At 32.3% G+C, this 144,179-nt stretch overlaps 9 protein-coding genes and 1 pseudogene across 9 annotated transcripts; 3 read left to right on the top strand and 7 right to left on the bottom strand.

Annotated features, from left to right (window-relative positions):
* Positions 1–14,794: 14,794 nt before the first annotated feature.
* LOC125815650 (alpha-glucan water dikinase, chloroplastic) lies at positions 14,795–31,608 on the bottom strand. The gene is made up of 34 exons (XM_049495183.1): positions 31,490–31,608; positions 30,552–30,831; positions 29,796–29,837; positions 29,571–29,680; positions 29,396–29,474; positions 29,214–29,305; positions 28,979–29,132; positions 26,419–26,643; positions 25,959–26,300; positions 25,758–25,865; positions 25,547–25,645; positions 25,086–25,226; positions 24,870–24,958; positions 24,201–24,335; positions 23,827–23,989; positions 23,615–23,704; positions 23,355–23,540; positions 21,913–21,975; positions 21,776–21,838; positions 21,637–21,696; positions 21,391–21,543; positions 21,192–21,275; positions 20,362–20,538; positions 20,170–20,276; positions 19,605–19,818; positions 19,421–19,524; positions 18,729–18,861; positions 18,468–18,593; positions 17,361–17,471; positions 16,958–17,056; positions 16,430–16,603; positions 16,063–16,155; positions 15,711–15,826; positions 14,795–15,359 (listed from the first exon to the last, which is right to left on the bottom strand). The coding sequence occupies exons 2-34, from the start codon at positions 30,807–30,809 to the stop codon at positions 15,155–15,157; spliced, it is 4,395 nt and encodes a 1,464-aa protein (XP_049351140.1). The 5' UTR covers positions 30,810–30,831; positions 31,490–31,608; the 3' UTR covers positions 14,795–15,154.
* A 16,469-nt stretch (positions 31,609–48,077) lies between these two features.
* On the bottom strand, positions 48,078–49,625 carry LOC125815921 (uncharacterized). Its single transcript, XM_049495499.1, has 2 exons — positions 49,304–49,625; positions 48,078–48,523 (listed from the first exon to the last, which is right to left on the bottom strand). Exons 1-2 carry the CDS (start codon positions 49,516–49,518, stop codon positions 48,220–48,222), a joined length of 519 nt encoding a protein of 172 aa, XP_049351456.1. The 5' UTR covers positions 49,519–49,625; the 3' UTR covers positions 48,078–48,219.
* A 24,756-nt stretch (positions 49,626–74,381) lies between these two features.
* On the top strand, positions 74,382–76,463 carry LOC125815749 (high affinity nitrate transporter 2.5). The gene is made up of 2 exons (XM_049495301.1): positions 74,382–75,541; positions 76,085–76,463. The coding sequence occupies exons 1-2, from the start codon at positions 74,397–74,399 to the stop codon at positions 76,449–76,451; spliced, it is 1,512 nt and encodes a 503-aa protein (XP_049351258.1). The 5' UTR covers positions 74,382–74,396; the 3' UTR covers positions 76,452–76,463.
* Positions 76,464–83,834: 7,371 nt separating this feature from the next.
* LOC125815956 (receptor-like protein kinase HERK 1) lies at positions 83,835–88,070 on the top strand. Its single transcript, XM_049495538.1, has 2 exons — positions 83,835–84,580; positions 87,814–88,070. Exons 1-2 carry the CDS (start codon positions 83,874–83,876, stop codon positions 88,064–88,066), a joined length of 960 nt encoding a protein of 319 aa, XP_049351495.1. The 5' UTR covers positions 83,835–83,873; the 3' UTR covers positions 88,067–88,070.
* Positions 88,071–89,310: 1,240 nt separating this feature from the next.
* On the top strand, positions 89,311–91,079 carry LOC125815835 (receptor-like protein kinase HERK 1). Its single transcript, XM_049495396.1, has 2 exons — positions 89,311–90,197; positions 90,944–91,079. The coding sequence occupies exons 1-2, from the start codon at positions 89,311–89,313 to the stop codon at positions 91,023–91,025; spliced, it is 969 nt and encodes a 322-aa protein (XP_049351353.1). The 3' UTR covers positions 91,026–91,079.
* Positions 91,080–91,415: 336 nt separating this feature from the next.
* LOC125815997 (putative late blight resistance protein homolog R1B-23) lies at positions 91,416–108,230 on the bottom strand. Its single transcript, XM_049495582.1, has 6 exons — positions 108,139–108,230; positions 97,815–99,396; positions 94,988–97,766; positions 93,717–94,885; positions 93,114–93,227; positions 91,416–92,079 (listed from the first exon to the last, which is right to left on the bottom strand). The coding sequence occupies exons 2-4, from the start codon at positions 99,352–99,354 to the stop codon at positions 93,721–93,723; spliced, it is 5,484 nt and encodes a 1,827-aa protein (XP_049351539.1). The 5' UTR covers positions 99,355–99,396; positions 108,139–108,230; the 3' UTR covers positions 91,416–92,079; positions 93,114–93,227; positions 93,717–93,720.
* Positions 108,231–112,157: 3,927 nt separating this feature from the next.
* On the bottom strand, positions 112,158–121,545 carry LOC125815798 (receptor-like protein kinase HERK 1). Its single transcript, XM_049495356.1, has 2 exons — positions 120,690–121,545; positions 112,158–112,458 (listed from the first exon to the last, which is right to left on the bottom strand). Exons 1-2 carry the CDS (start codon positions 121,361–121,363, stop codon positions 112,158–112,160), a joined length of 975 nt encoding a protein of 324 aa, XP_049351313.1. The 5' UTR covers positions 121,364–121,545.
* Positions 121,546–124,082: 2,537 nt separating this feature from the next.
* LOC125815978 (receptor-like protein kinase HERK 1) lies at positions 124,083–124,442 on the bottom strand. The gene has a single exon (XM_049495558.1). The coding sequence runs from the start codon at positions 124,440–124,442 to the stop codon at positions 124,083–124,085; it is 360 nt and encodes a 119-aa protein (XP_049351515.1).
* Positions 124,443–126,208: 1,766 nt separating this feature from the next.
* On the bottom strand, positions 126,209–127,282 carry LOC125814254 (receptor-like protein kinase HERK 1). Its single transcript, XM_049493720.1, has one exon. The coding sequence runs from the start codon at positions 127,280–127,282 to the stop codon at positions 126,209–126,211; it is 1,074 nt and encodes a 357-aa protein (XP_049349677.1).
* Positions 127,283–130,407: 3,125 nt separating this feature from the next.
* LOC125814244 (receptor-like protein kinase HERK 1) lies at positions 130,408–131,444 on the bottom strand (annotated as a pseudogene).
* Positions 131,445–144,179: the final 12,735 nt, after the last annotated feature.

Here is a 144,179-nt window from a genome sequence, read left to right as displayed (position 1 = left end):
GGAGGATTAATTAGCTCATGTAAGAGAGACGAGGCCTATAAGAAAGAGGGAGAAGCCGCTTTCCAACAAGTATTATTTAAGAAATTTTTAAATAAATACATATGAATGGAGAGGAAATTGAAATCTTAAATCTTTGGAACACCCCAAATTACTTATAATAACAACTAGTATATGTCTTTATCATTACAACGTGCACCAGAGATGGGCCAAAAAATTTAATTTATGAATTATAAATCACAATTTATTTTTTTACTTATTTATAAATATCAAAAGAAAATTTTAATATTAACATAAAATTCACTTATTAATTACTGTATCTTTCAAATCATTTTTCAACTTTATTAAAACTATACGAATATTATAATTTTTATTATTTTTAAAAATATATAATTCATTATGACCAAATAAAAATGAACTAGGGAGTAGTAAATTTAAAAATTAGTGCAACAATCTTCTTTCACGCAAAACTAAATCACATTTTTATTTTAACTATATGAAAAAGAAGGTCGCAAAGGACAAGAAAGGGATAGTTACTGTTAAAACTTTCTTTTATTCAATAAAAATAATAATATTCTTTTGTTCCATTTTATAACATTAATCTTTGGGAAGGTAAATAGTTCTACCTTTCACTTCGAATTTTTTTATTCAATTTTTTTCTAAATACTTTAATAAGAAAATTATGATTATCTTAAACTTAATGTAGTTCAAATCGAAACAACACACACTTTAAACCCATTATAGTAAAATTAATTTTTAATAGCAATAAATAACACATTGACAAAGTATAATTTTTTATCGATATTAATAAATTGTCATTGAATTTAATATTGCTATAAATTTAAGGAACATTTACAAAGAATATTATTATCACTAGCTAAAAATACATATTTAATAATAATTAAATTATTATATTAATTAATTGTTACTCAAGATTATTTTTATTGTAGTGATTTGATCCTTCCATAGAGAGTATATTGCTATAACGTTGATGCCAATTTTTGATAGCATTAAGGGGAGTTTGGTATGTTGGACATAATTAAATAGATTAGATAGGATTGTTTTATTTCTTATTTAATTATTAATTTTAAAATAATTAAGTTATATTAAAATCAGTAATTAGTATCAAAATAAGTTATTAATATTTTTTATACCTTATTTGATTATCAATTTTAAGATAATTAAGTTATATCAGAAATAGTAATTACTATCAGAATAAATTATTTATGTCGGAAGGTGAAATAATAATATTAAAATATAGGGCAATGCTAAATGACCAGAAAATTTGGTCAGAATTTGGCTAGAAATTTTAAAAACCTATAATATCTTTTTTATTTTAAAATAAACTGATCTTTTTTCTGTTTTTAGTTAAAATATATTAAAGTTAAAAGGGTAAAAATATTTAAAAAGATAAAATAACATAGATAAAATATCATTCTGACCAAATTCTCTAGCAAAAAGAATTTTTCCTAAAATATAATATGTCAAGATAAAATAATAAAAATGATAAAAAATACTCCAAAATTTCCTCAAACCCCTTTTTACTAAATAAGATAGAGGGGCCATTAAAGGATGTGGTGCGGTAGATGGAGGTGCTCTTTCCTTAATAAAAGGTTTCAGGTTGAAATCATGAAATGAAAGAATCTTTGATAAGAAACATTTCTCCACAAATGGGGCTCCATGCAGCATAAAATTAAATAGTCAGGCTCTAATATAAATATCAAATACGGAATGAAAAATTATATAAAAATAAATAAAAATAAGATAGAAGATATAGGCACCTAATTGTTTAAAGAAAACCAGAAATAACATAGGCACTCCTTAAACTACAATCATTATTGTCAGATATGATTATGTCTGATCATCAACTGCACAAATTTAGGAATGAGATTACAATTTTTTGCTGTCTACATTTGATATTGGTTAAAAATGTTAAATGCTTATATCACTAATTTATTTATCTCTGTATGAATACAGTATATACTACTTCTCTATTTTAAATATTTATTTTAGAGCTTACTTATACAATTTTCGATTATAGTCTGGTTGATATAACTTTTAAAATCTGCTTAATTATTTTTATCACTTTGAAAAATAGCCGTTTTTATTTATTTAGTCAATTTCAAAAGTACTTTTATCATTATTAAAATTACATTTTTTTCGCTTGTTTAAATTTTCAAAAAGTGGTTCCACCAAAAAAAGTAATTTTTTTAGCTTATGACAACTTCGGGTTAAGGTTTGGCCCTAAGTTTTCAAATATTCTTGGCAAATAATATTTGCGTTAAGTTTTTAGTGTAATTACATCATGTGTTTGGCCCCAAGTTTTCCTAAGAATATTTGACTATTTAAAATATATGATTTATATCCATAAGTTCTAAAACTATTAAAAACACCCATAAATTTGAATTATCTATTTATAATGAATATGTTCAGTTTAAAAATAACCTTATAACATAATTGATAACAATCAACAACAACAAAATAACAATATATGTAAGAGCAATATATTAATCGCATATTCAAATTTGTCATTGATTCGGTTATAATTATAGCCCACAAATTATTCTTTTTTCTCAATTTTATCACTCAAATTAGAACTCAAACTTTTTCGGAGGAGGTAGTAACAAATATTAGTTGGACTTAATAAATAATATGTATTTTTTATAAAATATAAAAGTTTGGGGTGATTTTTGAATTTTTTAAAAATTCTCAAATATTAGAACTTGGCTCAAATACTAATTTTTTTCTAGTATTTGGGAACTTGGGATATATTTGCCAAGTTATATAACCAAACACCACTTCCCAAATTTTCCGCAAAATTTTCTCAAGTATTCTTGGGTCCAAACGGGTCCCTAGTACAGTACAAAACCACTTATTTTGTTTCTATAAATTAGGTCAAACCTCAATTTTTTAAAGTAAACATCTTTTTGAAAGAAAAAAAAAGCTTTAATTTCTCAAAAAATTGGCCAAATAAACTACATGTAACCTAATTATTTTGAATTAAGAAATCATTTCATTAAAGAAAACAGCTCAAAAATATTCATGACTGCATGGCTTCATAATGATTAACACCATGGCGCTAATTGTTATGATACTCAATTAATATTCTAATACTGCAAGATTTCATATTAAATACCTTAATTAAACATGTACTAATATATAATTAATACGAAAGTAATAAAAGTAGGGAAATTTTTCCCTAAAAGTTGATCGAAAGGCTGTTAAAGTCCGAATTGCTTTCTGAAGAGGGGACATCAATTAGGTTTTTTGAGCAAGAGAGGGCCGGTACCCCATAATTACAAGACCAATGTGGGGTTTAATTTGGGTTAAATTAACAATAGTCATTATTCAACATATGTAATTGATGAAAATAATCACTATATGAAGGAATTTTAAAGGAAAAATAATCTACTTAGACAAACATTCCTATAATAGTTATTAATTTTCTCTATAGTTTGAAATAATTACATATTGTTTCACTAATTAATAATTTCATACTAGATTTCAAGTCAGATACACCTAGATACATGTATTTTTGCTACCAGATACACCAAAATAGGGAGAGAGTTGAGCGAGAGAAGGAGAGAGTCGAATGGGAGAAAGAGAGAGGTCATCGAGATCCCCGGGTAAATGCAAATCCCACTAGACAAATGTATATGGTATATCAGATATAGGGAGAGAGGAGAGTGAAAGCGAGATGGGAGAGAGGCGAATAAGAGAATCAAATACATGTGAATTCATGTGGATACAGTCTATCTAGAATAAATTACATATAATTTTGACCTCATGTATTCGTGATACATGTATTTGGACGTATTTGGACACGCCAAATACATGTATCCAAAATCCAAAATTTGATAAGATTCGTAATATTGCAAACTAACGTGAATCTCAGTAATTAGCTCCTAAACTAGTAGGATTTCTGTAGTTACCCCTTTTTAAATTTCACATTATATATATATATATATATATATATATATATATATATATATATATATATATATATATACACACACACACACACTAGATAAAAGAGTATGTGCAAGCATGAACTCAATATATGTTACTTTATATCTGTCTCAATATGTGGCACACATACATTTATAAGAGTCATTTTTTATATGTTGTTAATTATTGTAATTATATTACTTTTTACGTAATTTGCAAATAATATGTGTTACTGCATTTGTCTCAATTTATGGGGATAAGGGTCTGAAAAATACCCTAACTTTGGTCGAATTTGTTGTTGCGATACTAAACTTTCATGAGGACCTATTACCTCCCTAGACTATTTAATACCGTATTTTTTACCCCCTAAACTATTTAATAGTGTATTTTAAAGGTATATATGTGCCCACGTGGACACATTACTATTTATAATTTTGCATTATTTTTTATGTCCATGTGGGCAAATATATATGTTTAAAATACGGTATTAAATAGTCTAGGGAGGTAATAGGTCCTCATGAAAGTTTAGTATTGCAACAACAAATTCGACCAAAGTTGGAATATTTTTCAGACCCTTATCTCCAATTTATGTGATACAAGTGAAATTTTGAGAGTCAATCAATTTTTTTAAAAAAATTTAAGATATTTTAAGTTGTTAATTATTGTGATTTATAGTACTATTTTTTTCTTCATAATTTTTAGGGAAAATGCATAAGTACCCCCCCCCCCCCCCAGCCTATGCCCAAAATCTCTGAGACACACCTAACCTTTACTAAGGTCCTATTACCCCCCCCCCCCCCAAACTTATTTTATATATAATTTTCTACCCCTTTTCGGCCTACGTGGCACTATCTTGTGGGCCCAACGCGTGTTGACAATTTCTTCAAGGATAGTGCCACGTAGGCCGAAAAGGGGTAGAAAATTAATTAAAAAATAAGTTCGGGGGGGGGGGGGGGTAATAGGACCTTAGTAAAGGTTAGGTGTGTCTCAGGGATTTCAGGCATAGGTTGGGGGGTACTTATGCATTTTTCCTAAATTTTAAATACATAACATACTAAAAAAGAAAGTAAAATAAATAAATTGAAATGGACAGAGTACTAATTAAATATAAATATATGCAATTATAACAGAAGGACAAATCGATCAATTCACCGATTGACCATAAGCAGTTCACATTCTCTTCTAGGACAGTTAATTACTTCAGTTATCTCAATCTATGTCACACCGATAAACTTAGGAGAGTCAATCAAACTTTTGTATATATTTTTTAAATATTTAATTTGTTAATTATTACAATCTATAAAACTTTTTACATAATTTATCAATAATATATGTTACTTTCTTTGTGCTACTTTATGTGGCACAATTGAGATTTTGAGAGTCAAACAAATTTTAATATTTAAATTGTACATTATTGAGATTGTAGTACCAGTTTTTTTTTGGTAATTTTCAAATACATAACATACTGAAAAGAAAATTAAAACTAATAAATTAAAACGAAAAAATCACTGAATATAAATTGAGGAAATCTTTGTAGTACCAATTTTTTTACTAATTTTTAAATTCATAACACAATAAAGATAAAAGTAAAATAAATAACACTAAATAGAAATAGAGGAAATTCAAACAGAATGACAAATCGGTCGATTAACTGACTTACCCTAAGTGGTGGATTCCCATCCGTATAAATTAGGGATAAAGGTCTGAAAAATATTCCAACTTTGGTCGGATTTACTGTTGCGATACTAAACTTTCATGAGGACCTATTACCTCCCTAGACTATTTAATACTATATTTTAAACATATATATTTGCCCACGTGGACATAAAAAATAATGCAAAATTATAAATAGTAATGTGTCCACGTGGGCACATATATACCTTTAAAATACACTATTAAATAGTTCAGGGGTAAAAAATACGGTATTAAATAGTTTAGGGAGGTAATATGTCCTTATGAAAGTTTAGTATTGTAACAACAAATTCGATCAAAGTTGGAGTATTTTTCAGACCCTTATCCCTATAAATTATAATAGAGTAATATCCTAAAATTTACTTATAAAATTTAAAATTGTACAATAATAGCTATTATTTTCAACCCGAAATGACTAAAACCAATATTAGAATTTTGAAAGGGAAAAAAAAAAGATTGAGAGGGTATTTGACCTTAAGCTTATATGTTGGTCATATTTTGATTTATAAGTGTTAAGAAAGTTATAAATTTAGTGAAAAGAAGAAGAAAAAGAACAAGAATTTATTCCACTTATCCTTATAGAGAGCTAATTAGCTTTTTAGATAGGTATACAACAAATAATTAGCTCTTTAGAATTTAGATAGGTAAACAACAAACAGTAAGATTAACTAACTGATTATTGTAAAATATATAGGATACATGAATGATGAAATTAGGTATTGTTAGGTCAAAACATAAAATACTTTTATTTTAAATCAATTTTGAAAAAAAATATATAATTCTTTTAACGACAATTTTTTAAGATCACGAAGTTAAACATTATTTTGATATATTCTTCATGTCTTTAGTTTAAGACTATAATTTTATTTTATTTATTACTTTTTAAACCCCATACAAAGTCAAAACGATTTAAATAAATGAAAACGGAAAAAATATTAGAATTTTACACAAATCTCATACTATTAAGAGATACTTACATCCTATCCCTACCCCTTTTCAAATTACAAAAATCTCTTAAAATTTGGTGGAATCCGGGTACATCCAAAAATGTTTCGATACATCGTGTCTCTATTTCGGATGCATCACTCAATATCTCGATACATCGCATCTCGATTTCAGATACATCACTCAATGTTCCAATACATTGCGTAAAGTGATGTATCCGACCGATACATCGATACATCACGTAAAGTGATGTATCCGACCGATACATAAAGTGATGTATCCAAAAATAAGAGAGTAGAAATTTTTGTAATTTTTTCAAATGATAGAATTTTTTTAAACATATAGTAAAATAAGCTGTATATTTAGATAATTTTCCTATGAATATTACATTGTTGATTGATGGGTCCTCAGTGGATCCACAAACAATTTTGGCCCAGGAGGACAAGATTATATACCATAGGTCCCAAATGTGGCACCCCAGCAGTCCAACTAGAGGTGTTGGTTTGACCAACGTTGTTTTAAGAGATAATTACAGGTCTCGCATAATTCGATCATATATATAAATATATTTATATAATATCTAACCATAATATGTGTATTAATAGTGTATATTAACTGTCCCAACAATATATATCTATAATTTTTCCATTATTTTACCCTTTACCCATAATTACCCAACATCAAGAACCAAAGGTACACTTTAAGCCTCAAATTAAGTCTTTAGGATTATCTTGAGAATAATGATTAGAGAAGGACCATTTTATAGAATTTAAATCCACTTTTATAAGTGTAGTCTAAATTATTTATTTATTTTTTAAAAGAAAAATCTTAGCTTAGTCATTACTTTGCTGTATTTCCTTGACTTAAAAAGAAAGAAAGTAAAAAATAAATAAATTCTAATAGTTTAAAGGATATTCTTGACCTTTTTATCATATCTTATCCCATTTGAAGAATTGCCATGAAATTTTGGAAATTAAAGCTTTACGCAGGCAATAGAAGTACCTTTTATATTTTTATATGCTAATGTTGAGAATGCGTTTTTAAGATATCAAAACTTTTAAGAATCTATAAAGAATATTCGGATTAAAAGGTGAATTTTACGAAAAATGTTATTTTCTTTAGTAAAAAATACTTATGATATGGAGAAATATGAGATCATCGCGAAACTAGGACAATTATAATTATTTTTTTTAGAACTATAACTGAGTGGGCATGCAATAGTTGGAAGGTCAAAGAAAAAAATATTGGAGTTTACTAAGTAGAATGAGATTAAAATAAAAGGATGAAAAGATAATTTCTTTAAGTCCCAATGTCCCATCGAATTAAAAGTGATGCTTAAATTTGTCTTATCTGCTATTCGTTTCATCATATTTTTAATTTTTCAAATAATTTGTGTGTAAGAAAATCACATTTATATTCTCTAGTTTTTAATGTAGGCATGACGAGGATATTGGATTTTGAAAAATGAGAGAGCCTTTGTTTAGCAAAATCAAAAGGGGGATATATGAATTAGAGAGTTAAAATCGTTTGATCAAAGCTTGGTTCGCAAAACTTGCTTAACAAATTTTGATTAAAAAAGATTCTCCACATTTTTACTTTTGAAAATTCTCAAAAGAAAAATTGGGGTTAAATGTATATGTTGTTTGAATTTATATTTATTGTTATATTAATTATTTCAAATTTTATCCTATCAAATTTATGTATGACAAAACTTCTCCTCCTTTAATGATCTAGCTAAGTATGATTGATATTTTTTTATTTAAATAAAGTTATATCTATTTAATAATGTTTTTTAATTTCACATTATTTATTTTTTTCAAATATATTTTTTAAAATTGACGTAATATTCACATGCAACACAAATATACTGAAACTAACAAGAGAAACTTTCACAAATAGCCATTATAATAAACTTAATTATGCTCTATAGCTATAGTTTGCATATTTACGGGTTGTAGCTACAATTTAAGTTGCCTCGTTTGTATAATTCGTAGATTTGTATAATTCACAGGTTTGTAAAATTCGGGGGTACATTTGTATAATTCAGATATTTTTATATAAACTCAAAATAACGAATTTACACAATTACAAACATCAGAAGTGTAAACAGTTATACAAATTATATTATACAAATTTCGAGTTAAACAAACGTGTGAATTATACAAAACTAAAAAGCTGAGCCGCGTAATTATAGCTAAAAGTAAGTCGTGAATTATAATTAAGACAAACTATAATTATATTAAGTAATTAACTAGTATAGATTTACTTATACGCGTAATTTTCCCTCACAAGAATTATGGGCGCGTGTATAATTTAGTACATTATGTGCAAAAATCTTAGTATGACTATAATTATCGACTTATCGTGATTGGTTTCAATTGAACAACAATGCCATGAGGGAATTGCGGGATTAAAAATCTTGTAATCATGACAAAAATAGAAACAAGAAGTCTGACCATTGAACTATCCCTTAGAAATTATTATTATTAGTATTATTTTAAATTTTATCTGACATAATTTGATTCGATATAATATTTTTTAATATTATGATCTTAGATATTAAAAATAAATGAATATTTTAAAATTAAATTATTTTTAAATATATAAATATATGATACTTTTTTTCAAAACAGGCTAATAAAAAAATGAAATAAATAAAGTAACTATTAAGATGAGCGGGTACTATTTTTATTTGAGAGAAGTATTGAAAACACATCTAAATTTGACGTGAAGTATTAGTTTTGTCCCCAAACTATTAACAACTTTAAATGCACTCCTCCCCCTACTTGACTAACTAAACTCAAATACACTCTTGATCTTGTCACATGAGTGAAATATACCCCTAAATTCTCGTCAATAGTTTAAAGTGTTTTCAACACTTCTATCACATTTTTATTACAAAGAGTTTGAGACCACTTGATTTGCCATGTGACAGATAAGAGGTTTATTTAAGTTGAGTTAGTCAAGTAGAAAAATAAGTTTAATGCTGTCAATATTTCAAAGATAAAACTAATGCCTAATTTATGAGTGTCTTCAATACCTCTCTCCTCTACTTTTTGGATGTAGGGGTCAAGCAAATATATTTTCATTTCGCAAGCCTAAAGGATTTTGTCCAATTATAATTATAGTAACGTCCTTAACGCAAATTAGTTAAACCCACTTAAGAATTGGAATTTTGTGTATATTGTGATTCTTTAGATATTTCTTATTTTGGTTTCTTTCAACAATAATATTTTCTACATTCGAAAAAAAAAAAAGATAAAACGAAAAGCAGAAGAAATGAAGAATATAACATGCTTTGAATTGGATAAAAGATTCCTAAAAGATTGCAATATTCTAAAATTGCAAGAATATATTTACATCAAAGCATCAATGCTTGGGAATATTAGTAAAGCTGAATGATAGTTTAAAAGAGCAACCCACTCAAAACATTTACATGAAAAGAAGTGAACAGAATCATCATAAAGAATGGTGGTTATTTAACCTAACTCATTACAACAAATAAAAAATTTACCATAATTATTTAGTATTAATAATATAATTATCATTATATTATATTATAACAATATGATAAATATAGATATTTATAACTAACACTTATAAGTGATGCTGGAGGTTTTAGCCATTCTTAATACAATTACATTTACTTAATTATCGCTAAAAAATTACGACAATAAATATGACGTCTGAATCTTAATCAATACTCTTAATATAAATGCTAGTAAAAACTTTAACAGAATAAACTAACATTTACTCATGAATTGTCACTAAATATTTTTGTTAGAATAAATATTAGGACTATACCACTTGATGTCTTGTAGTGAGTTTACAAGATAGAGCATTGTTTGGTGGGGTGAAAATTGAATTTGGTTTATAATATGATATTACACACATCACACATGTAGGTCAAATATTAAATGGACAATCTAGGGTTATAGGTCATGATATCTTCTTAGTTAATTTAAATTAGCAGAAAGGAGTTTGAAAAAGAAAGAAGTAGTATAGTAATCAATATGGTGAAGTTTAAAGGTATAATATCTGACCTCTAAAGAGTAATGTCTAGCAATGATTGTGTCTGTGAGGCATGGTCAGCTTTCTTGGCTTGATAAAAACATTTTATAAGCTAATAAAAGGGGATTTTCAAACATTATTATCAGCAAAAATTAAATATTGTGGGGAAGGGGGGCATAGTCATTGAGGTATACTCGTGACTGACCATATCCACCCAGCCAAAAAGTCCAAAGTGGAGATTTTCCTAAACCATGATTTTGGGTAGGTTATTATTAGAATTTTTTTTTTTCTCTTTCAACTTTATGAAGTACTAATATTTATGATTTTCTGGTCCGATTAATCTGAATTTATTTGGCATAGAGTCTACTTAATTAAAAGAGAATCATTTTTATTAACGAGTCGCATGGTGTGAAGTATGAGGTATAATAATCTTTAGAATAAAATGTAGAATTATTTAATTCTGCGTTTGGTTGGAGGTTAAGCAGACCTGAGATTATTTATCCCACTATTTATACCTTAGTGATGAGATAAGTTATCTCATATACATGGTGAAATAACTTATCCCAAGATATCTTATCTCGGAATAATCAATTCCAAAATAACTTGTTCCTCTTGTCCTATTCCATTTTTGATAAAATATTTATTTTTTTCACTTTATGCATCTAGTATTCAGGATCCACTAATGTAATTAACCCAATTATTCGTTTCATGTAGAATTTACTAAAGAAAAAAGTGTGTTTTTATCAATTTTTTTTATTTTTTTATAATTTAAAATTCGAACATGAAATCTCTGAGATCCTATCGATGTTACCTCACTATTTAATGGTCAAAAACATGGGATTAAAAGAATTGACAAAATTCTTATGTGTGGTTTCATGCTTGTAGGATCTTAATGAAGGGACCATGTCCAGCTTCTTGCATCAACATGATTATGATGTCCCTCATGCTATGTACACAAATTCTCATTCTCTTAAGATTTGCTTGCAGTCATGAAAGCCCATCATTAGGGGAAACTTCTTTTGAGTCATTGCATGCACATGCTCCTCCTTATATCATCACTATAATTAGTCATTTCTTTTATTACACAACCATCTTGTCTCTTCAACAATTCATTTCAAATTTTAAAATTTGGTTCCTAATTATGTATTTCATGACTTTAATCTAATGCAAAAGAGCTCTAATTAACATATTTTTACCAAAATGAAGTCTTAAGGACTAGTTCCTTTTTGACCTAGCCTTTGCCAAAACATAGCAAATAGCCAATGTAAAAGCTTAGTTCTCAAGTAATAAATATTCCAATTCAAACCAAACAAAATGAAAAGGCACCACAAAGACTTTGAAAGATAAAGGCAAAAGGTGGAGTCAACTCATAAGTGAAGCTACGATTTCAACTTTATGTGTTCTGAGTTTTATACTGACGGTTTTGAGTGATAATAATTGGATTCTAAATGTAATATTTGTACATATTTAATGAATTTATAACATAAATACATTGTTTAAGCAAAATCTACTGAGTTCAATCGAATCCGCATATGCATTGCCTCCCTGCCCTAGAGTCAAGATTTGAGACTTATCATGAATTCAGGATTCTAATGACCCTTCAAAGTTATTGATTCTGAATTAATAACTTGTACATATGTAATGAATATTTTAAAACAAATATGTATGCAATTAGGACCAAAGCTACTAGGTCCATAATCAAAGAGATAAAGATATCTAAGACATTTTACAGATATGGTCGGTAGATTTTTACAAAGAAAATATGAGGTAAAAGTGTGAAGTTGCAATTTTCAAAATTTAGAATTTTTCAGGAGGTGTAGTGGACATGAGGAGATTGACTTGATAGCAATATGTGCATAGTGATGTTTTAGTGGAATTAATAGAAAAGAACATTTTCAAGTGGATCTAGTCTTCATATCCTGTCAAGATCAGCCCACTTACTTTCAAGTGGAATTGGAGAGTAATTCAACTTTAAAGTCAACTTATCCATCCTGATGTTAGGCCCAAAATGAAATCTTGGTCCAGACCTACAGGCCCATCTACACCATGTTTCTCCAAAAATGTATTTTTTTGGAAAGCACTTTTTATCAAAATAACTTTTATTTATTGAGAAAAGTAGTTTTTGTTTGACAATTCACTTGAAAAGTAATTTTTCAGGATTTGATTAAAAAAAATTGTGTTTGACCCCTATCTTTCCAAAAAATAAAAATGATTTTGAGTGAAAAAAGAAAAGAAAAGTGGATTGTATTTATACTTTGAGATATATATAAGATTAAACAACACAAATCTTACTAGTTTAGTACCTAATTATCTTTCTTTCTTTCAATTTGCATAATGGAGAATCGTACCATATTTTTCACCTCAAATACATGTATCTGTCGCTTCCAAATACATGTATCCGAGACACATAATAATCAAATGCATATCAAGTCTAACTAGTTAAAAAATGCTACTGAAACCAATAAATTGAGGAAATCGCGCTTGCAATAACTTTGCAATATTCTGGCGCATGCAAAAAAAATAAAAATCAATACAATCAAAATCCTTCCAATTTTTTTTGGGGAGATTCAACAAACTTTACACTTCTCTTCTTCTCCTTAATTCTCCTTCAATAATTTTGGGCCTATTTTTCTTCAAAAAATGGCGACCTTTCGAAATGTGGATTTCAATATTTGTATGTATATGGTGTGATTTGCGTGTATCTGGAGTGACGGACTCAGAAATCTCGTGAAGGGTGTCCAAGATTTAATATATATGTATGAAAAATAGTTTTTAACTAGCAAATTTAGTACAATTTTCTAATACATAGTATAATTTTTCGACAAAGAGTGTCCGATTGGTCACCTTGGGCTATATGTGGCTAGGCCACAGGTGGCGAGCAAGATTTGTTATGTATCTCAAATACATGTGAATCTACTTGGATGCAGTGTATCTAGAACAAAACACCTAATTTTGACTCCTTGTATCTGAACATATATGGAAGCACCAAAATCAGATAAAATATATACTATTGCAAACTAGAATGCATAACAACTTTATTCTTCTACCTAATTTCTAAATGTATTGAAGTCCTGGATAGTAAAGAAAAGTGGGATGCTATATTTTTAATATTGAGATTAGTAAATATGTTAATAGATTCTTGATCTATATCTCCAATTTTGGGTGTGTTATATCTATGTAACCGGGACCTCTCATGAGAATTTAGATCCTAGAGTTGTGAGATATGTCTTCACCGGATAATTAGCTCCTAAACTAGTAAGATTTCTGTAAGTTAAACTAAGAATAAAGGATCATAGGAATATGGAAGTCTATGGGGAAATCTTGGATGATATTTACACATAATAGAACTCATAAATGCTGCATACATCCAGTTGTGTGAAGCAATGAGTTTACCTCCAACTCAAACGCTTCTTTCTTAAGTAATACTAATCCTAAAAAAAAGTGTTTGTATTATTATAAATATAGTCCTTTATTAAAGAGACTCAGACACCTATACTAGGAGGATAACAAAAATCAAACCATATAATGATCATTCTTATATTCATGTCTAACCATTCAAGTGTGACTTAAAGGAACAGGTTGACCAACAAGGATTGTGGTAGAGTAGTAAGTACTCCTTTATCCTTAACCAAGAGGTCTGAGGTTCAAGCCCCCTTGGGTACGGATTCGCCTTTGTTAGGGAGCAATTTACCCCCCAATGTGGGACTTCCCCGCGCAAATCCGGATTTACTCGGGCTCCATGGTACCAAGCACCGGGTGAGAAACCAAAAAAAAAAAAAAAAAGGAATAGGTTGGAGTACACATTTCATGTACATGTATCACAATGTTCTTCAATTCTAGTTTGTTGAGTGAGGATTGTTATTGAATTGTACCTATTTCCACCTTTTTAAAAATCATTGTTTTAGGTAAAAATCTTTAAAAATTTCAGCTCCGAGTTAAGGGCAACTCGGAGAGGACTCGATCAAAAATCTTGAACAAATCATTGTTTTGTTAAGGATCATAGTTTAAGTGAAGTTTAAGGCAAATCCTGCTAAGGTGAAGGTTGTGATTTTTCATCCTTGTGGGTCGGGTGCTTTCCACGTAAAAATCCAGTTACTTTACATTCCGCAAATTGTTCTTATGAAACATATAAAGTATCTCTGATTTTTACCGAACTAATAGACTAAAGTATCACAAGCAAATCACCCATGCAAGCTGCTAATAGGGCAATTGAAACCACCCAAAGGATTTCTTCTTTGATGCTGCGATATTATTCAGTGCATAATGCAATACATAATGCGTGTGTATACTATATATAGTACAATGTTTACACATTTCTCCCTATATCATACCCAGCTAATTTAGCTTTTACAAAGTTTTTCTTATTATTCCTCATATTGCAATACCTACTTCTCACTTCTCCTCCAATAGCTGAAGGTGAACATGATGTGATGGCTTTGGATCACGTATAATCATACAGGTAACTTCATGGGAGGTATCAGGTAAGTGGTCACAGATCTGATACAATGAGAATATGATCACATCTGTGGTCTTCTCTGAACAACATACAATGAGAATATAATCACATCTGTGGTCTTGTCTGAACGACATAAATCTTTCCATCCCTCACTACACCCTCGATGTCTTGAGGAGAGCCATATAGCTCCTCGATAGCATGTCCAGCACGTGCAATGTTGGACAGGATTGTCTGGCGGAAGTTACCATCAGTTATCAATGGGTCGGAAGAGTAATCAATTACAACTTTTTCCTCCTCATCCATTGGTACACTGCAGTAAACCAATACGTAAGCTGTTATGGTGATGCTATAAAAGTTGAAATCAAAGTATTTTGTTACAAATAGAACTGCTATGAAATTGAAGCATATGCAGTATATATGCCCTCTTGGGGAAAAATAAAGAGCTCAGATCAGGAGTGGATAAAGGGACGGCTGTGATATATAGGGTTGCTTTAATCTTTATTGGTTGCCCTTCTGTGATATATATTTATAGAGAGAAAGAGAATCCAAAATATTAACTTCCGAAAAAGCTGCATTATTCATCTACCCAAAACTAGGAAAATGGTAATTGAGTAGCTGTCTTAAAAACGTTCACCAACTGAAAACCTATGAGAGAAGTGACCTGTCGTAGAGGCCAGCACCGGCATAACCTTCCAAATCCTCCCCATTGGAATCAGATCGGAAGATGATAGATCTTTTTATGAAAAGGCCGATCGGTTTGCTTGGGTAACCTAACACCTGCAAGTATTTTTAGATCCATCAGAAGATTCAGAACAAAGGTGAGGATCTCACTCTTTCCCATTTAATTACTATCAATAGAAGCCCGTAAGACATCTGCTTGGACACTAAATAGCTACTCATCTATCTTAAAAATGAAGATTTCAGAGGAGGTCAGGTGGAAGGGAGGGAGGATATATAAGGGGTCTACAAAAGGTAAATGTGACTCTGGAAGATCAACAGGCACCAATACTCACTTGAGGAGAGTTGAGATCCTTTTTCTTGCAGATAAAACTCAAAGCACGTCCTGGATAAGCTCCAACAAGTGTTTCCCCAAGGCCCCTGACCACCTGTACAGAAGGAAAGACATAAGCACCATTTTCCCTTTATGGAAGCAAACATATTCCAAGATGTCATGCTTTAGTGATTTCTTTTATATGCCTCTTGTCCAAGCTAATTTCAATTAATGATCTACCTTAAGAAATATGGTTACTTGTCGAGATAATGGCAGACAGAGGAAGCAAAAATTGAGGAAGAGGACAGCTGCTAAGGTAGGATATAGTTCATTTTTTAATGTTCAATTAAAATCCAATACAATGATAAAAACCGTTGATCTGACATTACCTCGGCATATATTTCTGAGTCGTCTCCAGAAGATGGGTTGGTTGTGTGAATGACAAATGCATAATCAGCATTTATTATTTCTTGAACAAGGACAGCCATGCACAGATAGTCATGATCCAGTTTCACCTTCCTTGTGCTGAAGTATGCTCTCTCATTCCATTTTGAAGCCCACACCTGGAGAACATAAAATATGAAAATGCATGTCCACCTACTGGATAGAAATGTAACGGCGAGGAGTAAAAATTTCTTCCCTTTTATCGGAAAAGGTTATCTTGAAAAGATCAAATGATATAAATGTAACAAGTAAAATCTCCCAAGATGCCAGTATTTCAAGAAGCAGCATATATATGAAATCTTTGAAAAGCCAGACACACGTAGCACTCCAAGAATGAACTCGTATTTCACGAAATCCTTGACAAACAAAGGCTTCAATATAAAATATTACTATTTGTCCATAGCCTGCTACCTGTCACATCAAGATTTGAGCTACAGAATTACAGATATTAAAGAATGCTATAGAAGGTTTACCTTTTTTATGGCCATCCATGCTTGTTCCCACCGCTTTGGACCTTCATCACCAGGCCAAGGCATGCCAGAACCCTGCATCTTCTCCTTCAGCTCTTTGACCTATAAAAGTATGATGACAAGTGTGTTGACCAAAGATATCAATCTTCTCTGATGTAGTAAAGCCGGATGCCTTTGAAAAAATGATCAAGGTATCTATTATCCAGGTCGTGAATTTCTTTTTATGACTAATAAACACGTCTGAAGGGATTGAATCAAAAGAAAAAACTTTCCTAGCTTGGTAGGTTGATGAAAAGAGAATCAAAACACCCATTAGAGAATCCAAATGTCTTCTCAGCTTACAAAAGTTTCAGTAAGTTACATTAAGGAACAATAAATCAGAAACAAAGAGAATAAACAAAGATACCAATTGAGCTGGTGCTGAAAGATCTAAAACCGTTGTGCGAATTTCACCAAGAGCGCTGAAGTCTCCTTCAGATAGTTTTTTCATCAGAATTTGCAACTCTTTTGCCACTCCCTGTGAATTTTAAAAAACAGTTCCATCAATTGGTATCACTCTCAGAAACACATAAAGCAAAAGAGAGAAAGGCAGAGAGGAGGATGAGAAACCCATCTCAAATGTCACATTGTAAAGTGCCAAAATTCATATTAAAAGATCCCATGATCCAGGAAACAAATTGTACAATTATCCACAATGATTCTCTTTCGTTTATTATGATAACAGAAAACAATCTTTATTTTAGATATCTTTTTCTTTTCTCTTTAATATCCTTCTCCGTCTTAAAGATCCAATGAACAGCGAAGAGAACTGTGCAATTACCAAAAATGATTCTCTTTTATTTTGTTATGACAACTCAAAAGATCCTTATTTAGGGTGAGTTAGAATCCCACATTGGTTGGGGTATGGAATGATGGCGTGCTTCTATAGATTCAGGCAATCTTCCCATCATGTACTAATTTTTGGGCTTGAGTTAAGCTCAAGTTTCATATCTTTACATAGTATCAAAGCCTAGGGCAATCTCCCCCTCCCCCCTATTTGGGCCCCCATATGTAATCCATGCTCCAATAGGGTCTGGCAATGAGTAGGATACAATCCTCCTCTCGTTGGCAAGCATTTGGGGTTGAGTTAGGCTCAAGTGTCATATCTTTACTTAGATATCTTTCCCTTTTCTTCTTTTCTATTTCTTCTTCTCCTTCTTTTTCTTCAACTGTTTAAGTGTACGGCTTTGCATGTGTTTCTCGCGTCAATTAATAAAACTATATACAAGTACAAAACTATTAAGAAAATAGCAATTGACCTTAAAATAAATGTTATATCTTAATGATAGAAATTTCATATAGGAAGGATAAAAAGTTTTTAAAGAAAACGTGAACCTCTTTCTTTAATATTTTTAATTCTTTTATTTATTTATTTATTTTATTTACCAGAATTTAAGTAAGATTATATAAGGACAAGTGAAAATATAAATGGAAAATAAGCTGATATTGTTTTGACAAGTAAATGGAAAAGAACCTGATTTATGTCGTCTGAAAGTACTTTCTCAAAGACTCCAAATGGAAGAGCTACTGACGTAGGAATTCCCACCGAGGAAGGCACTTTTCCTTTCAGATATGCAATATTACGTGATTTAGCTCCAACCTAGATAAATCATTATCATTCAAATTGAGAAATGTGTTCCAGAATCAAGATCAGCAGCTTCAATCATTTAGGTCAACAAAAAAGGCGGAGAAATCAGTTTAGTTTTCTAATCACAGTCAATATTGCAAACCTCACCATTTCACTTGTGAATTCATCTGCTGATATTGCGTAACAACCACCAAATTGCTTTTTCACCAATCTAAGTGTTGCTGAAGTTTCAGCTTCTACCAAGTTACTTGAACTTTGGAGCTCAATCTCATTCACCTCACTATCAGATGCCAAAAAGCAAAACCAGATAAAAAGAAAAGAATAATAACCGATAAAATGCCACTCATATATATTTGCACTTTAGACAGAAATGAGCTGTGTCCAAAACAGAAAGTATGCCCCCAAGGCCTAGCTCATGTGGCAAAAGGTGGAGGATTTGTGGCTTAGGTCGCAGGTTCAAGCCCTACACCATGCAAAGCGAAGCCTGGTATTTAAGTGGAGAAGGGTAGAGGGGCGGGACCATTATCCACCGAGTTTAGAAGGCTGTGACTGGTCCAAAGGGCGGGTCACAGACGGATTTCTCGATTATCAAAAGAAAAAAAATAGAAAGTATATCCTATGAAAGAGAATTTTGTTTTTGGTTCACGAGTTCATTCATCTTTCCCAAAACAAAAATTTAGAACTTTAAGACATACATTACAAAACCGTGTTAAAGCACAAATTTTAGGATTAAAACAAGCTAAACATTTACCTGCGAAAATCATGGTCAAGGAATATTTGTTTGACATTTCAAATAGTTAATAAGGTTTTGAGAAAGACGCACTAATAATTTAGTTTACCTATAGATTATGTCTGAAGGTGTAGGCTTTAAGAGCAAAATCCTTCCTTCCTTTGCTTGGAGGTCAGCCAATATATTGGGATCAAAGCATGTAGCAAAGCAAACCTAACAGAAGTTTCCTTCAATAATACATACAGCATAAACTTATTTTAACACTCTAAACAATTTTTAATAGAAGAAACTACCTTCCCATTTCTAGCTCGAACAGAAACATGTGAAAGAACATCTGGCATGTCTGGTGTTATCAGGGCAACAGCACCATCAGGAATTTCCTCCTCTCCTTTAACAGATTTTGCTACTAAGATCGTGGGCTTCTCGTAGATTTCATTCTGAACTGAAAGCAACTCATCCACAACGACAACATATCCAATGGCTTCAACTGGACTGATAATCTGCCAACTGTTATAAGAGGAAGAGAGTTGCATTAGAGAAATAACCATGTCAGAATATTCTCTCCTCTCCTCAGACACTTGCATGGAAACAAAAAAGGAATATATATTTTCTTGTATCTCTAGTTGCAATGTTCTCTTACTGATTTACAACATAAAATCTCTCTCTCTCTCTCTGTAAGTAGGACTTACCTATATTTCTAGACCAAGAAAATTGATCTTTTTATATTAATGCAACAAGTATACCACTTGAAACTGTCACAGTTTATTTAGACTAGTAAATAGTTCATATGAGTGCACATATTCTTAACATGCTAGTAACAATATCTCAGAGCATATAGAGGTATGAAAATCTAACAACCTTCCTAGATTTGCAGTTTTCCGAAGCACGGGATCGAGTCTATTAAGAAGAGAGGATAATGAAGCTGCTGATCCAGCACGTATAATTTCTTCAGTAAATATGTTCAACTGCATCCAATAATCACACAGACAAATTATTATGATATTTCTGTGCTGAAAGTGTAAGTAATGTTTTGAGTGACAGAAAACATACAGCCCATTGGTCCACCCCAAGTATTGATCCTAGATATTCGGCAGATGGCTGCAATAAGTGATGGTACCACTCTGCCTTGCTTGCAAGTGCAAGACGGGTTCTGTCAAGCACAGCTTTTGCAAATAAAGCCCAATGGTTGTCTCCACCATTGGACATTGAAAGAGCTTGATTCCATCCCTTTATAAACAAAAAGATATTTCGATCAACAGAGCTTTGTAATTGAACTTTTGTACAGGATGTAATGAAATTTTTTCAATGAATTTAAGTTCTTTTTTCTGCTCAAAGCAAAGCAGTTCAGACCTAAAATTATTGAATATTTAAGATAAATCAGTACATCTAGCGAAGGAACAACAACACACTAAGGGGTCGCTTGGTAGAGTGTATTAGGAAAAATAATGCATGCATTAGCCTTGTGTATTACTAGTACCTTGTTTGGTACTCTTTTCCAACATATGCATAACTAATTCTTGCATTAGTTATACACTCTATTGTGTATTAAGGTTTGTATTACTAATACTACGGATTTCTAGGTATTAGCAATGCCAATAGTTTAAATGCATGCATTAGCATGATTAAAGACCCAGTTGCCCCTCAAAACCTTTCTTACATCTTTTCACCATAATAGTGGAGGGTATCTTTGTAAATAAAAATTGTACGCAATGCATGCTATTTTTAATGCATCAAACCAAACAAAGCATAAAAATAATCTACGTATAATTAATGCAAGCATAACTAATACATGCATTGCTAATGCAAGCATTACTAATATAGTCTATTTAGCATTATTCTTATACGCTCTACCAAACAACCCCTAAACTATTTATAATTACCTTCAAGCAATAAACAAGATCTTCATTATCATCCACAGAGAGTGCGAGATTTTCAAGAACGAGGGAGATGAAGTACATGATTTTCTGTGAAAAAAGTAGCATGGCCGTGAAGAGAGCAACGTTAAGTTTTGAAATTAATGAAACACATTTAGACAAAGAAACTTGATTTTAAAACTGAGAAACATTTAACATAGTGTACCTCAGGATTAGCATTGTTCAATTCTTCATATCCCCTTTCTACTGCTGTTCTAACTGTAGAATCAAGTGCTATGTCCAAAAACAGCAGATCCTTTAGACGGTTGTTTGGTTTGAGAAGCAAGGGCCTAAGCTCCTCACGAGCCTCTAGCAATCTCTACACACACAAGAATTTCAGAAAGAGAAAATTTAGTGGGAAGTACCATGTATTAAGCAAATGAAAACAGAAGTACAAGAAAGTTGGAGTTACCTCAAGAAGAGTTTCCACATTTTTATCTTCCACATGGTCTAAGACAAAATGGAGGAGGTCCTATTTGTAGGATTGATATGACATGAATCAATTCTAGAATCAGTAATACAAAAATGGGATGCAGGTTGACAAGTACTACCTGAAAGCCAGATGGCAAGCCTGATACAGGATTTATCTGGACTCCAACCATAAAGCCTTCTCCCTGATGATAAGTAAGCACTATCTAAGATGAAAGTTGCGAAGTAGAAAGACTAAGTTTCTTGTAGACAGCATTACCTCAGTTTTGTAGCCCATGCAGTTTGCAATAGCAGACTCAAGATCTGCACCTGAATGAACTGCCTGCAAATGGATCACCATTAAACGGAGGTCTTCAAGCTCTATAGAAATGATCTTAGGAGGTACATGACCTAAGTCCTCTCAAGTTAAACAGATAATCAAGCACACGTTTATAAGTGAAACTTCTCCAATACACAAATGTTACTTTGTAGTTTTGATGATTTAACAAACAATGGGACCTGGTCCCATGAGTAATGCCCGTCCTAGAACGAATGGAGAACAGCTGTAAAAGCTGCCAACACTGTCATGGTTGGTGGGCGCGGGAAACGAGGACAGAGCTCTAAGCCGATGGGCTCGCACTAGGTTGTTTTGTCTCTACTGATATATACCTTTGTTGACATGAAACAACCTAGTTTTTGAGTAATTCAAGAACTTTCAAAAGGCAATTACTCTCCAGCAAAAACAGCTCTCAAGAACAGCAAGGGACAAGAGTGTCTCGAGTTGTTTATTTGAAAGTCATGTTGTGAGTCGTAACATTGTAAGATCTAATCCTAAGTTATAAAGGAACTTAGATCGTGTCATTTATATTCTCAGTTGACGATTAACATAGCTAGAGTTAGCTTTGTAGTGTATTGTTGAAGTCTATGTTAACTAGAGCTAGTTAATAGTAGGCAACATAATTATTGCTTTGATTCATCTTGTAATAGAGTTGTTGCAAGTAGTAGGGTTAAGAGCTTAATCCTTGAGTGATTATTGGAGTCTGTAATCACGGGTAGCTAGGAGTTAATGAAGAGCAATTGAGAAATCCTGTGTGACAGGTCGTGGTTTTCTCCTCCTTTGAGCAAGGAGGTTTCCACGTAAACATCCTTGTTGTCTTTGTGTTTTTACCTTCTTTACTGTTTTATATTGTGTCAAAGGACTGGTGGACTCTTACAAGTCATCAACAAATATCCTCAAGACAAAGAGAATCACACCTCTTTAGGGAAACCATAGTTCTAAGTCAGCTTGATTTATTTGGTGCCTACTTATTTCTTTCCTATCAAAACAGCTACTGATCTCACATTACATCATTAGATCATATACTTCAAATGACATTCTGAAGCCCCTTGAAAGTTTAACATAACCAGCATAGATGTGCATATTTACGTGAAGTCTATAAAGGAAAAAGATAAATCTCAACCCAGGGCAGGGAATACTAGTCTGACAGATACGTTGAGAAATGGCACAGAAAGGGTACAACTGCAATTTTTCAGTGTCTACTAACTTAAATTATGCAAAACAGGATCCACATATAGATGCAAAAAGGACAAACAAAAGAAAAGTAGGTGACAATAGGGGTAACAACATCCAGTTATCCATCAACTCCCAAACCAGGCATCAGATAAATGGACACAAACAAGACTGAGTGAAGAAATTCAATAAAAGGGATAGTGGTATTTAACCTTCAATGTTCTCATATAGTGACCTAAATCACGCAAAAGACCACCCTTTTGATCTCCTCTAAAATTTGGTTCAGAATGGATAGCACGGTCATAACTCAAAAGACGCTCTTTTGTTATTCCGTTCTCATTCAGGGTTTTCCAATAAACACCAAGATCAAAATCACTCTTGATGTAGTCAATTAATGCCTGCAAAAGAAGTACATTGTTAAACTACTTCTGGGAAAGAAGTTTCATCAATATTCCCTCTGCATTCTCACTACCTGACAGATCACAACATCATCAGGACTAGTATTATTATGCAATTTCTGATGCCATTCTTCCATCATACCACCCTTGCAGTCATTGTTCCTCTGAAATTAGGAAAAGAACTCTTATAAAAGAACTCTTATCAACATGCTATTCACTTAAGGAAACTAGATACCCCTGTCTATCAATAGAAAGACCGGTGAGGAGATAAAAGATATATATGAACCTGGATGACCAAAATTTCATCCCTAATTCGCTGTCCTACATCCCCTTCACCTCCACGTCCAACAGTTGACATAATCATCCGCAAAATTTCACGGTACTGAGGGTGACTGGTGAAAGCATTCTGCAACAAGTCTGTAAGTCTGTCCTGAGCCTTGCTTATTTCACTGTAACAACAAAGACATTAGGAACAGTCAAATCGGAATGCTTGACACTCACAACGACATGAATGTTTCTGCAACTTGAATACAAAGGACAAGATTAATGAAAGAAATTGAGACTCATACTTCATTATGTTGGCATTATAATGGAGGAAACGAACCTGAAGTTCAAGGATCAAAAAGGTATATATAGAGGTAAATATAAGAAGAGATTTACCGTGGTTTTACGTTATAGTTTTTGTTCCATATCAGTTGCCTTGTAGCCATGAACCTCATCCATACAAGAATTCCAGCAAAACCAAGTTCACCAGCACTAGTGGCATCTTCTATCAAGTCAGCAGCAATATTAAACCTGTTGAAAGTAAAATATGACGTGATGTTAAAATTCGGCACATCTTTTGGCAACCAAATTAGAAATCATGCATTTGAAAAAAACCACACAATGCAGGCTTCCATATTATAAATTGATTTCCTCATTATCTTTGCCAGTACTAGGTTCTATTATGCAAATAAGTTAAACATGTCCACAAAATATTGACAAGAAATGCCAAAGTGGGAACTATTAGTGTGCACTTATCTTTAAAGGTAGAGCAGGAATTCAGACAAACTCTCAATCAATCAATCAACTATGCCTCAACCCAGATTAGTTGGGGTTGCTATGTGAATGCTCTATACCTATTCTGCCTTTTCAGGCCCCAATATCTACAGGTGTCATCATAACTAGACTATCTTACCCAGTTCATCAATCTACTGCAGCCCATCGGTCTGGGCTGAATCCAAGAAATTCTCAATAACATGAAAGACAAGTTAAGAGCTTGAAACTGAAACACAGAAAAAAGTAAAGAGGCTAAGTCAGAGATGGGAGCCAAAAAAGAGATGTGCTCACCGGTGCATAAATGACTTCTGAGCCTCACTTTCCATATCTGCTATTTTATCCAGTAAAGACTTTGCAGTTCCACTGCCATCCCCAGCAGCCTAATGGGAGAAGAATTGTCATACTCCATTTCAAAAGCAACGAAACAGATAACAAGCCAAGCGAATACCAAAACGCGAATCCAAATGTATAACAAGTGATGTTTAAGAGATTAAGAAGCATAGAAACCTTGAGTGCTAATTTGGATGCAGCACTGAAGCCAACATAGAAATCCGACCCTTGGTTCTTAATCCATTTTTCACCAGACAAAAGAACAAATGGCATCCCCACAAAATTGCCATCTTCAATTACTATATCCAAAGATTGTACCTGAAAAATTGATTCCGTAGAACAAACCATGAGTGTTATACAATGTTTTGTCCACAGTCGAACAGTTGACATCATCTAAGGAACTACTTATATGATATACCATAGAAGTTATAACATCAGAAGAACTGTCTGAAATGGGGATTTCTGCACCATTGTCTAATGTATCGGACCCAGGCGTCAATATATTTGAAGGTGGTTTCTGAATATGTAATTGACTACACAATATACTGGATAGAAAGGCTTTACTTCTTTTTTTCCTCCTTTTTGAATCTTTAAGACAATCATTTATATAATCTAAAGGAGTCATTCGTTTAGCACACCTTAGAAGTTAGACCATCAGAAGAACTGGCTGAAAAAGGTGTTTCGGCAGCCTTGTCTAAAATAATTGACCCAGGAGGCAATATGCTTGAAGGTGGTACCTGAAAATGTAAATGGTCACTGACTACTCAATATAGGTAGGGTATAGGAAGGTTTTCTATCTTGCTTCTTTGGTTTTTTCAATTGCAAGATGTGCACGATTTTTATTCTTACCATCCACTCTCCAGGACTTTTGGATAATGCCCAGTGAAGAGTAATTGGCTGATTCAGATCTGTAGCTAGATGTACTTTTGTCTTCCCAGAGGACTTTGCTACCAGTACCTTAAAAATGTGGAGACAATGGAAGATTCTCAATATGCATTCAAACTTGCTTCTGAGATTAGTGGTTACAGTCAAGAATAAGTTAGCACTCACCAGTAGCTCCCCATCATCGACCTTAAAGATCTTTTTATTTAGGATCGGATCATCAATCTGCTCCTCCTTCTCCTTGGCATACAGCTTAATTTTAGATAAGGCTGGTGGTTCTTCCAAGACCTTTTGTACTTGTACTGCAGGACTGGAAGTATACTTATTAATAAGATGCCCAAAGTCTCTCTTCTTTCTTTGGATTCTTTCAACGGCAAAAGAACTTCTTTTCAGGTGCTTTTCCACCTTAGTTTTTATCTCCCCTTTTGTAATCTTTTTCCGCAACTCATCAAGGGTAATGCCTTTCTCAAGCTCAAGTTGCAATTCTCTTCTTGCTTCTTCAAGTTCTTCCTGTTAATAAAACAATGCTTGATCAAAGTCTCACATCTATAGAAGACAGCATACCCAGCTTTATGCGCCTGGAGATATACACACACTACATAAACTGTAAGAAAGGTTCAGCATTTACAATTTGCTTTTCTGGAGGATAGTTCGGCTTTCCTGCTTTCTCCCACCTAATGTAAGCTTGTGCTTGGGCAAGGTCATCAGGTATATCACTCTTTGTTACATGAAGAGGCTCTTCTTTGCTTTGACTTTTATCATTAGTTTTTGTTAGCCTTGCTCGAATGTCCTGTATGGAAGCACCACGAGCTATTTCGTCCTGTAGCTCAGTTCGAGCAGCCTCATATTCCTCCTGAAATACACAACAGACAGTATCAGTAACTAAGTAGATAACAGAAGTGTCTAATGGCAGTGGAGGATAGGATATCCCAAATAAGGAAAGAATATATCTGAGTAGCAGCAACATGATTAGAATTTAGAGCTTGAAAAGAACAGTTGAGAACGAACAAACATAACATTCCTTTACACCTTGTTTGGATGGTTGTTACTACTGTATTGTTAGTTTAAATACAATGTTTGTTTTGATTATTACTTAAATTATATTGTATAGTATTGTTTGAATCTATTGTTAGGTAACGACGAAAAGACCCATTTTATGTAACGACCGATTTGGTGTGATCGCGTCGTTACCTTAATATTTTCTTCTCATTTTGTCTTTACTTATTATTTAATAATTCTATTTTATCCTTTACCCTACCTTTTCGTAATAGTTCTACCCATACCTTACTTTTCTTGTAGATTTATCATTCAAATTATGAATATGTGACATTATGTAATGATGGAGAACGATACAATCTATCCAAATGTTGTATACATTAGAACAATACAATAGGACATAATATAACATAATACAATACAATACGATACATTATGAAACAATACGTAACATCCATCCAAACAGAGTGTAGCAATTCAGTAGAATTTAGAGCTTAAAAAGAATACAATTGAGAAAGAACAAATATAGCATTCCTTTTAGCAAAGCTAAGCTTTTCACCAAACTATGGTGTATCAACCATCACAGTCCTGACAAGGTAGTGTCCTTTTGGTTCCCAAATGAGACAGAGCACGGGGGGACTTCTTTCTAATCCCCTAAGAATGGGATTAACATGCTTTTTTCTCTGTCATTCGTTAGGGGAAGGGATAGCGTTATCCCTTGGAATAAGTGGGTGGTTCTACTCCTTATTTCAGTGGTGCATCTCCCTTTTGTCCTACACAGCCTCACCCCCTCCCCCCCTCCCTCTCAGCTTGAAAACAAACGTAACATTCCTTTAAGCAAAACTGAGATTTTCTCCAAATTATGGTATATCAACCATCACAGTTCTGACAAGGTAGCGTCATTTGGTTCCCAAACGAGAGAACATGAGGAGACCTTATTTCTAATCCTCTAAGAATGGGATTAAATAAAGTCTCTTTTTTCTTGGTCATTCTTTAGGGGAAGGGATAGTGGTATCCCTTGGAATAAGTGGGTAGTTCTACTCCTTATCTTAGTATTGCATCTCCCTTTTGTCCTACACTGCCCCTCCCCACACTCCCATCTCATGTTGCCTCCCTGGCAACTTGTCTCAGCCGCTTTCTTTTTGTTTTTAGCCTTCTTTCGTAAATTGTTTTGTTTTTATTGTTGCATTAGCTTTGTGCTGTAGCAACTCAATGCATGTCATTGACCCTATTTCGGGTCTTGGGTGATGGCAAAATCTCTGAAACTATTCTTGTTCAATTGGAAATGGAGGAACGAAAAAGAAGCAACATCAGTATTTGGAATATGAGACCTCTTCGCATTTTTTGGTCACTTGGACGAAGAGAAACATTGGATATTTTTATGTCGGGAGAAATTCATCAAATAATTTGAAATAATCTTCTTTACAACTTGTTGCTTTATGGTGTCGTTTACTTATATAGATGATACAGACTTTTTGTTTGATTTTACTGGTTCCTACTTCCTGGTTATTAACAGACTACACATTCTGTAATTATATGCATCCACTGGATATTAGTCTTGCCTTTCTTACCTTAAAAAAAGGAAACAAAGAAAAGACCTGGTCATACTCATTCATAGACTGTACACTTGATTTCATGTCAAAGTCGGCTTACTGATTGTACTTGATTAAAATTTAAAGCCTAATTGTTGACTCTAAGACTAGCATTTTTTAAATTAAAACAACAATTTCATGGTAGACTTGAGCCACCACTAGTCTTGTATAAAATTTTCCCTAAAACCAACCCCACCCTATTTAACATGGGCGAAATGGAGATCAGAAAGCAATCCCTTGACTCCTTAGTAGCAGTCTATCTGCAAGAGGGAGTAATAATAGTCCTATGGCTTCCTATCCATGAACCAAACAACCAGTTGACATATTCTGAGAAAGCATGCATATAACAACAACAAAGATCAGCTGGTTGTTGTGTTCATGGATAGGAATGCACAGGATTATAGTTGACAAGCTAACTTCCATAGAAATCCTGAACTAGGGTTGAGAATTACAATATATGCCAATGTCAAAATGCTCGACTTTCAGTAGAAAATAAAAGGCTTGAAAATTTGAAATGATCAACTCAGTGATGTTAGCTACCAACAATTTGCAGTATGACTTCCCCAGAAAGGTGTGGGACTAAAGGAATAAGTTACTTGCCTTCTCTTTCTCAGGGGTGTAATTCTGTTTTCCCTTCCTCTCCCACCTCAAATATGATTGGATCTGTACAAGCTCCTCAGGAACAGAAACATCTGGGCCTCGTATCTCTTTTCTTGACAATTTGACACGAAAATTACCACCATTATTCTTTATCCTGAAGAAGAAAGAGAAGTGAAATCTATGCAGCTCTTTAACCAAAATGCTATGCTGTTCCTTCACAAAGATACTCATTTACCATTTATCGTGGGCTTCATCGTATATGAGAAACTCAATAGCTTCGATAGCAGTGTCTCGTATCTCCAGTCTCAGGATGGAGTTAGAGCCAGACTAAGAGTAAAGATTCAACAACAAAAAATCATCAATTTTGCATCATAACTTAATCCATGTATGAGAGCAGCAAAACCATTTCCAACTTACTTTAACAAATGGAGTTCTAAGTGCTTTGTTCTTGTACACTTTGGTCCCATCTGGACGATCATTCGGAAGAGACCATGTTCTAAGATAATCATATAGAGAATAATATAAGGATGATTAGTCATCACAAGCTTAAGTTTCTCAAAATGATGACAGTTCAATTTGCAATTAAACTTACTCTTTCCCGAATTTTACTGCCCCCCAGTGCAAAAACAGTTTATCACTACCATTTGTAACTTGAAAATCCACAAAGGACACATCACCTGAAGTGGGAGGCCTAACATCAACCTGTTATAGTGCAGAAGCAAATTTGTATGACCAGCATAAGACATATAGGCTGCCTCTTTTACAAGCAAGTCATAATAAAAATTCATTTTGCAAAGGTAGTGTCCCACATGTGTACCTGTAGCTCAATATTCCCCTCTAGACTGAACTTTTCTGCTAGCTGTTCAAAGAAAAAACATTTAAAATAGGTATATTAGAAAGATATTTGCACGGCGAATTAAACATCACGGATGCTGAGTTATAAGTCTTTTTTTCCTTTTTGAGGAAGATTCTGAGTTATAAGTCTTGTGCTCTATATTTACCAATAAATGACATTGTCTTTTGTTTTCACCTCATTATACATTCCCATAGTACATAAACTATTCAGTGTTTGTTTCCTATCACGAACTCTAGTTTTATTTTTATTGGCTATATATGATAGCACTGAAAGGAAAAATTAGACATCTATTCTCAATCATGATTTAATATTAGAACTTAGAAGGATCTGTCATAGCAACAGATCTTCAAGGAGAGTCCCACTCCAGCAACAAATATAATGCAGGGATGAAAGATTAAGAGAAACAAAAAAGGGACGAGATAAGTACAAGTGATCTTATAGGAATCATCCACATTTATGCAAAGTTATTCAGATATCAGTGTTTACACTGTGAGTGGAAGACTATAATCAAGCTAAGTAGTTAGTTTCTAAGCCCCAAACAGAAGAAATCAGAAAGAGGAAGAGACCTGCCTATATGCAGTAAATGATGACCAAAATATTCAGGCAACGGGATAACTATGTAATAGTAAATGAGAAAAGATTATCCAATTGATGAGTTGATTGAATTGTAACTACATAAAAATCACATCTTGTCATACAGGTAGGTTCAGCATTTACCTGAGAAGAGGTATCAGTGGTAAGTACAGCATGAGGAGAACTAGAAAAAGCACGGTTCTTTCCCATAGGTATTTTCTTTTTCTGCACCTTTAACCTGTTACCTCGAAACTCAGTTGATAAAGGTGATTTCGAGATCACTTGTTGTTGAAACAAAGAATTGCCTCCAACACAAGGAGGACTGATTCTACTTTTATGTTCCAACACTGTTGAGGTTAGGAATCCCTGGTACAGCAAGTTATTCCCTAAGGAATTACTCATATCCTCCCACTGGCTTAATTCACTGCCAATACAATACAAAATCAGTCAATACAAAAGCAATATACACAAAAGCAATGGATCGTTCGCGGATAATCAAATGAAGGTTGTAATGTGTGCCTGGTGAGTATTTGTCAGTTCACAGAGAAGACTTAATTAGAGTAAAATGCAACAAAAAAAACTTAAAAGTTTTAAAAAGGAATCAACCAAATCCAGAATTCCTTCAAAACAATAAAGTGCACACGGAAATATACTCGTATGACTCGTGTATGTACTAATCAAATGTATGTCGGTGACCAAAAGCTGATCAATCACTTTTTGTACATACAGAACAGCATTTCCCCTTTTTTCGTTTTTGTTTTTTTCTCGAATAAAACATCTAGAGAAATAACCAAACTTTTTTCCAGAAATATGCTGTAATTAAAAGGTTAAACGAGCTTGAATTTGAAAAATTAAGCTTGTTTATACACATTAAACCATGAAAATACTGAAAATTAACACCAAATTTTGCTAAAATTCAATCGAAATAACACTGATTTAACCAGGATCTCAACTCGAGTATGCCAAAAAACAAATTTCAGATCAAAAAAGCTTTTAAGTTCTCGATCAATCAAGCGTAAAACATATCATCAAATACGATCCTAAATTATGCGAAATGTACAGTATAATCACTAGAAATTTACCTCAAGTTCAGCTAGAAACGTCGATTTCTAGTGAAGTAACGAGGAAATTAGCGAAGAAGCGTCGAGAAATTCGATGAAGATGAATTCACGAAGCAAAATGAAGATTGGAGCAGAGAGTATGGGGATTGGAGAGTGGAAAGTGGTAGTGAAATAACGTAAAGGAAACGTACGTATTTTTTATTGTAATATAGAGAAAAAGAGTGAGGTGTCGAGTTTTGAGAAGGGTTACGGTGGTGATTTGTTATGGGATGTCACGTGGGAAAGTTTGAGATGCAGCCGGCGTGGGCCCCGTGAAGTAGAGCAATTTGATTGGATGTTTTTGCAATTTGAATGTTTATTTTTGGAGTTTTATGGGAGTTTGATTGTAACCTCTTCTTTTTCTTTGATATTTTCTTTCATGATCTTTTCTTTTTGCCTTTGATATTTTCTTGCAATAGTACTTTACTCTTAACTCTGGTTAACTGAATTAATTTGTCTCAATTTATTTGGTTAACATAAGAATTTTACATTACCTAGTAGAAAGAATTAAAAAATAATCACAGACTTTATTTAGCATCAGAAGAGATAGACTAGAAACGATATTTATTATATAAACTAGATACGGCCTCCCGTGCTGAGTAGAAAAAATTAAAAGATAATCACAGACTTTATTTAGCATCAGAAGAGATAGACTAGAAACGATATTTATTATATAAACTAGATAGGGGCCCCCGTGCCAGCACGGGGCCCAATATATATTATTTTTTATCCTAATTTATGTAATACGGCTGAAACTTGAGCAATTATTTAAATTTTTATATGATTTTTAATAATATTTTAAGTTATTAATTATTATGATTTAGAATTATTTTTTTACGTAATTTTAAAATAATAGTATATATTATTTCGTTGTCCCAATTTATGTGGCACGACTAGAATTTCTAAAATTAATCATTTCTATGTATTTTAAATATTTCAAGTTGTTAATTATTGTAATTTGTGGTATCTTTTACGTAATTTTTGAATAATATATGTTACTTTTTATGTGATTGATATATTTTAGAGAGCCACCCAAATTTTTTATGTCTATGAAATTCTTAAGTTGTTACTTATTTTAATTTATAGTACTTACAAATTTTGAGAGTCAATTAATTTTTTATATGACTTTTAAATATTTTAACTTGTTAATTATTGTGGTTTAAAGTATTATTATCGTAATTTTCAAATATATAAGAATAGATGATCAAATTATCCTTGTTTGGATACATGAGCATGTGCCGACAATTATATGTCTCAATTTATATGACACAAATGAAATTTGAAGAGTCAGTCAAGTATTGTATATATTTTTTCTAAAAAAAATTGAATTGTTAATTATTATGACTTAGAGTACTTTTACGTCATTTTAAAATAATATATGTTTCTTCTTCTACCGTAATTTATGTGGCACAAATAGAATTCAGAGAGTCAATCATTTTTAATATGATTTTTTAATATTTTAATTCGTTAATAATTATAATTTATAGTACTTTTTACATAATTTTTAAATAATATGTGTATAATTTTGAGTGTCGATCAGATTTTTTATATTATTTTTAAATATTAGTAATGAACAATATTAAAAGCATATTATCAATTAAATTTTAGTATTAGTAATGAAATGTGAAATATTTTAAATTTTATTAGTTAATTACTATATTCTAAATGAAAATAATATTTTTTTCTTCAAACGCAACAACAAAGAAAGCCAAAAATAAGTACTTCCTATGTCTCAGTTAGGGGTGTTCACGGTTTGGATAAAAACCGATCCAAATCGAAAAACCAAACCAAACCGATAAAACAAACTGATTTATTTGGGTTTGATTTGGTTTGGTTTTAGATTTTTGAAAACCGATAGTATTTGGTTTGGTTATGGTTTTATTCGAAAAAAACCAAAGAAATAACCGAACTGAACCGATGAATTATATACATATATTTTATTAATATACATACTTAATGTATTATTTTTATAAACAATTTTAAAGATCTTATACATATTTTCATTAAAATTTCTTTATAATTTACTTATTGAAAGCAAAAATGTCCAAGATGAAACATTTATCTTATTGATTACATGTATATGAGTGTCTATGTCAATTTTTTGTGAGACTGAAAATGTTATTGTATCTTCCTTCTAGGCCAATATAGTGAATTTTAAAGCTTTATTGATAGTAAATTTAGTGATTGAAAGTTTAGTAATTTAAGTCATTCTAACTATTTTTCGTTTTGAATGGATTGTTGTCACTTTTTTCACATTTTAAATGAATTGTTTCTATTATTTTTGTGTATGGTTAATAACCGAATAACCGAACCAAACCAAACTGAAACCGATAATCACCAAACCGATAAATGTATATTATATTTGGTTTGGTTTGGTTTTGATAATTTTAAAACCGATTAAGTTAGTTTGGTTTTGGTTTTGACCAATAACCGATCCAAACCAACTCGTGAACACCCCTAGTCTTAGTTTATGTGGACTTTTCGTTTTTCGAGAGTTGAACAACTTAAGTTTGATCAGGAAATCGCGCATGGAATCTTCAAATTTTTGGAATTAAATTTATATATTTATAAACTACATAAAAAGTACCATAAGTCACAACGATTGACTTATAGTATCGTTAACTTTCAATAATATATATTGTTCCATCTATTCAAATTCATGTGTCACCGATAGAATTTCAAGAGCCAACTAAATTTTTTCTATTTTTCTAAAAATAATATTTTAAGTTGTTAATTATTGTGATTTATAGTACTTTTAACGTCATTTTAAATATATAATAGAATATTTTAAGTTGTTAATTATTGTGGTTCATAGAATTTTTCGAACATATAACGTATAGTGTGTTTGTAGGCTCTTATTAGATTGTAAAAATATTTTAAATTGTTAATTATTGTAATTGATAGTGTATATTACGTAATTTTCAAATTACGATTTATAGTATCTTAAACGTAATCTTTGAATACATGATAAATTAAAAAGAAAAGTAGACGGATAAATTATACATTGAATAATTGCCATTTCCAAATAATAATTTACCACAAAATGAAAGTGAAAGAAGAAGCTGTGAGGCAGAAACAAAGAGAAGGGAATGTAATTGGTGAGGTGGGGTCTATATCTATTATAAAAGGGATTGAAATAAATGCACCGCAAATTGAAATAAATGCACGGCCAATTGAAAAGGTGTTAAATAGAGAGGAAAACGGGCCCACATGCATTGAAATCCAAGAACTTTTCGGCTGACGATGAAAAATGTACAATTATAAAGCAGATTCTCGTACAATAGTGTTTAAGCACAATAATAAATCAAATGCCCATATTATCCTTGGCTAGGGAAGCAGACATGTTGGCGAACAGTTGCTTCCCTAGCCTCTTTTATATATATGAGTAATGATACTACAAGAATATTAAATAAATGGAATTGAGATATTATTTGTGGCTTCTCAACAATTATCATGGTTGAACCTAATGAGATAACAAATATAGTTCAAGAAACAATAAGTACTTGGCTATGTATCTAAACACCCCCCCCCCCCCCCCCGTCCCCACACACACACATTTGTCAATAGAACTGTTGACTTATTTCCATATCTCTTTTTATTATTATGAGTCACTTGTTTGTCGAAACTTGAATACCTACTATTATAGATCTCATTAATATGATTGATCGTGATGATCTCTAAGATTTCTTTTATTTGATAAATCACAAAGGTCGAGCCGACTTCTTAGACAATTATTTTACATTCACATCTCAGTCTATACTTTATACTTTTCACCAACAATCTATAAGGATGAATGCCTTTTTCACTTGTTGAATCAACCAAGTGATCATGATTGCGTTTATTTTATGTGGGGTTGCTTGTGGAATAAGGGTTGGCTTAGCTTGATGCCAAGAAGAAGTTATATATAGAAATATAAGCTCTTGAAGTACCAAAAGGAATAGGTACGTATTCGATTCAATCACCTAATTTTTCCCTTCTTGTTTGCATGAAAAAGTAAATATAACATGTACATGTTTGATAAAAAAAAAATTGAAAAGACTTTCGACATTACTGTATTAATTTGATCATTTTTAAATTAAGAATTTTAATGAGGCCATACTTTTCCCTATAATTTTATTTATATATATACTTTTTTAACTTCATTTTACACAATATAGTTAACTTTATAAATTTGTCAGTCCTCGATTGAACCAAAACACCGTTTTTCTTATTAAAAAAAAAATATTGCCAGAAAAGAAAAAAGTATAATCCAAGAAATGTTGAACTTTCTATTAAAAAAGCGCATGCACATGCGTGAATATTAAGGAACGTATATAAGAAAACCTTTCCAATAAACACACAAGACAAAAAGATAGAATTGTGGAAAGAAAAAACAATTATTAAAGGAAGAAATGGCCTATCAATCTATCTATCTATATATATACAAGATAATGTGGCCCGTGCATAGCACAGTCCCAATAATATACATGATATGTTTTGGGGCTAATAACCGAGTTTTTGAAGCAATTGCTTGCGTGGATAAAGGAATAAGTTTTTTTTATCACAAACCTATACTTTCTTTGACGCTATTTAAGGCATAATAAGACTATCCACATACAACATTTTTGAAATATTTTATGTTGTCAATTATCATGATTTATAGTATTTTTACGATAGATTCACTTCAAGAATCAATGAAATTTTTTGTATTTTTTTCAAAACATATTTTATATTGTCAATTATCATGATTTATAGTATTTTTACGCAATTTTTAAATATAAAAAAAATTAAAAAATAAGACAAATAAATTAAAATGGACCCAATATATGTTATTTTTGTTGTCTCAAATTATGTGACACAAATGAAATTTGGAGGGTCATCTAAATTTTCATATTTTTTTAAAAAATATATTAAGTTATTAATTATTGTGATTTATAATATTTTTATGTAACTTTCAAATAACGTACATTACTGGTCACTTTGTTATAATTTATGTAATATGGATAAAATTACAAAATTAACCCTTTTAAAATGTCTTTAAGATATTTTAAGTTGTTAATTATTATTATTTATAATACTTTTTTGGTAATTTTAAAATGATATGTGTTATTTTTTCTGTCCCAATATATGTGAGCCAGATAGAATTCTAAGAGTCAACGTATTGTATTATATAGCTTTTAAATATTTTAAATTGGTAATTATTGTAATTATTAATGTTTTTTAATTCATTTGTAAATGATATATGTTGCTTCCTTGCTTGGGACTTTTCCATTTGTGATACATATATATAGATATTTGGTGCCCGTGCCAGCACAAGCCCAATAAATATTAATTTTTTTTGTTTTAATTTATGTGATATAAATGGAGTTTGAAGATCAGTCGATTTTTTATATGTTTTCTTAAAATTATATTTGAAGTTATTAAATTGTTGTGATTTATAGTATTTTTGCGTTAGTTTTGAATAATATAGGTTACTCATGTTTCAATTCACGTGAATAATCATAAATATTTTCAGTTGTTAATTTATTGTGAATTCTAGAAATTTTGACGTTATTTTGAAATAGTACATGTTACTTATTCTATTCCAATTAGTCAACCAAATTTCTTATATGATTTAAAAATATTTTTAATTGCTAATTATTGTGATTTATAACATCTTTTATGCAACTTTTAATAATATAATTTGTTCAAATTCATATGACAATGATAAGATTTCAAGAGTCAACGCAATAAAAATTTAATTTTTTTAAAAAGTTGTACCTCTAATATATTTTGTAGCTAAAATATACTCTCTCCGTCCACTTGTATTTGTCATGTTGCACTTTTTGAAAGTCCATTTGACTAATTTTCAAAGTTAAATCAGATTGTATTAATTCGATATTTAAAAAAAAAACTAAATATGCAAAATCTATACAAAAAGTACTATAAATTGTTAATTTTTGCCTATGAATATGATGAAAAAACACATTGTAAAATATTAGTTAAAATTCTTATAGTTTGACTCTAAAAAGGAAATCATAACAATTAAAAGTGGATAGAGAGAGTAATAAATAGGTAATTAAATTTCAAGAAGTTTGAAATAAAAGGTTGAAAAAAAGAATTAGATAAACAACATATATTGAAAATTGAAAACATATAAATAATAAATGGGCCCAAATGAGGTTAAACTTTTTGGCTAATAAAGTAGTAGGTAATTAATGGTGTTAAATTGTCTAATAATATAAATTTTAAAGGTACAATTATAAAAAAAGAATGTATAACACTATGAAGCACATATCATCCAACACTTGTCATGTGCTAAGTAGTAGATATTCCCACTTATTATATATAGTAATACTAGTTACAGTAGCCCGTGCTAGCACGGGCCCAACATATATTTTTATTTTTTATTTTAATTTATATGACATTAATAAAATTTTAACGGTCAAACAATTTTTTTGTATGTTCTTTAAATTTTAAGTTGTTGATTATTGTGGTTAATAATACTTTATATGTAATTTTCAATATTCTCTTTGTCCCAATTTATGTGTCATTGATAGAATTTCGAAAGTCAAGCAAATTTTGTATATGTCTTTTAGATTTTGAAGTTATTTAATTATTATGAGTTATAATACATTTTACGTATATGTTACTTTTTTTATCCCAAACTATGTGACATTAGTAGAATTTTGAGAGTTGATCAAATTTTTTGTATGTCCTTTAAATTTTGAAGTTGCTAATTATTGTGTGATTTGTAGTGCGTTTCATGTTATTTCAAATAATATATGTTATTTCCTCTATCCTAATATATATGGCACTAATAGATTTTGAGCTTCAACCAAATTTTATAGATGTCTTTATAATATTTTAGGGTTTCATTACCTCTTTTTGATTTTTAATCCATTAATATGCTTTCTTCACAATTATCAGTAGAGCTACCTTAAACGGTGATGTGGCGCTCTCTATGACCTTCATTGTCATTTTTCTTTTTTCTCCTTTTTTGAATTTTTCTCAATTATATTATTTTTAAAAGTTATTTTCATAACTCACACTTCTTCATCTTCATAAATTATACTTTTAATTAGTATTAATAATATTCATAACTTTCAAACCTTTTATATTCATAATCCCAAAAAAATCAATTTTACATTAAATTAAAATATTCAATGCCTTTCTTTATTTGGAGAGAAATGACATTAAATTAAAATGTTTGCCTCAATATGCTTAAGATGCTAGAATTCTTAAAGTTCATTTTAACTTTATGTATTCTTTTGTTGGAATAGCTTTCTTTTTATTTTGTATGTAGTTTGTTGATGATTTTTAAGAATTTTGTTTTTTTTTTTCCTTTTTGTTAATCTTATTAGAACTTTTGTTATATATGTTGTATGTTGTTTAATATATTGATAGATTTTTAGGATTTTTTTTATTTTTCTTTATGTTAATCTTATTTGAATTTTTATTGTATTAAGTAAAAAGTATTCTAATTAATTCTACTAAAGATTCACTAATTGAATACTGAGAGAAATTAATTAATATGAGAAAAGTACTGAAAGAAATACTTAATCCTACTCCATCCGTCCAATAATTATTGTCTATTATACTATTTTGGAATGTCCTACAATACTTGTGCGCTTTATGAAATCAATGGATAGTTTACCCCTTATCATTATCTAAATTGCTAATTATTGTTGTATGATTTGTAATATCTTTTACGCAATTTTCAAATAGTAAAAGTTATTTCTTCTTTCTCAATTTATGTGGTACTAATAAACTTTCGGGATTCAATCAATTTTTTTTGTCTTTAAAATATTCTATTGTTAATTACTGTAAATTATTGTACTTTCTAAGTAATTTTCAAATAATATATATTATTTCATTTGTCCAATTTATGTGTCACTAATAAAATTTGAAGAGTTAATCAGATCTTTTACATATTTTTATATCTTTTGAATATTTAAGTAAATAATTATTGTGATTTATAATATTTTATACAATTATTTAAAAAAAATAAACAACAAACAAAACGAATTTATTATAGGAAAATTACCAAAGCATCCTTGAATACATCAATAATGGGTCCCACTTTTTGTCTAAAAAAATATGCATATTGGGAGGATATTTTTGTCCAAAGTGGAAATAGAATAAGTATAAAATATTAAAGTCTTTTAAAATTTTAAATTGTTAATTCTTATTGTATGATTTGTAATACTTTTACGCCATTTTCAAATAATAGAGGTCATTTCTTCTTTCTCAATTTATGTAGTACTAAAAAAATTTTGAGATTCAATCAATTTTTTTTGTCTTTGAAATATTTCTAGCTGTTAATTATTGTAATTAATAGTACTTTCTAAGAAATTTTCAAATAATATATATTATTTCATTTGTCCCAAATTATGTGTCACCGGTAAAATTTGAAGTGTCAATCAGATCTTTTATATATTTTTATATCTTTTAAATATTTAAGTAATTAATTATCGTGATTCATAATATTTTATACAATTATTTAGTATAGTAAAATAAATTTAAAAGAAACAAACAAAATGAATTCATCATAGGAAATTACCAAAGCATCCTTCAATACATCAATACTGGGTCCGACTTTTTGTTTTTAAGAAATTGCACATTCGAAGGATATTTTTGTCCAAAGTGGAAATATTGTGTAAAAAATGTGTATTTATTGTGATTTTGAATGTTTTGTGGGGTAATAGGACGCACGCAAAGTTAAAGTGTCTTTTTGAAAATCTGGGACAACTTCAAGTATCACTTAATGTTTTTTCTCAAAATCTAATATACTTTCGTAAACTATGTGTCAGATCAAAATCAGATTAACAAATTCAAAAGAATATGAGTAATAAATAGCTCATACAATGACATTATATAAAAGAAGTGCTCCTTTTGGTTGAAAACTAACAAGATAGTTACAATGTAACTAAATACTATAAAAATCTTTGCATTGTGGCTTATTTTATATACTAGTTACAGTAGCCCGTGCTAGCATGGGCCCAACATATATTTTAATTTTTTATTTTAATTTATGTGACATTAATTAAATTTTAACGGTCAAACAATTTTTTTGTATGTTCTTTAAATTTTAAGTTGTTGATTATTGTGGTTAATAATACTTTATATGTAATTTTCAATATTATCTTTGTCCCAATTTATGTGCCATTGATAGAATTTCGAAAGTCAAGCAAATTTTGTATATGTCTTTTAGATTTTGAAGTTATTTAATTATTATGAGTTATAGTACATGTTACGTATATGCTACTTTTTCTATCCCAAACTATGTGACATTAGTAGAATTTTGAGAGTTGATCAAATTTTTTGTATGTCCTTTAAATTTTGAAGTTGTTAATTATTGTGTGATTTGTCGTACGTTTCATGTTATTTCCTCTATCCTAATTTATATGGCACTAATAGATTTTGAGCTTCAATCAAATTTTATAGATGTCTTTATAATATTTTAGGGTTTAATTACCTCTTTTTGATTTTTAATCCATTAATATGCTTTCTTCACAATTATCAGTAGAGCTACCTTAAACGGTGATGTGGCGCTCTCTATGACCTTCATTGTCATTTTTCTTTTTTCTCCTTTTTTGAATTTTTCTCAATTATATTATTTTTAAAAGTTATTTTCATAACTCACACTTCTTCATCTTCATAAATTATACTTTTAATTAGTATTAATAATATTCATAACTTTCAAACCTTTTATATTCATAATCCCAAAAAAAATCAATTTTACATTAAATTAAAATATTCAATGCCTTTCTTTATTTGGAGAGAAATGACATTAAATTAAAATGTTTGCCTCAATATGCTTAAGATGCTAGAATTCTTAAAGTACATTTTAACTTTATGTATTCTTTTGTTGGAATAGCTTTCTTTTTATTTTGTATGTAGTTTGTTGATGATTTTTAAGAATTTTGTTTTTTTTTTTCCTTTTTGTTAATCTTATTAGAACTTTTGTTATATATGTTGTATGTTGTTTAATATATTGATAGATTTTTAGGATTTTTTTTATTTTTCTTTATGTTAATCTTATTTGAACTTTTATTGTATTAAGTAAAAAATATTCTAATTAATTCTACTAAAGATTCACTAATTGAATACTGAGAGAAATTAATTAATATGAGAAAAGTACTGAAAGAAATACTTAATCCTACTTATTTTTCGTCATTAATTTTTGTGTTATTATTATTTTTATATTATACTTTACATATAATTAAATATGAGTTCTAACAAAAAAGATCCGGTAAAGAAAAAGAGAAAGAACCAAGTGGCATTAGGAGATTATTTAATTTTAATAAAAAAAAGTAGTAAGGAAAAAAATAAGAGTAAATGTGGTGGTACTTCTAGAATTAGATTTAATACAAATGATTCTACTTATGTTGATGATACTTCTTATGATATTGATTCAAATGCTCAACTCGATCGTGAACTTTTACAACAAATTTATGGTGATATTAATCCTTGTCTTGATGAAAATTCATGTGAAGAAGTAGAAGTTGGTTCGGGAGAAGATGAATTAGAAGATACACCTACTAGTCCGGTGACAAATGTTCCAAACGAAACTACAAATTCAACAGAGCAAAATTCTGGACGCCCACCCCTTATACCTCCTACAAGGGAGAATGTGAAGTATCAATGCCCTAAAACTTCTGTTGTGTGGCAATTTATGACTTTAGATAAGGAAAATTCTATTGTTATTTGTAATAAGTGTAAGCAACCTTTTAAACATAAACAAGGTGGAGGTCAAGGTGAGACGGGGGGCTTAAATAGACATTTGTTATCTTGTGTGCTGATTCAATATAAAGAAGCTAAATCATTAGCCAATAGAAAAAAAAGGAATTCCAGTTAATGATTTTGATATTAATGTTAATGAATTGGTAGGGGCTTCTAACATGGTTCAAGGAACATTAGATTCTTCTAACCCCGGTGGTCCACTAACACAACGTAAATATAATAAGGAAAGAGATCGCGAAAATTTAGCTAAAATGGTTTATGTTTGTGGTTTACCTTATAGTTTTCCTTCACATCCCGATTTTATTGAATATATTCAACAAACTTATAATCCTAATTATAGAGTTTTTTCAAGAAATACTGTTAAATCTGATGTTTTTGTATATCAAGGTAAACATTGTCAATATCTGCGTTGTATATTTAGCATATTAGATTGTAGAGTGTCTATAACTTCGGACATGGGTCGTAGTGTTAATGGACGTGATTATTTAACTGTTACAGCACATTGGATTGATCATAACTGGAATTTGCAAAAAAGAATCTTAAGTTATAAAGAATGTATAGAGAAAAAAACTGGTGCATATTTAGCTTCAAATATTTTGAGTGTTATAGATTATTACATGCTTATAGATAAAGTAATGTCTGTCGCATTAGATAATGCATCTAATAATGTAAACGTTGCTAGTATGTTAAAAACTAGATTATGTCCAATTGATGTTAATTCTTTTCATGTTAGATGTGTTGCACATGTATTAAATTTAGTTGTACAAGATGGTATTTCATTATTTGAATGTGGTTGTATGAAAATTGAATATGTTATTGCCTGGATTTTTTATGCTAATAGAGCTGCTAGAATTAGGGAATTTAATGAGCGTTGTGTACTATGTGATTTGCCACCAAGAAAAATTCCAAGACATATTAAAACAAGGTGGAATTCTTTTTACGAAATGTTTTCAGTTGCTTACGAATATAGAGGACCCATACAAATGGTGTTTAATGTTCATAATGTTGACCTATTAGACAGAATTTGTGAAGAAGATTGGGAAGAAACTAATGAACTATTAGAATTTTTAAGACTTTTTTATGATGCTACAACCATGTTTTCTGGAATTTATTATCCTACTATTTCATCAGTATTAATAAATATTTGTGCTATTTCACTTCAATTTTCTAAATACAAAAAAAATTGAAAAATTTCGAGTTGCAATTGAAGGTATGATTGAAAAATTTTAAAAATATTTTTTTCCTATTCCCCAAAATTTTTTAACTGCTACTTTACTTCATCCTGACTATAAATTACAAGGTGTGCAGGGACTTGTTGACACTTTTTATGATACCTTAGAAATTTTACCGAAAATAAATCCAACTTGTGAAATGTGTAAGTCTAGCATAAAAGTAGAAGCAAAAATTTTGTATGAAAAATATAGAACTACAGGAAATACTCAAGAAGTTAGTCAAACTTCTAATCCTCAGAGTAAAGCTCGAGTTTCAAGTTATATGCAAGATTTTCTTGGTCTTAATTCTACTAACCGTGATGATTTTGAAGAATATCTTAATCAATCTTTAGAAACAGTGGAAGACGAAGATGGCAATAAAGAATTGTTAGCATGGTGGATGAGACGGAGCGTTGCATTTCCAATTTTGAGCAAAATGGTTCGATGTTCTAGCTATTCAAGCTTCATCAGTTGCATCAGAGGTTACTTTTAGTGCGGCAAGGTTTCAACTTGGCGATCATAGACATTCATTGGTGGAAGACAGTTTGGAAATATCAGTTTTATTTAGAGACTGGGTCAACGCCGAGAGGAGAAATTATAATTTGCCAAAGTTAAGTTCCAAACAAGAAGCTTGGATTAATGCGGTAATTGGATCTAGTGATGATGAATTAGAGTCACAAGAGTTTCTAGCAAGTTTGCCAACACCGGAGGATGTTACCGTCGATATGATGCGACAATTAGAATTAAATTTTAAAGGAGAATACAAATATTAGATTACATCCGAGAACTAATTGAAACATAACCCTTCCTAGAAGATGGCTGCGTAAATTAGTTACTCATCTAATATTTGTAACAAATATTAGTTTTATATATGAGAACTTATTGAAACAAAACCCTTCCTAGAAGGTGGCTGCGTAGATTAGTTACTCTAAGTTCTAAGTTGCAATTAGATTTTATTGAATAAATTTGAAGGCTTTATTAAGTCTTTTTTATATAACTATTGTCTTGCATTTTAATTTTAATATATTCATACATATTTACATGTATACTAAATTAACTTTAAAATACTTAATTTAAAAATCAAAATTTCAAGTTTAAATTACTTTAAAATATTTAAAATACAAATTTGAACTTCTCAAATTTGAAATTTGAAAATTGAAGTTTGAAATTTGAAAGTTGAATTTGAAATTTGAAATTTGAAATTTGAAGTTTGAAATTTGAAGTTCGAAATTAAAATTTGAAGTTTGAAATTGAAATTTGAATTTTGAATTTTGAAATTTGAAAATTTGAAAATTTGAAAATTTAAGCATTATTTATTAGCTAAAAATGTTATTGAAAAAAAATCAAATAAACTAAAAATGTTATTCAATAACATATAATTTCAATACAAATAAATAAGTATATAAAAAATAAAAAATCCCCCGTCCCGTCCCGTTCCCCCAAAACCCGTCCCATCCCGTATATATAGTGGGACGGGATGGGACTTATTTTTGTCCCCCCAATCCCGGTCCCGACCAAATCCCGCCAGCGCCATCCCCGGTCCCGTCCCCCTTCGTCCTGTCCCCCAGTCCCCGTCCCCGTCCCCTTGCCAGCCCTAGTGTAGATTTAATGAACTTCGCAAGCATGAAAGCTCCTTTGCTATACCAAGACATAGTTAACATTCTGTTATTTGCCCTTTTTTCATTGAAAAGTTAATTCTATTTTTTGGGCTTTTTTTTTTTTTGCTTCAATTTAGAAGGTATAAAAAAACTCTACTAATAAATATAAAATTACATATCTTTTGAGCGAGGAAACACATATAATTTATTTGAAATATTATTCTTGATTTATTTTCTTCCTTTTGAAATATGTTTTCATTTAATTTCTACTAATAGTTTTTTCCTAAATAATTTTCTTTTGCAGTTTATTTTCCAAAAATTCTATTTAATTTTTTATAGACTTTTTTTTGCTAATATTTATCAAAAAGAATTTAAAAACTACTATGATATAAATAATCAGTATATAAATACTAATATCAGCCAAATACAAAATAATGAGTATTATATAAAGTTGGATATGAATTCGTGGGTGATCTGACATTTCTTTGTCTAAAATTACATTTATCTTCTTTTTTTCTTTATTTTTATGTGTTAATGTGACGATGAATGACACAATTATTAGTACTCCACTTTAAATTTTCCTTACTGCACATTTTATGCGTTGCTTTTTGGTCCATTTCTTTTTCACTCTCAATAGACTTTTGCCCGTTATTTAATTACAATTAATACATTGAATATTGATTCCATTATAACTCCTAAATGTACATATTTATTTAATTATTTATGTAATTATAATATTTGTAACTCATTTATTGTGATTGAGTCTTTTTATCTTCATTTTGCTTATCTGCATTTTTATCATATTTTAATGGAGATCTGTAGTTGTTTAGCCTTAGAAAAAGATGATAAGACTTCTTTAAGTGAAGAATGAAGACAAAGATTGTAACTAGCTAAAAATTTACAAATGATGTCAATAACGGGTGAATATTGTAATTTAGAATACATTTTTGATGCCCGTGGAAAACTTTATGTATTTGTAATTTCTTTGGACAAAAATACTGTTACTTCAATGTAATTAATTCTATTAATCCTATTTTTAATTATTGTTTTGGTGATTTATTAATATGTTATTTTGACTAATAATAATATTTTTGGTTCCACGAGGCGTGAAGTTTTGTAGAATGACTTTCTTGGTGCAAAATGCAAATATTGAAGTATCAGTTATCTATTTTATGTTTCACACTTTTGTCACATTGTAAATTCTTAAGTTAATCTCAACTATCGTCATAAATTCATTAAAAATTGTAGGTTCATAAATTACGAGTTTCATATGTATCAATAAAATTCTTCAAAAAACTTATATATCATGGCATTGGCCGAGGAGCGACAGAAAAATAGAAAAATACGTACTAATATTTTTAATATAAAAAATGGAGAAATTAGAAATTTTACTACTAAGAATGGTGTTCCATCTTGAATTTTTAATGAATAGCAGGAGGAGGGAGCATACTCAACCTCATTATGGGTGCTTTTGGATTTGAAGACTAAAGTATATGCTTAAAAGGGGTTGTTTGGTGTATTACAACTTCCTCTATATGCGAAATTCGGGGAATGAATGAACCACAAGAGTTTATTGCATGTAGTCTGTCTTACATTTCTGGAAGAGGCTATTTTCACGATCTGAAATAGTAAAAATTTGCAATTCATAAATATTTACAATTCTTCAAATATTTAGGTATTAAAAAGAATACTTATTCATAAATCCAGTAAAGTTTTTCATAACCGCGCGAAGTGCGGGTACGTTTACTAGTTTACACATATAGGCAAACATTAAAAGAGGGTAAGTTGTGGTATACATCGTGTCCACATTAGAGAATCAAGGAAATGTTGGTGTATATGCATTTATTAAAATAAAATATTAAGTATATATGTTAGTGGTATAAGTTGTGATAGAAGATGAATATTAGTTCTTGTAACTTATATGACGATTAGTTCTTGTAACTCATATGACCATTAGTTTCTTATAACTTATGTAATATCTATCACATTTATGTACCTACATTGCTACCCCTCATTCTATTCATTGATTACATGGAAGACTTCTTTACCTATAAATAATGGTGTTTCTACCTTTGTGAAAGGGTATCTCAAAAGGAGATGAAATATGCTAAGTGTGAAAAAAATATTATAGTAGTGAAAGAGAGAGCTAAGACAAAGAAGATATTCTAAAGTCTTCAACTATATTCACTATATAAAAGAGAGTATTTCTATGTTGAAGGAAGATGTTCTTTTTGCAGAGCTTTGGACTCTTCAACTAATTCGGAGTTGCTTGAGTTGTATGATGTTGTTGGGTTGTTGTATCCTGGAGGGGACAAGTCAAGTGTGTTACTGATTAATCAACTTAGATTTTGTTATCTTCTGTATTCAAATTAGCAAACCATAAATAATAAAAGATGAAAAGAAAAGAACTATCCGAGTCCACAGAACCCACTATGTGTCCTTAAGAAATTTAATCTCCTCAAGTATCTGAGGTTGTAGATTAATTTCTCCCAAGATAAAACGGATTAACCATTAAAGAAGTAGCGGTACCTCAAACTTCGATAATTTCAACGAACTCAAAAAGACAACAACGAATCATACATTCAGACACGATCAATCGATTTTGTTTGTAAGAAATATATGCAGAAGAAAGGAAGAATTCGATGAAGAAAAATGAGAGAAAGTCTCTCTATTTATAGCCAACAAAGGGTAATAGTCACAATTTTTTAGAAAAAAAGACGACCTTTCAGAAAGGTCAACCCTTAGAAAAATTCAAACGGTCACAACCCTTTAGAAAAGACACATCATTTCATAAATGTCACAACCCTTCAGCAAAGTCACAACCCTTCAAGAGAGTCACACCCCTTCATTTCTTATTCACACCTTTAAAACCCAACAGATTTTACCGCAGTAGGCTTGAAAGTTGAATCTCCTTAAAGAGAGTGAGTTATCCGTGCCTCAATTTAAATAATTATTATTTATTCATTTATGTTTATTTTATTTTCAAATGTAATTTAAGTTTGAAATCACACCAACATAAGTTATTTTGACCCTCTACTTTGAATCAAATCAAACAAATTGAAAAAAGAGCGAGTAATACACATTTAAATTTATCAAGATCCATTAAAAAAACACAAGATGAAGCAGTTTCAATGATCTTGAAACTACATTACAATCATATAAATTTGAATCCCTTGGTGAATGTTAACCGAGAAGAAGTTTACTGTGGAGTCTGAGCAACAGATAGAGCAACGGACATATGTTTAAGGTAACGTCCAACAACTTTAGTTAAGGGTAAAAACTTGATCCCAAATTGATCCAATGCATCAGCACAATCTGTATGTAAAGAGGCTAAATTTGTGAGCATTGTTCCTTGATCATTCTTGTTCAGTGCCTTCATTGCTTCTTGAAGATCACTTACTGCACCATCCATAGCTTCTTTACATGTATCTTGAATTGATGTCTTTGTTTGTGGTGCAACCCCTGTGATTTGTGGAAGAATGCTATTGGTCACATTTTGGATCCTGCGTATAACAGTGGTAAAATTAGCCAATAAAATCATGTCTTGATCGGTCTGTCTATTTTTATTAACTCAATTCATTTTGACCTGGTTAAAAAATTGGGATGATATGCAACCAATAGGAAACATATTAAGTAGGAAAAAAGAGCAAATATACTTCCTAACTTTGTGATTTAGAGCGAATATATCATTCATTGAAAAAGGGGTGCATATATACCTTACCGTCCAGCAAACGAGGCATATTTATCATTTTTGTTAACATACCTATATTACTGAATAAAAAAACAATTAAAATTGATTCTTTCAATTCCAAAAATATTACGTGACTTCAGAAAATTAAAGTCGCTAATTTTCTTTACCCCTTCAGACCTTATCCAAATGAAAAAAATAAAAATTCAATCCATCTTCTACTAAGTCACACAATAGGTTTTAATTGGATCTGAATAAAAGAGGGGTTGATTTTTTGTTGGGTCGGGGCTGAATCCGGTAAAAAAAGTTGGATAAGGTAATTTTTTAAAGTCAGGGAACAATTTTAGGATTATTTTTTTAAAAAAATTGACCGACGAAAAGGGTAAATATACATCATTTGTTAAATAAAGATGGGTATATACTCTTAAAGGACGAGGGCATATATATACAATACTTTTTCAATGAGGGATATATCCACTCTAAATCATGAGTTGAATTATGACTAGTTTTTAAGCAATTTCAATCCAACTCATTTTAATTCAAATATTTTTTAAGTGAATCTATTCCGCTCAGCTCGCTCATTTGACACCCGTACCTGTACGCAATTTCCGTACATGCGTTTATGCTCTTGACCATTGCTTCCTTCCAATTTGTTGCACCGTTGACAACATTATTGCACAAATTTGGTATAGTACAAATCTTACAATACGGGCTCGTTGGAACTGCGCCATTAGCCTCGCTGCTTTTTGTTACCACAAGAATGATAGCCATGCTTAATAATAAACAACAATTCAATTTTTGAGAAGCCATGGTTTTATCTTTTTTTCCTCTTAGGCTCAGAGAAATTATATTTTTTTTTTCTTTCTCGGGGCCGGCTGGAATTGGGATGTAAAAATTTGGAAAAAAAAATAGGGATGTAAACAGAATAAAGTTTTTCAATGTTTTGAAGGTTGCATTTGTGTATATATATGAGTAAAGATCGCATTGTAAGAGCCACTAAAATAAAAAATCATGAGAGAAAAGAGGTATACCCTCAATTTCTTATGTTTAGCGTGGTGGTAAAATTGTTCCTTATCGATCTGTTAATTCATTATAACAATAGAATTATCAAAATTTCCCATTATATAATAGTAATGTCACTAAACTTAACTCGTAAAACAATGATAAAACTTACCTATCAAGGTGGCTTTATTGCGGTAAAGCTTTTTTTATTTAGTATATATAGTAATAAAGTTCAGTTAATTTAACGTGACAAAAGATAATTTCATGAATTTAATGTTATGACCTATGCTGCATATATAAAGTTAAGTTACTTAACGTTAAAAAGATAGAGTTGTGATAGAGGAAGATTCTCTAAGTAATAGTCAACAAATTGGAATTCATTTATCAACAAATTCTTTCCTTCCATTTGAACTACCTTGATCCTTATTAAGAAGGCAGGAGCAGTTTTGACTGAATATTTTTATGTATCGTGAACGACACATTATACTTAAATCATTTATCATGATCTCTCCAAACAAGCGCAATCTTATTGCCAATTATTTTTTCTATTAGGAAGACCGCCTGATCGTGAAACTTATTCAGTCATCTATAGACAAACATTATCGAATAACACCTTTGATGAGAGATAAAAATAAATAGTGCTTTCTAAATTATATGAAGCAAGTAAATAAACAACGAATTATAATGGGTAAAGTTTTATTTATTTTACTTGTTATGATAAGTAAAGTTTAATTATTCTAATTTGACAAAAAAAGAAATCATTCTTTTTTTGGTTATTAAGTTTTGCACCATTCACTAAAGTGGATAGGTACAAAACTATATACAACTGGCTATCAATCAGGCAAAAACAACTACGGGTGCTAAACTAGAAAACATAACTATGAACTACATTTTAGATCTAGGTAGAGCTCTAACACAAATGATGTAGATAATCTCCTTGGCTATACAGATGGACGGAGCTAGCAAGGGTTGAGGGTTTTATTTGAACTCCTTTCGATAGAAAATTACACCGTTTATATGTGATTAAAGTTATTTTTGTTTATATATAATAGATTTTGAACCTCCTTTAATTTGGCATTTTCATGTGTATACTTTTTATATATCGAATACTCTTACTGAAAATCCTAACTACACCGCTGACTACACATTTTCATGTGATGCTTCTTTTCTCGAAAATCCTCCGACTTCTTTTGATCCAAATTGTATGTGAGACTTAATTAAGCCTCTTGTGACTTCGCCTAATGTAGGTGTTGTTCCTAGGTTGGTATGTCAAAGGAAAATTTAGACAAAATAATCATTGTGTCAAAATTCTTTATTCAAAATAACTTAATCATCAATTATTATCCAAAATGGCCATTTGGTCAAATTTAATTGCAAGCTAAGTGCAATAGTGCATTATGAATTATATTGCTTGCCTCTTCTTGGATATCGTGTGAAATAGTCTTGGATAACATATGGATTGCTTGCCTCTCGCATTTAATCCTTTTGCCTTTAAATTTATGTGATATCTTTTCTCTGTCTCAATTTATGTAATATAGTTTGTCTTGATATGACGTTTTAGAAAGAAAGACTTTTGAAATTTGTCATCTAAAATGCGTCATAGATGTTTGTGAGACTAAATCATTTCATTAAGAGTAAAATGAACATTTTAAAGCTAAATTATTACTAAATATAGATTTATGTCATTCTTTTTGAGATTCACTAAAGAGAAAGCGAGCTATATAAATTGAACAGAGGGAGAATTATTTTATCTGTTCTACAAACAATGTTATGTATTAAAATTTAAAAATAATTTAATTTTTAAAATCTGACATGCCGCCAACGTGAATTGTTTGCGTGAATAATAAATCAAAAGATTTGAATCATAAAGATGAGCTCATCTCTAGAATTGAGACTATTAAGAAGAGATTTGAGTTGGTCAATGAAAAAACATTGATCCATTGAGGAAGATGAATTGCTGTAATATATAAATATTGTATATAGATGTATATACATCCATGATACATAGTTATACATCAAATATACATATTACACACTATTTATACAATCTATACATTACAGATACATGCGACTACTTTTATTGATTTTTTTTCCCAATGTCAAATGAACGAACTGAGTTGAATTTGAATGGGTAAAATAAATTGAGTTAATAAATGAGGGGAAAATTGTACGAAATAACAAACTATTAATTCAAATTAAATGTTATAGCCATGTTTCTTTTATTTGTAATTCGCAGCAAACATTTCATGTTTTTTGCCATCCCATTTGTATACCGAAATATACAAATAGACCCATTCGGTATACATATGTGTTGTATAGAAATTAATTCCAGGACCCATTTGTATACCGAAATATACAAATAGACCCATTCGGTATGCATATGTGTTGTATAAAAAATAATTACATGATCCATTTGTATACCGAAATATACAAATAGACCCATTCGGTATACATATGTGTTGTATATATGTAGTAATTTTGTTTATATAAAATTACTGTGTTTCAGTTTGTATACCGAAATATACAAATACAAATTTTTATGTATATGTATACCGAAATATAGAGATTAATTGCCATAGCAAAAAGTTTGCTATGGAGTGCAATTATACAAACTGTAGCTATGACATACAAATATAATTTTTATGTTTACTAAACCTAAAATTTACTCATAAATGAGTGGGGTTAAAATTGACCCAAAATTAGTTGGTCTAAAATGGGTTGGGTGATGACTAGCCAACTTGACCCTATTTTTTTGGAGGATTTTTGAACGTTAGCTAAAAAGATATACTAATTAGAAGGAATTTTTCACTTCTAGTAGATGAACTTCTAAGTAGTCATTTTACTGAATTATGTACAATATCATTTTGAATAAAACAATATGACGAGTATGAATACTTTTATATATAAGAAAATTATTCAAATTCACCTTCTTCTATCGAAAATAATTTAAAATTACTCCCCATTATATTTCTAGATCACTAACATTCTTTATATTACCATGCATAGTGTCTCGTATTTGTCTTCCTCAATTTCATACATCAAAATATTTTAGAAAGAGATCAAAATTACCCATATACTTTTATTATTATTTTAAAATTATTTTCTTCATATCTTATTCAATTTTTTTAATTATTTTTTTTGTAAAGTATTGAAAACTTATTATGTAATTATGGTCATTATTTAGACTATTTGACTAATATATTAATCTAATACAGTGAAAATTGTACAACATCAAACTTATATGATATTAGTACATAAAAGTGAATACATAAAAAAATACCATTAGAGTAAATCTCTACATTCAAATTAAAATAAATATTAAAAATGAGTTAGAATCATGCTAGTATCGGACTAAAATTGATATCGTTTTGATAATGAGATAGCTTAGGCAAACTAAAAATCAATCTAATATAAAATTATCTTGTGATCAACCATAAAATTTTGAACGAATTGGACTGATTATTAATATTTGGGTCATATTTGACACTCTATTCTCAAGTAATATAGATAGATTATAGGGTTATTTGTGCATCTATTGCAACACTCTTATCTCAAAGTCTTCAAGCAAATTCATACCGAACAAAATGGATACTCATAATTCTAGCACATTTTGTGTCTACACCTCCATTACCCATTTAATTGGTATGTTTGTGCTCAATAACATGAAACATGCTTTAGTATTCATGTAGTGAATCTGGCCTTTTGCATTGCAATATATACCTGAGACCAGTGTTTTAAAAGGTGAGGGTGTGAGGCGAGACATTTTATGCAGTACGGGACGAGATGTAAGCCTCGAGACACAGGGCGAGATGTAAGCCCTGAGACACAAGGTGTAAGTCTTATGGATCTACGGGCGTAGTCTCATGTATATTAAATTTTATAATTTTATTACTAAAAAAAGTAAAAGGAAAACTTTCAATTATTTTACAAATAAATTTTATTAAATAACCTATAATATACCAACAAGGGTTGTGTTGGAATGGTAAGTACTCCTTCATCCTTAACCAAGAGATCTCAATTTCGAGCCCATTGGGTACGAAGTCGCCTTTGTTAGGGAGTGATTTACCCCCCCAATGTGGGACTTCCCGGTGCAGATCCGGATTTAGTCGGGCTCCAATTTGGGTACCGGACACCGAATGGGAAACCAAAATAAAAACCCTATAATATATATATAAAAAAATAGTATGATTTTTATTTGAGAAAGATGTTAATCACCAATAATGAAGAAAAAAAGTATTACAATTACTATTTGAGAAATATCATTACACCAATAATAAAAATATGATTTAAAGAAAAAAAGATTCAAAAATAAATAATAAAAAAAAAACGCCCAGAGCATACGTTTTTATGCCTAGGGCTTACGTTTTTACGCTTGGAGCTTACACCCTAAATTCTAGGACTATGCCTTACATTTTCGCCCCGATGCATTTTTGGTGCGCCCCGCATCGAGACTCGCCCCTAATTTTTTTTTGAAAACACTGTATGAGACATTTGGAACTCTAGGCTTGTTATTTTGATAGTATATTTGCCTAATCGAATCCACTACTCAAAAAAGGTAAAATTTGACGAATAGAATATCGACAGGCAAGGTTGGTCCAAAAAAATTATGAATTGCTATTTGTGGATTTAATTGAGTTATTTCTTTTCGAATTAGGATTAACTATAATTTATTGGCTTACAAGTCAAAAGTCATAAGTTAGAAATTTTAATTTATGACTTTTTACTTATATTTGTTATTTATGCTTAAAAACACTTGCTTAGAGGCATTGCTTTTAAAATTTTACCCAAACACTCCTAATTCCTTTAAAGCAACATCTTATTTATAAAAGAAATGTAGAGATAAGTGATTTACCAGTGCAACATCTTAGGATATTGATATAGTTGATTTATGATTATTGTTTGCTCATTTGAAAAGTTATATAAAAAATAGGAAATTTTGATAGTTTTCAATATTTGTAGATTATGTTTATAACAAAAAATACAATTTAAAAATCTAAATTACATGTCTAAAATCTCAACAAAACTTTAAATTCAAATCAATATCAATATCCTGAATGTACATACCTTAAACAAAGCTGTAATAGGAAAACTACTATGAAACATGTGCAAAAAGAAAGATAAAATTATGGATAGAGTGGATTCACAATTACTATGGACAAGAAGGAATATGGGGGCATATAAGCCAAACAAGCCTCTTGGGTGGTACAAAAAATACTAAAGGCACACAAAGATCTCCTGATTGCTTATTGAAAACTACTTTATCAAGGAGGTCTATAAGAAGATGAGAGGCAGAATGGATGGGGAAGAGTAGAGGAAGATGGTCTGGACAAACTATGGAGCTTTTTTTTTTTTTTTTTTTTTTTATGACAAGGAAAACTCGCTGCCGCTATCTTTTGGGTGCGCATAGGGTAAAACCCCCACTCCTATGCAATAGCTCGCAAACCACATAGGAGAGGTAACCCGCACTAGGAAAGCCCGGTGGGACGAGCTCGACCCAAGAGGCAATCCCCTTGCTTTCGCTAGCAAGGGGTTTTGAACTTGAGACCTCCAACATGGAAGTCCCAAGCTCAAACCACTGGGCCACCCCGAAGGGTACTATGGAGCTTTTAAAAGGCTCTTCATACTGTATCTTGCCTTGAACAGAAGATTATCAACAAAGGTTAGATTGGAAAATGGGGGATAGTTACTAGCTTGACATGTCCACTATGTCAAGAAAAGGATGAAGACCCTGACCACTTGTTCTTTGAATGCTCATTCACTGTTCAGATACCTAACTTAAGATGACAGGATGAAGTACAATGGGCATTACCACATATAAAGGGCAAAAGCAATGTGGCACAAATATATAAAATGACATTAGTAGAAATCATATATATATTGCTTATGGATAGAACGAAACCACAGAATATTTCAGCATAAGCAGAAGCAGAAGGAGACTATCATAAGTGAGATAATACAAAACGTGCACATAAGAGGAACCCAAATTGTCAAGTTAGGAAGTAGGATGCAACAACTTAATGTATATCACTAGTATCAGTGTTAGAAAGAAAGGATAGTTGATAGATTGTGATGCATAGCAGAGCGTGGGATTACTTGTCCAAGCATGTAGATTTTTGATGTATTGTACTGCTCACTTTGGTAAATAAAATCTTACTTACCAAAAGAAAACTTATTCATACATTAATTTCTATAAAGTTATACAATATTTATTAGCTAGTTAGAAAATAAGTTATTCATATATAAAATTAATATGATATTTCATTTGTAATTTAAAATTTTATATAGCTAGTACATATATAAGTTATAAAAAAATGGTGTATCACGTGCATTACTAATACCTGCTTACTTTTATAAGATTAACACAATCTGAATATAAAACTTTCGGGATATAATGTAATTAGCCCCAATATTTTAGGATTTCTCTGTAAGTTATACATTACTAAAAGGGATAGTTAATAAAAAGGGAACTTGACCGTAATAAGCCTTAAATCAATCATCGTTAATAATAAATGAAGCAAGACAATGTCGCCTTAAATCAATCATCATTACGAAGAACTGAACTCAACCTATATGAATAACTGCCAAATATACCTCTCTTTTACTCACTATATTAGAACTAGAATATAAGTAAGTTGCTCTTGATAGAAATTACAATCAATCCAATCACTTCAAACACTATCGATTATTGGAAATGACAAAAGAAAAAAATTGTAGGCAACTTCCAAGAGTCCAAGAAAATAAATCTAGTCCATTCTGCTATGAATGCTAAACTCACTTCCATTTTGAGTCAAGATTGGAATTTCACAACAACGTTCATCGCAAGAATATACATTTGTGTGAAACATGCAGCAATACATTCCGGAGTCTAAAGGACCTGCAATCCCATTAAGATAGGGAAAATCACACATAAATCTCTTGTATTTAGTTGAGGTACGATTCAAAAATTAAAATTATGTTTGATTCTTTCTTTATAAGATTTTTTTGTGGGTGTTTTTTGAATCATTGATTTTGTTCTTTCATATATTTTCTTGTGTGTATGAATTATTTTTGATTCTGTCTTTCCAAGATTCTTTTTATGGGTGTTTTCTGAATCATTGATTCTGTTCTTTCATAAAATTTTCTTGAGCGTATGAATTAATTTTTTGATTCTGTCTTTTAAATTTATTTTTGAATCATTGATTCTGTTCTTTCATAATATTTTCTTGTGTGTATGAATTATTTTTGATTCTATCTTTTCAAGATTCTTTTTATGGGTGTTTTCTGAATCATTGATTTTGTTCTTTCATAATATTTTTTGTGTGTATGGATTAATATTGATTCTGTTTTTTCAAAATTCATTTTTGTGTGTGTTTTCTGAATCATTTGTGTTCTTTTATAAAATTTTCTTGAGTGTATGAATTAATTTTGATTCTATCCTTTAAATTTATTTTTGAATCATTGATTCTGTTTTTTCATAATATTTTCTTGTGTGTATGAATTAATTTTGATTATGTCTTTTCAAGAAAATTTTTGTAGGTGTTTTTTGAATCATTGATTTTGTTTTTTCATAATATTTTCTTGTGTGTATAAATTAATTTTGATTTAGTCTTTTTAAGATTTTTTTGTGTGGGTGTTTTTTGAATCATTGATTTTATTTTTTCATAATATTTTTTGTGTGAATGAATTATCATATATGACTTCTATCGTTGATGGAGTAAAATAGACATTTTCACAATTTTTTTCTTTTACACTCAACAATATATTTTTCAAGTTCTATTACAATGGATCACCCTCGTTTCTGTCTGTTCACTGCTAAAAAAAGACGAACAAAAATATGATGGAAGACGTCGCTTCAAAAAATGATGTCATTGGCGACACTGTCTGTTGTTTTTTTAATTTTTTAATTTGGCAGATTTTTACGATAAATATGTATATGTATATATATATATATATAATAATAATAATAATAATAATAATAATAATAATAATAATAATAATAATAATAATAATAATAATAATAATAATAATAATTATTATTATTATTATTATTATTATTTGGTTAATATATGTAGAGACGCCGTCCATCACTTTTTATTAAAAAAATAATTATTTTTAAATTAAAAATTAAACACGTCGTCCGTCATTTGTAATTAATTTTATTTTATTAATTATTATTTTAAAAAGCGATGGATACCATCTCTTAGTCCGTCTTGGTTGAATGTCTGTCAAATGTATTTAAAAAGCAAATGACAACATAGATTTGTCTGTCAATTTTCTGTCAAAATGTTGGTCAAATATTTTTTAAAAATAGGACAAAGAGATGATGTCTGTTACTTTTTAAAAAAATTATATTTGTGCATAGATAAAATTTTCACAATCTCTCTCTCTTCTCCTCTCTAATACCCTTACTTACCCGTATCGACTCCCACCGCTGACCCCTTCCTTTCTGCAGAAGTTGACCTCCGCCACCCCACCTCCCAGCAGTTTCTCTCAGAAGTCTCTAACTATTTCCTTTTTAAGATTAGAGTTTCAATTTTAATTTTTTTTTCAATTTGTGTAATTTTTTATTTATTCGATAGTTTGTTGAATTTATGTTATTTGATTGTTAGTTTGTATAATTGATTGTTAGTTAGTGAATGAATTTCTAATTTTGATTTTAGGGTTATAATTTGAATTGAATTGTTTTGAATTGAGTATTTTTTTTAATTGAAATTGAAGTATTTTGAAATTAAAAGTTAGAACATAGAAGTAATTAGAAGTTAGACATTAGTATGTTTGAAAGTTGAAGTTACAAAAATATTGGATTGTATATAAAATTAGATTACTTTGAAATAGAAAAATAGGATAATGCTAAACTGCCAAGAAAATTTTAGCGAGAAATTGCCAGAAATATGTAAAAGACTATAATAACCTTTTCTTTTCAAAACAAAGTTAAGCACTGAATTTTAGGAAGCATTTATTATTTTAGCGAGAAATTGCCAGAAAGTTCACATGATTTTCAACTACTAAAAGTTGTGACTTTCTCGCCCAATCTTTGATTTCAGATGGTGGTATTAGTCTCTTTAGACTCAACCCATCGAGATCTAGAAAGGGAAAGAAATCATGATTGATAGTAGCAAAACACAATTTTCTCAGCTTATGGTCGGAATTAAGGATCTTATGGCATATTTACATAAGCTACATCAAGGATACATTTAAAAGTTTGAAGAATAGAGAGGATGATATATAAGAAACGAAAAGTTGGATACAATACCTGGTCTAACTTGGCTATAAATCAGATCTCTAAGAATTGGGGGCTGACATGATGTTGCAGTGCTTTGCTGTACCTCAAATACCAGAAGTAACATCTTGAAGAATTCCGAGAGCTCACACTTCCAATGGGGTTCCATTTGGATGTGCTGAGGTTGGAAGGAACCGACAAGGAGAGCACAGATCTGGTGTCACAGTACCAGACATTTTCTTGGTGTGTCTTTTCTTATTTCTTTCCTTGTCTTTAGTTTTATATTTCTTCTTTTTTTTTTCTTTCTCGTCTTTTGGATTTTGGGCGGATGTAATAATCTGTTTTACATTAATGGAAAGGCCAAAGTCATATGCGGCCCCTCAAAGTTGTCCTCATTATTCATTTAGACACCTCAACTACACCAAGTACCTATTGAGCACTTTAATCTTAACAAATTTATACTTATTTAACAGAAAATGAAAATCAGTTGAAAGATAAAAGTGTGTGTGTCTCAAATACAAATACATTGCTGATGGACCAATAAAAAAATGACACGTGGCAATTGAATGCAATTTTTTTTAATCTCTATTTAAATCATTCAAAAAAAAATTTAAAATAAAAAAATTATTTTGAATCAACCCACCCACCCACCCCCAACCCCCTTCTTCTCCTTCTTTTCACCCTTCCACCGGCGGCAACAGGCCGCCAACCAAACTCTCACCTTTTTATTCTTTACCATTGAATCTCACTGTCCATAATCCATTGCGCTTATTTTCTTCCCACTAATAATCAGTTGTTATCATAATTATATAAAAAATAATAACAATTTTTGCCGGAAAAAATAATCAATTCGTGTTATTTTTATCGGAAAAAATGGAGTTTTGTTAGAATATTTGAGATTTAGATCTTTATAATAATGTATGTACGATTTTGTTGCTTTATTGTGGGTTTGGTTGCGCTAAAAAATAGAAAATTATAATGCATACTCAACATTAACAAATGCCCAACATAGGGCAAATTTTCCAAATCTAGTGTTTCTGTTGTCTTTAACTTTAAACTAAAATAATTCTTCAATTGATTTATATTATGATTTTATAAAATAAAAAAAAAGAGCGAGAGAAAGAGGAGAACAATGGTTGCAGTCTTGCAGAGGAACATTGTGGGAAGAAGACATGCTTTCATTTATTTCTTTTTTAAAAAAAATAAAAAATTTAAGTGTGTAAATGAGAAAATAAAAAAAAATACTATTTTTATTTGCTTTACGCGCTCAAGGAGTGTGGAGCACACTTTTTTTGCCATGTCAGCGTTTTGTGTCAAATAGGATTGATTTTTGAACAAATAAAGTATTCAATAGGTACAAATCCTAGTTGAGGTGTCCAAATGAAATATGTGGACAACTTTAAGGGGTCGTCGATGACTTAAGCCTAATGGAAAAATGGGCCGTTGAGCCCTCTTTAATTTTTTTTTTTAAAAAAGGTTCCCACCTATTAAAGAATTTAATTGTTTCATTTTTTTTTAATTCTTTACCAATTTACTATTTCTTCTTCTTTTTATAATATACAATTTTCTTTCATAGTCTCTTTATAAAAATAAAAAAATGGTGAAATAAACTAATTTTATTTTAAGCACTCAAATTGGTTAAACTTATCTTTAAAAAGAAAAAAATAAAATGAAATTTATTAGGGTAGAAAATTATTTATAAAAGAAGTTCGGGGGAGGGGGGGGGGAGGGGGGTAATAGGAACTTAATATAGTATAAGTGTGTCTCTGGAATTTCGGGCATAGGTTGGGGGTACTTATGCATTTTCCCAATATTAAATCAGATTGGAATGTTCCTTTTACGGCTGTGAACTCAATGATTGATCTTTTGGATGATCTAGTTAATCTGGAGTTTAACAAACCTAAGAACTTCTACCAGGAAAATCATTTGGTTTTCATGTTAGGATTGTTGTATGATAGAATTCATTGTTGTGTTAGTGGTTGCATGTTGTTTTACAAGATTGATAGTGAATTAAAAAAATATAAGTTTTGTGGACATGCTCGTTATAAGAGGGACCCTACTGGAAAGATGGTCCCAGTTGAGGTAATATATTATGTACTGCTTATTCCTAGGTTGAAGAGGTTGTATGCGAAGGCTACCAGGTGTCTTATCTCATCCATCTGATGGTGAAACATGGAAGCATTTTGATAATATATATCTCAATTTTGCTAGTGAACCAAGAAATGTTAGATTGAGGTTGTGTGTAGATGGCTTCGCACCATTCTCTAATGTTGCCTCACCTTATTTTTGCTGACCTTTATTTCTTACTCCATATAATCTTCCTCCTGAAATGTGCACGTCAAGTCCCTACATCTTTCTAAGTTGTGTTATTTCAGGCCCCGTAATTCAAAAAGTTTGATTGATGTCTATCTACAACCATTGATAAATGAGCTCAAACAATTGTGGTTTGAAGAAGTAGTGACTTATGATATATCAACTAAGCAGAATTTTATTCTGTGTGCTTCTTTAATGTGGACTATTAATGATTTTCCTGCATGCAAGATGTTGTCTGGTTGGATGACAACTAAAAGGCTAGCTTGTATAAATTGCATGAAATATAGTAAGGCATTCACTTTAAAGCATGGTAGAAAAATACATGGTTTGATTGTCATCGTTAGTTCTTGCCAATGGACCATGAGTTTAGAAAGATGAAAAATGCATTTAGGAAAAATAAGATTGAAAATGACCCCCCTCCCCCCTCCATTACTCACATATATTAAATTTAGGAGAGAGTTTTTCAATTGTCTAAAATTATAGAAGCTTCACCTTCTAGACTTCTTGAATATGATGTTCAACATAATTGGACCAACAACAAAATATAATTGAAGTTAAACACACTAGAAAATACAGAAGTTATCATTCTTTTATCATTACACAAAATGTTAAGCAAGTGTATTACGCTTCATATTCGTAGCGTAGAAAGCTAATGTAATTTGGACTCTGATGAAAATAATAGGTTGGTCGATTGGAATGATGACATTGCTCGTTTTTGACATGTAAAAATAGATTTGACGGCCTAGAGTTGTATTTCTTTAGTATTGGTGGACATCTAATTTAAAAAAAATATCACACTAAAAAACGGACGTGATGACACTTGTCTATTCCACTAAAATAAGTCAGCTTCTTCGTGCAAATTTAATTGCAAGCTAAGTGCAATAGTGCATTATGAATTGCTTGCCTCTTCTTCGATATCGCATGATATTGTCTTGGACAACATTTGGCTTGCTTGTCTCTCCCATTTATCCTTTTACTTTTAAATTTATGTGATATCCTTCCTCCGTCTCAATTTATGTGATATAGTTTGTCTTGACATAAAATTTTAGAAAAAAAAAACTTTTGAAACTTGTGGTCTAAAATGAGTCATAGATGTTTGTGTGACTAAATCATTTCATTAAGAGTAAAATGAGTATATAAGATAAATTGTTACTAAATATAGATATGTGTCATTCTCTTTGAGTCTCACTAAAAAGAAATTGAGTTATATAAATTGGACAAAGGGAGTATTATTTTTCTCTGTTCTAAAAACAAGTAATTAGGGACAAAGGGAGTATGTCTATCTCTTTTTTGTTACTCCCTCTATCCCTAATTACTTGTCCATTTTGACAAATCAAGAAAGAACAATTTTTTTTTTTACCTATTATACCTTTAATTAAATGACTAATTACTTTGAAAAATGCAGAACTTTTCATCTACTTCATAATTAATATGGGTAAAATGATAAACTACTATGTCATTAATTGATTTCTTAATAGGTATGTCAATTCAAAAGTAGACAAGTAATTAGGGAGGAGTATCAAACTAAAGTCCAACATGACTAATTCATTTGTATAAAATAAGAATTCATTACAACACCATCAATTACCGTCCCCAAAAACATGACAAAACACAATTACACCAAAAGATTATGACAACACTATTGAGTCTCTTTTCAAATTTTAAGTACAAGATGTTTTGAAACACAAAATTTATACATAAAAAAGAGAAAATGGTCAAATGTCCCCCCCCCTCCCCCCCCTCAATCTATTACCGGATTCCCAACTACACACTTAAACTTCACGGGGTCCTATCACCCCCTGAACTGTTTAAATTAAAATTATCATCTCCCTAAATGCTTATGTGGCGAAGTGAGTGTATTTCACTCTCCCTAAGAGAGTGAGCAACGAAAATAAATATTAAAACTTTATTTTTATTTTCTATATATATATATATATATATATATATCTTTATTTTTTTCCTTATTCCTTTCTTTCTTCTTCATAGAAATCTCTTTCTTCTTCGGACCAAATTTGTCCATCTCTCGTCATTTCTACGTCGCTGCCGCCGCTGCTATCTTCACTGAATGTACCATAGATTTTTTGTATTCCTCTTGATTCAAATTTGTGTATGGAATCAGGAATTTTTGAAGATCAACTCTTTATCGATATTATTAGAGTTGTTAATCATCCTTGTACATGGTCAACCCACTAAGTTGATTCGGTTGGCATTTTTATTTTGGTTCTTTGGAGCTCCAAATTTGTAAATTTTAATCCAAACCAACGAAGAATTTTGAATTTTTGATGAAACCGAGATTTGATTTTAAGAATAAAATGTTTTTGGCTATGACGATTGAAAACAACAATGGAGTGCTTGTTTGTACCATCAACCGTCCTAAGATCAGCATCTCGATATGTTCACATGGTCGAGAAGTTTTTCCGAGCCGGCTTACCAGATTCAACATTCCTCCATTGTTATGTATTCATTAACTCCAATTTGAGAAATTTGACATATGCATTCATGGAAATTAGGGGTGTACAAAGCCGAACCGAACCGAAAACCGAACCAAATCGTAAACCGAGTCAAACCGAAAAAGAACCCGACTAGTAGTTTGGTATTGAGAAAAAAACCCGACTATATTTGGGTTGGTTTGGTTTTAACTAAAAAAAAAACAACCCGAGACCAAACCAACCCGACATTATATATGTAATTTTAAAATTTTATTTTATACATAAATATAGTTACTTTGATAAAATTTTAAAATATTTCTTATACTATTTCATAGTTTTTATCTTTTAATATATTATTTCAAGTTTAAAACTTAGAATTCGAAATGGTCCAATAAATATTATAGTTCATAGATGTTGATAATTATAATAAAGCTTAAATCAAAATCAAATTAATACTAATGCAAAAAGAAAATCAATTCAACACTACGAATGATAATAATATTGAATATTTGTTCTTTAGTTTTACATTGGTTTAGACAATTAAAATATATAATCTAATTTTAATTTTCCTTAAATATATAGTAATGTAACTAATACTTATTAAACTTATTTTAGCATGATTTAGTACTTTTAAACTATGATCATTTTCATTATGACTTTGCAATATTTATTTTATATGATGATTTCACTATTATTTTTTATTGAATATTTTAGTATTGTCAGTACTCATCTCATATTTTGTGTTATTTTCTTAAGAAACACCTTAGATAATTGTATTTTGGTTGGACTAAAGAAATATTTGGAGCACAAGTTAATTATATGTTTGTATGCAAACTTTACCGAAAAAATCTGAGGTTTAGTAGTTTGGTTTGATTTTTAAATTTAAAAATTCGACACAATGGTTTGGTTTAGTATTTGAAAAACCTGAACCAACCCGAGGTGGAAAACCCTGAAAAAATCCGAATTTTATTAGTTTGGTTTGGTTTGATATTTGAAAAACCCGAACCAACCCGGTCATGTACATCCCTAATGGAAATGATCTTAATACCAATCAAGTAGTGGGGGAAATGACAAATGGGAATCAAAATCCTTGCCAACGTTCTCCTTTTCAAGATTGTAGTGATTGGTAGACCTTTGGTGTTTATAGTAATGGAGAAAATGGTGAAAATATCTTTGGGTTTGGAGAGATGGTGAAAAAATAGAAGAAAAGAGTAAAGAATAATGAAAGAATTAAAGAAAAACGTTTTTTTAATGGATTTTCCACGTGTCAAATGCATGAGTTTGACCTATCAACATAAATGTGGTTGTGGCTTTTTAGGGGTACAATAATTTTGATTTTAAATAGTTCGGGGGGGGGGGGGGGGGTGATAGGACCCCCGTGAAGTTTAAGTGTGTAGTTGAAAATCCGTTATTAGATTAGGGGGGGATTTGACCATTTTCTCTATAAAAAACGCAAGCACACACGAAAATAATTTAAAGTACCCCTCTGTCCAACAATAGTTGTTCACTATTCACTTGACACACCCCTTAAGAAACTATAAATAATAGGGGTAGTATTACTATATTGTCCTTTGACTTTATTAAAGTTAATGCTTTAAAAAGGGAAAATGTATAAGTACCCCCCCAGCCTATGCTCGAAATCCCAGAGACACATCTAACATTTACTAAGGTCCTATTACCCCCCTGAACTTATTTTATATATAATTTCCTACCCTTTTTTGGCCTATATGGCACTATCCTTGAAAAACTAGTCAACAAGCGTTGGGCCCACAAAATAGTGCCACGTAGGCCAAAAAGGGGTAGAAATTATATATAAAATAAGTTCGGAGGGGTAATAAGACCTTAGTAAAGGTTAGGTGTGTCACTGGGATTTTGGACATAGGCTGGGGGTACTTATGCATTTTCCCCTTTAAAAAATGTGTTACATGATACTCCTTCTGACCCTAATTATTTGTCCACTTTTGAATTGACACACCTATTAAAAAAATAATTATTGACATAGCAAGTTTACCATTTTACCCCTATTAATTATGAAGTGGATGAATTAAAAATTTAATATTTTCAAGAAGTTCTACCTTTTTTCAAAAGAATAAATTGAGAGTATAATAGGTTAAAAAAATTGTTCCTTCTTAATTTGTCAAAGTCGACAAATAATTACGGACAAATAAAAAAGAAAAAATGGACAAGTAATTAGGGACAGAGGGAGTATGTCTATCTCTTTTTTGTTACTCCCTCTGTCCCTAATTACTTGTCCACTTTTCCCTTTATAGTTATACCTAATTACTTGTCCATTTTGACAAATCAAGAAATGACAATTCTTTTACCTATTATACCCTTAATTAAATGACTAATTACTTTGAAAAATGCAGAACTTTTCATCTATTTCATAATTAATATGGGTAAATAATAAACTCAATATGTCATTAATTGATTTCTTAATAGGTGTGTCAATTCAAAAGTGGACAAGTAATTAGGGACAAAGGGAGTATCAAGCTAAAGTCCAACATTACTAATTCATTTGTATAAAATAAAAATTCATTACAGCACCATCAATTACCGTCCCCAAAAACATGACAAAACACAATTACACCAAAAGATTATGACAACATTATTGAATCTCTTTTCAAATTTTAAGTACAAGATGTTTTGAAACACAAAATTTATACATAAAAATAGAAAATGGTCAAATGCCCCCCACCCCAATCTATTATCGGATTCTCAACTATACACTTAAACTTCACGGGGGTCCTATCACCTCCTGAACTGTTTAAAACTGAAATTATCATTTCCCTAAATACTTATGTGGCGAAGTGAGTGTATTTCACTCTCCCTAAGAGAGTGAGAAGCGAAAATAAATATTAAAACTTTATTTTTATTTTCTATATATATCTTTATTTTTTTTCCTTATTCCTTTCTTTCTTCTTCATAGAAATCTCTTCCTTCTTCGGACCAAATCTGTCCATCTCCCGTCATTTCTAAATCGTTGCCGCCGCTGCTATTTTCACCGAATGTACCATAGAATTTTTGTATTCCTCTTGATTCGAATTTGTGTATGAAATTAGGAATTTTTGAAAATCAACTCTTTATCGATATTATTGGAGTTGTTAATCATCCTTGTACATGGTCAACCCACTAAGTTGATTCGATTGGCATTTTTATTTTGGTTCGTTGGAGCTTCAAATTTGTAATTTTAATCCAAATCAATGAAGAATTTTGAATTTTCGATGAAACCGAGATTTGATTTTAAGAATAAAAACATTTTTGGCTATGGCGATTGAAAACAACAATGGAGTGCTTGTTTGTACCATCAAGCGTCCTAAGATCTGCATCTCGATATGTTCACATGGTCGAGAAGTTTTTTCGAGCCCGCTTGCCAGATTCAACATTCCTCCATTGTTATGTATTCATTAACTCCAATTTGAGAAATTTGACATGTACATTCATGGAAATGATCTTAATACCAATCAAGTAGTGGGCGAAATGACAAATGGGAATCAAAATCCTTGTCGACGTTCTCCTTTACAAGATTGTAGTGATTGGTAGACCTTTGGTGTTTATAGTAATGGAGAAAATAGTGAAAATATCTTTGGGTTTGGAAAGATGGTGAAAAAATAGAAGAAAAGAGTAAAGCATAATAAAAAAATTAAAGAAAAACGTTTTTAATGGATTTTCCACGTGTCAAACGCATAAGTTTCACCATCAACATAAATGTGATTATGGCTTGTTAGGGATACAATAATTTCGATTTTAAACAGTTCAGGGGGTGATAGGACCCCCGTGAAGTTTAAGTGTGCAGTTGAAAATTCGATAATAGATTAGGGGGGCATTTGACCATTTTCTCCATAAAAAACGCAAGCACACATGAAAATAATTTGAAGTACCCCTTTGTCCAACAATAGTTGTCAATTATTCACTTGACACACCCCTTAAGAAACTATAAATAATAGGGGTAATATTACTATATTGTCCTTTGACTTTATTAAAGTTATGCTTTAAAAAATGTGTTAGATGATACTCCTTCTGTCCCTAGTTGTTTGTCCACTTTTGAATTGACACACCTATTAAAAAAATAATTATTGACATAGCGAGTTTATCATTTTACCCCTATTAATTATGAAGTGGATGAATTAAAAATTTAAGATTTTCAAGAAGTTCTACCATTTTTCAAAAGGGAAAATGCATAAGTACCCCCCTAGCCTATGCCCGAAATCCCTGAGACACACCTAACTTTTACTAAGGTCCTATTACCCCCCCGAACTTATTTTATATATAATTTTCTACCCCTTTTCGGCCTACGTGGCACTATTCTTAAAAAATTGTCAACAAGTGCTAGGCCCACAAGATAGTGTCACGTAGGCCGAAAAGGGGTAGAAAATTATATATAAAATAAGTTCGGGGGGGGGGGGGTAACAGGACCTTAGTAAATGTTAGGTGTGTCTCTGAGATTTCGGGCATAGGTTGGGGGGGTGGGGGGGTACTTATGCATTTTCCCTTTTTCAAAATAATAAATTGAGGGTATAATAAGTTAAAAAAAATTGTTCTTTCTTAATTTGTCAAAATCGACAAATAATTAGGGATAACTAAAAAAGAAAAAATGGACAAGTAATTAGGGACAGAGGGAGTACTAACTAATACTCCCTTTGTCCCTAATTACTTGTTCACTTTTTCTTTTTTAGTTGTTCCTAATTACTTGTCCATTTTGACAAATCAAGAAGGACAATTTTTTTTTACCTATTAGACCCTCAATTAATTACTTTGAAAAAAATAGAACTTTTTGATGATCTTAAGTTTTTAATTCATCTAATTCATAATTAATAAGGGTAAAATGGTAAACTCACTATGTCAATTATTATTTTCTTAATAGGTGTGTCAATTCAAAAGTGGACAAGTAATTAAGGACATAGAGTATTTGACCCAGACTGTCATGATTGGCACCCATACTAACCCTACAGTGGGAGAACCATTACTACAACCCAACTAAACAACTTAACAAAATTAGAACATTTAAAGATACAAAAGCAGGTTTAAATGACTATTGAAATATGGAGTTCCCATAAACTCCGAAAGTTTAACAAATCAACTAACATAACTATTGTGGAAATTCAACCCCTAGAACCTGAAAGTCATTTGTACCAAAACTCTGAAAACCAACAAATCTAAGGAAAAGGGGTGCAACCCTAAACTAACATAAGCAAAATCTAACTAAACTGCCTGAGTTCGAAAAGAGTAGACTAAACAAGGAAGGATTTCACCCTTGAATCTGGTCTTCGATCAATGATCCCCTAGCTAAGGTCTATCAGTAGCCGCCTGAAGATGCCCTGTATTTCACAAATAACAAGCAAGTGTAATATCAGTATACAACCACATGGTAGGATCATGCGACTACCCTAGTAAGCGAAACATAGGCAAGCAATTACAACACTAAAACACACATATACAGAATACATAGATCAATTATCATTTCAGGAGTAACAGACAGTTCCCAATATTAACGACAAGTAGACATGAATGTAATAATCACAGTGGTCCTCTTATAAAACCCACACCCAAACTGTTAGTGTGTCGGAACGTGACACCCGATCCAATATATGTGTCAGAACGTGACACCCGATCCAATCTATGTGTTGGAACGTGACACTCGATCCAGTCAGCACAGCCACAATCACAATCACACCCATAATAAACAACACTCATAGTCATACAATCAAGTATTTGTTTCATGTCATGTAATTGTTCATATATCCTCATTTGCATTAGGTTTGATTCCCATTCCCTTATTCACATACACGTATGCATACAGTGAAGCAATTAACAGGCATTTATCACACAAACAGGAAATCAAACCATCACGTACCTAGAAACCAAGCTTGAATCCTCCTAAGACACTTGAGCCTTCCCTTTCCGAATTCTTTCCGCTTGTTCTTGGTCTAAAAACAATTAAGTAATGCTATGATCAATAAACAAGACTTAATTTACCCAGATAATAATCAAACTATCAATTTTAGGCCAAACCCAAGACTCCAATACTCAATTAGGGATTTTTTCCACCATAAACTTCAGGCTAAAACCCTCCCCTAATGATAATCACTCAAGATTTTAAGTTCTAAGAATCGAATTACTAATTAGGGAAGTAATTATCTTACCTTTAGCGGTAGAAATCGTGGAAAACTGTCTAGAACTGCTCTGGTGTGCCTCCTAGCCCTCAAGAACGAAGTTTTCCTGACTTAACTCGCGAGTGTCCCACCACAGCGAGACCCAAACCGTCACAGTGGCCCCGCCCTGGCGGAACCAACCCCGCTCTAGCGGCTTGCACGGAGACAAAAGCTCGGAATTTGAGTTCCAAGCTCCTACTTCACAACACACCTTCAAAAACTACCTTTCCATGCCAAGATCAGTTTCGGGAGTTCTATTCACCCGAATTCAATTCTATAAAGCAGTACAGGCTCCTTAAACGTCTTGGCTATCCACTCATGTGATAAAATTCATAAATCAAACCCCCGGTCTATTACCAAATTTCCCTAGACCTCACCTGACTCAAATTTCGTTCAAGTCTGGCTTAGGGTAGAAATTTCCAAGTCACTACTCAAAAGTTTTCTGGCCCCAATTATTTCCCCATTGACTTTTCCATAACGACGGGAACAAGTCGTTACAGTGTTTAATACCAAGAGTAAAATAGACACAAAAGTTAAATTATTTCTTGATTTTCTAAATTGGACATGTATTGTTGGACATCTATTTTTAGTATAGTGGACAACTTTTGTAGACCGAGAGAGTACTCGCTCCATCCAACAATACTTGTCCACTATACTAAAAATAGATGTCCAACAATACTTGTCCACTTTATGAAATCCATAGATAATTTTATACTTAGTTCCTAATTTACCCTTATAGTCATTTCCCTATTATATTTTTCAAGACATTGTGTTTATTATATTCAAATGGTGATATAGTAAAACTACACTTCTATTTATAATTTCTTAAAGGGTGTGTCAAGTCAATAGTGGACAACTATTATTGGACAGAGGAAACAATTTTTAATTGTTTATATCCATAGAATTGTTTGACCTAGTAGGCTTATCATTAATTTTTTTTAGAAACTTCAACTCTTTCTTCAAGGTCATCAATTCTCTCCAACAGTTTAGGAATCATAAATTTGAATCTTGATCAATATATTCATCCTTTTAAAGCCAAAAAGTCACATAATATAGCACTTTAAAATGAATAAAAATAAGAAAATAAATCAGTCTTTGACTTTTCAAAATCAACACATCTACTAGAATTCTCGGATTTCAAGCAGTCAACAAAAACAAAATAAAATCATGTTTGCATCACACTTCTTCAATTCATTATACTTCAAGCTTATTTTAGTCAAGCTTATTTTAGCCATAGTATCAACTTGATTACCAAAAAACAAAGCAAGCTAATCAAAGACAAAATTCATACAAAACATTTCAAAAAAAAATATAAAAAAATCTGAAACAAAATATTTAAACATTGAAAATTAGGATTCTTCCTTTTGAATGAGTTAGGATCGAGTATGAGTTATAATGGAGTGGATAAAATATAGTTGGATACTAATTTAATTTTAAAACTTTTTTTGTAAATTTAATCAGTATCAACATGCTCAAATATTGAGCGAAAGATACTTGTGTATGGTCTAAAAAGAAATAAGCAAAGGCAAATTCACTTTTAATATATATATATATATATATACACACAATAGACCGTTCAATTAATTAGAGTATGAACTCGGCTTATTCGGCCCTTTTCAAGATGCTTTCCTCTAAATAGAATGAAGACAAAATAGTCTAATGAATCATTATACATGTACGAATTTGTATTATGGATTCTTCTATTCAATTATTTACCAACTGAAATCTTAAATTCAATCTACTATGTGTGTAATTCACTCGTCCTTCAATAGATGATATGTCAAATTCATGTCACATAAATTAATGACATGTCATAATATCTTATCTTCATTAGTTATTTTTTAAAATTATTAAATAAAAGATAAAATAATAAAATTTTAATTTATTCTTTAAAGTAAAATTTGGGACTCCACAGTGACCACACATCTTCTCCCCCGCCAAAGAGGATGACAATTGGGTGTGGAGAAAAAAGAGAAAAAGGGTTGAGCAGGGATGGGGATGTCTGAAAAGGTAGGTGGAGTGGGTGGAATTTTTTAATTTTTTTTTCTTTTATAATTTTAATATTATTTAAATTTAAATATAATATTCACTTGCCTTAAGTCTTAACACGCGTGTAATCATACACTTTCGCCAATTCAATCATCTTAATGCAGATAAGCATGATCAATAATCAGATAAATCTGTTATATTATGTTTTACTGAGTTCAAGATTCAGTTGATAAATAATTCGATAGAATAATTCATAAATACAGACTCGTATAAATACAAATTTTCATTAAACTATTTCCCCTAAAATAAATAAGAGGAGTAAAGCAAAAATATCAATGAGGACGAAATGGTCATATGCAATTTGTATTAGAAAAATCAAAGGGGAATCTCTTACCAAGTCAAAAAATGCATATTCCCTTGGATTCATTGTAAAGCTTTCCCATTTCCAAAGTCAATGGAATGAACCAATTAATGCTCTCAACTCTCAAGTCTCTGTCTTTCATGTAGGAAAATTCAACTACATGACAATTAGGCATTAAATATCACAAAGTAGACTGATAATATACGCTCCCTCATTTCACTTACTTTATTTTTATCATATTTGAACTTGACATATCTATTTAAAAATTAATGTTTAATATGATTATTTATCTCATTATTTTTATTAATTGATGTTTCGTTACAAAGTGAAGTGAAAGAATTGTTTAAAAAAATAAGTAATTAATATTGAAAATAAAGTATGAAAAAAAAAAGTTAAATCTTTTCTTGATATATTGAAATGACAAATAAAAGTAATTTAAAAATAAAATAAAATGGACAAGTAATAGTGAACTATGAGAGTAACAAATACTAATACTCTCTTCTTCCTACGTTAGTAATCCACATAATTAAGAATAGTTATCTCAAATTACTTGTGATTTACAAAATCAAGATAAGATTGAATTTTTCTCATTTTATCCTTATGATTAATGATTGAATTTTTCTCATTTTATCCTTATGATTAATGATTGAATTTTTCTCATTTTATCCTTATGATTAATGATTTTTAAAAGTGTAAATAGGTTTGTAAAGTTTACAATTTTTTTTTTTATAAAAGTATAAATAAGTTTGCAAAGTTTTCAAGAAAATAAAATCTTAAAGGATAAATTAGTAAAACTATCTTTCTTATTATGATTTCTTAAGAAACATGTACATGACAAAGTGGATAACTAACATGGGATGAACAATTTTTTTTTTCTTTCTCATAAATAACACTGAGTTTCTTTTCGTAAATACTGAATTGCTATATCAAAATCTAAATTTTCAATATCACAATTTCGGTATATGGTATTTCGTATGCATTTTTTTTGGCATTCGATAACAATTTATTTGATCGAAATAGGAATAGCATATCGAAGTACATAATTATATACACAATTCATATATATTATTTTATAATAACATTAACAAATACATAAATAGAGTATTAGTATAAAGCTAATTGTTTAAATGTTGGAGCTTTGATTAACAAATGAAATTGCTTGTACTTTAAAAAAAAATATTTTTACATGTTTAAAGTGTTAGTAAGATATAATTGAGATGTTTCTTAAATAAACGAAGTTATAATTCTCTATTATATGAGTATATATAAGTTGAAGTTGAATAAATTATAATTATCAATTAATCATGATTCATGCCACAACATATTGAAATCAAACTTGAAGTATAAAATTTATATTTTTATGACGTGTTAAATATGGTGAAAGTTATTTTTCTATATAAAAAACATGTATTTTCTAACAAGTAATTTCTTTAAAATGTTTTTCTATATTTAGTTGAAAGCACTAAAGATCGATAATAATATCGCAAGTGTTGACTAGGAGTTGATGCAACCATATGAAATTAAATTTTCACTCAAAAGTGATGGAAGACATTTTCCTTTTACCTTTTTCGGTGGAAAATATTTTCTCATACAAATTCTTTTGAACAACCAAAAACACAAATTATATAACAAATTTCTCTTCTTGGTTCGTCTCAAGAAAACAATATATTTCAATATTTAGTACTTCCTCTCACCCATTTACACTTTTTTTTCATTTTTAGTCTGTTCTGTTCTAAAAAGAATGTCAGCTTATTATAACTAAAAATAATTTAATTTTAAAATTAGTTGTTACCTTTAATAAAATAATTTACAATCAAACAAAAACATCTAATAATTGTTTTAGCCCACAAGTTTCAAACGTTTTTTTCTTCTTAAATATCGTGTCTAGTCAAATGATGTCAAATAAAATAAGACGGAAGAAGTAACAATTTGACTTTAAAAAGTCTATTTTATCCTTAATAAAATAATATATAGTCACATAAACATTAACACTTATTTTAAACTGTATATTTCAAAAGTCATCATTTCTTCCTTAAATTTGGTGCACAATCAAACTACATCACATAAATTGAAATGGAAGTAAAAATTCCATCACACCAAACACCCCCTCATACTTTGGTACTATACATGCCAGAAAAGGGTCCTATCGAATGCATACTTATCAGCACAATATCAAGAGTTGTTTCTTCTTACCTTTCTTGAAGTTTTTCATTTTCTTTAGATTTTTCACTATTCCAACAACTATGGAAAACATGGATTTGGAATCTAAATCTGTTAACACAAATTTCGCTCTACCAGTTGATTCTGAACATAAAGCCACTGAATTCAGAATATACTCTGTTTCAGCGCCACACATGAGATCATTTCATCTTTCTTGGATTTCATTCTTTTCTTGTTTTGTTTCCACATTTGCTGCTCCACCCCTTCTTCCTATTATCCGTGACAATCTTGATCTCACTTCAACTGACATTGGAAATGCCGGAATTGCAGCTGTTTCCGGTGCAGTTTTTGCGAGAATTGCAATGGGAACAGCTTGTGATTTATTCGGTCCAAGACTTGCTTCATCTGCTCTTATTCTCATAACTGCACCAGCAGTTTTCTTAACTTCAATCACAAATTCAGCATTATCTTTCCTTCTCGTTCGTTTCTTCATGGGGTTTTCGTTAGCTACATTTGTATCGACTCAATTTTGGATGAGTTCGATGTTCTCTGCTAACGTAGTTGGCACTGCAAATGGTATAGCCGGAGGATGGGGGAATCTTGGTGGCGGAGCTACACAGTTAATTATGCCTTTAGTGTTTTCGCTTATACATAAAATTGGTGCAAATCAGTTTACTGCTTGGAGAATTGCGTTTTTTATACCTGCTCTGTTTCAGGCTTTGACTGCGTATGCTGTTTTCTTTTTAGGACAAGATATGCCCGATGGAGATTACGCGAAACTTCATAAATCTGGTGAAAAGCATAAGGATAACATGTTAGATGTGTTATATCACGCAGTTACAAATTATAGAGGGTGGATTTTGGCATTGACTTATGGTTATTGTTTTGGTGTTGAACTTACTGTGGATAATATAATCGCGCAGTATTTTTTCGATAGGTTTAATGTGAATCTTCATACAGCTGGGATGATTGCAGCTAGTTTTGGTTTAGCAAACTTGTTTTCCAGGCCTGGAGGAGGGATGTTGTCTGATATCGTCGCGAAGAGGTTTGGTATGAGGGGAAGACTTTGGGTTCTATGGGTTGTGCAGACATTAGGAGGGTTGCTTTGTGTTCTTTTAGGGAAAGTAGAATCTTTGAGTGGTTCTATTGCTGTGATGCTTGTGTTTTCGGTTTTTTGTCAAGCTGCTTGTGGGCTAACTTTCGGGGTTGTTCCATTTGTTTCGAGAAGGTATGTTGTATTCTTCTATCTGGTTAATTAGTTTTACCTAAACCTGACAAAGGGGTCGGTCCAGTACATGACCGGCCCCCTTAACCTTTGTGTCCAAGCCTGGAGGCTGGCTTAAGAGCTTTCCTTTGGGTGAAGGGAGAGGATTTGGGTGGGTAGATCAAATGGTCTGTTCTCATCCACAAGTTACTAAAGATAATATAATTACAACAACAACAATATACCTATAGTGAAATCTCACTAGGTGGAGTCTGGGGAAGGTAGAACGTACACTTACCTTACCACTACCTCATGGAGGTAGCTGGTTCAATCCCTTAACCTTTGTGTCCTTGCTTGAGGCTGACCTGAGGGCGGTTCTCTTTTACTTGGTTCCATTGTCATAGAACTAGTTACTTGACAATAATTCAAGAACCTAGCTACTATGTCGGATACATTGATTGTATAAAAAATACTTGGAATGTCAGTATGTATAACTTAAATCTATAAAAGATCATACAACTTGTCACACGTTTAGAGACTAATCCTCGTTTTTGTTTTGCTTAATAGATCATTGGGCATAATTTCGGGGATGACAGGAGGAGGTGGAAACGTTGGAGCAGTACTAACACAAGTAATTTTCTTTAGAGGATCAAAATATTCAACAGAAACAGGAATTACATACATGGGTATCATGATAATATGTTGCACTATCCCTATTTTGTTTATATACTTTCCACAATGGGGTGGAATGTTTTATGGTCCCTCATCTAAAGGCTTGACAGAGGAAGACTACTACATGAAAGAGTGGAATTTAAAGGAAAAAGAGAATGGGTTTCATCAAGCAAGCATGAAATTTGCTGGTAATAGTAGAAGTGAAAGAGGTAAAAAAGTTGAATCAGCACCAACACCTATAGATGGAACTCCTAATATATAATCGTTTGAGTTAAAGATCAATCCCTTTGGAGTCATTGACATAATAGATGTCGTTCTAGTCTATCTCTTTCGGTGCTAGGCGAGGTTTGTGATTTGTTGTCACTCTAGCACTGTATTTTGTTACTCTTGTATCATATTGTATTGTCAGGAGTAGCACAAATTGCTGTTTAAGCTTCGTCTCTCATTATAAACTATAGTTCAATGTGTTATTTTCTACTTCTTCTTGAGTTTGCATAAAGTAATTACTACTCTGTCTGTTCCAATTTAAGTGTCTTAGTTTGACTGGACATAGTGTTTTTAAGAATTAAATGGAAACTTTTGAATCTTCTGGTAATTAAAAATGTGTGTAGTCCTTAAGATCATGTGATCTTAAGCTTATCATGTAGAATGTTGGAATTGAAAATTATACTAAAAACAGAAAGAAACACTCTCGGGACAATCAGAAAGCAAAGTAAGACACTCAAATTGAAACTCAGGGAGTACTTTGTTTCTTTTGAGTATATGTTCTGTATCATTTGCTTCCCTCTCAAAATTTTAGTTATCAAAATATAAACGGAAATATACTCCTCTACTATTTCCGTTTAAGTTTGTCCCTTGTTATACTATTTGACTATGTGAGCCCTTACCATTAGCAAAAGTTTCATATGCTCAGCTCTTAGGAATAAGCACGTGGTACGAACATGTCAAGAACTCCTAGCTTGAACTTCAAATATTCATTATGAACTTTGATCAGTTCCTTTGTGAGTATGACAGTAATACCTAAATAATGATTGAGTAAGAGATAGAGCCCATCCTCTTTTTTATCAATCTCCTTCACCTTCCCAGTTAAGAGATCCAGAAAAATGCACAAGTCAGGAAAAAAATTAACACAAAACACTATAACTTCTTGGCCTGTTCAAAAACAATTAACAAATTATAACTGAATATTTGAGGGACATAAAATACATTAGAACTGTCACTTTTCTGTGAAATTATACTTGTGCCTATGTGTGTAACCAGTGACATATCACCATTAGGAAAGGAATATTGATGACAACATGAACCAGATTCACATGCATGCATGTACCAGACATAAAATAAAAAGAGCGGGAAAAAATCACACAAATACATACGCAATAGGAAACATATTTAAAACAACAGTCCAAGCCAAATAAGGAAAAGAATAATGGCAGATGATTTCTATACGGAAAGGGAATGAGACAAATGAGTCCTATAAGGAAAAAAAAATTATTTTTCTAGGAAAAATTAATTCCTTTCCTTGTAGAAGTCGACGACCTAAGGCTTTAATCAACTTCTATAAAAGGATGAAGTCAAAGAAAGAAGGGAAAATGCATAAGTACCTCCCCAGCCTATGCCCCAAATCCTTAAGACACACCTAACCTTTACTAAGGTCCTATTACCCCCGAACTTATTTTATATATAATTTTCTACCCCTTTTCGGCCTACATGGCACTATCCTTGAAAAAATTGTCAACGCGCGCTGGGCCCACAAGATAGTGCCACGTAGGCTGAAAAGGGGTAGAAAATTAGGTTTTCTTTCAAGAGTTAGTTTGCATTGGTTTGTTTTAGAATCAGTGTTTAGGAATTAGCGTTCCTAGTGTGTAAGAGAGTTTTTGAGAGAATTGTAACAAGAAAAAGTGGGTTTGGCCTCATGTAGAGTAAAATCTTTGATTATAGTTAATCGTTGAAACTGAAGGTACTAGAGTTAGTCTCTTTGATTATTGAGCTGTAATCTTGAATATAATTGTTCTTAAAGATAATAAAAGTGTAATGTGATTTTTCCCTTCTTGGAGCAAGAAAGGTTTTCACGATAAAATCATTATTTTATTGTGTTGTGTTTCTCTATCTAGACAAATTAACAAGAACCTGATTCTTTTATAAAGATACGGTTTCTTCAAGTATATTTTCCTAGGAACCTCATTTTTAGTTATAGAGTCATTGTTTAACAACTTTTAAGTCTGATGTCATATGTAGCTCCAGTATCTATGATCCACTCCGAACTCAACATGCCTGACACAATACCTACTTTTGCCTCTAGAATCATATCTTTAATGGCATCAACTAATCCCTGCAAATATTGATAGAACTTATGTCGAACGAGGACAAAATCTAAATAAGTAAGGATAGAATTTAAGTTAAGTTATGCAAGTAAGGACAAAATGTAAGTCAAATAAGGACGTATTTACGTCAACTAAGGACATAACCTAAATCAATTGAGGACAAAATTTAAGCCAAATGAAAGAAGAATCCAAAACAAATAACAAAAAAATGAAGTCAAGTTAGGACAATATTTTAAGTCAATTAAGGGCATACCTTAAGTCATAGAATTTAAGTCAAATGTAGATAGAATCCAAAACAAGCAAGGACAAAATTTAAGTCAAGTTAGGATAGTATTTAAGTCAAATAAGTCAAGTTAAGCCACAATTTAAGTTAAATAAGGATACAACACAACATGAACAAGTAATGGCAAAATTTAAAACATATTAAGCTAGTAATAACATCACTTCAATCAAATAAGGAAAACGTTTAAATCAACTAAAGATAACTTGAAACAAGTCACCTACCTGAACTTTCACCTTGTTGGTGAGGATTCAATCCCCCATATTATAATCATCTCCCCCATTTAAAAAAAAGAAAAGAAGAAGAAGTTAGGGTAAAATTTAAAACAAATTAGTACAAAATTTAAAGCAAAGACATAAAAGACAAAAAGTGATACCTTCTAACATGTCATCCCTTCACCCATATTCCGCTCCAATGAACTCTTTAGAAGCTCCTAAACTCAGTTGGATCTACATTGGATCTCACCTGAATCGCCTGACATTGAACCCAAATACATTACCTACAATGAAAGCAAGCATATTGGTAACGGAACCTATTGAAAGTCCAAAAACTGAAGCGTTACAATCCAAAAATTTTAAGTCATGTTGGCACTTATTAAACCCTATAGGTGAATCAAATACATTACTAAATCCATTTCAACCATTTAAAAGTGGAAGTAAAAGAAAAAAAAACCTATATTAAATTCAAAAGCAAACATTGTAATATAAAAAGTGCAAAACGTATAGTAAAATCCTACCCAAAGCATGTTGTCGCAAGTACAAGAGCTTCCAAGGTAGGATTACAATATGAAATAAATCTCAATATATCTATCTAGAAATTGAAGACATGAATAAAAGGATAGGAAGCAAAGTCTAGCGTTACAAAATCGTTAAAATGTTTCATAACTTGGCTTATTTGTGAAACAAGTTGCCACCTAATTTATACAGAATTAAGAAATCATTTTTGAAAGGTATTGAAAGACCTTTAATTTTAAAGCCAGAGAAAGGGGTATGGGTTCAAGTGATTTTTTGAGGAAGATGTTAGGCATCTTGAAAAATTGTAAATGTGATTACAATTAATTTAAATATTTTGTGTATAGAAAGAGCGTAACTTGATTTGAATAGGGGAATGTCACGACCCAAAAAAATAAGTCGTGATGAAACATAGTTTCCAATCGATAAGTAAGTTGATCCACTAATTTTACCTATTTTATTTAATATATGATGTGAAAAGTAGGTGATAAGCAAAGTATTTTGAATACTAAGTCTTTTACAAATATAAAATGTGAAAATTAAAGTCTGAAATACCATTCATGATTTGATATCATAAGTATAGGAACTTCTACAATACGATACAAGTCTGAATGTAAGAAATATTATGTCTGAATATTAAAATGACAACATACATAAAGAAATAGAGGAAGTTGTGAGTCGCGAAACAACCAAGCAACTCATCACATATTCAAGATGATCCAAGCTCAGACTCGAAAACCTCCACGAGAGGTTTAGTACAAAACCATGTGTACACAATATATCTCATAAACCAACAATGAAGAAGTAATCACAGAATTACGTAAGAAAATCATCCTCTAAATTTACAAGTCTACATTATATTTAACCATCAAGTTTTCATCAAATATGAATAATCAAAAGCCACGTAATTCAAACATCAATTCAACAAATAATCAAGTAAAAATGAAAGATATAATGAGATGCACGTAACACCAAGAGATGATATACATCAAACCAAGTAAGCTCTCAAATGTATATATACACGATACTTCTTGGAAATTCTTTGAGAGGTTGTGACCTATAGAGGACTCATGAGGTTCATATACTGACACAGACGGTCTTCATGTGTCTATACAAACTATATCACACTATCACATAATCAAACCATCCGACCACGAACGATCTCCACATACCCAGCTCATGATTATAGAATAGTCGCAATACACACGATCTCCACGTGTCAAATCCTTACTCATACTCGATTTCATATCAATATATGTGCACAATATAATACTGACAAATAGGGGATGATGATGTATCTCAATCAATCAATTATCAGTATGACATATAATCACCTCAATTATCACAAATATATGGATTCAATAAACAAACAAGAACACACAAAAGTGATCAAGTCAATAATACACCAGCTAATGCCCATATGCTTTGACATTCTCAAATTACAATTCGTCATTTCATAGTAATAAAATTTTCATTTTATAACACCAATACTCGTACCAATAAATTTTTTCAGAAAGTTGTACTTTACATTTGGCGTTTTAATTATTCCATCAATGTAAACTTGTGAATCAATTACATAATTCGGCTATGATTTGTAAAGAGACATTTATTTCAAAATTCTCGTGATATCCATATAAATTAGAATATTAATTAAATTAAAGGCAAATTACAGAAATCACATACTTTTAAGACAAAATTACAATCTATCCCTTAAAAGTTTATAATTACAGAAATCCCTCAATCAGATACAATAATATAAGCGCTGATACATTAATCTGATGCGCGAGATACATTAATCGTTAAGTAAGATACAATACATTTTATACATGATACACTAATCTGATGTACATTTTATCGCTGATATATTAATCTGATGCGCGAGATACATTAATCGTTAAGTAAGATACATTACATTTTATACATGATACACTAATCTCATATACATTTTATACATGATACACTAATCTGATGCGCTGATACATTAATATGATGCGCGAGATACACTAATCTGATGCGTGAAAATGAGGGATTTTGGAAATTTGTAAAACTTATAGGGGATAATGGCAATAAGTAAACTAAAAGGTGGGATTTCTGTAATTTTTCCTTAAATGAAACCGGTTAATTAATTTCCAATTCAAATGTATATAAACCTCATCTTAAAAATCGGCAAGGGGTCATTTAATATGTGAGATGAGATAAGATATTTTAGAATTAAGTTTGGTATTACAGTTACATCGTGTTTGATTGAAAATATAAATTTATCTCCGAATTAATTTATATTGTCAACCAAACTTTATCTTATACCAAGCTTAATTTTGAAATTCTCACATTAATTGATTATCTTACTAATAATTCAGTCATATATATTTAAACGTAGAAGCAAGAAAAAATAAATATTTTCACCGTGAAGATGTCTAATATAAAATATTCGTGTAAAAGAAAGACAAAGCATGTAGTACTACTTAAATAGAGTGACAAAAATAACACACCCCGTTTTACTAGGCTGTTTCCGCATCCCAACAGCGAATATATAGTTTAATTATTATCTTTTCATGAGCCTTTTCAATTCTTATAATTATAATGGTATGTGTCATAATTATATGGGATGTGCGTGACAACTGACATACACTTATTTTAAGAACGGGTAAAAATTGAATCGATCTAGATTTGAATTTATGTTTTTAATATTGAGTTATTGAATAAATTGTTAACCCAAACAAATAATAGTAGTTCACTATTTTACCCATACATAAAAAAATATCTTATTGATTACTCTTTGCCCTTTAGCTTTCAATTTACATTATTGTCCTAATTCTTTTATTTGTGTTGCACTTGTATAATTATTTTCGTGTTAGTTACTCCTATGTGTATTCTGTAATGTTACATTATTGTTTTGTCGCATCAAATTGTTGTAGAGGTCGTATAACTATTTATGAACATTTACTTATTGGTTAAACCAAAAACCACCGTTAAATTTTTTTTAAAAAAAACTGATAAAAAATATCATAATAGTTTGATAATTAATTTAACGTATTTAAAAATTGAAAATCTTTAAATCAAATCGATAATTTATAAAATCGAACATCCGACCAATCCACATAGGCAATAGCACACCCCTACATGTGAATAAACCGCCCCATATCGAGGTGTTTGTCTTTTCGATTCTCTCTCACTAAGCAGTATATAGAGATAGAGGGAGAAGAGCACACCAATACTTCTCGCTCTTTAATCTCCAAATCTCCACTCTACAGGTAAATCCACTTGCTTAACCTTCTGTTTTGTTTACCTTTTTGTGTTATACTCATATTTGAAAAATATGCTAGATTTATACTTATTTTATAACGTTTGATAACAAAGTATTTATATACTTGTAATCTACGAGAATATTGTAGGGATAGGATGGAGTGGGCAGTGGGAGTTTGGGGGCGGCGGGGGCTGGGATGGTCGAGGGTTAGGAGTTGAAGGATAGGGAGAAGAGAGAAAAACCCAAAATAGTCCTTAAGTTTTCACATGGAACAGTAATCGTTCATGTTTGCAATAGTGGTTCACTTTTGATCCTCTCTCGAACTTTTACCTATTTTTTAACAATGATCTTTTTCATAATTTTATATATGAAATGTTCAATAGTCTTTCCATATATTAATAACTCCATGTGAGAGAAGGTGAGAAACATATTGTTTAGCTTAATAGAAATATTATTGCAGCTAAACTAAGAACACTTTGACACATGACGTTACAAGAAAATAAAAATTATACTATTGCACCTGAAATTGACGTGATGAACCTTTCAATTTTAGCTGCAATAATATTTGTACTAAACAAAACAAAATGTTTTTCTTCTTACCTTCTCTCACATGGAATTATTATTTCTAATATATATATATATATATATAATGATTACATTCCATATATAAATTGTGGATAAAATAAATATTATAAAATGTGCAAAAGTTTGGAGAAGGACAAAAAATTGCAAACATGAGAGATTGTTAGTGCTATGTGAAAACTCAACATGACTTTGAGTCTTTACCCAAAAATAAGGGACTGTTTTGAGCTTTTTCTCGGGAGAAGACAATGAACTTGGAAGATTGATTATTTTTCCATTGCCAGTAAAGAAAAATCATTTTTAAGGAATTTGTATTATTTTTTTTATTTTAGAAAAAATATTTCACAAAATAGTTTCCTCTTGTACCAAACACATGCTATATATACGTTGTCAACTATTACACAATGAAACCTTGTGATCATGATATAATTAACTTTTGAATTTTGGATTTTGCTTAAGATAAATAGGAGCATATTGCGGCCAGTCAAAGATATGGATTCCACAATTTAATGGTGGTGCACACACCATGGGAAACAAGTATTCGAAAAAAACAAGTTTCATAAAGAGCGTTGCAGAGCCGAGTTGTCTCACTCCTTTTGTTAGTTTTCAAGTTCCTTTTGTGGCTTTGCAGGAAGCAACTAACAACTTTGATGAGAGTTGGGTAATTGGAGTGGGTGGCTTTGGAATGGTTTACAGGGGTGTTTTATGTGATGGCACAAAGGTGGCCCTGAAAAGGCTTACGCCTAACTCCGCACAAGGTAGTCAAGAGTTCCGAACAGAAATTGAGATGCTCTCTCAGTTCCGCCATCCCTATTTGGTTTCATTTTTTGGATACTGTGATGAAAGAAATGAGATGATTCTAATTTATGACTACATGGAGAATGGGAATCTCCGTAGCCATTTGTATGGCTCAAATCTACCCACTTTGAGCTGGGAGCAGAGGCTGGAGATATGCATCGGGGCAGCCAGAGGTCTTCACTACCTTCATACTAGCGGAGTTATACATCGTGATGTCAAATCTACAAACATATTGCTTGATGAGAATTTTGTGCCAAAAATTACTGATTTTGGACTATCCAAGAAAGGGCCTGAGCTTGATCAAACTCATGTGAGCACATTCGTGAAAGGAGCTGTGGGCTACATTGACCCTGAGTATTATATAAGGCAACAGCTGACAGAAAAATCTGATGTTTATTCTTTCGGTGTTGTTTTATTTGAAGTTCTTTGTGCTAGGTCTGTCGTAACTCCATCTCTTCCGAGGGAGCAGATCAACTTAGCTGGATGGGCGATGAATTATCAGAAGAAGGGACAGTTGGAACAGATCATAGATCCCAATCTTGTTGGCAAAATTAGACCAGATTCCCTCAAGAAGTTTGGAGAAACAGCGGTGAAATGCTTAGCTGATTCTGGTGTAGAGAGGCCATCTATGAATGAGGTGCAGTGGAATCTGGAGTATGCACTTCATCTCCAAGAGCCTGTCATTTAAGATGATCCTGAAGAAAATGGTACCATCCGTGTTAGCAACCTCTCTCCATTAAGTCAATGGTTTCAGGCATGTTGATGTCAGTTCTTCTGCTGCTCAAATCGAGAAATCAAATTTAGATGATCGCACTAGTAGTATGGGGTCCGTGGGTGGATAACTATGTGAATGTGGTACAGACCATCTTTAAGTGTTTGTCAATTCCACATTTGTTCATGCCTCATATATATGAAGATTGATTTTAGGTGCTTCTAACAATTTATTTCTACAAATATCTGAGTTTTCTATAGAAAGTTAACACTGTAAACATGCCTTAATTGCTCTACCTGTGGAATATCTCTATGAGTTTTATATAGAAAGTTTCACATTATTCATACATAAAAAAAATTATTCTATTAACATCTTGTCAGCAAAATGGCTTTTCAAAACATTAAACAATTTTGAGCTCTAGAACGTAATTCGTTGATACCTATATTCCCTCATCATGTTGCAACCTTGCGGAAGCAAAAACATGGTAATCCATTTTCTTATTGTAAATAGGCAAACGGAAGTTGGCATTGTGTAACGACTCTTCTAGGATCTCTAAGAGACTGTCCCTCACATATGTTGGAAAAAACGTGGACTAACACAAAAATATATGGTCAAAACTCCTCTCAAGATTCCTCTTTTTTATTTTCCTCTTTGTCATCTTTGTTCTCCTTCTTCAACTTCCGGCAAAATTTTTGTGCTCTTTCATGGCACAATGATAACACTCAATATTCTTACGTCTGCCTCTGGATTTGCTTATATTTTATTATATTATATTCTAAGAACCATGGTTCTTGATTCTCCCCCTATGACCATACACTAGGACATTCGACGAAGAAGAACCTTGAATTTTTCTTCTCATTTCTTCGTTCAAGACGTTGCTCTTGATGAGATTCATAGAGATCACATCATCCGTAACATAATTTAATAATGAAGTTCTAAATGTTTCCCAAGAGTCTGGTAGTGAACCAAGTAGAAGCAAACCTTGAATTTCTTCATCAAATTTAATGCCCATAGCAAATAACTTGTTCATGATCTCCTCTAAGTTATTCAGATGATTTGTCATCGGAGAACTATCATGATATTTTAAGCTTAACATCTGTTTTATCAAGAACATTTTATTGTTTTCAGTCTTCCGAGAATACAAACTTTCAAGATACTTCCATAGGGTCCGAGCATTTGTCTCTACAGAAATATGGTTCAACACATTGTCATCAACCCATTGCCTAATAAATTCACAAATCTGTCTGTGCAATAGATTCCACTCTTCATTTGTTTTATCATCAGGCTTTATAGTGATAAAGACTGGTTGATAAACATTGTTAATATAGAGCAAATCTTCCATTTTCTCCTTCCAAATAGCATAATTAACTCCATTCAAAATAATCATTCTAGTTGTGTTGGCTTCCATCGTTTCCCCAAAATAAAGATATTGCAAATTAAAACTTTAATATCAGTTTGTTGGAAAAAATGAGGACTAACACAAAATTATATACAATCAATATAATGAGGATAAAATGAGAAAAATAATAACACCAAAAATTTTACGTGAAACAATTGATATCACTATAGCAAGAAATTTTACACTGTATAGTCACAAGTACAATACTCAAAGTGACTATTACCCACTAAAAAAAATAACCCTCTTATAATTTTTCATCTTATTAAAATATTATTCACACTCTATTTTTTCCTTCATAGATTATTTTCTTGTATAGTCTATTATAAACTTACTTTGCTCTCTAATATTTTCTCTATGTTTTTGGTGTTAAATGAGAGCAGAAGCTCTCCATTTATAAGAGAAATATATCCTATTGATGTCATTAATGACATCAATGAAAAGCAACAATTCAAATATCTTGACATTTTTTTTTACAAATAAAGGCTCTTTGACATTTTTGCACCGTTGCAGCTATTAAAGACATTTGAGCAGCAAATGAAGACCTTTGACTTTGAACAGCAAATGAAAACTTTGAATAATTGGATGGACCCCACAACATATTCCGTTCTTAATCCTTTCAGATTCATGTTTTTAATTTTCTCTACTTTATCTATATAATTTAGATGCTCTTATTGTGTGAATTTATTTCTGGGAGTTGTTTTCCTGAATAGTTCTTTAATAGTAAAACTAGGTGATAAATTAATGCATCTCTGTTTTCAGATTTATTCTACAAAAAACACAATAAAAAATTACCTTGTGCTCAGTGATAGCTTAAATAATGTTATTTGAAGGTTATTAGTAGCACTCAACCATGGGAAGCAAGTATTCCAAGGCAACAAATTCCATAAATGATGCTTTAAACTCGAGTTATCGCGTTCCTTTTGAAAGTTTTCGAGTTCCTTTTGTAGATTTGCAGGAAGCAACTAACAACTTCGATGAGAAGTTTCGCATTGGATTGGGTGGCTTTGGGAAAGTTTACAGGGGTGTTTTGCGTGATGGAACAAAGGTGGCCCTGAAGAGGTGTAAGCGTGAGTCCTCACAAGGTATTGAAGAGTTCCAAACAGAAATTGAGATTCTCTCTTTTTGCAGCCATCCGCATTAGGTTTCATTGATAGGATACTGTGATGAAAGAAATGAGATGATTCTAGTTTATGACTACATGGAGAATGGGAACCTCAGGAGCCATTTGTATGGCTCAGATCTACCAAGTATGAGCTGGGAGCAGAGGCTGGAGATATGCATCAGGGCAGCCAGAGGTCTGCATTATCTTCATACTAGCGCAGTTATACATCGTGATGTCAAGTCTATAAACATATTGCTTGATGAGAATTTGGTGGCAAAAATTACTGATTTTGGACTATCCAAGAAAGGGACTGAGCTTGATCAAACCCATCTTAGCACCCTTGTGCAAGGAACTATAGGCTACCTTGACCCTGAATATTTTAATAGGGGACAACTGACAGAAAAATCTGATGTTTATTCTTTCGGTGTTGTTTTATTCGAAGTTCTTTGTGCTAGGCCTGCCATAGTTCAATCTCTTCCAAGGGAGATGGTTAGTTTAGCTGAATGGGCAGTGGACTCGCATAATAAGGGACAGTTGGAACAAATCATAGATCCCAATCTTGCAGCCAAAATAAGACCAGAGTCCCTCAGGAAATTAGGTGAAACAGCGGTGAAATGCTTAGCTTTGTCTAGTGAAGATAGGCCATCAATGGGTGATGTGTTGTGGAAATTGGAATATGCACTTCGTCTCCAAGAGTCTCTTATTTAAGATAAGATGATCTTGACGGCAAGCAGCGGAGGAGCCAGGATTTTCATTAAGGATTGTTAGAATATAAAGAAGTAAATACACGAGAAAGGCTGTAATGTGCATGTCGTTTTAGTTGTTTAGAAAGAAAAAAAAGTTTTTGGTGTAACACTAGTACATATATTTATTAAAGCAAAATTAACCTATATATAATGTAATTTTCCAGCAAAGGAGTGCTGCTTGACACCCCTCGGGCAACAGTAGCTCTGCCCCTGACTTCAAGTCTATGATTTCAGTCATTTGATGCTCAGATCTGGATGATCTCATCAAATTCGGATGATCTCTGTGCTGCTGAATAGGGGGTTTCTAGAAATTGATTAAGTCTGATGGTTGATAACTAAGTGAAAATGGTGCATACCATCCTCAGGTGTTTGTTAATTCCACTTTTGTTGGTGGATCATATAAAGATATATTTTTGTTTTTGTAAGAGTCTTCTGAGTTTTATATAGAAAGTTAACTTTGAAAACTTGAAATGCTCTACCTGTGGATCCTTCTTTCATTTTATTAGGTGTGTCCGGCTGTTACACATATTAATTGTATATGGTTTTTTTTAAGTTCTTCATACATTTTCTTATTGTAAAGAGGCAAAAGGAAGTTTGCTGCTTTGACATAGTCATATAAAATATATATATTCAGCTTTCAGAATGGAACTACAGATCTTAAAAGTTTTTGGAGCAATTCAAAATATTACTCAATCTGTTTACATATAATATTCAAGCTGTTTACAAAATGACAATTGTAGAGCAACTTTTCTATTAAAAAATAAAGTTGAATGACATTTTAAGATAATATATAACCATGATTGAGTAATATTTTTGTTAACAAATATTACTGAACATCATGACTAAGCTATTTGACTAAGTAATTTACTTAATACATATAATATACACTAGTATTTGCCCAAATCCATTTAGTGAAGAGGTCATTTTCTTTTCGGTTCTCTCTTCCACAATAACTATCAATCTCTCTGTTTCTCTCCAAATTTCCTCAGTTGTGGTATAATCGGAGGTTCCTCAAGCTTCTATTTTATACATATATGATTTTCATCTACATGCTTACTGTTAGGAGTTCATTTTTTTCTTCTGTTATATTTGTTTTCAACTTTGAGATAGTGAAGCCTTCCGATCATGAGATTTAGTTGTGAGTTTCCGATTTTGCTCAACAAAACAGGAGCAGTTTGCCCAGTCAAATACTAGTTGCACTCCACCATGGGAACCAAGTATTCCAAGGCAACAACTTACATAACTGATACGATGAGTTATCACGTTCCCTATGAAAGTTTTCGAGTTCCTTTTGTAGCTTTGCAGGAAGCAACTAACAATTTTGATGACAAGTTTCTCATTGGAGAGGGAGGAATTGGGAAGGTTTACAGGGGTGTCTTGTGTGATGGCACAAATGTCGCCTTGAAAAGGCGTAAGGCAGAGTCCGATGAAGATCTTCAAGAGTTCCAAACAGAAATTGAGATCCTCACGCAGTTCCGCCATCCGCATCTGGTTTCATTGATTGGATACTGTGATGAAAATAATGAGTTAACTCTAATTTATGAGTACATGGAGAATGGGAACCTCAGGAGACATTTATATGGCTCAGATCTACCCAGTATGAGCTGGGAGCAGAGGCTGGAGATATGCATCGGGGCAGCCAGAGGTCTGCACCACCTTCATACTAGCAGAGTTATACATCGTGATGTCAAGTCTATAAACATATTGCTTGATGAAAATTTTGTGGCAAAAATTACTGATTTTGGAGCATCCAAGAAAGGGACTGAGCCTGATCAAACCCATGTTACCACAATCGTAAAGGGAACTTTGGCTTACCTTGACCCTGAATATTATCGAAGTAGTCAGGTGACAGAAAAATCTGATGTTTATTCTTTCGGTGTTGTTTTATTAGAAGTTCTTTGTGCTAGGCCTGCCATGGATTCATCTCGTTCGAGGGAGATGTTCAGCTTAGCTAAATGGGCAATGGAGTGTCAGAAGAACGGACAGTTGGAACGAATTATAGATCCCAATCTTGTTGGCAAAATAAGACCAGATTCCCTCAGGAAGTTTGAGGAAACAGCGGTGAAATGTTTAGCTTTGTCTGGTGAAGATAGGCCATGTATGGGTGAGCTGCTACGGAGTCTGGAGTATGCTCTTCATCTCCAAGAGCCTGTCATTCAAGATGATCCTGAAGAAAACAGTACCATCCCTATTCGCGAGCAAATCAATGATTTCAGTCATGTTGATGACAGTTCTTCTGCTGCTTCGATCGAAACATCAAATTGGGATGATATATATGTCCGAGATAACTAAAGTGAAAATGGTACATACCTTCCTTAAGTATTTGTTAATTCCACTTACGTTCATGAATCATATGAAGATTTATTTTTTGTTTATGTCACAATTTTTATTTTAGCAAGTTCTGATTTCTATATAGAAAGAAAGATATTATACATCGTGATGTCAAGTCTACAAACATATTGCTTCATGAGAATTTTGTGCCAAAAATTACTGATTTTGGAATATCCAAGACAATGCCTGAGCTTCATCAAACCCATCTTAGCACAATGGTGAAAGGAAGTATAGGCTACATTGACCCTGAATATTTTATAAGGGGACAACTGACAGAAAAATCTGATGTTTATTCTTTCGGTGTTGTTTTATTCGAAGTTCTTTGTGCTAGGCCTGCCATAGGTCGTTCACATATGATTAGTTTAGCTGAATGGGCAGTAGAGTCGCAGAAGATGGGATAGTTGGAACAAATTGTAGATCCCAATCTTGCGGCCAGAATAAAACCAGAGTCCCTCAGGATGTTTGGAGAAACAGCGGTGAAATGCTTAGCTTCATCTAGTGAAAATAGGCCATCAATGGGTGATGTACTGTGGAAACTGGAGTATGCACTTTGTCTCCAAGAGCCTATCATTCAAGATGATCCTGAATGATTCTTTGTTAGTGGATCATTTAAAGATTTATTTTTTGTTTTTTGTAACAGTCTTCAGAGTTTTATTTAGAGAGTTAGTGTTTCACATGTTGTATATGGTTTCTATTAAGCTTGTTGTTTGGTCTTTCTTTTTCACTAATATTTGGCAATAGGGATATGGCAGGGTCAGGTCTGGTAAAATGGTTGATTTGTTTTGGTACTTCTTTGAAAGAACATTCAAAACTGAATGACAAGCAGCAATTGGATTTCAGTGAACTTTCAGGTGCATCCATTCAGTAAAGATCTGGCGTAATATTCAAGCCAAAAGCCTAGACAACAGCAAGTGTTAGATGACTACATTCATGGCGGAGCAGATACTTTCAAGAATCTTCATGAACCAAAATGGAAAAGCTTACTGAAATGAGTAATGGATAAACCGAAACCAAAAATCACAGAAGAAAATTATACAGAAATGATTCAGGATTTGTAAAGATAGACACATCCATTCTTTGAAATATCACTCCCTATATTTACAAGCACTTCACCATTACAATTTACAACTGACAAACATGTGCTTCCAGAGTAATGCCAAAAAAAAAAATGGAACGTAAGGCAAGATGATACTTGAGATGCATAGATTCGCTCTTGCAGATTCATGTGATGTCTCAGTTTGAGGCCACGGAAACATCATCTGGGGTAGAAAGAACCGTGAGAAATGCTCGCAAGTGGCTATTGAAGTCGAATCACCTTCTCTACGGGGATAAGATGGGGTATCCTAAGTTTCATGAAGCTCCATTTTTTTTCTGATTTTCTCATCCATAAGGGGAGGATTAATTGGTGCATTTTAATCTTCTTCTTTCTATACTAGCATCTGAACTGCCTTGGACATGGATGGTTTTAGTCCCAGAACCTCTTGTGTGCACAAAAGTCTTACATGTACCACTCTTAGAACCTCCTTTTTTACATTGCTTGAGTGATAGTTGTTGAAAATGTTGCCATACTTGTTTCATCCACGGCAATAGTTAAATTAGTGAAGCAAAAACTTCTGGGCCAAGTATTCTGGCGCCATATATCCTCTGTGAAGGAAAAAGAAATGAAAAATTAACCATCGCCTAAGATCAATTAATTAGCCTACTGGCAGTTTGTATTTAGTGAACAAAAGTTTTGAGCTACAATCTAAATCGTGAAAGTAAGGAACCACTAACAAAGCCCCTGGTTTGGAGGAACTCATATACAAGGTCATTTTACTGTACATCATATAAGACTGCATGCACCAACAGAACTATATAAAAGGATAAATGAATGAACATAAGAGTGCAAATACAAAGAGTTGTACAAGAACATGTGATATAACAGCACCAACATTATACACATTCATCTTATGAATGCCAAGTGTAATTTCATCTACCAGATGAAAAAATAGAAACCATGAATCCAGATCAATCTACAGTATCCATGGAAGGAGCTAGAGAGAGAAATGTAATCGACTCCAGGGAAAGAAAAACATATTTCATTCAACTCAGCAATGTACAACTATAAGGTTATATTTATACTGTTAAGTCCCACATTGGTTGATGGAATGGGATGTGGGTTTTTATATGGTGTTAAGCAAATCCTCCATTTATGAGCTATAACTTTTGAGGTTAAGTTATGCATTTATCTTCATAAATACATATCTACCAGCTCATCCAGCTAACTACAATTAGTTCCAATTTACCAGCTCATTAATAACTAATCAAACAGTCTCAGTTAACCAAGATGTGACAGTCAGCTTGTATTGGTATGTCACCGATAAGAACGTGCTTTTCTGATTGCTTGTTTCACTTCAAGAGGGGAACTTTCACTTATTTTACCACATTGTGATGTGGCCAGAAATTGAAAATAGTGCACGGATTGTTTTCTCAATCCTGTTTTACCTATACTACAAAACTTACATCCTCTATCATTGTATCAAACAGTTGTACCATATGGATTCAGGCATATTTACATGATAATGTTTTATATAAAAAGATTTTATTTTTCTCTCCAGTTTATTTAAAATGCTTTCAGCGGTGTTCCCATTCAAGATTAAGAAATAACATCTAAAAGAAGAAAAAGAGATAATCTTTACCTGCTCCTGATTCTTCTTCTTTTCAAGAATTCAACATAATAACTCCACTTGTTCTAGAAATAAACAAAATGCCTCTTGCTGAAATAGAATCTTAAACTTTAGCTGCCGCTACTTCTGAAACAGAAAAGGTGCTGCTGTTTTAAACTAGACACTTGAGAATTCTGCAAAAGCATAAAATTCTACATAACTCTTTCATAAAACCACAGTAATTCTAAATACACTTCTGGTGACAAAGAGTTTAGCTGACAAATATAGAAGCCTGTGAATTCATCAGTTTTATAGCAAAAAATTCAAAAACATTTCACTGAAACGTAATTGTGACGTCAGTTTTCATTTGAACATAATAAATTTGGCTAGGGATAACAATATTATCATTTCACAACTATGATAAGACAGTTGAATCGAACTGTGAATTAAAAATTACAGGAACCATTGATCTAATCTAGACCTCAAGTAAGCCCAAGAAAAGTTAAGATTATATCAGAAATATGAGTTCAATTTCTTTTAATAGTATCAAGTAATACTAGCAAAATAAACATGTTCTGGTGTAAAAGAAAATGAAAAAATGTTAAATGTACTCAGATGAACACAGCAAGAGCAAACCTTACTAAGAGTCAAGGGGCTGTTCTTTAGACCAATCTGGAGGCTGTATAGTAACTGTGAATGAATCATTTGCTATAACTTCATGTTGTGTAGTTAGAATTTCTTGGGCTGAATTGGCAACATCCCAGTTGCACCAGTTTACCTCAATTCTATTTAGACATACAGCATCTTCAAAATGAGAAGGGATTTTCTCAAGATGCTTACATTTCGTTAAAACCAAATGTTCAAGCTTAGGAAAAGCATCATCAGAGACAGACCATTGTGCAACTTTGAGGTTGTCCAGTTTTAAGTATTTGAGTTCAAGGAACTCTGAATCTTTCACTTCCCAGTGATCCCCTTCAAAGGCTCTGAGCAATAACTTAAGAATCACCAAGTTGGGCAGTTCTGCAATGATCGAAATTTGGGTCCAAGGTAGACGAAACTTTGATAAAGTCAATTCCCTTAGTTGCGAGGGGAAATTGAACTTGTGAGGAAGTTTGGCTGGATAGCTGTTCGAAACCAGCTTGAGGGACTCAAGGTGACTTAGAAAATCTAATCTGGGAAAACGAACACACCTACCCTTCAATTTCCTTGAATAACCAAATGTCCCTGAAAATATGCAACTCAACTTTCTCAATTTTGGCATCTTCCTCAAAATCATCTCTGCGTCTTTACCATAAAAGAGACGTGGAGTAGAAAAGGTTTCCAAATTAGCTAATTGTGAGTTAGCAGTTAATTCATCCATGTTCTCATGCAAACCAAAAGAAACCCGATCATTTACATGTATATGCCTCAATTTCACCATCTTCAGAAGTGAACACGGTAATATCATCTCTCCTCCCAATCCTCTTACAACAAAAGTCTCAAGATTTTCAAGCTTAGCTATAGATGAAGGGATTGAATTTGCATCAGTTTGCGCCGCAAAGTACTTCATCTGAATTAGATATTGTATTTCAGTGGGAAAAGTACCACCAACGTTGAATGATTCCAAATCCAACACTTTAACAAGTTTGAAGCTCTCAAAAATGAAGGAGATATCACGCGGCCATAACAAGTTATCTGGATCAATTGCATTGAATAGTAAAGAGCGGACATTAGAGCGAGATGGACGCCACAGATCAATTTCATCTTGGTAAGAATGAACGAACAATCGGTATTCCTCCAATCGTTCTGGAAATACACCTTCTCCACTGAATTGGATAAAAGAGAACATATGAAAATGAGAGTTGGCATAAACATAATACAGTTATTGTTTTTTTTTGGTGAAGTAAAATTAATACAGTTCTTTTTACCTATTGATTTGGAGAAGGAAATCCTCTTGTTTGGCCTTTTCCATGCAGAATTTATGCAGCAAATCATGAATGCGGCACGTTTTCACCTTGGCATTAGGTCTGTTCTCCATGACCATCACTAGATTCCTACGAATAAGATCATCCAAGAAACCTTGTGCAGTATCTTCTAGTCCGTTTTCGTTGTTTGCTTGTACAAACCCTTCAGCTACCCACAACTTGGTCATTTTTGAGACATGAATATCCTTTCCCTGCAAAAATCCTCCAAAATAGAGAAAACAAGGCTTAAGATAGTGTGGTAAATTCTTGTAACTGAATCCAATTATAGATATGCTCTCTTCCAAGCTGCCAATCCTCTGGGAACTTAGACTTTGTTCTACTTCTTTCCAAGAATCTAGTGTCTTCTTTTTCTGTTTCAGAACACCAGCTACTAACACAACTGAGAGAGGCAACCCTCTACAACTTTTTGATATTTCAAATCCCACATTTTTAAGTTTAGGTGGACAGCTCTCTCCTTGAAAGACTTCTCTCTGTAATAATGTCCAACTCTCATCATCTCTGAATAAACGAAGATGATGGGGATCACTTTCACATTTGACATATTCGGCAACATCATTCAAGCGGGTTGTTAGAATAATTCTACTCCTTTTTGAAACATCACTGAAGCACATACGTAGATTGTCCCACACTTTATAGTCCCACACATCATCAATGAAAATCAAGAATCTCTTGGTCAACAAAAATCGGCGTAGCTCATCAGCTATTTCACCATCTTCTTTTTCATTGCGATCAGAAGGCTCAAGCACATCATTCAAAATGGTGAGCAATAACTCTCTCCATGAATATAATTGAGTCACAACACATTGAGCATGGACATCGAAGCGAGAGTTGACTTCTGGATCATTGTAAATCTTCTTTGCTAGTGTAGTCTTGCCCAATCCTGGCATGCCAACGATTGAGATGACATCTAGCTCAGGTGATCCTCCAAGTAGTTTCTCCTTTAATTCATCCATTGTATCCTGAAAACCCTCCATTTCTTCGTTTGCTCTTTGAGTATTAGCTGAAAAAGATGGTGCTACATTAGTGGTGGTTTTTGCAACTTCATGCACAGTCACTTCAATTTTCCTTCTTTCACATGTCTCCCCAACAACTTTATTTACAAGCTTAAGATTCTCATTAACTTCAGAAATCCAAAGAATTTTGTACCAGAGTGGATGAGAATAGGCCAAGCATGAGTCAATGACATACTCAGCCTTGTATGCCATTACAGAAACACTTGTTATAAGACCATAAGCATCATCATGCTCATCATAGCTTTCTGAGAAATGATCAATGAATGATTTTAGGCACAATAAGCCCTCCTTGACTGATTCAATCTGATGTTTTAAGTCGATTATCAAATCAAGCTTAGAACGTAAAAGCTCCTCCAATTTGCCCAAAAAGCAATTGAGATATCCTAATCCATTTGTCTTAGGGAAGCTATAACTTGAAGAATCTGGTACTTTCAGACAAATCATCTTTACCTCTGCCTCAACAAACTTAAGCAATTGCTTGACATCAGAGAGATATAGTGTGTAATACCAAGCAGGAATATGGTTCTTGACAGAGAAGAAACAAATGTAGTTTTTATCTTGAACACGTTCAGCAAGATCTGTAAGTTCTAGATGCATATTCCGGTACTGCACAACATCTACAAGTAAAGAGCCAATGTGCAATAGTTTGTCTTTAACAACTGAGATTTGGTTAAGCAGATAAGAGATTGAACCAGCATCATAGTCCAGCACCTTGTCCTGTTGGGTTAACAAAATGTTGATAAAGCTTTCTCCATCTGTCTTACTCGTCTCACAAGGTGTTGTTGCATCCAAAACTTGATCACATAATTTTCTGGCCTCCTTTATCTCAAGAGACTCAATCTCTCGGGGAAAATCAGCTGATGGAAGTCCCATTTTCTCAGTACTGCTTGCATCCTCTAAACTTCCATCAGAAGAAACAGCATCATCGTTCGGCACCTTGGCCTGGTTGTTTAATAAGAAATTAATAAGGCCTTCTCCATCTGTCAGGGTGAAAGGTGATACATCCAGAACTTGAAAGCATACATTTTTGAACTCTACCTTGACAGACTCAATCTCTTGCAGAAAATCAGATAACAAAGGCCTCATTTTCTCAGTGCTGCTTCCGTTCATGAAATTTTCATAACAAGAACCACTGAATATTGCTAACCTTTTTGCAGTCACTTCAGCATGCATTAACAGATCATCCAATTTGTTAAGCTTTTTCCTAAGAAGATCCATGAGAATAGATCTAAGGAGAATAAGCTCTTCATGAGCACTCTCAATCAGATCTAGAACTTGAGCTCCCAAAGTGGATTTGTGCTTCAGTAGATCCATCAAGCTTCCCTCAGACTTGACAAGCCAGAAAGCCACAGTCAAAAACTGAAGTACCTGATTGATCTCCCTACATCTGTTGTTATTCATATTATCCTCATAATATAAACACACAGCAGATTCCACCTCAACTGCAATAGCTTCATTTCCCGTTGACAGATCATTTTGCTTCCTGCATTCAGTGTGAGGAACTGGAGGTTCAATAAAATATGTGACCAGGAGCAACAACCCATCGTAAAACTTTTTGACCTCGTCTGCAACAGAAAATGTCAAATTGGTTTTATCCTTCCGTAGAAGATTGACAAGAATATATTCATGAAACCTCATCAAGATCTCATCCATATTGGGAATATGTGAGGATGATGTATAGGGGGGTTTGTCATCCATATTGGGACTACGTGGGGATGATGCATAGTGGGAGTCCACATCTGTAATAGTGGGACCATATGAGAATGATGTATTGGGGGATTCCGCATCCCTATTGGGACGATGTGAGGATGATGGATAGGAGGCTTTTAGCACGCTGAAATAGGAATCAATGGCCTCAAAGTTCATGGGAAGAAAGTTCAGCAGATCTATCATAGGATGGTCTGGTGTTGATGATGCAGAAATGCTGGGACACATCTGTCTAATAGCCGCCTTAATAAACTTGAACGTAAGAAGCAATTGAAAATGCAAGCAATTAATTTCCTTGGCCAAGTCATTTTGATTCAAGTCATGACAAAGAGAATCACAGACTGACCATGCTTGACTTACTGCAGACTGAATATAGGTCAAAATAACAGTTATCGTAGTCTGCTCTTTACACTGGTTGAACGCATCCATGAAATAACTTCTAAAGAACATCAGCTCTTCCCAAACATAGTCAATCAGATCTTTCATAGGAACTATTATGGTGCCTTGAATGTATTGTAACCGAATCAGATCAACTTCTACTTTAACATAATTAAACTTCAGTTGCAAATGAAAAAGCTCATGGTCTATTTCAGTAGTCTTATCCATATCCTCATCATAGGAGTAGATGGCATTTGCAGACCCAATAGCCAGATCTTCCATATTCAATCGAAGAGAAATCAGTTGTCGATGTGAAACAGGATAAGATTCTATGTCCCTGAGAAATCGACAAAGGTAAGAAAGTCCTCGTTGGAGCCACCGCATTCGATTATCACATCTTAGTCTCAGATCATCTTGGAGAGTACTAACAAAATCAAGCATATATTTGGCATTCATTGTAGTCTTTGATCTTGATGAATTTAACCCTATCAAGGCATTGAGATAAACCTGCCTCAATTTTGGGCTAAAAGGACGACTTATCCTTTCCAGCAATTTAGAGAACTCGTCATCCATATTGCAGCTCGACCCCAAGACACATAGTTGTGCTGCAGTGTAAGCTACATCCTCAACATGGATGAAGAGATCCTTTGTACTCTCATGCTCAATGCCCCGCTTTGAAATTAGTGTAAAGAAGACTTGTAGATGTCGTAGCTTCTTGTCAAGCATAGACACAGGAGGCCCTACACTGATAAAGAACAATGCATGATGAACAGAACCAAGCAAGGATTCGATAAACCCCACCATATCACTAGTGAATTGGCTAGATGATCTTGATGGCTTTGAAGCTTTGATTCGCTTAGCAATATTCTCGGGTTCAATTATTTTCAGCAGCTCTGGAATCATTTGCCTAGTTGATCTTGACTCCTTTGAAGATTTGAATTTCTCAGCAATGTTCTCCAATTTAACGGTAAACTGAGAACGAGGAGGATGAGAACACATCAGAGAAAATCCATCATGAGCTTCTACAAATAGGGGCCTAAGATGTCCAGATATTCCATTAGCAGGGTGACGCTCCTCCAGATTTGTGAGAAATACAGCTACATGTGTTAGGTGCTTTGTAGCATCCTCCAATTGATTAATGGTCCTTCTATCTAAATGCTGGCCCTTCACAAGGTTTATGGTACCTATTGCATTGCGACACTCCTTGGCCATCTCCCTTCCACCTTATTAGTTTCCTTTGATTGTTAATAAATCCTGCAAGTAATAAATCAGTATCGTCAGAATGTCGTAGCTTGTAGCAGTGTTAAAGTTGAATACGGATTTATGGCCCATGGGATCTATCAAATGAATTGGCCCAAGAAGATGACAAAAGAACTGAAAAAAATGTTTGCTCTACCAATAAAGTTGTAATGTCACAACAAAGTCACCATAAGTATTGCTCACAATCCAGTTCAACATTATAGAACAAAGCATGTTGAAGTGGATAAGCACTTCATAAAAGCGAAGATTGAAAAAGGAAGTGTGTATGTCTTTCGTCCCAACAAATCAGCAAATTGTGGATATTTTCATAAAAGGTTTGTTTAAACCAAAATGTGAAATTCTTGTAAGCAAGTTAGGCATGACAAATATTTACATGTCAACTTGAAGGGGAGTGTTGATTTGCAAATATCTGGCTATGATCAGATCTGATTTTATAGGATATAAATAGATCTGATAAAATTAGCTTTAATATGCTATCAAATAGTTCAGGAAATTAGATCTTCCCTTGATGCTCAAATCTCCTAGAATTAAGGAAATCTGATTGCTAGTTTGTTTGTTTCTCTTTACTATAAATTTGTACATCTACAGATGAATAAGAATGTACAATTTTGGAACCAAAACTTACAGATTCATTTATCAAGGTTCATCACAGGAGAGACTACAAGGAAGTAAGAAGTTTGGAGGCACTATCTTGGGATACATTAGGATTTACTGTTTAATATATTCTAAGTTAAAGATTGTATTGTATGAATGGTTGACACTTTGATTGAGCTTTCTAAAGCTATGATGGTTAAGTCCATCGACCTTAAGACTTCTTGCAGCAACTATGTGATGACTTGTGTTTATTCTTAAGAAATTTGCCATTTGAGATGCTATGTGAAGTGATTGTTGGAGCTCTTAGAGATGTTTGGGGTTTGATTTGTATTTGACCCCAAGGATGTGATTCTTTGTTTGATAAATGGAAGATAACCAGCTAGATGATGGACTAGTTTGGTAGCTCAAGATTGACATTTCAATGACTTTATTATTTCTTGTGAGAGTTTGCAAAATGAATTATATCCAACAACTTGAGTTGAAGGGTGTTTTGGTGCAAAAAGGTAATAGGGATAATATGAGCATACAAGCATTGTCTTTTGAATTTATAGGTTCCTTTATTTTATCAGATACTCTTCGTCTTCTAATCCAATTGCATACGAACTCTCTTGGGAGATTGATCTTTTATTGAATGTTGTGATGACTAGCTTGTCATAAAGTTGCTTAGATTTGGAAGTTCGATGAGAATTATAGTCTTAGTGAATATTATCTTCCTCCTAACCAAGTACTTATTGTGGTTGTTGCGAATTTCAGTAATTGTTGTTTATCATGATACTTGGCTATACCATAAAAGGTACAATTTGTTGTAGGTTATAGAAGCATTTGGCATAAATGGAATCATGAACTTTTCACTACTATTTCTTCTTATGCATGATTGTGTGTGTCTTTGTGCTTGAGCGAATGTATCAAAGTCTAGAAATTGGGGGTGGCTTAGTTTCACTTGATGATATAATCAATGGTGGAATATGCATCTTTACTTTGGAAACATTGGTTATCTTAGTTCACTCAATGAATTGTTGAATTATGAGAACCATTTCAAGCTGATGGGTAATTGTGTCTTTACTCAATTAAGATATTTTGTAAAGTTGTTAGAAAGTTTGTTAGGCATAGTTAGTTCACAGAGTTAGTTAGTCCTCTAACTATATAATATACTCTACAGTTCAGTTTGTGAATAAGATTGATTTTCCTCTCTTCTCTCTCAAGCCTACTCTTGCATGATTCTCAAGCTTATGAGTTCTTCCATGGCTGCTAACATGGTATCAGAGCTTCCATTATCGATCTGAAGCAGTTTCTGTCTCAACTCAAAGCAGCAAGCTCGTGGGAAGTTATTTCATCTAAGCCAGATCTGAATTGCAAAACATGGCAATCGAGGAAGAGCTAATCAACACAAATGGAGTGAATGCTCAGCAGACAATTCACGCCATTCCTACACTAGATCACAATCACCCACTGTTTCTGCAGCCAACTGACATTCCAGGTAGTTCTCTCATCTCGCTTCAGTTAACTGGATCTGACAACTATGCTTTATGGAGTCGGTCTATGAGAATTGGTCTACTAGGTAAAAGCAAGTTGGGGTTTGTAGATGGTAGATTTCCTAAGTCTCAATTTCCAGCAATGTATCATGATCAGTGGGAGAAAGTGAATGTTGTAGTCTTGTCCTGGATCATGAATTCAGTTAGACCTGGGCTTCTAAGTAGTGTAGTCTATGCATCAAATGCTAGCAAAGTATGGGAGGATCTAAAGGAGAGATTCAACAAAGTGAATAGATCTAGAGTCCTGTTTCTGCATAGAGAGATTCATACTCTCACTCAAGGAACAGTGACAATTGCTAATTACTTCTCTAAATTGAGGGATCTGTGGGATGAGTTTGATGCCATCATGCCTTGCCCAGGATGTCCTTGTCTAGAATCTCAAAGCTATTTGCAACATTTCGAATACCAGAGGTTACTCCAGTTCTTAATGGGACCGAATGAGTCATATTCTTAATCCAGGAGTCAAATTATGATGATGAGCCCAACTCCAAGTGTTAACAAGGCCTACTCAATGTTAATTGATCAGGAGAGCCAGAGAGCATTAGTCAATTTTACTCGGGGGATGCACATTGGTGATACACATGATGGAACTGCTCTGTTAAGTCACGCTAGACCTAGTCACAATGATGTTACTGCATTGTTTGGCAACAATAGGGTTACTAATCATATGAGTGGTAGTGGAGGTTCACATCATGGTGCTAGTAGTAGCAGCAACTATAGAGGGAAAAAAACCCAGGTCTTATGTGAAGTTTGTGGTTTCAAAGGACACACAAAGGATACATGTTACAGGATTGTTGGATATCCTGCAGATTGGAAAGGGAGAAAGAAGGGAGTACCAGCACACTATCAGTCCAGCCATGCAGGTAATATTCCCTTTGCCAATCATACTAGTGTTCTGACTGCAGGCACAGGGACAAGCAGTCAACACAGGTACTGGCTTCAACAGATTGGTCATCAACTACCTCTGCAGCAATTTCCCACTGAAGGCTACTCACCAAGTCTCCAAATGCAGTCTCACAACTCCAGAGTTCTTCCTCAGATGCAGCAGTTTGACCTTCAGCAAAGTAGAGGAGATTCTCAACTCATGCATCATGTCAGGCCTTACTTCACTCCTGAGCAGTACCAACAGATTGTTCAAATGCTGAATAAGAGTCCTGCTGATGGCTCATCCACCAGTACTACTGCAGCAGGTAACATGATATCCCTAATGTCCAATTACATGAGTCAAAATTGGATAATTGATACATATGACATCAGACATAACCACATTGAAAAACTGTCAGGCTGTTTCAACCTCTACCAATAGTCAAGTGCAATTACCAACTGGAAAACCACTGTGTTTAAGGATCAGGATATTACAAATGTGTTGTTCATACCTGAATTTAAATACAATCTTCTATCAGTATCCCAACTCACAAAAGAATTACAGTGCTCAGCAGCATTTTTTCCTTATTTTTGTATATTTCAGGACCTCTCCACTGGACAGGTGAAGGGGATTGGTAGAGAACACCAAGGTCTATATGTGCTACATGGAGGATCAAGTCTACCAACTTGTTCCACTTCCTTTTATCCAGCCGGTCACACAGTCAATTCAGTTTCTACTAATAATGCTCATCTTTGGCATCTTAGATTGGGTCATGCTCCCTTAGAAGTGCTAACCAAGCTTGGTGGCCTTCCTCACCTCACTCAGTCTACTCAGTCCTCTCACTGCTCTGTGTGCCCAATAGCCAAACAAGCAAAATTACCTTTTCCTGTTAGTACTAGTAGGTCTCAATTTGCTTTCCAATTACTTCATTGTGATGTATGGGGTCCCTATAGAGTTCCCACGTATGATGATAAGAGATACTTTGTTACCTTAGTCGATGACTACCCTAGATTTACTTGGTTGTACTTGTTGCATTCTAAATCTGATACTGTTGTAGTCCTGAAAAGCTTTATTAATACAGTTCAGAATGTTTTTTCTTCTACTATTAAGACTCTTCGAACTGATAATGGCTTTGAGTTTCTAAGTACTTGTTTTCAAGATATTTTAAAGGCCTTTGGCATCCAACATCAAACCACATGTGTCTACACTCCCCAGCAAAATGGAGTGGTTGAAAGGAGGCATAGAACCATACTTGGTATGGCCAGATCCCTCAGATTCCAATTAGAAATGCCGTTGAAGTTTTGGGGAGAATGTGTTATGTCTGCAGTCTATCTCCTGAGCAGGCTTCCCTCTAGAGTTATTGGCTATAAGACACCTTATGAATTGCTATATCTGCAACCTCCTACTGTGACTCATCTCAGGGTATTTGGCTATCTGTGCTATGCCACAAGTCCTAAGGAAACTGACAAGCTTGCATCTAGAGCCATACCAGCTGTTATCATGGGTTATTCACACTCACAGAAGGGCTACAAATTATATGCACTCACCAACAAGTCTTTCTTTGTGAGCAGACATGTTGTGTTCAAGGAAGACCTCTTCCCTTTCAAACATATGAAGGGTTCTATATCTCCTATCTTTCCAGTACTTGACTTGCTGTCTCCTGACTCCCATTTGAGCTGTGACAGTGCTCCTGGAGGGACTTCTATTCCTTGTCATGATAATCAGGCTGTGGCTGATCAAAAACAACCTGCTGCTCCATCTCCAGTTGTGGTTCCTGAACCTAGGAGGTCGGCTAGACATCACAAGCCTCCAGGATGGTTGCAAGACCTTGTGTCTAGTTCTAAAGCCTCTTCCTGCCTCTATCCCATTCACTCATATGTCAATTATTCAATTGTGAACCCAGCTCATGTACAAGTCCTGGCTTCTATTGATACTCATCATGAACCTCAGTCATTCAAGGAGGCTTCTCTTGATCATAGGTGGGTGGATGCTATGAGATTAGAAATTGCTGCACTTGAGGATAATCATACTTGGAGTATAGTGGATCTACCTCCTAATAAGTCCCCTATTGGTTGTAAATGGATCTACAAAGTCAAATACCAAGCTAATGGTGAGGTGGAGAGATTCAAGGCCAGATTAGTGGCAAAGGGGTTCAGCCAAAAAGAGGGCATAGACTACTCTGAAACTTTTTCTCCAGTGGCTAAAATGGTGTCTGTGAGGACTGTGATTGCTCTGGCTGCTTCCAAACAGTGGTTTATCTACCAGATGGATGTTCATAATGCCTTCCTCAAAGGTGATCTTGTGGAAGAGGTGTACATGAAACTTCCTGATAGGTTTGCTAGACGGGGGCTCTCCTAAAGTCTGCAAACTCCACAAGTCACTCTATGGTCTTAAACAGGCTCCTAGACAGTGGAACAAAAAACTGACTGAGGCTCTAGAAGATTTGGGGTTCATACAAAGTCATTTTGACTACTCATTATTCACTAAAAAGGAAGGGGAACACATTACAGTAGTTCTAGTGTATGTTGATGATCTGTTGGTCACAGGAAGTTGTCCAACACTGATAAATCATGCAAGAGCTGAGTTGCAAACCAAGTTCAAGATGAAAAATCTTGGTGAACTAAAGTTCTTTCTAGGCATAGAATTTGCCAGATCAAAGTGTGGGATAGTAATGTCATAAAGAAAGTATGCTCTAGAGCTAGTTGCAGAATCTGGTCTGAGTTGCTCTAAACCAGGAGGAACACCTTTAGAGTTGAATCTGAAGCTCACCTCTGAAGAATATGACAAATGTATAAAGAGGGAAAACAATGACACTGTGCTCAAGGATCCTGGTCTATATCAGAGGTTAGTAGGCAGGTTATTATATCTAACCATGACTAGACCTGACTTGGCCTTTGCAGTCCAGGTTCCAAGTCAGTATATGCATAGTCCAAAGGTCTCACATATGGAAGCAGCTCTGAGAGTTGTAAGGTACATAAAAGGGGCGCCTAGTCTAGGATTGTATATGCCAGCAGAATCCACAAACAATTTGACTTGCTACTGTGACTCAGATTGGGGAGCATGTCTGCAGACCAGAAGATCAGTGACAGGTTACCTTGTGAAGCTTGGAGGAGCATTGGTTTCATGGAAATCAAAAAAACAAGACACAGTATCTAGAAGTTCAGCTGCAGCTGAATTCAAAAGCATGGCATCTGCAACTGCTGAGATTATTTGGTTAACTGGTTTACTAAAGGAGCTGGGAGTTGAAGTACAAGTTCCTGTTCAACTAATGTGTGACAGTAAAGCAGCCATTCAAATAGCTGTGAATCCTATTTTCCATGAAAGGACCAAGCACATGGACATAGATTGTCACTCTGTGAGGGAAAGAGTACTGCAGGGCTTGATCAGAACTAATCATGTATCTACCAATGATCAACTAGCTGATATACTAACTAAAAGCCTAGGAAGAGCTCAACATGAGTACTTACGTAGTTTACTTGGTGTAAAAGACTTGTTTGGCCCATCAGCTTGAGGAGGGATGTTGAATTATGAGAACCATTTCAAGCTGATGGGTAATTGTGTCTTTACTCAATTAAGATATTTTGTAAAGTTGTTAGAAAGTTTGTTAGGCATAGCTAGTTCACAGAGTTAGTTAGTCCTCTAACTATATAATGTACTCCACAGTTCAGTTTGTGAATAAGATTGATTTTCCTCTCTTCTCTCTCAAGCCTACTCTTGCATGATTCTCAAGCTTATGAGTTCTTCCATGGCTGCTAACATGAATATTGTTTTCTTTATAGCCAAGTATATGTCATTTGTTTTGAGAATTTGTTCTTTATAGTTTACCACGACACTTGGGTATATCATTACTCATAAGAGTGTTAAATTTGAGTGCAAGATTGAGAACTTTGTTTTTTTAGCTTTCATATACAATGGTTTTTTAGTGATGAACTTCATATTTATTCTTACTCATTTCTTTGTTATACAAGGTCTAAATTCGACAATACATTTATTTTGAATATAGATCAAGGAGACACCTTTGACAATGAGGCTACCAAGTTGACATGAAGCGTATAGACTATAGAGTGCTTCAAGAGAGCATAGAAGCCTAGAGTCAAGTTTTGAAAAGCTGGAGGAAGAACACAGGAAACTATACCAAAAGTTTTTGTAACAATTGAAAAATAGTCTCTCACAGTACTCAAAAGCACTTTTTTTTTCTAAAAAGTTGGCCAAGTAACTCGACTCTTTAAAATAAACACTTTTGACTTGATAAAAATTTAGTCAAACAATTCAATTCTCTCTAAAATAAGAAGTTTTGAGTTCTTAAAAGCTTGGTCAAACATGTTACACCCTCTTTCCCAATTTATAAGAATTGGAGTCTGTTTGGCATTACTGCTAAAAACAACTTATTTTTAGAAGAACTTTTTTAAAATGACTTTTTAGAAAAGTGCTTTCGGAAAAAAACAATTTGTGTTTGGCTAATTCATTTGAAAAGTGTTTTTCATAAGCAAATTGCAATTGACTAATCTTTTTTAAAATGTGTTTTTAAGAGTCAAACTACAAAAAAGGATAACTATTAATCTACTTCTAATTAAAATTATTTTATATAGAGAAACTATTTTAAATGTCTATGATAATAAATTAAATAAATTTTTATTTTTTAAAATACAAAATTTACATGTTTAAATTTTCAATCAATATTATACCTTTTTGGGAGACTAAAATCTTTAATTGTTATTTTTTTTCTTTTTTCTAATCTTGTAAAAATATTATTGGTACCTTTTTTTTCTAATTCTACAAAATAGTACGCAAAGTATTGTATAATATATAAAATAATAATATATAAACGTAAAATAAATTATAAGATTTATTATATAAAAATAAAAAATAAAATTCTTAAATGAAATTTGACCAAATTTATGAAATATGCTAATATTAATACGAAATATATTGGTAAATATGTATATATCAAATATTTTAGTGTTGAGAAAAATAATTTTTTGTTTCTACTTCTGTTCTTTTAAAAGTCAAATTTTTTTAGCTTTTTCCCAATAACAGAAAAACTGTTTCTGCTTCCATTTAAAAATACTTTTATTGATTTGCCAAACACTTAATTTTTCAACAAAAATGTTTTTTTTCTTCCAACAACAATGCCAAACAGACTCTCAGTTTTATTTTTAGTCATTCTAAAAAGGGAAAAATAACACATTTCTATATGTAATGACACTTTAACTTTAAAAAATGTATATTTTATTTATAGTCACACAAACATACTCCCTACGTCCAACAATAGTTGTTCATTATACTATTTTAGGATGTCCAATGATACTTGTCCACTTTATGAAATCAATGAATAATTTTACACTTAGTTCCTAATTTACTCTTATCATTAATTACAGTCATTTCCCTATTATATTTTTTAAGACATTATATTTATTATATTCAAAGGTTGATATAATAAAATTATTCTTCTATTTATAGTTTCTTAAGAAGAGTGCAAAATCACTAGTAGACAAGTATTCTTGGACAGAGGGAGTACTTATTTTAGACCAACAAATTTCAATAGACATTTTTCTTTCTTAAACTTCATGTCAAGTCAAATTAAATCACATAAATTGGGACATAGACCAAATCCAAAAACTGACCATCAAACTTATACAAAGCACAGAGATCTAAAAGAAAAAAACAGATTCAGATCTGTATTAGATGCAATTAGTTTACAGATAAGAATATTGAGTAACTTAGAAACGAAAATAAATAACTTACTACTTTTCGTTTAGTGTTTGGTGGTTGAAATCTAACAGCAAACACCTTTCTTCAATGATTTTTAAGTTCTCAAACACCCAAGCAGCAGCTAGCTAGCGTCCTGCAACTAACAAAGTAAAAGAAAGTAAATACTTGCAATTTCTTCTTTCATTTTATGAAAATCAGAGAGAAATTACTAACCCATAAGATCTAAGAGCTCAGAGTTCATACTGGTCTTCTCCCTAAGATAATTGATGAATGGTTGAGTTCATTTTCCAACAGTTATAATATTAAAAAGGTAGACTGACTGATTGATTGACTTTCATCAGCTGAGGGGTCGTTAGAAATTTACAAATTAAATTTATATTTTATTTGATTGAAAATTTATATTTATAATAAAATATAGGAAAAAGGGTGAAAAATGTCATTAAACTATGTGAAAGAAATAAAATTGATCTTTGTTTATAGTTTGACTCAAAAATATCCTTACCGTCAATATTTAGTTCAAAATTGCCCTCCATTTGTAGTTTGGTCCAAAAATGCTCTTATTATTATTTAATGGGTTAAAAATGCTCATTTTCCAAATAGATATATTATTATTTTCTTTTTAATACATTTGTTTTCTAATAATGTTTTTTTTTAAAAATTAGCAAATGTTTATCTTACTTCAATTTAGAAAAAAATAAAAAATGAAAATATTTCTTATTTTATTTTCACTATTTTTTATTATTATATAAATATAAATTAATGATGAATATACTATGATCTTATATATATGACATATATTAGCTGTCGAAAGGATATATGAAGTTATTCTATTTTAATTGATAAAGTGAGATTAAGAAGAAAAAAATATTTCCTACATTTTTATTTGTTAAAGTGATTCTAAAAGAAAACAAGAATAGTGTTCTTTAATAATATTTAAATCAGGAAGAAGATGTGTTTAAAAAGAAAAAATATAATATATTTACATGGAATAGGGCATTTTTGACTCATTTTATAACTAAAGGGCATTTCTGGATCAAAGTATTGACTTAAAGGGCATTTTTGAGTCAAAGTATTGACGGTAAGGGCATTTTTGAGCCAAACTATAAACTGAGGGCATTTTTGTTCCTTTCATATAGTTTAAGGACATTTTTTATCCTTTTCCCTAAAATATATCATAATATTTGGTTTGTTGTATTAAAAATAACATATATTGCATAAAAAAAATTATTTACAAAATATCATTCACAGTTAAAGTGGAAAAGATGCACTAACAAAGATTTTGAGGGGCAATACGGTCTATAACCATGTTAATGGATGCATTAAAACCTCTTGCATTACTAATACATAGAAATTCATGGTATTAGTAATACACAATAGAAATAGCATAAAAAAGTACATCAAACAAGATATTACTAACACACAAAGTTAATACATACATTATTTTTGCTAATACACTCTACTACTAAACGAGCACTTTACCAAACCGAAATCCTCACTATATTGATAAGAGCACTGGAACACTGTTATAACTTTAAGATTCTAATTGCAATAATCAAACTTCCGAATTACAATGGAAATATTGAAATAACAAGTAAGTAAGGATAGAAATAAGAATGGAGATGAAAACTCATACTCTAGAATTGGGGATGAGAACACAGAAATGCCTTTGCACATAATTCATTCGATGCCCTCTGAAAGTGATGCCCTAATCTATTCAACTACAACAAACGTACCCTTAGTATGGATCCCAAATTATCCTTTGTGAAGGCCTGGCTCGATTGAGTTTACTCGGCCCAATATCTATTTGTGTGATATCCTTGTTGGTATCCCTATTGGGCTGGGCCTGATTCATAACAAACACTTACTCTCTAGCATAAAAAAAAGTATATCAAACAAGCCCTCATAAACATGTTCTTCTTCTCATCAATTTTCTCCATTGTAACGTGATGCAGCCCGCATCGCACGGGCACTTTTTCATCAACTCCACCAGCATCGCCCCCCATCACTTCGTGCAATGCTGGCGCATTGTGGCCCACGTCACACACGGACAAGGCGGAAAATAACTCAAAAGACATATAATTAACGGCTAAATGTATGTATTTTATGCCAAACATCACTCATCTTTCTTAAGTTCTGCAGAGTTCTTAAGTTTCTAGTTTGGAACAGCAGATCAACTTTTTATTTTCAGTAGTAACAACAACTATAGTAAAAGATTCTACTTGAGCAAGAGATGTTTTGTGTATTTCTAGAACAAGTGGAGTTATTATGTTTTCTTGCAAAGAAGAAAAATCAGTAGCATGCAAATTAAAGACGATATATTTTTTTTCTCTTGTTTTCTACACTGCAAAAACATTAAAAATAAATTTAGAAAGGAAAATATAAAACATTATCATGTAAATACACCTGAATCCATATGGTACAACTGTTTCAGATAATGAATCACGAGGTAAGACATGTAAATTATTATAGTACTTGACTAGCTAATATGGACTTCAATTACATATTACACAGTTAACTCTAACTATGCTCATTGTTGGTTGGAAAGATAAAGACACGATCTATTCCTTTATAGATTAGGAACGAATCTTACAAGTTGAAACACACAAGACACAAACTCTTGATCAACAACTAAAGATACACTTGATAACTCTACGAGGTCTCTTGCAGTTAGTTCTTCAGAGCTTGTGTTCTTCTTGAGAGAGACAAAATACACTTTGTGCTTGATACTTGAGTGTGTAAACTAGGTCGTTTCATGTCAATAAAGGTATGTTATCCTCTGAACGAAACAACTTAGTGTCTCCCATTGGCTGAGAGCTTTGTCCTCTTTTCCCATGCTCACCAACCATAACAATGTTGGCAGCTTTACCGCTGTTCCCCATTTGTCCCAGGAACATGCACGACTCATGGGACCAGGTCTCATTGTTTTTCAGGATCATCAAAACAACAGAGTTACAGTACAGGATTACTGGCCGAATCACAATCAGAAAAGCACATACTTTTTGATTCGGATCATGGGTTCTATCGTTTCATCATCTTTGTAGATGGAACTACACTTGACAGTCGTATGATGAATGTGTATAGTATAATGTTGATGAAACTTTAATATTGAAATGTAAGAAATTGCTAGACAGTAAAATTTGTTGTGACTTAGAAAAGAATAAAATGCATTTCTGACTTCACCAAGAATATTCACATTTCACCCTGAAATTGCTTTCTGCTCACAATTAGGTTTCTCTTATTAAGATATAATTTTCTTTTTGATTGGAAATTGCCAGACTTCTTTAACAAAAACCCGAAACAACAAGACAGGATACCTCCATCATGATACAAAACCCATACAAAAGCTTTGAAGAACTCAGTAAAAGAAGCACCACAAGTTACTACATAAAAACCAAATGTCATCAATTGTGAACTACAACAACAACGTACTCAGTATAGTCCCACAAGTGGGGTGTGGGGAGGGTAGCGTGTACACAGCCTTACCCCTACCTTGTGAAGGTAGAGAGGTTGTTTCCAATGGACCCTCAGCATAAGTAACACATATATAAAAACAATATGAAAAGGAAATACAGTAATGAAAAAGCTATGCTGAAAATAATGGATATAATAAGATAACCTAAGCTAAAGGTAATAAAAACAGCAGGTAATAGTGAACTAAGAAGCTGATGAAAACTATACCTGAACGACTTCCACAACAGTCTTCAAAATTCCAGCAGCTGCCCTCTCTGTATAGTGGCCTCTAGCAACAATTCGATCAATATAGGTATCCCAGAGGCTCAAAACTTTTCCATGTTTTGAAAAGCCTTCAACTAACATGATAGTATACACTGGAATGATTTTCTAACAACTTACTGAAAACAATATTATACAACATATGAAATAACCGGACACCCCTAATAAAATAGAGCAATGCATGTTTTCAAAGTTAGCTTTCTTTTCTATATAGAAATCAGAACTTGGTAACTAAATTGTTACAAAAACAAAAAATAAATCTTCATATGATTCATGAACCTAAGTGGAATTTGATGTTTTGAGCAGCAGAAGAACCGGCATCATTGATTTGTCCCAATAAGAATGGTACTGTTTTCTTCAGGATCATCTTGAATGACAGGTTCTTGGAGATGAAGTGCATACTCCAGATTCCACAGCACATCACTCATAGATGGCCTATCAACACCAGAATCAGCTAAGCATTTCACCGCTGTTTCTCCAAACTTCCTGAGGGATTCTGGTCTTATTTTGGCTGCAAGATTAGGGTCTACGATTTGTTCCAACTGTCCCTTCTTCTGTGAATCAATTGCCCATGCAGCCAAACTAACCATCTCCTTCGAAATATAATGACCTATGGCAGGCCTAGCACAAAGAACTTCGAATAAAACAACACCAAAAGAATAAACATCAGATTTTTCTGTCAGCTTTCCCCGTGTAAGATATTCAGGGTCAAGGTAGCCTAAAGTTCCTTTCACGACTGTGCTAACATGGGTTTGATCAAGCTCAGTCCTTATCTTGGATAGTCCAAAATTAGTAATTTTTGCCACAAAATTCTCATCAAGCAATACGTTTGTAGACTTGACATCACGATGTATTACTGCGTTGTTATGAAGGTAATGAAGACCTCTGGCTGCCCCAATGCATATTTCTAGTCTCTGCTCCCAACTCATAGTGGGTAGATATGACCCATACAAATGTCTACTGAGGTTCCCATTCTCCATGTACTCAAAAATTAGAATCGTCACATTATTTTCATCACAATATCCAATCAGTGAAACCAGATAGGGATGGCGGAAGTGAGAGAGCATCTCAATTTCTGTTTGGAACTCTTCAATACCTTGCGAGGACTGAAGTTTACACCTTTTCAAGGCCACGTTTGTGCCATCACACAGAACACCCCTGTAAACCGTCCCAAAGCCACCCAATCCAATTAACGAGTTCTTATTAAAGTTGTTTGTTGCTTCCTGCAAAGCTGCAAAAGAAATTCGACTACTTTCAACAGGAATGCGATAACTCGTAGTATCACTTATGTAAGTTCGTTCCTTGGAATACTTGCTTCTCATGGTGGACTGCAACCATTAATAGATAAAGGAATCTAGTCTTTGACTGGGCAAGCTGTGGCAAAGTTGAAAACATATACACAAGTAAAACTAAATAAACACTAATTGAGGAATCTAGAACATATAACAATCTAGAACGATTGCAACTATATACACTAATTGAGGAATCTAGAACATATACAATCTAGAACGATTGCAACTATGTATAATAGAGGAAGCATGTACATGGAAACACAAAACAGAAGCTTGAGGAAGCTATAATTTTACCACAACACTGGAGATTTGGATGAGAAGACGAGAGACTGAAAAGTCTTTCCGTGCAGCGTCTTTAGATAGTCATTGTCTATGTTGCTTGGACTCTTAAAAAATGTCAACAGATGTGTTTCGGATTCTCTAAAAGTAGTATATTTTTGGAGAATCCGACACGGGTGTGGCATCGAAAGTGAAGAGTCCGTACAACTTAAGTTATTGTGCGTCTCCTTTTATACAAATGAAACTATGAAACTGACTTCATATTTATAGATAAAAAGAAGCTATTGGCTAAAAGGAGAAGTCCATGATGCGTCATCTACGACACATCATGACACCTCTTCCTGCTTGTAAGTTTTCTGCATGGGCTACCTGCAAGTTACGTGCTTGAACTACTTGTAATGCTGGCTTGATCGCAAGCTTATCCACGAACCTATGTTTTTATATGGATATTTACATCATGTGTAGAGTGAGACTATTGTATCCTTTCCATTTTCTCTTCATTTGTCCTATTTTTAACTTCAACTGGGACAATTGCATAAATTAAATTAATGAGTAAGATTTAATGGTTCAAAATTATTTACCCTCTCAATTTTGCTTAAAAGATCGAGAGAAGGCACAAGTATCCCCTAAATTACAATGACACACCTTATTCAATTTTTTCGTTGTTCACTTGCCTTCAAAGAGAGTACACATTCTCTATGTCACGTCAGCATTTAGGGTGTATTTATTCTATTTTAAAAATAATTTAGGGGTTCTTATGCATTATCCCTTAAAATCAAATTCCTCCCTTAACTAACAATAACACACATTTTTTTATTTATCTTAAAAATATTTATTTTATCCTTGATATTTCTTTCATCGATGTAATATCTTTTATATTATGTATAATATTTATTTTTCTTAATCTAAGTACTTATAGATTTTTATGTTAACTCATTTATATTATAAGTAGAATAACCATTGTTATCAATTACTCACCAAATCTAATGTTATTATTTATGATTATTATTTTAATATTACATGCATGTGCCCAATATTTTATATAAGGTAGTTACAATAGCCCGTGACATGCAAGTGCCCAATATATTAATTTTATAGCAATTGGTTATATTTTTTAGGAAAAATACTCAAATATATCATCGAACTTTGAGAAATAACTTATTTGTGTCATCAGTTAAAAGTTTGGCTCATCTATGTCATTGTCATTTGAGAAAAGGTTCATCTATGCCATTATTCTTTTAACTCCAATTTTGCAGAACCGTTTTTTACTTCAACAAGACCCCAAACAACTTTTAACACTTATCAATTAGGATTTTGGATCAAATGTACTTTTTTGCTTTTTCTCTCTCAAGAACACATGAAGAACAAAAACTCTCAAATTTTCAACTTCTTTCAATTCTTCATTAAATCACCTCAAATTTCGGTCACGTCATTAATTATATATATATATATATATATATAGAGGTAAAATTTTAAAATTATTTGTGGAGTTAAAAAAAATCCACCCATATTAAAAAAAATCCAAAAAAATGGAAATCGGTTCCAAAATTTCAAAAATCTGTTTTAATTCGTGTTTTTGTTGTTGTTTTTGACACTACATATGTTCTCTAGTGTTTTTTGATTCTATGTTCAAAATTTCAAGTAATTTGGAGTTGTGGAGAAAATTCTACCATTAAAAGGATGTTGAAGTTTTGAAACTTTGAAGAAATTTAAAATGGATCTTGTTGAGTTAAGGTTTAATTTGAGCTCAAAAGATACTGAGTTTTTTAATCATTTTAAAAAAGAATAACAAATTTCTATATTCAATAACAATTTAAATGGTTTAATCCGACAAACATACTTAATTTAGACCAACAAATTTCAAAAAACGTTTTTTGCTTAAACTTGTTGTCAAATTACATCACATAAATTGGTACAGAGACTTACACCGAATCCAAAAACTGACCATCAAAATTTATACAAAGCACAGAGATTTAAAAGAAAAAAACAGATTCAGATCTGTATAAGATGCAATTAGTTTATAGATAACAATATTGAGTAAATGAGAAACGAAAAATAAACAACTTACCACTTCTTGTTTAGTGTTTGGACTTTGGTGTTTGAAATCTAACAGCAGACACTTTTCTTCAATGATTTTCAAGTCCTCTAACACCCAAGCAGCTAGCTAGCGTACTGCAACTAACAAAGTAAAAGAAGGTATTTCTTGCAATTTCTTCTTTCATTTTATGAAAATCAAAGAGAAAAAAAATACTAACACGTGAGATCTAAGAGCTCGGAGTTCATAAACAAGGAAGAGATGACGAAAGTTGATCACTCTGGTCTTCTCCCTAAAGATAATTGATGATTGATTGACTTTCATCAGATGAGGGGTCGGTAGGAATTTTACAAATTAAATAAATTATTAAATTTTATTTTAAATTTATAATATCTCGTGTTATTTTATCCTATATATGAATTACATATAGTATGAAATAATATAAAACTTATTTTAAGAAAAACGAAAGATCAAATTTGTTCTTGTGTTTTTTTTTTTACTTTATTTCAAATAGTAGACTTTTCAATCATTTTTTGTTCAATCTAGTGCCCTAGAAATTTTTGGATTTCTTGAGATTAGATTGAATGTCATAACTCTTATTTGTATTTTACTTTTCATTGGTGTTGTTGGGAAATCTGCACAAATGGAACTGCATACTTGGTCACGTAATGTTATGGAGGTCTCATTTCAGTATTCGTTTTGATCCATGTAGCTACTATAATAACAGTTGATGTTTTCACGATAGTAAGGTGCTCCCGAATATTTGAATACTCACCTACGACTTTGATTGTTATTACCTTTGCAGGAATTATGACATCATTCCTTGCGGCAACCACTGAAATATTACAGAATGATCTAAAAAGGGTCATAGCCAGTCAATTAGGCTCTATGATTTTGGCTTGCGGCATCTCTAACTATTTAGTTAGTGTTTTTCACTTAATGAATCACGCCTTTTTCAAAGCATTATTATTCCTGAGTGCAGGTTCGGTGATCATGCCTTGTTGGATGAGAAAGATACGTGAAAGATGTGATATTCTTGATAAGATAGCAACAAAATGACATACCTAGTGAAATCCCACAAATGGGATATGTGAATGGTAGAATGTATGCAGATTTTGCCATTACCACGTAAAGGTAGAAAAGTTGTTTCCGAGAGATCCTCAGCTCAAGTGAAAAAGAAAGAGACAGTGAAGAAAAGATAGTAAGCAACAAGAAAATAAAACAAAGTGGTAAGAATCAGGTTACCAAAATAAACAAGAAAATAATGCAGAAGCGAAATTATAAGGATTAAAAACAGAAATTGAAAGATATGTGAAATTCAAGAATAAAATTCCCAATTTCAAAATAAAGTGCTAAGAACCCTAATTGATCTTAGTATTCAAAATTAGCGAACTAAAACTAATTATGATACTAATAGAGTCAATTCAAGAACTTAGATCAACAGTGATCTAGACCCCTATTACGAAGAAATTAGAGACAACAATTAGTATAAGACTAATCACCTTCTTTAATTTACGAATAGAAACCAAAGATATCAAATTAAGAATTAATCTTACCTCTTAAAAAATCGTTCTTATAAGGTTGTAAGATAAATTCATAGTCACCACACACAAAGGTGTAAAGAAGAGAAATCTCTCAAATAATATTAATCATGTCTATTCAAAATAATAAAATCAACCTCTATATATAGGGAAAACCTATCCTAAATAGAATAAGATTTAAATCCTACATTTATGAAAACTTTAAACTAGGTAAACTTTAAACTATGAAACTTTAAACTATGAAACTTTAAACTAGGTAAACTTTAAACTATGAAACTTTAAACTAGGAAAATAGGAAAACTTTAAAATAAAGAAGTTTTTAAACTAGGAAACTTTGACTTATCCGTTTAGCTTTTTGGACTCTTTTATTGGGCTTTGTGTGGCCCAATCTTTTTTCTGGGCTTGAATTTGGACACCTCTTTCGTGGTAAACATATTCTTAATTTTGTATTGTAACCCGCCAACTTTAGTACAAGCAGGGTAACATGGATGCTATCAAAAAGTCTATCAGAAGGGAGTAAAAACGACAATAAAATAGTGTTATAATCAATAAACACAATACTAGGACAGATTATTGAAAACAAGAATAAACAATGACATATATCAAAAACAAGAACTACAATAAAACAAGGCATAAGACATAAATATGCTATTTAGCTTGGTCTTAGCTCACATTTATGCCCTCCAACTTTGTCATCGAAGTTGTTAGTTGCTTCCTGCAAATCTACAAAAGGAACTCGTATCACTTATGGAAGTTGTTGTCTTGGAATACTTGCTTCCCATGGTGTGTGGAGTGCAACCATTAATAGTTTTCGTGGAGATTTGGAGGAGAAGAAGACTAGACTATTCAAGCTGCCTTTGGATAATTATTGTGTGTCTCTCCTTTTATCCCTCGCGGGAAAGTGACATATCCAACATTAGAAGTCTGGGACAAAACTTGGATTTTGTTTTACGAATATCGAATAAAAGATGAAACAGTTTCTTAAACAGTATTTGATCCTAACAAAATTATAACATTTTTGTTTCAAACAAAGAGCTATTGTTTTGTCTATCAAGACCTTGCACATGATTAATATAGCTTAAGCCATTATGTACGATTATAGCAAACCAAATTAACTGATTTGCACATAATCGAGGACAAAATAATACTTATTTCATGTTGCCTATAGTGGCAAGACAATAAATCAAAATGAAACTTATACAAAAGAAACAAAATAGAAGCATTTGCAAGGATTACTCAACTGTTGGAAGATGCATAAAATTGTTAAAGAATACAGCGCCAATAGAAGAATTCAAATTGAAATTTTCCACCGGAATGATGGGAAAGGCAAGGCACTAACAAGAATGCCCGACAGGATAACAGCGGAATAATACTCAAGTCTAACTTTTCCATTCAATTTGAACCAAGAGAAGACAAACCAAATCAAGCAATACGAAGAATGGACAACAAGTATATCAACCAAACAAAAACAAGCAGTTAAGAATAAGTCAATCACACAAGACACAACGATTTACGTGGAGAACCTTTTGATGTGAAGAGTAAAAAACCACAGGACCAAAAGGTCCACTATAAACACCAAGAGTTACAAAATTGTTGTCCAAAATTGGCCACAAAACAAGCGCCAAACAACGAGCAACAACAAAACAAGATTGCACCAAAACTAGAGAATTAAAGGAAAACCTGGCAACAACAAAAGTGGAGTTTGGCACAGGTCAAAGGGGAAAGCAAGGAGGAATTCTACGCTCCTTTGTTACAGAATTAATGGTCAGAAACTTGCCTTACTTAATCTCTTTCGAGATAAAGGTTCTTACCCTTCTTTTTCCGGCTAGCTCTAGCCCTAGTTTCCTGAGGCGTTGGAAATCCAGATTTCACCCAAAAACGAGCTACTGTTCACTCCCCAAAATCAGAAGCTACAGACCTACAAATCCGATCTCCACCGTTGAATTGCAAGAACCAGATGCTGAGAACTCCTACTTCAAATTTGAGCACAATCCAACGGTTAACGAAGCGGCAAACTCTGTCTGAAGCGGACTGCCTGAGCAGAAAATTTCCAGAAACAAAAACAGGAATTTTCTCTTTTTCTCTCAATCTCTAAAACGAAAACGAATCTCTCTTGATTTTTTTCTCTTGTGTTTCTGAAAATAAGACCAAATAAACCTTGTATATGCCACATAATATTGGGTTTATGGGCTAAAGTGGGCTGGTCCTAATAAAACTTTTATTTATCCAAGGGAAAAAAAAGACAAGAGAAACTAATAATACTATTTCTTATTATAATGAGTTTCGAGTCATCTAGGTAGTTCACCAAATAAATGCAACTTCATAGATTACTAAGGAAACACTGCTATGGAGTAGCCATCAGAATCCATAACTTTCATTATAGTTCAAATATTTCTTGTTCCTTTTGGTGATCATACTATAAACAAAGTGCAAACTCAATGCCTATTAACTGTCTAAAACATACTAAGAAAAGATGTAAGCAACAAAACGCTGTCTGTAAATCACATCAGGAAGAAGCAAGAAGCTTCCGGTATACATCTTCAACAAGACAATCTCCGATGTTTAAGTGCTTAGTAATGCATAACGTATTGACATAAGCATTCAAGCATGACCAGTCATGAAACTAAGTGATTACAGTTTGCATTATGATGGAATTTGACATGAAACTTTATTACTTGTTCTAAGGAAAAAAGTTGAATGGTACCTGATACCTGGTGGAAGGTTGCAGGTAACCAGTGGAATAGCCAAGGTGCGGTTCAGATGGGCCCAACCAAAAATGAATGGAGACATTCAAGCAGGTTGTCTCTCAACAATATGATGATACTCTAAAAGGAAAGATCTTGTTTCATACTAGACTATGCTTATTACCTCATGTAACATCATAAGGTGTTCAACAGGTAATGGACAGAAATTCCATCGTGCAAAGGTAACTTCAGCCATTTATTTTGCATTTTCATTCTTCAAAGAAGGTTGACACATGGATGAGGGAATAAACGGTATCAAAGAAATACGTTACCAGTTCTTCCCAGAGGCTCAAAATTATTCCATGATTTGGAAAGACTTGCACTAATGATTTTCTATGCATGAAAAGACCTATTGAAAACAATACACAACATGTGAAACAACCGGACACCCCATATCCACAGGTAGAGCAATGCATGTTTTCAAAGTAAACATTCTTTCTATATACAACTCAGAACTTAGTAAAATAAATTATTACTAAAGCCAAAAATAAATATTCATATGATTCAGGAAACATAAGTGGAATTAACAAACACCTAAGGAAGGTATGTACCATTTTCACTTAGTTATCAAGGACTTATAACCTCATCACTAGAGATATCATCCAAGTTTGATGTTCCAATATTAAAACTGGCATCAACATGAGTGAAATCATTGATTAGCGGTGATAGCTCGCGAATAGGGAAGCTACTGTCTTCTTCAGGATCATCTGGAATGACAGGCTCTTGGAGATGAAGTGCATACTCCAGATTCCACAGCACATCGCTCATAGATGGCCTATCTACACCAGAACCAGCTAAGCATTTCATCGCTGTTTCTCCAAACTTCCTGAGGGACTCTGGTCTTATTTTGACCAGAAGATTGGGATCTACGATTTGTTCCAATTGTCCCTTCTTCTGCAACTCCACTGCCCAGTCAGCAAAGCTAACCATGCCCCTTACAAAAGATTGAAGTATGGCAGACCTAGCACAAAGAACTTCGAATAAAACAACACCGAAAGAATAAACATCAGATTTTTCTGTCAGCTGTCCCCTCATAGCATATTCAGGGGCAATGTAGCCCCTTGTTCCTATTATCCTTATGCTAAGACGGGTTTGATCAAGGTCAGTCCCTTTCCTGGTTCCAAAATCAGCAATTTTTGGCACAAAATTCTCATCAAGCAATATGTTTGCAGACTTGACATCACCATGTATAACTCTGCTAGTATGAAGGTAGTGGAGACCTCTGGCTGTCCCGATGCATATCTCCAGCCTCTGCTCCCAGCTCATATTGTGTAGACGTAGATCTGACCCATACAAATGGCTCCAGAGGTTCCCATTCTCTAAATACTCAAAAATTAGAATCATCTCATTGTTATCATTACAGTATCCAATCAATGAAACCAAATTGGGATGGCGGAACTGTGAGAGAATCTCAATTTCTGTTCGGAACTCTTCAATACCTCGTCGGGACAAACGATTACGCCTTTTCAGGGCCACCTTTGTTCCATCACGTAAAACACCCCTGTAAACCTTCCCAAATCCACCCTCTCCAATGAAAAACTTGTCATCGAAGTTGTTAGTTGCTTCTTGCAAAGCTGCAAAAGGAAGTTGAAAACTTTCTTGAGGAACTGTTCCCTTCGAATGTTCGCTTCCCATGGTGTGCTAAATCATTAATACATAAAGGAATCCATCCATGCCTTTGACCTACTCCTAAACAAAATCACAATAAGGTTTCAAGTTGATAACAAATACTTTAAAGAAAAAACATGATCTGGAACAATTGCGAAGCATCTAGATGTAAACAAAACAGAAATTTGAGGAACCTCTGATTTGCAGAAAACCAGAGACTGAAACTGTACAGTGGAAAAACTCAAAAGTCAAACACCTCATTCAAGCTTGGTGGGTGGGGGTAGTCAACACCAAATTGATGTATTGAAGACTTTATAGTGCTTTTATATTGATAAATAGCTAGCAAAATTAGATATTTTTTTCTTTTACACCCATTGTACTTTTTTTATTTGTCAAATTTTGACTTAACACACTTATTAAAAAAATAAAATTGATATAGTAAGTTTATCATTTTACCCTATTTATTAATAGGGTCCCAAATATATCTACTCACTACATTTCAAAGACATTAGTTCAATGATAATAAATTGAGGGTATAATAAGAAAAATAAATTATTCTTCTTTGATTTGTTAAAAATATAATAAGTAAAATGAAAAATCAAATTAGGTAATATTTGACAAGTAATAAGGATTGAGGGAGTACTAAATATTTCCAAACACAAGAAAAATGAAAAAGAAATTGTCTCCTAAACCAAGTTCAAAGTTGAATTTGGAAATTAGTTTTTATGTGTATCACTTAATTTTAATATCAAGATAACTTTGCAAGAGCTCCCTACAAAGATTTTTTACTTTTTCAAGACTCGAATTCAAAATTGTGATTTTATTTTTTTCAATTGAGTGAATTAAATGAAAGTTTTCTTGGGAAATTTCATTTCAATGTATGGCCTTCTTTCTTTCGTCCTAAATACATTGATTTTCTATTGATGATTTCAATTTTTTTTGTCATTATAATGGATTGGGTCTCGAATAAATTTAAATATTAATTTTGATTTTTAAAAAAATGTTCTTTTCTAAAATCTACAACTACGAAGTCATTAAATTGGTACCAAAAGTTACATTTCATACTAAAATAAATATGAAAGCTAACTAAGCAAAGGCGAGTGACTTTTACAAGATAAAATAAAGTTGAACAACTATAATGGTCAATTACCAAAAGTTGAGTGATCAACGATCATCCACACTTCTACTCGAAATTCTCCATTGTTCATCAAGTAGGCTCCTCTAAATCAATTGATAGCTCCATAAAATTTATTTGTATTCATAGTGTAAGGTGCTCTTGCTTTTTCGGGATAAGAAGGGGTAGAGATAATGCCTCGAGCCAATGTTCGAATACCAGGACTACAGTGATGTGTTTCTTTCACGACATCCTATAGTCATGGGTGTCTTCTTATGGTCTTTTAGCCTTAGAAGAAGTCATGTCCACCTTCTCATGGTCTTCTAGCCTTAGAAGAAGTCATGTCCGCCCTGGACATTTGCAACGTCGTCCTTTGAAATTCTAATCTTGGAGAACTAAAAGACCCATTCGGTGAATAGATGTTGAACTCAAAAATTTAGAATTTCTCAATTCCATAAATTAGACATAAAATTTGAACATAAACAATGCTTAGAACTGAACATAAGCAGTACCGAAAAATTGGACAGCACTCAAAAAACATAAAAAGATAAACCAACAACATCAACAATTTCATGTGTGTTTACTTTGGGAAGTGAAATATTTGGAGTTCCGTGAGTTCAAATACTTAAAATTAAACAACCTCAAAGTTGCACAATGGTCCGTCTCCAATGATGCTTCCTAAGCTCATGAACATTTGGTTTTAATGAAACATAACAGCTTGAGAAAATCCCTTCTCATTTTGATGATGATGCATCTCTATGTAGGAGCATAGGATGCTAGCTCTGTATAATTGATTTGCTCAACTTACTATAAAGTTGCATTTATTTTGATCAGTATGGTGTTAGAGTTACCTGAATTAGCTGCCCATCCCCTCAAATAAGCCTAAGAAAAAGTTCTGTATTAGAAATAACAGTTCATTTTCTTACTTAATAATTTGTATCAAATAATACTAGCAAAATAAACATGTTCTGGTATAAAAGAAAATTGCACATGTACTCAGATGAACTTGGAAAGAACATATCACAGTCAAGGAGATGATTTTCTAGCCCAATCGAGAGGATGTATAGTAACTACGAATGCTTCATTTGCCATATCTTCGTGTTTTGTTGTTTGAATTTCCTGAGCTGAATTGGCAATAGAGTAGCTACACTAGTTTACTTCAGTGCTTCTTAGAGATTAGTGGTGGCAAATGGGCTGGTTGAAAATGGGTCAACATAATCCTATGCTCCGACTTTATACATGATCCTAATAGAAGTGAAATATTAGTTGGTACTGTTTTCTTCAGGATTATGTTGAATTACAGGCTCTTGGAGACGAAGTGCATACTCCACACTCCACAGCACCTCACCCATAGATGGCCTATCTACACCAGAATCAGCTAAGCATTTCACTGCTGTTTCTCCAAACTTTCGGAGGGAATCTGGTCTTATTTTGCCAACAAGATTGGGATCTATGATTTTTTTGAGTTGTCCCCCCTTCTGCGAATTCATTGCCCATTCAGCTAAGTTTAACTGCTCCCTCGGAAGAGATTGATCTACTGCAGGCCTAGCACAAACAACTTCACATAAAACAACACCGAAAGAATAAACATCAGATTTTTCTGTCAGCTATAGGCTTTTAATATATTCAGGGTCAAGGTAGCCAAAAAGATCCTTTCACGACTGTGCTACGATGGGTTTCATCAAATTCAGTGCTTGTCTTGGATATTCCAAAATCAGCAACTTTCGCCACAAAATTCTCATCAAGCAATATGTTTGCAGACGTGACATCACAACGTATAAATCGGCTAGTATGAAGGTAGTGCAGACCTCTGGCTACCCCAATGCATATCTCCAGCCTCTGCTCCCAGCTCATACTGGGTAGATCTGAGCCATACAAATGGCTACTGAGATTCCCATTCTCCATGTACTCATAAATTAGAATCAACTCATTATTTTCATCACAGTATCCAATCAATGAAACCAGATAGGGATGACGGAGCTGAGAGAGCATCTCAATTTCTGTTTGGAACTCTTCAATACCTTGTGAGGACTCAAGTTTACGCCTTTTCAAGGCGACCTTTGTTCCATCACACAAAACACCACTGTAAACCTTCCCAAATCCACCATCTGCAATGAGAAACTAATTTTCATCGAAGTTGTTAGTTGCTTTCTGCAAAGCTGCAAAAGGAACTCGATGACTTGTCGAAGTTGTTCCCTTGGAATGCTTGCCTCCCATGGTTTGCTATTACCATTAGTAGATAAAGGAATCCATGACTTTGATCAATAGAAGCTTCTACATGAAAATCACACATAAATGTAAGCAGAACACAAGTTGTGAGAGATTTGGAGGAGAAAACGAGAGATTGGAAACTGTAGACTGTAGAGTGAGTGAAGCCAAAAACATTATCCAAACGGGAAATAGCGATTCTAATCCCTGTATTGTTGCATAATTATTCCTATTTTAGTTTCTATGTTGCAAGTTTTCGTCATTTAAGTCAACAAAGTTAACTAATTTTAACCAAATGATTATTTTAAAATATATAAAGTAAAATAAATTGAAGGGTTGATGATTTTAAATGTTTGAAGATTTATGTGTATAAAAAATAAAAATTAGATGCTAAATTTTTTTAAGACTAAAAATTGTTAGGACACCATTGATAACTTTAAGGAGTATGTTCACCGACTAAACCCTTTCAAATGTAATCATATTTGATCTTGATTAGTAACCATTCAAAAAAGAGAGGAAGAATGAGTTGCTAATAAATAAAAAACAGAGCAAACAGAGAAGCAAATGAGATCAATTTTATATATTTAAGATAATTATTCTAATTGTATATTTTGTTAAAAAAATTGAATATAATTTTAATTCTTCTATATTTTCAAATAATCATTTTGTTAAATAGTTAACTTCAAGGATCAAAATCACACACTTCAAATAATTGAAGGTTAAACGTGCATAGTTCACTAACACACGAATTAAAACTGGAATTATGCAACCTCAAAGTTGCACAATGGTCTGTCTCGAATGATGCTTTTCCTAAGCTTTGAACATTTTATTTCAATGAAATGTAAGCAGCTTGAGAAAATCCCTTGAAGTATCTCTAAGAAGCATTGAAGTAAACTAGTATAGCTGCTCTATTGCCAATTCAACTCAAGAAATTCAAACTACACAGCGCGAATATATGGCAAACAATGCATTCGTAGTTGCTATATACAATGTAACCTCCTGACTGGGCTAGAAGATTATCTCCTTGACTGTGATATATATGTTCATACGAGTGCATTTTTCTTTTATGCCAGAACATGTTTATTTTGTTAGTATTACTGCTAGTGTTACTTGATACACATATTATGTATTAAGAAATTGGACTCTATTGGTCTTGAGTACAATCATTTGCTGCCTTCTTGAAAAGTTGAAGAAGCAACAACCTAAGCTTCCGGTATACATACATCTTCAACAAGACAATCTCTAATATTTAAGTGCTTAGACATGATGAACAACATATTGAGGGAAGCATTAAAGTATGACCAGTCATGAAACTAAGCAATTACAGTTTGCATTATGATGGAATTTGACATGAAACTTCATTACTTTTTCTAAGAATACACAACATGCGAAACAACCGGACACCTCAAATCCACAGGTAGAGCAATGCATTATTTCTATATATATACAACTCAGAACCTAGTTAAATAAATAGTTACGAAAGCCAAAAATAAATATTCATATGTGGAATCAACAAACACCTAAAGAAGGTATTTACCATTTTCACTTAGTTATCTCGGACTTATAGCATCATCATCACTAGAGAGATCACAATACGAACTTGATGTTCCGATCTGAGCAGCACTACAACTGGCATCAACATGACTGAAATCATTAATTTGCGGTGATAGCTTGCCAAGAGGGATGATACTGTTTTCTTGCATGACAGCCTCTTGGAGATGAAGTGCATGCTCCAAATTCCACAGCACCTCACCCATAGATGGCCTATCTACACCAGAATCAGCTAAGCATTTCTCAGCTGTTTCTCCAAACTTCTTGAGGGAATCTGGTCTTATTTTTCCCAGAAGATTGGGATCTGTGATGCATTCCAGTTGCCCATTCTTCATCCAATACATTGCCCATTCAGCAAAACTAACCATCTCCCTCGAAAGATAACGACCTACAGCAGGCTTAGCACAAAGAACTTCAAATAAAACAACACCAAAAGAATAAACATCAGACTTTTCTGTCAGCCATAGGGTTCTATAATATTCAGGGTCAAGGTAGCCCATTGGTCCTTTCATAATTTTGGTAGTTTGGATTCGATCAAGCTCAGGCCCTTTCTTGAATAGTCCAAAATCAGTAATTTTTGGCACAAAATTCTCATCAAGCAATATGTTTGTAGATTTGACATCACAATGTATAACTGCGTTGGCATGAAGGTAGTGAAGACCTCTGGCTGCCCCGATGCATATCTCCAGCCTCTGCTCCCAGCTCATAGTGGGAAGACGTAGATCTGATCCATACAAATGGCTACTGAGGTTCCCATTCTCCATGTACTCATAAATTAGAATCATCTCATTTCCTTCATCACAGTATCCTATCAATGAAACCAAATAGGGATGGCGGAACTGAGAGAGCATCTCAATTTTTGTTCGGAACTCTTCAATACCTTGTCCGGACATAAGGTAACGCCTTTTCAGCCTTTTCAGGACCACCTTTGTGCCATCACACAAAACACCCCTGTAAACCTCCCCAAAATCACCCTCTCCAATGATCAAACGTTCATCGAAGTAGTTAGTTGCTTCCTGCAAAGCTGCAAAAGGCATTCCATCAGTTGTTCCTTTGGAATGCTTGCTTCCCATGGTGTGCGAAAACCATTAATCAAAGTAAAAATTGAGGAATCAAATCACAAACATAAAAACAGAAGCGAGAGACTGAAACTGTAGAGGGAGAGAACCCAAAAGTCAAACACCTCATTATCCATTTAGCTATACGAAAACACTGCTCTGCTGTGACTCAACTACGAATTTAATTTTTCCCCCCAAACTAACTGCATTATATTACCGTATGGGTTGAGGCTACCGTTGTGCCTTATACGGTAAAAAAGACAGACAAATAGAAAATAAGTTATTTATGTATCAGATGAATACGACGTTTGACTGACAATTTAGAAACTCACATAATTAATACATATATAAGTTAGAAGGAAATCTATGTATTAATTTATACAAAATAGAAAATGGAATAACTAATCCTTGTGACACAGGAAGGAGTTGCTCGGACGGTAAGCACCCTCACTTCCAACCTTAAGGTTGTGAGTTCGAGTGATTCACCAAGGAAGTAAAGGTGAAAGCAAAAATAGAGATAATATCATTGATGATCACTTAACTATGAACTTTTTTCTTAGAGAATAACTTAACTTTGGCTTTTAATTCAAAAGTTACTTAACTATAAGCTTTTCTTTTAGGTCACTCAATTTTGATTTTTAACTCAAAAGTCTATAAATTTTTCTATTAGAAAGTCACTCAACTATAAAAGTTTTACTTGTATCTATTTAATTGATTTTTTCATTAAAATTTGTTGATATTCGATTTTTATTTAAAACTAATTTTTAAGAAGTAAAAATATATCTATTTAAATTATTTTATTAATTTAACCCACTAAAAAGTAAAAAGATGTCTATTCAAATCATTTGGCCTTATATTTGTGCATGATTAATCAGCAGCAGTGTGTAACTTTTAAATGTAGATATTTATGAATTGTTCCAAGACCGACGTGGTGTTGATTCTTAACCAAAAAAAAGAACATATTACAATAAATGGAATTAATTTGAAATGATAGAAAAATCAACGGTATGCAGAGGGATTTAATTTCTCAATATAGTTTTTAGTTAAATATATTTTTATTTCTTAAAATTTTGGTTTTAAATAAAAATTACATATCAACAAATTTTAATGAAAAATTAATTAAATAGATAGAGTGACTTTATAAGTAAAACTTTTATAGTTGAATGACTTTATGAGAGAAAAACCGATCGTTGAATCACTTTTGGATTAAATATCAAAGTTGAGTGACTTTTTGAGAAAAAACCCCATATATAGTTGAGTGACTTTTTGGGTTAAAAATCAAAGTTGAGTGACTTCTAAGATAGAACTCTATAGTTGAGTGACCATGTGTGATATTATCTCTCACAAAATAATTGTTTATTATAGAGGAGGTGCAATTGTGATGTAATAATTGATGAATTAATGGTTATTGTTTTATTTTGTATGTATACAGGAATGTAGTGTATAATTTAGATGTAATATTTATAAGGATGTGGAGCTCTTTCCATTTTAATGCTTATGTTCATTGAATTAATGAATTTAAGAATTAAACCAAATAAATAAACTTTAGGTGCCAGAATAAATATTCACTCCTCCAAAATAAGAACTAAATCAAATATAGGGAAGTTCCCATAGCTGAATTAAAAAAAAAAAAAAAAACTGGAAAACAGTGCTAAAAGTTGAAAAAAAGAATTGGACAACAACCATTCGAGTAACGCAAACATTGGTGAAATTCCAATGCCTCAAAAACCTATCCGTAAGGTTTGTCCATGGAGGGTGAGTCAGGGCCTAATGGCGTAGTCGATGGACAATAGGGAAATATTCCTGTACTTTACTGCCCCTTATTGGTCCAGAGCAAAAGATGGTAATCGGTTCAAGAACGTAAGCTATCTCTGCTTTTTCAGGGTAAGAAGGGTAGAGAAAATGCCTCGGGCCAATGTTGAATACTAGGTGTTACAGCGCTACTTTTTTCACAACATGTTATAGTCATAGGTGTCTTCCGGTGGTCTTCTAGCCTTAGAAGACGTCATTGCTGCCCCAGGCATCTGCAATGCCCTCCTTTGATATTCTAATCTGGGAGAACTAAAAGACTGATCCATTCAGTTACTTTTGCGGTTTCCCCCACAGTAAACTAACTTGAATTTGAATACATGTTGAACTCAAAAAAATGGAGTTTCGCAATTCCAGAATTTGGACATAAACAGTGCTTAGAACTGAGCATAAACACTCAAACGCCATAAAAAATAAATCAATAACATCAACAGTTTCATGTATGTTTTACTTTGGGAAGTGAAATATTCAGAGTTCTCTGAGCTCAAATACTTTAAACTGGACAACCTCAAAGTTGCACAATGGTGTGTCTCCGATGATGCTTTTCAAGCAGCAAGAAACTTCCAGTATACATCTTCAACAAGAAAATCTCTAATATTTAAGTGCGTAGACGTGGTGAACAACATATTGAGGGAACCATTCAAGTATGACCAGTCATGAAACTAAGCAATTACAGTTTGAATTATGAAGGAATTTATTACTTGTTCTAAGAAAAAGTAATTGAATGGTACCTGATACTTGTACTGGTGGAATTACCAAGGTACGCAACAGATGGACCAGACACCACCATTATATATATAAGAAAAAAAGAATGAAGATATGTAAGCAGGAGGTCGTCACTAAACAATATGATGATATTCTAAAAAGAAAGATCATATTTCATACTAGACTATGCTTATTACCTCATGTAACATCATAAGGTTTTCAACACCAAATAGACAAAATTTCCATCTTTCGATAAAAAGTATCTCTTGTTTTTCATTCCCATTCCCATAAGAATGAATATAATTATGATTCAAGGATGAATTATTCAAAGAAAGTTGACACGTGGATGACAACACTGAGCAAACAATTTGGATCTCCTGAAGAGACTGACCAAATAGGATGCAACTTTAATGTCCCAAATCTATCACTTGTTATTAGAAACAGTTCATGAGAAAGGGAAATTGTTGTTACTTCTCAAAAAATAAATGAAAAGAGGATCCACTGGTAGAACAATGCATATTTTCAAAGTTAACATTCTTTCAATATACAACTCAGCCCAAGTGGAATTAACAAACACCTAAGGAAGGTATGTACCATTTTCACTTAGTTATCTCAGACTTATAACCTCATAGAGAGATGTACGAATTTAATGTCCCGATCTGAGCAGCATTAGAACTGGCATCAACATGACTGAAATCATTGATTTGCAGTGATAGCTCGCCAATAGGGATGCTACTGTTTTCTTGAATTACAGGCTCTTGGAGATGAAGTGCATACTCCAAATTCCACAGCACAGGACCCATAGATGGCCTATCTACACCAGAATAAGCTAAACATTTCACCGCTGTTTCTCCAAACTTCCTGAGGGAATCTGGTCTTACTTTGCCCTGAAGTTTGGGATCTATGCTTTGTTTGAGTTGTGAAGGTGTTTGTGCTAGGCCTGCTCCCTCGGAAGAGATGAATCTATTGCAGGCCTAGCACAAACAACTTCACATAAAACAACACCGAAAGAATAAACATCAGATTTTTCTGTCAGTTTCTCCGTTATATAATATTCAGGGTCAAGGTAGCCAAGAGTTCCTCTCACGACTGTCCTAACATGAGTTTGTTCAAGCTCAGGCGCTTTCTTGGATAATCCAAAATCAGTAATTTTTGGCACAAAATTCTCATCAAGCAATATGTTTGTAGACTTGACATCACAATGTATAATTCCGCTAGTATGAAGGTAATGCAGACCTCTGGCTACCCCAATACATATCTCCAGCCTCTGTTCCCATCTCATAGTGGGTAGATCTGACCCATACAAGTGGCTCCTGAGGGTCCCATTCTCCATATACTCATAAATTAGAATCATCTCATTATTTTCATCACAGTATCCCATCCATGAAACCAGATGCGGATGGCGGAGCTGTGAGAGCATTTCAATTTCTGTTCGGAACTCTTCAATACTTTGTTGGGACTCAAGTTTACGCCTTTTCAAGGCTACCTTTGTGCCATCACACAAAACACCCCTGTAAATATTTCCAAAGCCACCCTCTCCAATGAGATACTTGTTATCAAAATTGTTAGTTGCTTCCTGCAAAGCTGCCAAAGGAATTCGACCACTTTCAAATGGAACTGGATCACTAGTGGAAGTTGTTCCCTTGGAATGCTTGCTTCCCATGATATGCTACCACCATTAATACATAAATGAATCTATGCCTTTGATCTACTCCTACCTCTTATCTTGAAAGCAAAATCACATTAAGTCTTCAAGTAGATAACAAATTCTTTTAAAAAAAGATATGAACCCTAAGAAAGATGTAGAACAATTGCAACTATAATAGAAGCTTCAACATGAAAATCACTAATATATGTAAACGCACAGAATCTTGAGGAAGCTATGATTTTACCACAACAATGGAGATTTGGAGGTGAAGATGAGAGACTGAAAATTCTTATCTGTTGAGTGAGAGAAGCCAAAAGTCATTATCCATAAATTTGATCACACACTTATACATCATTAAATTATAATCAATTAATATTCCCTGCACATAATCTATGTTAGCTTTTAGGCATAGATTCTTTGGAAAATCTCTATGCGAAATTATTTAGCAAAGGTTATTAAATTTTATATCAATAAAGCGTTTCTCACTTTCTCTTAAAAATTACTTTAGGATTTGTCATGAAAAAAATAATCTAATTTAGTAAAATATTTATATTTTTTTAACTTATATATAAAAACATAGACCCCAAAAATAATAAAATATCAAAATATTCAATATCAAAGATCAAATCCACTCATAAATATTAAAATATCAAACTAAATTCTCATAATATCGGAAGTATTCAAAAAATTATTCAAATATGTGAAATTATTTAGCTATATCACTTAACTTAGTTTTATAATTATTTAAAAATACCTTTTTAAAGAATAAAATCAAAAAGCTGTTTTTTTAGCTTTTGCTTTACTTTTAGTCCCGCTTTTTTTTCTTAGCTTTTTGTTTTGGGATTTTATTCTTAAGCTTTTTCAGCTTTCTTTTCATTTGCATTTGTACTACTAATGATATATTTTTAATAAAATACACCTACTAAGGTCTTTTTAGGAGTAGATATCTTCAAAGATCACTCAATTATGAAAAATTATCTAAAAAAAGTCTATCAATAAAATTATTCAATTTAAGACTTTTATTTTCAAAAACCATTCAATTACAGAAGAATGGTCAATTCTAACAAAAGAGCTTCATGAATGGTTGAAACGTTGAGGGATCGACCATTTCAAAGAATATTATTTTCATTTTTATGCAAAATTGTGTTTGTAACGTGCCTGTTTAGAAGTCAAAACACAAGCTTTCAAATCATGAATTGAATCAAAAAATAAATTTCAATGTAATGTTTAATACAATTAAAAAAATTTAGACTTGAATCTATTTTTAAAAATTCTTTTAAGTTTTATTTGTCCATTAGTGTTCAAATATTCAAAAATATATATAATACTAGATAAGTATGGCCCGTGCCCAACGCCTTACATTTCACAGAGCTTACTTATATGTATGCTCAAGTGTTAGCACAGGCCCAATGTCTTACATTTCAAGGAGCGAGCTCACTAAATAAGTCTAATGCGTAGAGAATGAAGCGATAAAATCTTTTAGTTGACGGTAATGCAAAGTGTCATTGTGAAATGTACAATGATGAGATCTTAGACTCCCCAACTCAAGATGAAAAGGAATGACAACATATATTAGGACATAAGACATAATAATATTTTGATAGTATTTGACAAATTATATATCAAAGCACAAAAGGAATTGAACATTGCTCGAAATAGCCCGTACACTGCACGACCCCAATACGGAGGACATTCCTGTTCACGCCATAATTACATCTCAATTAATTATAATTTAACAGTTATGAGAAAAAATACTTCATACCGCAGATTTCACGTTCTGTTTTTTTATCTTTTATTCTTCTCAATATTACAAAAGTGAATCATATCATAGTATACCTTAGCCCTCTTTCCATCTCCTATTCATTCTTGTATGTTTTTATTTGTCTATTTTGACAAAACTAAATTTAAAACCTCATCACTTTTACACTTGTGAATGCATAGCATAAAATAATTGATCGCATTGAATGGACCAACACGAGCAAGTAAAATTGATAATTTAACCCCATGGGAGACAAGACTTACCACAAAAAGCTTAACACAAAGTTATCAAAGATCACAAATAAAAATCTACAGCTATTAAGGATACATGTTGCATGGATTGTAATTTCCAGACTTCGTCAATATTTAAGCTATGCACAAAGTGTTCTCACCATAGGTTACTGGTTAAGTCAGTGGAATGGAATGAGATAAGAATCTCCAGAGATCTCCCGTCTCCACTTAACCTTCTTGGCTGAATCAACTGTCCCTTCTTTCTCCAGAAAGCTAGAGTATCAATCTTTCTTATGATCATAATCAATTCTCTTGATCCTTCTACACCTGCTCTCCCTTGTCTTGATGCTTTAGGATTTATTTCAATTTTGAAAATGCAAAACTAAGAGTGCAAATTGAATTTTAAAAAAAAGAGAGGATATAATGAGGTCACCAACCATGTATTAGAACCAAGAGATTTAAACTTAAAAACACCAGAGCTTTGTGCACATCTTCACATGAGGAGAAAATGGTTACAAATTTTTTGTTACATTTCCAACTCCTCATGTTTCTATTGTTTCTTGTCTTTACATGTCATAAGCTTAGCTTTTGTTTATAAACAAATGGCTTTATGATTCAAAAAAGGTGTGCACATAAGTTACTTGAATCGAAAATTAGACTTCAAAATTGAAATAAATCCTAAAGCATCAAGACAAAAGCCTATGCTATGTGGGAGAATTCTAATTTTTGAAGTGCTACTGTTTCAATTCTTAAAAAGCATTTTCTACAAGGGCAGGGAAAAAAAGGGATGAATTATGTGAGGAATGAGAACATCCATAGTATGACAAAATTCATAGACAGAACACAATATGTCGGCGCTAAATTATCAAAATTAAAATACTGATAATAAGAGGAAGAGCTTTTCAAATTATGCAAAGGTGAAATGTTTAATCAGAAAATAAAAATAAAAATAAAAAGCCAAAAGTAAAGGATAAACCTAACGCAACCATGAAAGGCTAGACACATATGCGGACGGTAAGTTATCGATTCACTTGATCATAAGGAAATAAAGGAATCTCATAATTATATGACACGCAAAATGGAATTGCCATTCCTTGTACTGGAAAAGAAAAAAAAACTTGAAATTAAAGCATCATAAAAAGACAAACGAACTTTGAATTGTTTAAAATTCACAAACACTACAACAACCCAAGCCAAAATATATGCATGTTTTAAGGCTGATCCTAGTTGTTGATCGTGATTTTACATGGTAATAAGCAAGTTAACTCTTTTTATAAGTCTTAGACAAATATGTAAGTCCCTGAACTTGAACGTGATTCATAAAGACATGATACCAAATATGATATAAGACAAAGGCAATATAGTTATCTTCTCAAAAAATACAGCCAATATAACTATTCCTAAACTATTTCATTAAGTTGATTTTTTCAAAAATAAAAAAATCAGAGAGGATTTTCACAAGAAAAAAAATCATCACAAAATTGCTAGACTCTAACCCATTGTAGACGTCATTGGCTTCTTGCTATTGCAATTGAAAAGGACGGGTCCTTTGAGACTTCATGTGTTAACCAACATTCAAATCTTTTTCCAATTTCATGTGTGTTATAACAAAAGAAAACAATAGAACCTAGCTGCTTCTATACTATCAATTTCTCTATTATCCTGGCAATACCTACTTCTCTAGGAATTTTCTAATTAAAAGCAACAAACTATTATCGGCTAAAGCTAAATGTTTTAATTATCATGCCTAACTGATTAAAAAAAATGAGTTTGCATAAAAGAATGCATGCAACACTCACTGGAGATACATAGAGGGGAAAAAATTGAGATAAGATCATTCAGTCCGTCACCATTGTCAAAAGAAGTTTAACAATCAGAGAGAGTATACACAAATTTTAAACAAAATTTGCAAGTTCTATTTCAGCAGTAAATAGTCATCATATTAGTTTTTTTTATTATTTTCAATAAGGACTGTTAGGAGGAGGAAAATTTGAGATACATTACCTTGATTAGCCTCTGCGTTCATTGAGTCTAAACTGGTTGATATCATGTTCTGTAACTTGCAGTTAAAAGCTAGAGGTGTAAAACAAAGAGAGTTCGTCAATAAGACAATTAAGTTAGTTATTTATGCCAAGGTTGGGAAAAATGAAATCTTTAAAATCATAAGCGAAACAAAAACATGAGCAAATAAAAAGAAATACACGAGGAATAGCAAAAAGCTCAATATATGTTAACATGAGAAGTGGTACCATTCACCAATGAGGCAATGTGACAACACCAAGTCTATTGTACAATTCTAAACATTCAAGGAATTCAAAATGAATGCAGAAAATTCAAATTTTACTTAACAATGTAAACAAAATATAATTTTTCTAGCTAAGACATTTTTTAAACAAGTGGTGAACGCCAAATATCCTTCAATAGATAATTACATATGCATACTTTATTAAATCTCGCTACAAATAAAAAATGAAGATGAGAAGAATGATCAAACCACTTAAGTGTATAGGAGCTGAATATGTTCGAACAAGTGATTGCACGCTTAGTCTCCTAGTGCGGTAGGTCAATGAAGTTGTTACAAAAAGAAAATACACTCCGGGCGCAATCACTTGTTCGAAAGGCAAAAGAATTGAATGGCAAAGAGAGAAGGCTCGGCAAGGAAGGAATGGAAAATTGTCAAAGATGATCACTGTTGACAGAACACTGAATAGCGAGAGTAATTCCTTTAGCCAAACTGGATTTCTAATGCCTCAACAAATTGATCAAGATAGATGACAACACTTTTCTCCCCTTTTTCTTACCGATAGGGTAATCTTCTCTTATGACTTTCACCCCTGCCCGAAAATAGAGAATGAAGCCCATGTCTGATCCATTCATTCTGCAAGTAGGAAGGATCCAGAGCGTTGCCTCATCCTACATATCCAGTTGCTAGATACTTTATTGGTCTGACCATTCTCTCATTCTTTAATAGGTAGGGATAGGATTGTAGCTTAGAACAAAAGCAATACCTCATATGAGAAATCTGAATGCCTGCAGAGTTGGAAGATATGACAGAACTCTCCAGAGTGTTCTCCAATTGCCAGTGTCAAAGCCACCTTACACTTACCTCGACAATGCACCAACACAAGCATGTGATAATTCTACCCAACAACCTTAAGCAGATAAATTTTTTTTACCTATAGTGTTTTTTATAATTCCACTGGAATTGGGACCTTCAAAAAGGTATGTTATTCGATTGTGGGGACAAATGGAAGGAAGTGCTAACTTGTATAAACAAACACCCAAAAGGATAGCAACTACTATATAGAATATTGAAATAGAAGAAGATAGATACACTTATTTCAGAGACTGAAGTTCAGTTCATACAAAGGAAATGGAAATGATAAAAATTAGAATCAATAAATAAATATAGTGAAAGATTGTTAAAAGCTTACCAAACCCAAGGATTGCTGGTGATGAAATCTATCTTTCTCTTTAAATATTTGTCAAACACCTCAGCCATATCCCTTAAAATTTTGAAAAAATTTATCCTAATCTAGCTAGTGCATAGGCTTTCGAGCTCATCTTGATAATAAATACCAACAATTACCCAACTCGAGCATCATAGAGATTGGAGAAGAAGAGCACTATGCCTATTTCTTTGCTTGAGTCATCTTATTTAATATAATAAGAAGTGAGGGGAAAGAGAGAGAAAGCTCTAGAAGGGAAAAGAAAGACAGTATGTGGTTTGCTAAAAAATCTTAGCAGGACGATTATACATTACACTTGAAAAAGAGCATATTTACAACCTTGCCATTGGTCGTCCCTCACTTCTAACTCTACCTATAGCCGTGTACATAAATTTGTTATGTCGGCCATATCAGACTCTTATATACTGAAATGAACAATAAGGGAAAAAAAGAAAGACCAACTGAAAAACCATAGAACAATAGTGCAAAGTATATCAAAAAATCACATATTGACACACAGTAGTGTAATCCATTTTGTTTCAAATTTGTTTTTTTGATCAGCAGCTTCCACCAACAAAGTAGCTCCTCTATCCTTAAAAAGGGAAGTAGTATATGTAAGTTTTAAGAGTGTAATTGTTGAAAGTATTGCTCAACTTCAATTTAATTACTCCATTAGAAAGTGTTGAAGGTACAACTCAAGTCAATAATTAACTCCCTCATCTCACAAAGAAAATCAAAAAGTTAGATACAAACATACTTACTATACGTAGTAAGTGGTGATAAACTGAAAAATCAATTACTTTTAATAGCTATAAAATGATTTATTCAATTATGAAACTTTTATAAACCTCAAACATACACATGATAAGCTCAACGATATAAAAAGACAAAGCTTGAAATTTATTATAATAATAGCATATGAACAGTGATAAATGTCTACATTTGTAGATGCCAAATTTTCACCGAATAGATAAAAACTTACATCGCTTTGTATGCCTCAGGCACATGGTACTTGAGATGAGTTTTGAAAGTCAATATCTTACATGCATACTTGAGTTGTTTGATTCCAAGGCCAACTCAAGATCCTCCTTGGCTGTCTTCAAACACACAAGAACCAAGGAAAAAAATGATTTGATAAGTCAATATCAATGAAAAATAAAATTATGGATAAACTCTTCCAAGAAATGCATGACAAATAAAAAATAAATAGCATAGAGACATTCAAAAGAAACAATTTAACAAAAGAAATGTTGATTGATAGAAGACTTGAACAAGCTATTAACTTCAATTGCATTCTTCAATTTCTCTGGTTCGAGGATAAGCAATAATGAAAATCGAAAAGAAGAAAATTAATGAGGCAGAACATGAAAGCAAAACAATAACAGTAGCAGACATGATCTTAACCCATAAAATTGAAATTTTTGAACACTACCAAAAGAAGATTAGGAAAATATTGAGAGAGAAAACTAATCTGATTTTGAAGTACAGGATGAAAAATCAAAGAGAACATAGAAGAGAAAGTTGGGTAGAACAATAACCACAGTATCTATGAATTTAAGTTATGAAATTGAAAAATTTAATCTTGAGGCAAGAGCTGACCTAAGAAGGCACACCCAGATATGAAGATGAAGTTAATGTGCATGTCTTGAATTTAAGTATGGATGAAAGAAAATTTTGGACAATTGGGAGAAGTCTTCTGGAAATTCTCCATTGTTGGAACAAAGAAATGAAACAACGAGTCTTCTAGAAAGGCCGAGAAAAAGCTAATTATAGAAATTTATCTTTGAACAAAAATGACGGATTTGCCCTTGGATTAGTGGAAAATTACCAAAATAGCCTTGGCCGTCCTAACTAGATAATTTAAGGCCCGTGATACGGGCCCAATATAACTTCACATATTTTGTTGAAAAAATTACATAAATTCACAACTTAATATATCATAATCCTCTCTCAGATATATTCTTATTTCCTATCGAATACATTCATCCCCTCTCGGATCATAGATATCCCCTCTTGGATACATCCCTTCCATGAAGTAATATATATCATTAGTAATGTATTAGACAACCAATGAATGTATTCGAGAGCAACGAAAAATTCGAGATTTTTGTAATTGAGGAAACTTCTGGGATAGGATGTAATTAGCCTCTAATTATATGAGATCTCTATACTTTGTACTATTTTTTTACAGTAAACAATTTCAATATATTACTTAATAATCTTTTTCAAATGTTCATACGACATAAATGCATCGTTTACAACCCAAATTGAGAAAGTTGAATTCCAAAAAATTCTATGCAGCAAGGAAATAGAGAATTGTGTTAGATTATGAGTTAAAACATTTCGCATTCGAGGAATATATAAAATGTTGATATCTTTGAAAAAGTTCATCGATCTTCATATATTTTCGCAAGTGGTATCTATTTTTTACAATGTTATCATCTTCTTTTTGTAATACTTGCACCATAAATTTTGCATATGATAAAATACTAATCATTGGTCAACCAATTCGTAAAGATCGATTCAAAGCCTTTCAAATCTCTATTGCTTCAACTTAAGTATAATGTGTTTGTAGTTTGCTTTGTCGGTGAATTTTGTGATACATTTCATTATTGTCTTCGATAATAGAAATACTTCTATTTATTTTGGTTTTAATATTGAAAGTATTTATTAAAAACTTGATTTCTAACTTCCACAACAATAAAAACAATCATGAAATCAATTATTTCTATATACAATAACAATTATCATAATGCTATATTCTAAATATTGAAAGTATTTATTAAAATATTGATTTCTAACTCCACAAAAAAAAAAAACAATCATGAAAGCAATTTTATTTTTAAATACGATAACAATTGACATAATGTTATATTCTAAATTATATTAATAATTTTTTTTGATACTACACTCTAAATATCATGCCGTAAAAGAAAACTTTGAATCTTACCCCCACAAAATAACCAATATACTTGTTTTTCTTTTTCAAGTTATTATTTATTTTTTAGTTTTTTTTCTTCCTCTATATTTCTCAAGCCCTTTTCTATTGACATTTTCATTTTTTGTTTTTTCTTTATTTTTTAACTATTCATTTTTCTTTAGTTTGTATTTTAATATTCCTTAGAATTTGAATATTAATTTTTTTTTCCTTGTCAAATTTTCCCTGTTAAATAGTTTATCATATTTGATATTAAGAGAATATTCTATATAGAAATGAAAATTTTATATTTTTTATTCTTTTGATGAATACATTATCAAATCATTAATTTCTTAATAGTCAAACATTGTTCATTCTTTTAGTCATGTAATTTTATATTTCTTCAAATTAATTAAAAAATATTGATACATCATTTTAAAGATTATTTTAATGATCAAGATACAAATTTAGTGGTCATATTATGTAACATAATATTAAAAATATGTTTACGCAATAACCCTTTAATGTATTTTTAGGAACAAAATATTAACTATTCAAACACATTTTATTTTAAATTAGTTCAAAATTTTCTTTCAAAAACATGTCAAAACAAGCTTAGCATTTATTATTGTTTGTAAAAAGTTAATTAATAGAAACTCTTCATTTTAACACAATTATAAAAACATCTTTATGGGCTAATTTTAAAAGTAAAGGAATGTATGGATTCTTCTAGATTTTCATTTTGGTCATTAATTATACAATTATTATTTTGCCCTTAAATAATATTAAAATTACTAAAATGCCATTGTTTAATAGATATTTTTGGTTTAATGAAATTTCACACTACAAAAAAAAAAGAAAAAAATATATATATAGAAAATGTGATTGAAAATGTGGGTCCATATTAAATGTCACATCATTAGGATACACATGGCATTTAAGAAAAGATATTTGGTTGTATTGTCATTATAAATCTATTACCATTTTTTTTTATGCCATAACATAAAAACAAACATTCTAGAATATTTAGAAAATGACAAATTTGCCCTTGGTCGTTCTCAACTTGGCTCTTCTATAAAAAAAAAAGAAAAAGAAATTCATCATGCTTCTATATAGTAGAAAAGAAATACAATGTTTCTCTAAAAAAAAAAAAAAAAAAATTGAAAATGAAAGGCCCCCAATGTCCCTCTAACCCAGCTCCCTAAAGATCGGCCCACTTGGAATCAATAGTGGGTCGGTTCGGTCCCTCAAGAATTCTACTAAACCGGTTCACTAAACTTTTCCAACTCTAATTTATATAGGGAAAAAGGATAAATATACCCTCAAATTATCGTAAATGGTATGCAGATATCCTGTTATATTTTTGGGACATTGGTACCCCTGCCATCCAAGAACTAGAGCATATATACCCTTTATACTAACAGACATACACGTGTCATAATCTTATCCACCGAATCGACGGATACGATTGCACCACGTGTCCCTATTTAGTCTTCCGTTAGAGTGAAGGGTATATGTGTGTGTGTGTGTGTGGACTACGAATTTTTTTTATTTTGTAGATGTATTATTTAATCGATAAATTAGTATTTATAAATTTAAAGAGTGTTTTGAGATATAATAAAGATTAGTTTTGATTATAGCAAAATCCTTGTATCCTATTAAATTATGTATCATATTTATTGAATTCATATGAAAAATAAAGGGAAAATTGTGCATAATAGCAAACATTTAAACGATATTAAATGTTATAGCTACTATTTTGAAAAATTGTGATTCGTAGCCATAATTTCCCCAAATTTTGTTATTCGTTTAGTTTATATAATTCAGCTAAATTGTATAATTCTTCTAACTGTATAAATCAGAATTTTGTATAATTCGGTTCCTAATTGTATAAATCTAGAACTTGTATATGCTTACCTTAGCTATTTTATACGATTTATGAAAAGTTCACAATAAATACCTTGTTTGTGTATTGGCAAGCGAAGTATACAAACGGAGTACTAAAAAATTCCTAAATGTATAAATACAGAATTTGTATATACTTATCTTATTTGTATATTCACAAGTGAAATATACAAACGGACAAGAGAAATATACAAACCGCGCAAAAGATACAAACAACTGCCTCCATAGCAAAAGAAACTATAGCTATGGAGCGCAATTACTAAAACTATAGTTATAGAGCTTTGTTATGTCTTTATGTTTGCTATTTATGAAACTTTCTCATAAATAAATTCATTATACATAATGTATATGTGTATGATTCATTGTACTTTTTTTTGTTATATGATTCATTGTAAAATAAATTTAAGAATTCAATGATTTATTGTAAACTTACACATAATGTTCATTGTTTCTTAATAATCAAATATTATTCATTATATCTTTACTAAGAACATTCAATGTATGATAGTGAGAGAAATAAATTATATAAGCAACACATGAATATTCTTGAATCATATTCAAAAATGACTTCTCATTTAAAAGTGTCACAAAATCAACAATGACGGATCAAATACATAAAACATTATGTGAATACAAAAGAGATCATTACATATGCACTCAAAAAGATTTGCAATCGTGACAATACCGAAATTTTTGAATGAAATAGGAAAAGTTAGAAATGAGCTTTAACTAGATTTAAATTTTAACAAGAAAAAAACACAATAAAATTATATTTCACTAAATTATCTTTTAACTATATTTGTACTTTTAAAGAATTATTAATTTATTATATTAATGGACCATATATATATAGGGGTCTTCTGAACATATATTAATTTATTATCTTATCAAAATGAGTGATTTTTCCATTGGCCCAAGATCGAAATCAAAAAAAAAAAATATTATCTTAAAAAGATTATTAATTTATCGAGTACTATTAATTTAGTACAGTTTTTCTGTATAACGTAACAACTTTCTATGAAATATGCAAAATTTTGAGGAAGATTAAAAGTAGCTTACACTTGTTTCAAAATTAAAGATAAGATCGAGAAAACACATCTATGATATATGTATATCATATTGTATGTTGTGCGTATATGCGATTTTCATGGACACTATTATGAGATGTGTATATCATGTATACCACAAAGAAATTTTCATGGATAAATCCATATATACATGATACATAGGGGATAAACAAATTACAATGTGATATATGTTGAAATGTATGCGTCCACTATCAGTCAAGGACTAGGAGGTCCCTTGACTCAGCAAGAATAATGACTAAACTATATGTAGAAAGTAAACAACTGGAAGTAAGATCTGCACAAGTGTTTTACGTGAAAACCTCCTTGCTGAAGGGAGTAAAATTACGACCTGTCACACAGGACTTTTCAAACTGCTTTCACTAATCTTCTCAAAGCAAAAGTAAAACACAGTTTACACCACAACAATGAGATTAACCTTCTAATCTCACACTAAGTAATACAACGATTACTTAACCGAGCCTAAGCAGATACCACACTGCCCACTAAGCTACCTACCTCTTAGATAACTTAGACTTCAACTAAGCAACACACTGGTTGCTCACTAAACCACCACCCTCTGGACAATTTATACTTTAACTAAGCAACAACAATGTTGCCTACTAAACCACTAACCCTTAGATGGTTTAGAATTCAACTAAGCAACAAACAATGTTGCCCACTAAACCACTCAACCTGACTGATTTAGACTTTCTAAACCGAACCAAAACAATGATCTAATTCCTTATAACATAGGAATAGATTTACAAGATAAGCACATAAGACACAAAACTCAAAATACAACAAAGACTCTTCTTCACTCTATCAGGTCCCTTTGTTGAGTTGAGCAGTGTTCTTCCTTGAAGATGGCCTTCTTTTCAAGCTTATGAATTTTCAGAGAAAATCCAAGTTTTTGTTTGCCAAATATTGAGTTTGTGTTTTGTTGGAAGAGACTATATTAAAATGAACACAAACTCCTTGGGACCGCCCATTGGCTGAGAACCTGCCTCTCTAGAAGGAAGTGCACCTACAACATCAGAAGTGGCAGCTTTTCTGACAACTGTCTTGTCGTCCTTTCACATACGCAGTCTTGTAGGGACCATGTCCCTTGCAAATTTTTCTTGGTGAGTTCTTAAGAAGACTTGCTGGCTCTCTCTCCTTTTGAATGAATGAATTAATTTGTTGTTTGTCATGTTGACTAAGTCAACCATAAAGAGTTATTGACCGTTGGACAAACAACTTCGTCCTTTCTGATTGGTGTAGTACACTGGTGCCTTACCAACCTCTGACACGACAGCTTTACGGTTGTACCCCATTATAGATTTGAACGGGAGAACTCAGTCAGGGACCAGGTCCCTGCATTTGTGAGACACTGAAACAAACAGTCTTGTGTGCTCTTCCTATTAGTGCAGTAGACTGCGCTTTT

The sequence above is a fragment of the Solanum verrucosum genome, unplaced genomic scaffold, assembly GCF_900185275.1.
Source record: "Solanum verrucosum unplaced genomic scaffold, falcon-dt-bn FXZP01000085.1, whole genome shotgun sequence".
Taxonomy (NCBI): Eukaryota; Viridiplantae; Streptophyta; class Magnoliopsida; order Solanales; family Solanaceae; genus Solanum; species Solanum verrucosum.
This window is presented reverse-complemented; position numbering and strand designations above follow the sequence as displayed.

Coding starts and splice junctions, on each gene's coding strand:
- LOC125815650 (XM_049495183.1), bottom strand. CDS start 30,809: ATGAGTAATTCCTTAGGGAATAACTTGCTGTACCAGGGATTCCTAACC. Junction 25,646..25,757: donor AAAGTCCTGGAGAGTGGATG/GTAAGAATAAAA, acceptor TTACATTTTCAG/GTACCACCTTCAAGCATATT. Junction 16,156..16,429: donor ACTCAGAAATATATGCCGAG/GTAATGTCAGAT, acceptor CCTTCTGTACAG/GTGGTCAGGGGCCTTGGGGA.
- LOC125815921 (XM_049495499.1), bottom strand. CDS start 49,518: ATGGCTTCTCAAAAATTGAATTGTTGTTTATTATTAAGCATGGCTATC. Junction 48,524..49,303: donor TGTACGGAAATTGCGTACAG/GTACGGGTGTCA, acceptor TGTTATACGCAG/GATCCAAAATGTGACCAATA.
- LOC125815749 (XM_049495301.1), top strand. CDS start 74,397: ATGGAAAACATGGATTTGGAATCTAAATCTGTTAACACAAATTTCGCT. Junction 75,542..76,084: donor GTTCCATTTGTTTCGAGAAG/GTATGTTGTATT, acceptor TTTGCTTAATAG/ATCATTGGGCATAATTTCGG.
- LOC125815956 (XM_049495538.1), top strand. CDS start 83,874: ATGGGAAACAAGTATTCGAAAAAAACAAGTTTCATAAAGAGCGTTGCA. Junction 84,581..87,813: donor TTTGAAGTTCTTTGTGCTAG/GTCTGTCGTAAC, acceptor TCTTTGTGCTAG/GCCTGCCATAGTTCAATCTC.
- LOC125815835 (XM_049495396.1), top strand. CDS start 89,311: ATGGGAACCAAGTATTCCAAGGCAACAACTTACATAACTGATACGATG. Junction 90,198..90,943: donor GCTTTGTCTGGTGAAGATAG/GCCATGTATGGG, acceptor TAGTGAAAATAG/GCCATCAATGGGTGATGTAC.
- LOC125815997 (XM_049495582.1), bottom strand. CDS start 99,354: ATGGCCAAGGAGTGTCGCAATGCAATAGGTACCATAAACCTTGTGAAG. Junction 97,767..97,814: donor CCCCAATACATCATTCTCAT/ATGGTCCCACTA, acceptor CATCATCCCCAC/GTAGTCCCAATATGGATGAC. Junction 94,886..94,987: donor TTCCTTCTCCAAATCAATAG/GTAAAAAGAACT, acceptor TATCCAATTCAG/TGGAGAAGGTGTATTTCCAG.
- LOC125815798 (XM_049495356.1), bottom strand. CDS start 121,363: ATGGGAAGCGAACATTCGAAGGGAACAGTTCCTCAAGAAAGTTTTCAA. Junction 112,459..120,689: donor TTCGAAGTTCTTTGTGCTAG/GTCTGCCATACT, acceptor TCTTTGTGCTAG/GCCTGCCATAGGTCATTATA.
- LOC125815978 (XM_049495558.1), bottom strand. CDS start 124,442: ATGCTCTCTCAGCTCCGTCATCCCTATCTGGTTTCATTGATTGGATAC.
- LOC125814254 (XM_049493720.1), bottom strand. CDS start 127,282: ATGGGAAGCAAGCATTCCAAAGGAACAACTGATGGAATGCCTTTTGCA.